Source organism: Aphelocoma coerulescens, chromosome 26, assembly GCF_041296385.1.
Source record: "Aphelocoma coerulescens isolate FSJ_1873_10779 chromosome 26, UR_Acoe_1.0, whole genome shotgun sequence".
NCBI classification, from domain to species: Eukaryota; Metazoa; Chordata; class Aves; order Passeriformes; family Corvidae; genus Aphelocoma; species Aphelocoma coerulescens.
Genome location: NC_091039.1, coordinates 1134648 through 1244083, shown reverse-complemented (window position 1 = coordinate 1244083; position 109436 = coordinate 1134648). Strand labels below are relative to the sequence as shown.

At 61.1% G+C, this 109436-nt stretch overlaps 9 protein-coding genes and 1 non-coding gene across 14 annotated transcripts; 7 read left to right on the top strand and 3 right to left on the bottom strand.

The window, feature by feature from the left end:
* Positions 1-5614: 5614 nt before the first annotated feature.
* LMOD1 (leiomodin 1) lies at positions 5615-26685 on the top strand. Its single transcript, XM_068995952.1, has 3 exons — positions 5615-6092; positions 23468-25054; positions 25855-26685. The coding sequence occupies exons 1-3, from the start codon at positions 5832-5834 to the stop codon at positions 25879-25881; spliced, it is 1875 nt and encodes a 624-aa protein (XP_068852053.1). The 5' UTR covers positions 5615-5831; the 3' UTR covers positions 25882-26685.
* Positions 26686-27646: 961 nt separating this feature from the next.
* LOC138098913 (myb-related transcription factor, partner of profilin-like) lies at positions 27647-30807 on the top strand. The gene is made up of 2 exons (XM_068995830.1): positions 27647-28313; positions 30109-30807. The coding sequence occupies exons 1-2, from the start codon at positions 27839-27841 to the stop codon at positions 30639-30641; spliced, it is 1008 nt and encodes a 335-aa protein (XP_068851931.1). The 5' UTR covers positions 27647-27838; the 3' UTR covers positions 30642-30807.
* Positions 30808-31344: 537 nt separating this feature from the next.
* SHISA4 (shisa family member 4) lies at positions 31345-35223 on the bottom strand. Of its 2 annotated transcripts, XM_068995832.1 has the most exons (5): positions 34945-35223; positions 33810-33981; positions 32557-32690; positions 31809-31964; positions 31345-31731 (listed from the first exon to the last, which is right to left on the bottom strand). In XM_068995832.1, exons 1-5 carry the CDS (start codon positions 35015-35017, stop codon positions 31685-31687), a joined length of 582 nt encoding a protein of 193 aa, XP_068851933.1. In that variant the 5' UTR covers positions 35018-35223; the 3' UTR covers positions 31345-31684. The 2 variants fall into 2 exon arrangements, with proteins under 2 accessions (XP_068851933.1, XP_068851932.1); XM_068995831.1 differs by lacking the exons at positions 33810-33981; positions 34945-35223 and having other exon boundaries at positions 32557-33801.
* Positions 35224-36008: 785 nt separating this feature from the next.
* On the bottom strand, positions 36009-43395 carry INAVA (innate immunity activator). Of its 3 annotated transcripts, none has more exons than XM_068995978.1 (9): positions 43342-43395; positions 42704-42763; positions 41867-41991; positions 41669-41788; positions 40851-41055; positions 39701-39754; positions 38961-39360; positions 37514-38081; positions 36009-36326 (listed from the first exon to the last, which is right to left on the bottom strand). In XM_068995978.1, exons 2-9 carry the CDS (start codon positions 42747-42749, stop codon positions 36234-36236), a joined length of 1611 nt encoding a protein of 536 aa, XP_068852079.1. In that variant the 5' UTR covers positions 42750-42763; positions 43342-43395; the 3' UTR covers positions 36009-36233. The 3 variants fall into 3 exon arrangements, with proteins under 3 accessions (XP_068852079.1, XP_068852076.1, XP_068852077.1); XM_068995975.1 differs by having other exon boundaries at positions 41672-41788; positions 43342-43389; XM_068995976.1 differs by lacking the exon at positions 39701-39754 and having other exon boundaries at positions 43342-43389.
* Positions 43396-44916: 1521 nt separating this feature from the next.
* On the bottom strand, positions 44917-47323 carry LOC138098807 (protein FAM107B-like). The gene is made up of 5 exons (XM_068995642.1): positions 47207-47323; positions 46888-46924; positions 45781-45925; positions 45567-45705; positions 44917-45027 (listed from the first exon to the last, which is right to left on the bottom strand). The coding sequence occupies exons 1-5, from the start codon at positions 47321-47323 to the stop codon at positions 44917-44919; spliced, it is 549 nt and encodes a 182-aa protein (XP_068851743.1).
* Positions 47324-49034: 1711 nt separating this feature from the next.
* On the top strand, positions 49035-50979 carry TMEM167B (transmembrane protein 167B). Its single transcript, XM_068995695.1, has 3 exons — positions 49035-49140; positions 49682-49813; positions 50277-50979. The coding sequence occupies exons 1-3, from the start codon at positions 49131-49133 to the stop codon at positions 50357-50359; spliced, it is 225 nt and encodes a 74-aa protein (XP_068851796.1). The 5' UTR covers positions 49035-49130; the 3' UTR covers positions 50360-50979.
* Positions 50980-51713: 734 nt separating this feature from the next.
* LOC138099064 (small Cajal body-specific RNA 2) lies at positions 51714-52011 on the top strand. Its single transcript, XR_011146680.1, has one exon. It is a non-coding gene; the product is annotated as a small Cajal body-specific RNA 2 (non-coding RNA).
* A 2322-nt stretch (positions 52012-54333) lies between these two features.
* Positions 54334-67806, top strand: ELAPOR1 (endosome-lysosome associated apoptosis and autophagy regulator 1). Of its 2 annotated transcripts, none has more exons than XM_068995754.1 (22): positions 54334-54432; positions 56602-56722; positions 57755-57947; positions 59038-59185; positions 59728-59808; positions 60114-60219; positions 60297-60446; positions 61378-61466; positions 61540-61717; positions 62318-62446; positions 62529-62619; positions 62711-62816; positions 62889-63026; positions 63128-63382; positions 63981-64154; positions 65015-65180; positions 65982-66078; positions 66155-66256; positions 66640-66766; positions 66834-67012; positions 67093-67258; positions 67464-67806. In XM_068995754.1, the coding sequence occupies exons 1-22, from the start codon at positions 54334-54336 to the stop codon at positions 67530-67532; spliced, it is 2964 nt and encodes a 987-aa protein (XP_068851855.1). In that variant the 3' UTR covers positions 67533-67806. The 2 variants fall into 2 exon arrangements, with proteins under 2 accessions (XP_068851855.1, XP_068851854.1); XM_068995753.1 differs by having other exon boundaries at positions 67416-67806.
* A 1512-nt stretch (positions 67807-69318) lies between these two features.
* SARS1 (seryl-tRNA synthetase 1) lies at positions 69319-77118 on the top strand. The gene is made up of 11 exons (XM_068995872.1): positions 69319-69519; positions 71660-71730; positions 71896-71976; positions 72520-72678; positions 73111-73254; positions 73541-73696; positions 74446-74667; positions 75220-75349; positions 76215-76372; positions 76461-76590; positions 76664-77118. The coding sequence occupies exons 1-11, from the start codon at positions 69384-69386 to the stop codon at positions 76816-76818; spliced, it is 1542 nt and encodes a 513-aa protein (XP_068851973.1). The 5' UTR covers positions 69319-69383; the 3' UTR covers positions 76819-77118.
* Positions 77119-79654: 2536 nt separating this feature from the next.
* CELSR2 (cadherin EGF LAG seven-pass G-type receptor 2) lies at positions 79655-108939 on the top strand. The gene is made up of 35 exons (XM_068995911.1): positions 79655-82316; positions 84944-85591; positions 86152-86374; positions 86932-87047; positions 87443-87531; positions 88148-88305; positions 88746-88909; positions 89383-89508; positions 89958-90124; positions 90707-90892; positions 91005-91118; positions 92719-92893; positions 93693-93838; positions 94293-94409; positions 94574-94757; positions 95143-95244; positions 95918-96012; positions 96092-96301; positions 97172-97355; positions 98162-98305; positions 98905-99076; positions 99452-99637; positions 100600-100726; positions 101712-101912; positions 102426-102600; positions 103549-103661; positions 103742-103818; positions 104628-104754; positions 105262-105378; positions 105461-105591; positions 106071-106159; positions 106250-106393; positions 106954-107160; positions 107233-107461; positions 108853-108939. Exons 1-35 carry the CDS (start codon positions 79670-79672, stop codon positions 108872-108874), a joined length of 8112 nt encoding a protein of 2703 aa, XP_068852012.1. The 5' UTR covers positions 79655-79669; the 3' UTR covers positions 108875-108939.
* The last annotated feature ends 497 nt before the right edge of the window (positions 108940-109436 follow it).

Below are 109436 nucleotides of genomic sequence, written 5' to 3'. Positions count from 1 at the left end.
CAGAGCTGGTATGCAGAGAACAGTGTCTGTGATGGCAGGAGATTCCCGGGCAGCTTGCAAAGCTCTCGGCACAAGATGAGGCTGTTCCCTCTTGTCCTATCGCTTGTTTCCTGGAAGCAGAGCCCTACCCGCACCTGGCTCCACCCTCCTGTCAGGGAGTTGTGGAGTGCAAGAAGTTCCCCTCCCAGCCTCCTTTTCTGCCCCGGAGCCTTGCCCCGTCCAGGGGTTTGCAGCCACTCGAAGTTCTAAATTGCTTATTCTTTTCTACTCCTAATTTAACATTACACGCTCTGCTGTCCTGTAAGGGCAGCAAATCATTCGGTAGCAAAAACTGAGTGCAAAACAGGTTGTTCTCCAACAACTTAATTGTTTTAATAAATCATGGGCTGAAGCACCAGGAAGGAGCTAGAATGCTCCACCTGCTATGTTGGGTCTTGATGCTTTAAAAGACTCCTAGGGTTTCACAAACAGGTGTGTTTGACCCCATTTAAGGTGGGAGGTGGGAGTTATGCAGTTTTGGAGATTCCTGGGAGATGCTATTGTGGCTTCTGCTTTGGCCAAGAAGGGGAGACAGGAAAAGTAGGAAATCTTGGCCTCTCTCAGCCACCACAGCAGCTCTCCCCACTCCTGTGTCCTCTGGTACTGCTGTGGTTTCATCCCCCTGTGCAGAGCAGTGGTGAGGCAACACCTCCAATCCTGGGGTCAGTTCTAGGCCCCTCAATTCCAGAAGGACATTGAGGGGCTGGAGCACGTCCAAAGAAGGGAACGGGGCCAGGGAAGGGTCTGGAGCACCAGGAGCGGCTGAGGGGCTCAGCCTGGAGAAGAGGAGGCTCAGCGGGGACCTGCTCACTCTCCAAAGCTCCCTGAGAGGAGGGTGCAGCCAGGGCAGGGGGGGAGGGGGTGTCAGGCTCTGCTCCCAGGGAACAGGGACAGGATAAGAGGAAATGGCCTCAAGCTGTGCCAGGGGAGGTTCAGTTTGGATACTGGGGAAAATTTCTTCCCGGAAAGGTTGGTCAGGCCCTGGCACGGCTGCCCAGGGCAGTGGTGTAATCACCATCCCTGAAGGGATTTACAAAACATGTGGATGTGGCACCTGGGGACATGGGTCAGTGGTGGCCTTGGCAGTGCTGGGGGAACTTAGAGGGCTTTTCCAAACTCAACAATTCCATTATTTTGTGACTCCTCCCATACTGGTCTGACCCTGCTGGGGTGGGCAATTCTTTGCCTAATGAGTGGTATGTTAATTAAATCAGGCTGAATGGTCACTCTGGTCCCGCCTTTCACAAGCTGTGGGAGAGCTGGTGAAACGTGGTGACTCCATGAGGTGCAGGAGCTTCAGCATCACCCAAGGGACCGGGTGGCACCCGTGGGACAGGCTCAGGGAAGATGTTCAAGGGTTTTCTGTGATTTCTGAGTTTCCCCACAGCCAGGATTTGGTTCATTTCCCAAAATATATTGTCTTCTCCAGTCTTACTGTCATGTGAGCATGTGTCTGGAGAGGAGGTTTTGGATAAAGATGCATTTGGTTTGGGAGAGATGTGACTTCTCTCACTGGCCACAAGACACCCGCTGCCTGTTGTGGCCAGGCAGGGAAATGTCACTCTTCAGCAAACAGCTTAGAAAATGATAAAAGATCAGTTTTCAACCTCTCCTCCTGTGGGCTCTGAAGGAAAGGGAAAGAAAATAGACTAGAGGAATCCATCTAAAGTTCAGCTGTCCTTTATCAGCTAATAGGGAAAAATAAAGGCAGATGGATGGTCCCAGGTGGCAGTGAGAGAGGTGGGGGCACGGAAGGCTTTCTCAGCTCTGCCAGAGTTTGTAAATATGCCTGGAAAAGCTGCTTAATCTGCCTCTGTCCCTCCTCTCTAATGGCTTGTTGTGGCGCTTCAAAGCGAGTGGTTTGGAAATATTCATTAGTGCCCTCGAGGTGTTGGTTGCTATGGAGATGGGAACCCGATAAATCCAAGACTGACAGATTCAGAGCTGCCAGGAGCTCCTGTGTGCCAAACTACACCGTATCCCACTGCTCTGAACCACACAGGGCCTAGACCATTTCTCTGATGAGGAGAGACTGCAGGAGCTGAGCCTGGTTAGTCCTGAAAACACTGAGAGGGGATGCCATCAATCCAGACAAATATCTCCAGGGGGTGTCAGAGGATAGTGCCAGACTCTTTTCAGTGGTGCCCAGTGACACGATGAGAAGCAATGGCCATAAACTAAACCACAAGAAGTTTCACCTCAACATGAGGAAGAGCTTCTTTCCATGGAGGAGGGCAGAGCACTGGAACAGCTGCCCAGGGGCAGTGGGGAGTCTCCTTCTCTGGAGATACTCCAAACCCACCTGGAAGTGTTCCTGTGTCACCAGGTAACCCTTCCTGGGTCAGACTGGGTGATCTCCAGAGGCCCCTTCCAACCCCAACAATTCTGGGGTTCTGGGATTCTGTACTTCACTATTCCACACTGTGGTGGCTGGAACCAGCTGCAGAGCATGGCCCAAGGGTCCCCAAACACATCCCCAGTCCCAGTTGTTGGTAGCCCATGAAGAACCAGTCAGTGCAGACATATCCAGAGCTCCTCTTATTCTGGGGTGAAAATACAAAATTTCTTTCTAGTGTTTTCTTTCTACAGCCTCAAGAACCCTGTGGAATATGGTCTAACAGAACTGTGCCAATACCCCAGTTAAAAATGGCTGTGTGATGGTCAAGATAAATCACACTGAGACCATCCACTCTAAACTGTGACAAGTTTAGGATGTCCCCTGCTTCTCTCCCAGATCTTCTGCTAAGGTAGGAATATTCCCCCACAAAAGGATGCTCTGTGCTACCTCTGTGGTGCAGGGGAGGAGTGCGCAGCAGATGTGGACTCCTGGATCAGGTAAGGATGGGTGATACTTCAGGGGAAACTTGGAGTCTCCCAGGCCACATTCACAGCTTCTTAGGGAATTTGGCACATGGTACTTCTCATCACAAGAATCGAGGTTCAGGAATGACTAAATAGAGATTTTATCAAGGTGTTGATAGTGATTTTATTCTGTTGAAAACCAGCTTACAATATGGGATAGTTTGCAATGATTTACTATGCAGGAAAGGCAGACAGAGAAAACTCCAGATTTCCCTTTTAAGTAGAAGGATTCTTTCTCTGACTTAGCACTGCAGATTGTCCCTGGGGCTGTCTTCATGTCCTGTCCCTGGAGCCAGGGTTGGCACACCTGGGAATGCTTGGATTGTTCCAAGAAGAGGCAGACACAAAGACGTGATTCCTCACTGCCTTTTTGTTGTGCGCTTTCCAGCTGGGAAATGAGCTTCCAGTTTGTTGCTCATCTCTTATAAACACTTGATGACTGAGCACAACAATGCCCTAGAAATACTGGAGGGTTGGACATCTATAGAATAGCATAATGGACTTGTTTAGGTTGGAAAAGATCATCAAGTCCAGCTATTCCCCCAGAACTACCACTAACCCAGTAAATTCTTCCAGGGATGTGGGCTCCGCCACTGCCCTGGGCAGCTGTGCCAGGACTGGGCAATCCTTTCAGAGAAGGAATTTTCCCAATATCCAACCTAAACTTCCCCTGATGCAACTTGAGGCCATTTCCTTTTGTCCTGTCTCTTGCTCCCTGGGAGCAGAGCCTGACACCCACCTAGGTTCACCCTCCTGTCAGTTAATTTCTTCCATCCCAGACTCTGTAACTCAAATGTCTCATCCAAAACACACAGTGTTAAAACATTTCCAGCCTTGTATCCTGAAAAGTGGCCAGACAGGATCTTAGAGAGGTCCAGGGCTGTATTAAGGTGGAACAAACAAGACACTCATTTGGCTTCTTCAGGCAAAGACAGCACCAAATGGGCACCAAACACTAAATTCACTGTGGTTTCTGTTGCCCTCAGCACTGTCACAGCGGTGGCAGTGTTGGGGAAGGAGAGTCAAGGAGGAAAGAGAGGGACTTCTCATCAGGAACTGGAGTGACAGGACAAGGGGGAATGGCTTCCCACTGCCAGAGGGCAGGGTTAGATGGGATCTTGGGAAGAAATTCCTCCCTGTGAGGGTGGAGAGGCCCTGGCACAGGGTGCCCAGAGCAGCTGTGGCTGCCCCATCCCTGGCAGTGTCCAAGGCCAGGCTGGGTGGGGCTTGGAGCAGCGTGGGACAGTGGAAGGTGTCCCTGCCCACAGTAGGGGGTAGAACGTGGTGAGCTTTAAGGTCCTTTCCAACCCAGACCATCCCCTGATTCTCTCTCTGAGGCTAGCTGGGGAAGAGAATGGCTGTGTCCTCCCAGTGCAAGTGAGCACCAAGACCAGGGTTGCAGAATCAGGGAAACAGAAGAGATGGGGATGGAATCCACCGCAGCAATGTTTAAGTTTGTCCACTTGGAAACTAAACCAAACAGTTTCTACTACAATCTGGAAAAAATCTCAGCCGTGCTGGTGAATCATAGGAAGGATATGAGCAGGACCTGGGCACTGCAGCACTGGAGATAAGGGAAATCCTGGAATGCACCAAGAATGTACATTTCCTGTCGGGATGGGGAATGTCTCGTTTGTTACACACAGCACTTGGAGAGTCACCTGAAGCATCCAGTGCCTGTGGACGGGATCTGGCCAGGATGGGATCTGGTCAGGAAGACAGACAGAGGAGGTGATTAGGCTGAGGAAAATCCTAGGGGAGCTTGTTTTGTCAAAAAAGACCAAAGGGCTCCTTGCTTGGATAAGCAGAGAGAGGCCTGAGAGCAGGCAGTAAATATTAGGGGGATGATAAAGGATGAAGAAAACCAGGATGGAGCTGGCAGGATAAGGAATGGGTACAAAATGCTGGACATGGGGTAAAGCTGCCTGGAAACTTGGAGAGAAGAGCCTGTCTCCTGTCCCTGTGGGAGAACTCCCAGGTGCCAGTAGAGCTTCGATGTGGATTAGGGAGATGGAAAGTTGGTGCCGCCAGCCAAAGCCCAGGCTTAGGGCACTGCCTGGACCAGGAGCAGGGGAGACTCAGGAATTCCATCTGTGCAGAAGGAGGGATGTCTTTGGGGCTTGGCGAGGGGAAGTGGGAGTGTGTGAGGAAGAGCAGCTGCAGGAGCAGCCCCTCAGGCTCTGCGGGTCGGTGGGAGCTCTGACAATCCTCGGGGGGTCAGGTCTGCAGAGCCGGGAGCGCTCACTACCTGCTGCCTCCATCCCTCCGATGGAGCCGGTCTGCATCGGCACCACCACCCCCACCCCTTTCCGAGGGGCTGAGCGCTCCGGCTAACGGCACCAGTCCAGACTGCAGCGGCACAAAGAGGGAAACTTCCTCTGGAGTGGCTGCTTCCTTACCGATTTCAGCCAAGAGCTGTCACTGTCACAGCAGAGGCTCCCCCCATCCCTTCGTAGCTACGCTGCCCACTTTAGTAGCCCCCCAGCCCCCATGGCCCAGGCTGGGGCTGCCTCCTCCACCCACCATCCCCGGCCTGCCGGCTGGTGCATTTTTCCCTGTTTTCTCACTGGATTGGCCCATTGCCTTTAAAAGGCGAAATGCTTCGGACTAAATTTGGTCATGTAGCTCTGCATGGTTCCCTGGAATGTCCTCGGGTTTCAGGCTCCTCTGATAGCACCATTCCCCGCCTCCCGCCGGGCTCCATTGGCTTCCCAGCACCCGAACCGCCGCTGGATCCTGTTATTGGCCAACTCTTGGACCGAGGGGTGTCCCCTCTGGATAACCACCGTATCCCGGGCTGCAGAGCTGTTGAGATTTAACACTTCAGCACCTGCTGCCGCTCGGGAAGCAGCCTTGGAGCTTCGGCTTCTGTTTTTTTCTCCTGCTTTGGGTACCACACAACCGCCACCGTGTCTCGCCAGCGAGCCAAGATGTCCAAAGTGGCCAAATACCGGCGACAAGTTAGTGAAGATCCAGATATAGACAATTTATTGTCTACTTTGTCTCCAGAGGAGATGGAGGAGCTGGAAAAGGAGCTGGATGTGGTGGATGCGGACGGGAGCATCCCTGTGGAGCGCAGTCAGAAAAACCAATCGGAAAACTCCTCACCTGGCCCACAAAACTGTGACACGGCTCTCAACCACCACGACAAGGACACCAGGAGGGTCCTGCAGCGGGAGCACTCGATAGACGTAAGTCACATCCCCCACTGCTGCTGCGGGAAAGGTGGGAGCACACCTCAGCCCTCCCCCCGCCCCGGGCGGAGTGAGGGACGAGATGGAAAACACAAAACCCGAGAAAGGCGTGCACTTGCTGAGGAGGAAGAGCTGTCCCGGAGAGATCAGGGAGCTGGTGCAGGCACTCCGCGAGGGAACAGGGTGTCCCATAAAATCCCGGTGATACTAGTAAAGCCAAAACCCGTGCTGGTGCCAGGGATCTTCTCCCTGCCCCTGCTCTAACATCCCTGGGCAGGGCTGGGAGCGGAGCTGGCATTCCCAGGAGGGAATGGCTGGAGGGGCCGGTGCAGTGACAGCGATCCCACAGGCTGCATTTCTTCCATGTTTTGTTTTTTTTTTTCCCCTCCTTTGGAGATCTCTGGGCTCTTGGTCCTTTCAATTCTTCTTGTGCAAAAGCTTAAACAGTCTCTGGTTCTCGTGGAATAAAAAAGTTTGCTGCTTTGTGGAAATCATGTCAAGAAGCAGGTTTTACCCCATGCCGTTTGTTTTGCATTTATTGTTCACTTCAAATTCCGTCTTTTGCTTTGTTTGGGTATATTTATCTCCCTCTCTGCACATGGCAAATCCTTTAAGAGTTTGCTTGGAGCTCGAGAGCTTCATGTCAGTCCCTCTCCTCTTTTTATGCCGTGCCTTAGAAAAGGCACGGCATAAAAGCCAGTCCGGCTTTTCTGTAACATTTATTAACCTCAGCACTAAGAATACTTGGGATTCGTGCGTGGAAGCCTGGGAAGCATCTGGTTTCCCTAGTTTTTCATGACAGGGTGAGCCAGAAAGTGAAAGACAGCGACTCTTCAGCGATTGATCCGTGTGGTCATGGGCTGGTTTCATGTCCCAGGCGGGATTCGCATCTGCTGTGCCGGGGCAGGGCTGGGGAGTGTTGGCAGCACAAGCAGAGCCAAGGATTATGTGGAAACCCCTCTGCCCTGGCTCTGATTCCAGATCTATTCCGGGTCACCCAGCTGTACCCTGAGTCTTCCAGCTGGGTAATCAATCTGTAACTACACCAGAGCACTTGGAAATTTCTCTTTTGGGATATTTATGGAGTTTATATAGGAGTCTCTTGACTGTGGCCTGGGCACCCTTATTACCTTCTAAATATTTGGACTGAAAATTGCACCTATAGGAGAAATAACTGAAGGTTGATTTTGAAGAGCTGACTAAGGGGTTAAATTGTTCCCCCCCCACCCCTGTCCTGGGCAGCCTGGGAGCTCCCTCTGGGTCTGAGGACAAGGCACAGCTTTCACCTTCTATATGTGGTGCTTGGCATGGGCTGGGGGACAGTGAATACCCTGCCCCTCACCACAAGGGCTCTGCCTGGAGAGGGAAATGCTCTTTTGTGGGACCAGTCATCCCAGTGACCGCTGGTTTGCAGGTGATCCCAGGGGGTGACACTGGAAAATCTGCTTTTTCAGGTGGGGGCACCCTTGGGTTTGATATCACTTGTGTTGCTATTTCAGTTTTAACTGTTGGAACATGAGGGGCTGACTGGAAATTGGCATAGGGAAGTGTCCATGATCGGGAGGAAGGGAGAAAATTTGTGGGTTTTGTTAAAAAGAGACCTGGTTAAACGTAATGTTGTTTGGAAATGCCTGAGAGTGTGTGTGCAGTGGGAGAGGACTTGGGAGATGGAAAGGCCCAGGGAGGAGAGACACCTGGGAGAGAGTGTAGGGCTCTGGCTGGAGGGGAGGGCAGCGCGGAGGTCCTGGAAAAGCTCCTGCTCCTCTCTGAGGAGCTTCAGGCTGTGAAGACAAAGCACATTGGTCAAGTTTGTCAGTGAAAGTGGCCCAGTTCAATTGCAGTGCAGTAACTGGATAGCGCAGAACTGACTTTCTTCTTCTATTTCACTCCCTGGAGGCCAAGAAAAAAATACATCCTCCACCCCTTCCTCCCTGGCATTGTAAGGATCTGGGATTAACACCTAGAAAATGCCAGCTTGCATTGCTGGCACATCAGATCATGCTGGTGGTGGAGCAGGGCTGTGCTCTGCCATGGGGCCTGAGGACGGGGTGGGATGGGGTCATCAGACCACAGGAACAGTCACCAAAACCAGTGCAGGAAGCCAATGGTCCCTTCTGTCTGAGGAAGCCCCAGGGCTGTGTTTTGTTTCAGGATGGAATGAGAACATGGAGCCATCCAGAGCACTCCAGGCAGGTGCCGAGCTCTCCCCCAGCTGCTCAGTGCTCTGAGGCCTCCGATGACAAATCCCTCTCATGTGTCAGCAGATTTCATGTTGTGCCAGCCAGCACAGGCATGGTGGCCACACTCCCACGGGGTTGGCATTCCCCCAAGGTGTGCAGGCATTGCATGTCTATCCCAGCCCCTCTCCATCAACAGCTCCCAGTATTCTGAAGCAAGTCCAGAGGAGGCCACAGAGATGCTCTGAGGCCTGGAGCCCCTCTGCTCTGCAACCAGGCTGGGAGAGCTGGGGGTGTTCACCTGGAGAAGAGAAGGCTCCAAGGAGACCTGTGAGCCCCTTCCAGGGCCTAAAGAGGCTCCAAGAGAGCTGGAGAGGGACTGGGGACAAGGGCCTGGAGTGACAGAACAAGGGGGAATGGCTTCCCAGTGACAGGGGGCAGGGATAGATGGGATATTGGGAAGGAATTCCTCCCTGTGAGGATGGGGAGGCCCTGGCACAGGGTGCCCAGAGCAGCTGGGGCTGGATCCCTGGCAGTGTCCAAGGCCAGGTTGGACTGGGCTTGGAGAAACTTGGGCTAGTGGAAGGTGTCCCTGCCTGTGGAGGGGGTGGAATGAGATGATCTTTAAGGTCCCTTCCCACCCAAACCATTCCGTGATTCCAAGAAGTACAGACAGACAAACTCTGTAGTTCAAGGACAAGAATCTGCCCTCCTGTCCCTCCCCATTGAAGAGACATAACAGACACAGGATAACATCTTCCAGATGTTCACAGGGCCAGTTCCATTGGAATTCCTTCCCTGCCTTTGTTCCTGTGCTTTTCTCTCCCCCACCCCCGCCCCACTCACACATCTACTTCTGGCTTGCAAAGGTTTCTCTCGATGCCTTAAATCAGGAATGCCAGGCACTGTGTCTGCAATGTCTCTTCAATGGGGAGGGACAGGAGGGCAGGTTCTTGTCCTTGAAATACAGAGAGTTTGTCTGTCTGTACTTCTTGGAATCATGGAATGGTTTGGGTGGGAAGGGACCTTAAAGATCATCTCATTCCACCCCCTCCACAGGCAGGGACACCTTCCACTAGCCCAAGTTTCTCCAAGCCCTGTCCAACCTGGCCTTGGACACTGCCAGGGATCCAGCCCCAGCTGCTCTGGGCACCCTGTGCCAGGGCCTCCCCATCCTCACAGGGAGGAATTCCTTCCCAATATCCCATCTATCCCTGCCCCCTGGCAGTGGGAAGCCATTCCCCCTTGTTCTGTCACTCCAGGCCCTTGTCCCCAGTCCCTCTCCAGCTCTCTTGGAGCCCCTTTAGGCCCTGGAAGGGGCTCTGAGGTCTCCCTGGATCCTTTTCTTCTCCAGGTGAACACCCCCAGCTCTCCCAGCCTGGTTGCAGAGCAGAGGGGCTCCAGGCCTCAGAGCATCTCTGTGGCCTCCTCTGGACTTGCTTCAGAAGCTCCATGTCCTTCTTATGTCCTCCCTGCTGCTCTTCCATGCCTCGTAATGAGAATCTATGTATGGGTCTGTCTGTTAGCTGGGATGTGCAGGAATTCCTCCAAAGTGCAAAATAAGGTATTTTCTAGGGAAAGGTTGAGTTTCTGCCCATCTCACTGTTCTTGCACTCATTGCCCTGTTCTTGGACTGGCTCCAGGCACCTCCATTTCCACCTAAATATTGGGAGAAGTGGGTATATTTAGAAATATTGTAACTACATAATAACACATCTTCTTAGTGATGAAAAGGGCAAACTTGGGTAACTAGGAAGCAGATTATAAACATCCCAAAATAGACATGAGCTTTGCCCCAACCTTTCCACACTGGGCAGCCAAATTCCCATCTTGGTGATGCAGTAATAAATTAATCTTAATTTTGTGTTGCTAAGGAGTGGAAGTACCCAGCTCAAGGGTGGGGCTTGGGCCAGTGCCCCTCTCTGGATGTACTCAACAAGGTCCATGTGTCACAGTAGCTGGAATTAAATGAATATTCATGAGTAGATAAATGAAGAGATGATTTCTATTAGCTCATGGCTCTTTACTGTCACAGGCAAAGACGTAATGAGAGACATTCCTGTTACAAACATGCTGTGAAGTTGATGCTGTGGTGCTAAACAGCCAGAGGGCAGGGATAGATGGGATATTGGGAAGAAATTGTTCCCTGTGAGGGTGGGGAGGCCCTGGCACAGGGTGCCCAGAACAGCTGTGGCTGCCCCATCCCTGGCAGTGTCCAAGGCCAGGCTGGACTGGGCTTGGAGCAACCTGGGCTAGTGGAAGATGTCCCTGCCCATGGCAGGGGGTGGAACTGGATGGGACTTAAGGTCCCTTCCAATCCAAACCACTCTGGGATTCTATGAGTTACCTGGAGCACAACTGACTTGCTGTCACTTGAAATCCTCTTATCATGCCCGGGATTTCTGTCCAGAAGAGGAAAAGCTGCGTGTGCCAGGGCACAGGGGCTCTGTGCAGCTGTCCCTGTGGGATGGGTTTCTCTGAGAGCTGAGCTGTGTGAGGAGATGGGGTCTGTGGGAGCTGGTCCAGTTCCTCTTTTGTTGGTGACATCTACAAAAACCACGTGTCTATGCAGAGAGCACAGTCATACCCACCCTGGGAACACCCTATCCATGGCATCTCTTCCATGGTGATTTTTAAGGGAATGATCTTTAAGGTCCCTTCCAAGCACAACCATTCTATAATTCCATTATCTTTTCCACTGGCATTTGGTCAGCCCTAAACACTCTCAGGAAACCTTTGCCAGATGGGACCTGGATGCGAAGAGCCCGTGGGAAGGATCTCCATGTGAACCACATGTGCCATGGTTTGGTGCTTTGCTGGACGGGTCCTCCTTAGCAGTTGCCAAATCCACAGCAGGAGGTTTTACTTTTCAAAGCATTCCACAAAATCCACCTGCAGCTGTTTTTGGGTCTCCTTGTATTCCTACCTGGCCTCACCACAGTGCCCTGGTGGCTCCCAAAACACCGAGCACCTGGTGACAGAGGCAGCCCCTCCTTGTGCTTTCCCTTCTTCAGCATCACTATCTTCCCTGGGAATGCATGGAGCCTCCTTCCCTCAGCTCACAGAGTCATGGAACATCCTGAGTTGGAAGGGGACCCACAAGGATCCCTGAGTCCAGCTCCTAGACCTACACGGGACAACCCCAAAATCCCACCGTGTGCTTCAGAGAGTTGTCCAAATGCTCTTTGGAGCTCACCTGTAAGGGGAGGATACCTGGATGTCCCAATCCCATCAGAGTTCCCAGCCCTGCCTCCCAACAGGTCTAGTTTTGATTTGATTTCATGCAGCTTCAAGCACAGATGGCTGGGAAGTGCAGGGAAGTTGCATGAGGGAGCATTATCCTGCTTATGGAGGGGAGTCATTTCAGGGCCACAAACCCACTTCTTTTAGGAAGATACTCATGTTGTGGGTGTCTCTTTCCATGGAAGCCCAGGAACCAGTTTCCTGGAGGAGAAGACTGAACAGGGGATGCTGGATGCCAGGGCAATTGTGCACAGCCAGAGCCAGATGTGCACAGCCAGAGCCAGATGTGCAGAGTACAGATGGTCCCTGTATTTTTGTCTCATGAAGGCTGAACTCCCTTCCCAAAGGAGCAGCTGAGGTGGTTCAGTTATCTCCCAGCATCTTTTCCCTTCCTCTCAGATATCCCACTCCCCAAGCTCACTCCTCTGCAGGCAAGACCCCCTCCTGTTCCAGGTCCATGCATCCTTATCCCTGCAGACTCCTGGGAATGTCTCCATGTCCCCAAGCTCTTCTCGTGGAGGCTGGAATGGCTCTTCATGGCCCAGTTTGGATGCAGAAGGAAAAGCAGTGACTTCAGAGGGTTTATTTAATCCAAATTCTGCATATCTGAAGGATGCCGGTGCCAGAGGACAGCAGGTCCTATTGCCATGGAGAAGGTTTTCTTTTTACAAGACCTGGGGAAGGTCTTGTAAAAAGTCCTGCCTTCCTTTCTAACTCTCTCAGGCCTGGAACTTGCTGCTGGGTGGTTTTTAATCCAGTGGCTTGATTTCCCTCCATGGAAAGTGGGGATCCTCAGCAGTGAGCCCTTCTCCAACACCACAGGCAAACAAGCCGGGATTTAAATTTCTTATTAATGCTCAAAGCTTGTCCTCTTTTCTTGAAAATATCTGGAGGGAAAACAAGCTCCACATTTAACTCACTGGTTCAGACTCGAGGGAATTTGCAAACAAGGGTATAGCAGGGATTATATCATTCCTTGAACATCTTCCCAGTTTGTCCCTAACACATGTGTACTGAAACTCTGCTCTTCTGTTTATCAGCTGGTTCTGTCAACTGCCAAGACCGTTCCTCCTCCCTTCCAAGAGTCTGCACTAATTCCCAGCCCTTGCCTCTCTTTTAGCCATGTCCTGACCTGGTCTCTTTTCCCTCATCAGAGAATCTTTATGATTGGAAAAGACCGCTGAGGTCATCAAGTCCAAAGAATCCCAGAATCCCAGACTGTTTTGGGTGGGAAGGGACATTGAAGCCCATCCCATTCCCACTCCCTGCCATGGGCAGGGACACCTTCCACTGTCCCAGGGTGATCCAGCCTGGCCTTGGACACTTCCAGGGATGGGGCAACCACAGCTCCTCTGGGCACCCTGTGCCCGGGCCTCCCCACCCTCACAGGAGAGTAAACGGACCAGAATATGTTGTTCTGAACAGCTTCTGGCCTCCAGAAGAGGTGAAAGGGGGTGGGTGACACCGGGACATCACCCAGAGGCTTCTCCAGTGGCTTCTGGCTCATGGAATGGGCAGTGGGCAAAGATGTGGATCCTTCCACCAGCACACAGAGGGGACTAGAGCTGGCAGCTTCCTGGACTTTGTGTTCCTCCATGGATGAAAGCCAGGGATATCCAAACTAGTCACACATTTGGAAAGAAACCAAAGGTATTGAGCTGTTCCTATTTGGTCCTTAAAGGAGGTCACAGATGGTGCCTCCAGCTGCACAAGTCACTCTCCAACTCCCTGACAGGAGGGAGCAGCCAGGTGGGGGTCGGGCTCTGCTCCCAGGGAAGAGGGACAGGACAAGAGGAAAACGGCCTCAAGCTGCACCAGGGGAGATTCAGGTTGGACATCAGGAGGAATTTCTCCATGGAAAGGGTGGTCAGGCTTTGGAAGGGGCTGCCCAGGGAGGCGGTGGAGTCCCCATTCCTGGAGGTGTCCAAGGAATGCCCGGACATGGCACTGAGTGCTCTGGACTGGATGACAAGGTGGGGGTCAGGCACAGGTTGGACTCGATGATCTCAGAGGTCTTTTCTGACCAAATTGATTCTGTAATTCTGTGAAGTCCAGGAGATCCCTTTTATTTGTCACCTTTCATTGCTCAGAAATGAAAACTGTTTTCTGTGCTCTGGTGTTTTGTTCTGAGTTCCTGAAAAAGTCCCAACCCTGTCACAAGAGGGATGAGCAGCACAAACAGGAGCTGTTACCTGCAGCAGATGATAAAACAACCCTCCAAGGTAAACACAGAAGCAAGAACAATCCCATGACAGCTCCCAGAAGGATCTGCAGTGTGGAGAACAACTGAAAAAAGTTTGAGCTGCATCTTTGAGCTGCATTCCTGAAAAAATGGTGTGAGAAAGACCTTCACGGCTGGATTGGTGTTTTTGTAATGCCCTTGGGGTCAGAAGCCTTGCTCTCCTTGTTTTTCCTCTTGTGACCAGGGCAAGTGGCAGCACAAAGCGTTCCCAGTGACACGGAGGTCACGCCAAAGGCACACACAAGTCTGGGAGATCCACAGTCCATCTAAGGGCACAAGCAGGGAAAAAATGTGGATTTCTAGTCAACTGGGAAAAAAAAGAGTAAAAATCTGAGTTCTATATTTACATAAAGCACAACTGGGATGCAGATAAATCCATGGAAATGTTTGGAGTGTTTAGCTTACATGGGCTGAGCTGCCCGGGAAGTTTAGTACGTGTTTATGTTGAGCTGATAAATAGACATGGAGGAGGAGAAGAGTGGGGTCCGTTATGTGTCCCTCTCTTTCGCAGCACTGTGACATCACTTGGGTGCTAAAACCATCTCAGTGACTCAGCTCCCAGCAGGATGCTGGGATTAACCGGTCATATTGCTCCATCCCACCCTTTGCTGTGTGGGAATCGTGGCAGGATGGAGCAAGAGGATCTCAGTGTCAGGGCACATGTTTTGAAGTCAAGATGTGGCTGACAGGATGGCAGGGGACAGACACACCGTGGAGGGTCAAGAGTTCTGCTCTGTCCTTTCCTCTGCCCAGAATGTGGAGTAAACAGGGATGAAAACAGAAAGGAAATAAAACCAAACAGAAAGCTGTGGAAACAACAAGAGCCTGTGCCAGCCATGGTGTGGCAGCAGGACCAGGGCAGTGCCCATCCCCTGTGCTGGGCACTGGTGGGGGTCACACCTTCAATCCTTCAAACAGTTTTGGGCTGCTCAGCGCAAGAAAGTCATTGAGAGGCTGGAGCATGCCCAGAGAAGGGAACAGAGCTGGGGAAGGGGCTGGAGCCCCAGGAGTGGCTGAGGGAGCTGGAAAGGGGCTCAGCCTGGAGCAAAGGAGGCTCAGGGGGGACCTTGTGGCTCTGCACAAGTCCCTGACAGGAGGGGGCAGCCGGGGGGGTTGGGCTCTGCTCCCAGGGAACAGGGACAGGAGGAGAGGGAACGGCCTCAGGCTGGGCCAGGGGAGGTTCAGTTTGGATATTGGGGAAAATTCCTGCATGGAAAGTATTTCGAAGCCCTGGCATCGGCTGTCCCGGGCAGAGGTGGAGTCACCTTCCCTGAAGGGAGTTAAGAGCTGTGTGGATGTGGCTCTTGTGGATTTGGGTGGTGAACATGGCAGTGCTGGGGGAATGGTTGGACTTGATGATCTTAGAGGGCTTTTCCAACCACAGTGATTCCATGATTCAGTGATTTGCTGAAACACAGCTGGAGAGGCACCAGCCCAGGTCAGAGAGGTGTCCTGTGGAGCCCTTTTCCCATGTGCTGAGCTTACACACAGTATTTGGGTCAGGATTTATGCTGCATGCTGCTGAGGGCTCCAAGGGATCCCTCCTGCTGACAGGGGCACCATGGCCTATGTTGGACATGCCTGGCACAGGAATGAGCACCTGCACAGCCATGGGAGCCTCTGCTGAGGAGAGTGAGCTGCTGTTTGCTCCCTTACAGGGAATTCCCCCCAAGAACCAGAGATGGTGACCCCTGGCATGCCCGGCTCTCTCCCACTAAGTGCTCTGTCCTGGGATGCAGCTCCCATGTGGTGCCAGAGCCTGAGGAGCCGGTGCTCCTGTTTCCCACAAACTGTTTAAAGGAATCACCAGCAAGCCAATGACCAGCAAAACTGGTTTGATTTTCCAGGGAGGCACCTGGAGCTTGGCTCTTCTCACCTGCTTCAAGGACCTGGAATCATCTTCCAACACCAGGTGCCCACGGGCAGGGAGGGGTCTGTGACAATCCCATGGGCTGCTGGATGGGATCCATTGGACACCTGCACCAGCAAGGGGCCTGGAGATGTGTCCACGTGTTCCCACGAGGCTGGGAACAGTGTCCTGCTCCTTGAGCATCCAGCCTTTACAACACAGAGGATGGAGATAGGATTAAGACTTGCTAGGGCTGAATTGAAGTTCTCCTGTTCCTAAAAATCCAAGGAATGCTTTCTGTGGGCTTCCCACAAAGTGCACTGGGCAGAAATCCAGCCCAGAGGTGTTTGTGGTGTGAATCGCTGGCATTCCCTGCCCTTTTTAACCCCTGATGAAAAGACAACCAGGGAAAAGGTCTCATTCTGGGAATATCCAGTTCAGCTATGGCAGTGCCAGGAGAAGGGCTGGGAATACAGCAAATAGAAGAGAAAAACCTAGACTTCTAAAACCAGATTTTGTTAGAGGAGCAAAAGTTTCCATTTGCAGAGTACACAGTGGCTTTACAGCTTTCTGGAAAATGGCTGTGTCCCCATGGAAGGGCTGGAGCTCTTCTGTTAAAGGAAACCAAGTTGAAATATTTATCGGCCTTAATTCAGGAAAAAAATGCAAAATCAGGGCCAGAAGCTGCCCAGTCTCTGGAGAACAGCTCTGCATCTCAGAAAGGGGACTTCTTAAAAACATTGGCCTGAGACATGCAAAGACACAGTGATATTTGGGGTCAGAGAGGTCTGGCCAGAAGGGAAGGGGAAAAGCTGAGCTCCTCATTAAAATGACAGGATAATATGTGAGGCAGGACAGGGCAGGGAGTTGCTTACATCTCTCTGGGCTTTGGCACACAGAGCATGGCCAGGGGTCATGTGTGTCCCAGTGCTGGAAGCTGAGGTCCTTTCACCCTTCCTTCATGCCAAGAGTCCAAACATACCAAGAGAGAAGCTCTTTGCTGCCTGATCCTCTCAAGGAGCCCTGAGGATGTGAGCAGGGTCTCCCACAAAGCTCTCCATGGTATTTGCTCTCAGCTGAGGAGCAGAAGGGTTGTCCGGGGTGTCCCAGGGTCAGCAGAAGTCTTGCGGTCCTGCTTCCTCTGCGGGTCTCTGGCAATCCAGGTTCAGCAGCTCCCAGGACTCAGCCAAGGACACAGCATTCTTTCTGGGAATGTCCTTGGCTCTGAGTTGTCCCTGAGTTACTGAAAACTGGCTGAAGAATGGAGGGAAAGAGCTTGGGCAGCTTGTTGTGGTTTGGCTTGACTCTAGCAACCCTCTCCAGGAGCAAGTACCCAAATACCAGGAACATCAAACAACCTGCAACCCCCCTGCCTTTGCCCCAGCCACCTTGGCAGCCTCTTCGTCCCTGAGGAGCTCTCACAGGGCTCATGCTCAGCCTCCTCAGCCAGCAGGGTCACACTGAGGGGTGGAGGGATGCTGGTGCCTCATTCATGGGCTCTGGCTGGGATTTGGGATAGCTGGGTGGGACAGAGGGAACATGGGGGTCCTCAGAGTCTGGCAGGTAGGGAGGTGTCTCCAGACAGTGATGCCCAAAGTTAGACCTGTGGATTCAATCCCAGAGTCTTGTGGTGGCTCTGGAGACTTTATAGGGCTTGGCAGCATGTGTAGGACAGACTGAAACCCTCCAGGCAGTGAAAGCAGATTGGCTTGTTAGTCATGGATCCATAATTATCCCTAAACCTGCTCCTTCAAGTAACCCAACCCAGCTTCCTTCCCTCAGCAGTCTGGTCTGGGACCCCCACAGCTGACCAAGAGATTTTGGTGAATTGTCTCTCTGTGTCTCAGAGGTCTGTCCTCATCCCTGGGCTTCCCCATTTTTCCACCTCCAAAAGCCAGTCAGGATTTGTGTGGGACCGACGGAGTTGTGCTGGTGTTGTCTAAGCCATGCCCTGCCAAGAGATGAACTGGAAAAAGTCCCATAGGCTGCAGGAAGAATTTCTCATCCCAGCAGAGGCTGGGAGAGAGGAACAACCCCTTGGCCTGGGTGTTATTCCCAAGTCTGCAGCTCTGGAGGGATTCTGGTTGCTTTGCAAGGAGCACAGTTCTGGGGGGACAGTCTTTGTTGGTGGCCAAATCCACGTGCCAGACAGCCAGCATGGCCCTGCCAGGGGAGCTGCCAGACAAGAGGGAGGCAGTGGGTCCCCAGAGAAGGGTTGTGGTGGGCTCCAGTGCAGATGCAGAAACCACCATCAGCCACCTTGGAGCTGATGCTGGATTTCCCAGCAGTATGGGTTACTGGGATGGGCCTGATCCTGGCTCAGGTTTCCCCTGTTGTGCTCCTGAGGTTCTCATATCATCACGGGGTGATGTCTCACACTCAGCTTCCAGAGGCCCCCAGAGCTGCAGGTGATATTAGAGACAGAGCCAGTGTCATGGCTGAGTTCACTGTTCCTGGAGCCACTTCCACAGGAGCTGCACGTGCAGGTTTGGCCTGAGATCTTTTGCTGACTCGCCCCTTTCCTCATGGGGACCAGCATGACCCGTGTCCCCAGCAGTCACCCGCACAGAGGGGAGTCCTGAATCATGGACTGGTTTGGGTGGGAAGGGACCTTAAAGATCATCTCATTCCACCCCCTCCACAGGCAGGGACAACTTCCACCAGCCCAAGTTGCTCCAAGCCCTGTCCAACCTGGCCTTGGACACTGCCAGGGATCCAGGGGCAGCCACAGCTTCTCTGGGCACCCTGTGCCAGGGCCTGCCCACCTTCATGGGGAAGAATTCCTTCCCAATATCCCATCTATCCCTGCCCCCTGGCAGTGGGAAGCCATTGCCTGTGTCCTGTCTCTCCATCCCTTGTCCCCAGTCCCTCTCCAGCTCTCTTGGAGCCCCTTTAAGCCCTGGAAGGGGCTCTGAGGTCTCCCTGGAGCCTTCTCTTCTCCAGGCTGGATGCCCCCAGCTCTCCCAGTCTGTCTCCAGAGCAGAGGGGCTCCAGGCCTCAGAGCATCTCTGTGGCCTCCTCTGGACTTTCTTCAGAAGCTCCATGCCCTTCTGATGTTGGAGGCCTTCTGGCTTCCCCCTTTCAGCCAAGCCCTCCTTGAACCCCAGTGGGGTACTCCTCCCTGGAGCCAGCACAGAGCTGCTCATGCCCCTGAGATTCCATCCTCACATCTTGTTCTTTGGCTGAGCCAAGCACATCCTGCCGTGGTGGGACCATGAGGGACATACCCAGGACATACCTCTGAAAATAACTGCAGGCTGGGGAAAGTTGGCCCCTTTCAAAGACAAAACTTCTGCAAACATATTTCCGTATGTCCCCTCTGCCAGGGACTGGTCTAACAGCAGCTGCCAGGTCACCAAGTGCCCCTTCCCTCCTCTTGGCTACAGGATTTGTGAATCCCTGGGTAACACCTCCTCTCCTCTCCTCTCCTCTCCTCTCCTCTCCTCTCCTCTCCTCTCCTCTCCTCTCCTCTCCTCTCCTCTCCTCTCCTCTCCTCTCCTCTCCTCTCCTCTCCTCTCCTCTCCTCTCCTCTCCTCTCCTCTCCTCTCCTCTCCTCTCCTCTCCTCTCCTCTCCTCTCCTCTCCTCTCCTCTCCTCTCCTCTCCTCTCCTCTCCTCTCCTCTCCTCTCCTCTCCTCTCCTCTCCTCTCCTCTCCTCTCCTCTCCTCTCCTCTCCTCTCCTCTCCTCTCCTCTCCTCTCCTCTCCTCTCCTCTCCTCTCCTCTCCTCTCCTCTCCTCTCCTCTCCTCTCCTCTCCTCTCCTCTCCTCTCCTCTGTTCCCCTTTCCCTTGGAAATCTGCTCTGGGCACAGCAGGGTGACTGTGCCCACATTCTGCCTGCTGAACAGACAGCCAGCTCAATAACTACCATTAAACCAGCAGTTTTCTACCCCAAAATGAGCTCTGGGGTTTTTGGGGCAGGAAGTGAGACCCTCACTCCACCTCCAGATTCACTCTCCCCATCCCCAGCTCTGTCCCCAGCCCCATCCCTTGCTCAGTGCTGGAGCGAGTGCTCGGATTCCAGGCGAGAAGTTCCCAGTCTCCTTTGCCTTTTAAGGCAACATCTGAGTGGGTTTGAGGGTTACAAATGCTAACAAGCCATGGCAATGCTCATTTTAGTCTATTTAGAGGAAACGGGAAGGCATTTCAGTTCATCAAAACACTGGTGATTAATCAACCGAGTACCAGGCTGTTTTCATTAGGCTTATTTTTAAAGGTCTGACACGCTGTGTAAAAATATTCCCCTAATAACTGTGCTTGTGGCAGAGGGAATGGCACAGAGGGGGTGCAGCTGCACTGGTTCCCAGGTACCCAAGGTAAATATGCCAGTGGGCAGAGAGGAGTGAGCAGGCAGGACTTGGGATGGCCATGAGGAGGGGAGAGCTGGCCCTGGGCTGCAGGAGAAGCTGTGCTGATGGCCACAGGGACAGCCAGGGTTTCCAGAGCAGGGGAAAGTTGCTTTTCTCTCCTCTTCTCCATCCCCTGCCATGCAGCTCTGCCACCAAGCTCCACTTCCAGCTGCCCTTCCAGCCTGGAGGTGAGGACTTTGGCATTGTCACCAGCCAAAGTGACACCTGAGGCTGGCACCTGCAGCAGGGCTGGGCCAATGGGACACGCTGAGAGCCCAGGGATGGGTGGAAAGTCAGGAGGGGACAAGGACATGTTCCCTCCTGGGCACACATGTGGCCTCAGGCAGGGCCCAGAGCAGACCTGCTTTGGAGATGTCCCCAGGCTCCAGCAAGGGATGGAGATGGGCTGCAGTGACCCTTGGCTTTAGAAACACATCTGGTTTCTTGCCTGAACTTTTTTTCCTCCTGATTCCTCCCCCTCTGCTGCCACTGGAGCTGGGCGCTTGCCAAGGACTCTCCCAAGGCAGCTCTGCAGGAGATGAAGCAGCTTGAACTCTCACCCCCTGCGACCATCCAGCACTTCTTCCAGTAACCTGCAGTTCTTTGATGGGATCCTTCTGATGCATCCCAACTTTGCTGGATGCAAAGGATGCCACAAGTGCTACCAACAGCGGCAGAAACACCCATGATGGTCACTGCATATCTGCTGCATTCCCTTTTCCCCACTCTTAGGGCCACACCTGGTTCCTTTTCCCCTGGCTTATTTTCCCTGACTTCTCTCAACTCCTTTTCTCCGGATTCATTCCCCCCCCCCCGTTTTCCCACATCCCATTCTCTGGCTCCAGGTCTCTCCTCCCCCAGACCTGCCCCACAGCACAGCACGTGGACACGTGAACCCACATCCATGGATGGAAGCTTTAATGAGGTAACAGGACATTCCCAGCATGTGCTGCAGCAGCCTTCCCAAGCAGGGAGTTGCCATGGATTTAATTTTCCTCTAGTTTCATTTGCTTGGAGTAAACCATCACCTTCTCCGAGCATGGGAGATGTTGCTGGTCATTCTCACCAGGGTTTTTATCCCTTTCTCCAAGATCTGCTCATTCCCGGCCAAAGCCTTTGCTCTGCTTGGTCTTGGATGTGCCCAGGGTGCTCAGGGGAGACTGAGGGGTCCCCAGTGTCAGGCTGGGTGAGCTTGGACTGGGAGGGAGAAGATTCTTGGAGCAGTTGGCGTGGAGATGAGGCTGCTGGCTCTGACTCAAGGGGTGCTCAGCCTGTGGTCACCAAAGGGTCGCAGAGCCCTGAGGGGGATGGATGTCCTTTCTCACAGGAACCTGCAACCTGGGCACTGGAAAGGCCCTGTTGGGCACCAGCAGTGGAACAACAGTGTCCTCATCCCACAGTCCTCCTGCCAGGGCTCTTCCTCCACCGAGGTGCTTCAGGATCACTGAGCATCCGGGCACCATCCTGGGAACAGGCCACAGCTTGGTGAGAAGGACCTCCAGCTCAGTGCCAGAGGAGGTGGCATCACCTGCTCCCTGCAATCCCTAGGATACCTCTGGGAGCCCTGTCCCTGGTCCCTGGGGTGGCAGCAGTGGGGACTGTGTGGACACCAGGCCAGGCTCTGTAGGGGTCTGGCATGAGCCCTCCTGTCCCTGTTCAGCCTTGTGCCAGGGAGCCAAGAAACCTCTTAACTAAATAAACAGCTCTCTCGTCCCCAATGGCATCTGTTTATACACCAGGTACAAACAGTCCCCAGGGCTGCCCATGCACAGCCAGTTCTTTCCACAAAACATCTGTCCCTGAGGGCTGGCAGTGCTGCACGTGGGGAAAGCTCAGCCACATGCTGCCCCAGCATGGACGCCAGGGAGTCCCAGGATGGACAAGAGGAGGAGGCCAGCCTGACTGCAGACTGGGGTGTCTGGATTCAGATTTGGGGGTTTCAGGCACCGGGTGAAGCCACAGTGCTGTCCTAATTGTGAGAGAGTCCAGGGAGACTGTAAAGGCATCACAGCTGCATCTCCCAGAGGCATCTTCCTTCCTGCTTTCCCTGGAGTCCTAAAATCCCCCCAGCAAAGATGATGAGCCAGGCCAGTGGTGAGGACCTGTGTGTTCCCTAGCTGTGGAGGAGGAAGAAGGAGGTTTAAATTGCCAACCTTGATGTGAAATTTATGGTAGGATCCTCCACTGTGCAGCAAACTTGGTCCCAGTGTCAAGTTCATCTGCCTTCATCCACCTGAAGCATTGGCTCCTCTCCCTTGGGAAGGGATGTGTTTCATGTCATGGAGTCCCACACTTGTTTAGGTTGGAAGGAACCCTAAAGTTCACCCTGTTCCACTCCGTGCCATGGACAGGGACACCTTCCACTAGCCCAGGTTGCTCCAAGCTCTGTCCAGCCTGGCCTTGGACACTTCCAGGGATCCAGGGGCAGCCACAGCTTCTCTGGGTACCCTGTGCCAGGGCATCCCCACCCTCACAGGGAAGTTTTCCTTCCCAATATCCCATCTAACCCTGCCCTCTGGTAGTTTAGAGAGAAGGATGGGAACCATATCAAAGGTCATACCAATGCTGATGGAGACCCCTCCTACCCCCTCAGCCTTGGGTGAAGCCTGCAAAAGGCATTGGCTGTGTCCCCAAGCTGCTGGAGCTGGTTGTGGCCAGCAGCAGTGCCCAGGACAGGCTGTGCCAAGGGCAAGGGTCGGGTGCTTGTAAAAATGACCAAAACTTCCTTCTGACCTTCCCCCAGACTCTCCAAGTTAAGCTCTTCCCTCTTATGATGTCTTTGGACACTGGAGCAGATGTGCTGGGAGAACCTCATGCATGAGAAAGCAATAAATGCCACGCTTGCATTTCCTCGGTTTTCTGCACAAAAGTGCAAGCTGCTGTTGAGAGAAGAATGGTTTCGGAGAGCCCAGGGTTGGAGTGACTGCTGGGTCAGCAGTGCCACTTGGGACACTGCTGTGGGTGCTCCCCTCCTTGCACACACATCCAGGACAGCGTGGGAAGTGTTGGGCTGCAGACTGTGAAAAGCCACTAAGCATCCAGCTGGAAACCATTTAGGAAAGGAGGGAAAGCACCTGGGGCTCACAGGGAGACAGGCACTACCTCCATCCCCAGTTAGAACAACGATTAAAAAATGATAACTTGTAATGGGTGTGAGAGGAGGTGCCTCCCGCAGCTTGTGAGTTCATGGCCTGTTAGGGAGGGTGTCCTGCAGACCTCCTTGCCCTTTGGGAAGGGGTTGGAGGCAGAAGGGGAGCAGAGCTGCCTTGGAGAGCTGCAGCAGGATCTCATCACACCTGGGTCCTGCAGGCTCTGCCTACATTCAAGGCACTCAGATGCTGAACCCGTTCCTGGAGCTGGGACCTCAGCTGGGCCAAACATTCCTCTTCCAAAGGCCAGCCACAGGCTGCAGGATGTTCCCATGTGACAGAGGTCGGTGACAGTGAGACTGGGGTGGCGAGTCTGTAGGTCAGAGGCACTTGTCTCTGTAATTCCCAGGTGTTTTTCTCTCACTAGGAAAGCAGGTTGAGCAAGAATAAGGGAGACAAAAATGAAGAAGGAAAAGGAAAGGAATCTCCTTCCAAAGACCTGGCCCAGAAACGAGATACTAAAGTGGGGAAAGACTCTAAAAAGGAAGAAAGTGTTCAGAAAACAGACCTGAAAGGTAAAGCTGAGACTGAGACCAAGAGCAAAGAGAACAAAGCCATGAACGATAAAGTCAAGGCCATGGAGAAAAAGCTGATGGGGAAGGACAAGAAGGAGGAAGAGAAGGGTTCAGTGTTGAAGAAGGGAACAGGGAAGGACAAAAAGGAGGAAGAGAAGAGCTCAGAGTTGCAGAAGGATGCAGGGAAGGATAAAAAGGAGGAAGAGAAGGGCTCAGATTTAAAAAAGAAGGATGCAGGAAAGGATAAAAAGGAAGAAGAGAAGGTCTCAGCAGCAAAGAAGGAGACAGAGAAGGAAAAAAAACAAGAAGAAAAGGATTCAGCATCAAAGGACACAGGGAAGGACAAAAAGGACAAGAGTTCAGAATCAAAGAAACAGGCAGAAGAAGACATAAGAGGGGAAGGTAAGAAAGAAAAAGATAAAAAAAAAGAGGAAAAGGGTTCAGCTGTGAAAAAATCCGAGGCAGATGAGAAGGATAAATCCCAGACAGAGCCAGAAAAGGCAGAAAAGGTGGAGGAGAAACAGGAGGCCAAGGCAGGAGCTGGGAGCAGCCCTTCCAAGCCTTCCTCCAGCAGCTCTGCAGATCAAGCCAAGGATGATGAAGCCTCCAGCATCTTTGACGAGCTCATTGAGAAGGTGAAGAACAACGACGCTGAGGTGACCGAGGTCAACGTGAACAACTCCGACTGCATCAACAACGAGACCCTGGTGCGCTTCACCGAGGCCCTGGAGTTCAACACTGTGGTCAAGGTGTTCGCCCTGGCTAACACCCGCGCTGACGACCACGTGGCCTTCGCCATTGCCATCATGCTCAAGTCCAACAAGGTGCTGACAAGCATCAATTTGGACTCCAACCACATCACGGGCAAGGGTATCCTGGCCATTTTCCGGGCACTGCTGCAGAACAACACGCTGACAGAGCTACGTTTCCACAACCAGCGGCACATCTGCGGGGGAAAGACAGAGATGGAGATCGCCAAGCTCCTGAAGGAGAACACCACACTCCTGAAGCTGGGCTACCACTTCGAGCTGGCTGGGCCACGCATGACCGTCACCAACCTGCTGAGCCGAAACATGGACAGGCAGAGACAGAAACGACTCCAGGAGCAGAAACTGGCACAGGAACGGGGGGAGAAGAAAGACCTTCTGGAGGTGCCCAAGCCTGGAGCGCTGCCGAAGGGGTCCCCCAAGGCATCCCCGCAGCCATCCCCCAAGGCTTCTCCCAAAAGCTCTCCCAAGAAAGGGGGGGCACCCACCATACCACCCCCACCTCCTCCCCCGCTTGCCCCACCGCTGATGATTAACGAGAACCTGAAGAACTCACTCTCGCCGGCCACGCAGAGGAAGTTGGGGGACCGGGCACTGCCAGTCCAGGAGAAGAACTCTCGGGACCAGCTCCTGGCAGCCATTCGTTCCAGCAACCTCAAACAGCTCAAGAAGGCAAGTGCAAGGCCAGGTGGGGCCCACCCACAGGGTGGGGGCTGGGGGCTGGGGGCTGAGGTCCTGTCACTCTGGCAGTGTCCTCTGGAGCGGGGTGTCCATGCTCCCAACCCCTGCACAGATCCAGCCCTTTGCCAAGCACATGGGGAAGGAAGATCCATCCTTTAACACCATCCCTGCAGAGCAGATGGGGTCAGCAGATCCATCCCTTGGCAGAGCTCCTGTGTTTGGCAGATCTGCCAGGATCCAGGGGTTGGGACACGAGGAAGAAGCCATCCATAACTTATTACTCACTGAGCCCTTGATATCTCGTTGTTGTGGCTGAGCCCACGCCCCTGGGGTGGGAGGTGGCCCCAGGATGGCTGGAGGGGCTGCATCTCCAATGCTGGTCCCAGCATGGAGCCTTGAAACCTCTCACACACTCCGGGTGGTTTGTGTCCCTGCTGGGCTGTCCATGGGCTGGAGTGTGAGGACAGCCAGCCTGGCCAAGAGAAAGAGGTCATTGAATGGTTTGGGTTGGAAGAGACCTTAGAGACCATCCCTTTCCTGCCATGGGCAGGGACACCTTCCACTAGCCCAGGTTGTTCCAAGACCAGTCCAACCTGGCCTTGGACACTGCCAGGGATGGGGCAGCCACAGCTTCTCTGGGCACCCTGTGCCAGGGCCTCCCCACCCTCACAGGGAAGAATTCCTTCCCAATATCCCATCTAACCCTGCCCTAGATGTCTCTGGACCACATCAGGGAAATTCCTGCAGCCCCTCCCATTGTTCTCCCAGTAATGGGGTGTCCTTCCCTGCAGGTGGAGTTGCCGAAGCTGCTGCAGTAGGGAGCGGGAGGATTTTTCCCCTGCAGCCCATGGCAGACCCCCAGACACTCACCTTTCTCGTGACTGTTTCCATGACAAGCCCTTTGGAACCTGCAGTGACCGATGCCAAGGAGCAGGGATCTCTCTGGGACACGGAGGACGGGCCGGGCCCAGCAGGACATGATGGAGGACATTGTATTTATTTTTTGATGGTTGTGAAGCCTTCAAGCTCACTCTTCTGCCAGCACCGTGCCCCGCCGGAGATGCCAAGAACAGAGCAGGGGTCTGCAGAGCTGATCCTTATGGAAATCCCCCCCTCAGAGAGCAATGAAGGGGTTTGGCACCCTCTATCCAGGGTCCAGCCTGGGGTGAGCGGGAGTAGCCCCAACCTTGGGGGGGGACCAGGGGACACCCGGACCATCATCACATCACCACAAGGTCTCTGGGTGGCCAGCAGAGTTTTGGGATTCAGGCACAGCAGTGGCTGCAGAGTTGGGGGTTCAGACTAAATGTCAGGAGGAATGGGAGGGTCGGAGAAGGGAGCAGCCAGGGAGAGAGGAGGCATGAAAGTGGTGGGACATGGGGAGCCAGGCTGAGGCCAGGAGCTCCGGGCATCTCTTACACACCCACAGCACTGCTGGGGGAGCCCCAGAACCCTCAGAGCATGGAAGCCAAATCCGTCCCAGGGAAAGTAGGGAAAGCACCGGCTCAAGGAGGGTAATGGGTTTTGGGGTTATGGGATGCCCATCCTTCCTGTCGTGATGCCTTGATTACGATTTGTATGACTGCGGCCACTGCATCAGCAATAAAGCTCACCCGACGCTTCCTGTGCCTCCGGACAGCTCCACTCCCCCAGACCCCAGACTGGGAATGGGCTCAGCAACCTCGCCCAGGGGCAGCTCTTCCCTCTTCCATACCCACAGCCCACCCTGAATTAGGCACCCTGGGACCACGTGGACACTCCAACCTGGGTCCCTGCCCCCCCACCCACCCAGAACCCCCCAGATGGGGCATCTGGGACCCCCCAAATGGGACACCCAACCCCCCCCCCCCCCCCCCCCAAATGAGGCACCCTGCTGCTGCTGGACACAACCAGGCACCCAGAGTCATGCAGACACCCCAAAACCCTGGAGTGACCCAGACCTGGGCACCCCAGGACCACCCCACAGTCACCCCCAACCCTTTGAGGCCACCCAGAACTGGGCACTCTGGGGCTGCCTCAGGGTCACTCCAAAACCCCGGCGTGACCCCAAAACTGGGCACCCCAACCCCCGGGCTCACCCATAACTGCTCTCCCTCCGGCACCACGGGGCCGGGGCCAGTTTGGGGGTGCAGCAGCTCCCGGGTGTCCCCCGGGAGGCTCCCCCTGTCCCGGGTCACCCACGTGCGTGGCTGAGAGGCGGCTCCCGGTACCAGCGAAACGCCGTTTTTGGGGGCATTTCCTCAGCCGCGCAGCGCCGTGGGCCCAGCGGGAGGAGTGGTATCGGTACCGGGGGGTCCCCACGCCCCTTGCCCCCGCGCTCCTGCCCCTTGGGTCGGCCCCTGCTAAGGCGGGACCTCAACCGGGCACCGCGGGGCCATTGGGACATCCCACACCGAGCATCCGGCCGGCCGCGGGGTGGGAGCACCGGGGCCTCACCCAAACATCGGCGGTGTCCCCTAAACCCACGGGGGCGGAGCGGGGCAGCGCAGCTCCCGGGGGGGGCGGGGGCCGGCAGGGGGCGCCCTTAGCGCACCGGGGCCGCCGTTAACGAACCGGGGGCGGAGCGGCGCGCGGCGGGGCCGGTAGGGGGCGCGCTGCAGCCCCGGCCCGTCCGCTCCGTCCCGGCCCCGGCAGCGGCAGCGCCCGACGGGGGCTATCGGGGGCTACCGGGGGCGTCTGGCCCCGCTCCCCCCGCTCCGCACCGGGGAACCGGCGCAGGGCACGAGGCCGCGGCGATGGACGGCGGGGCGGCGGCATGAGGCGGCGGCGGGGAGCATGGCGGCGGCGGGCGGCGGCGGCGGCGGGGCGCGGCGGGGGCTGCTGAAGCGGAAGCCGAACTTCACGCTGCAGGAGCTGGAGGTGCTGATGAGCGAAGTGCTCCGGTACGAGCCGCTGCTGTTCGGCGCCGCCGCCGGTACCGTGAACGCGTACGAGAAGCAGAAGATCTGGTGGCGGATCACGCACAAGGTGAACGCCGCCGGCCGCCACCAGCGCGACATCGGCGAGGTGAAGAACCGCTGGCGGGGGCTGCGCCGCCGCGCCGGGGACAAGATCAGCCGGCACCGGCTGGAGCGGCAGGGCCCGGCCGGCAGGGCCGCCGCCAGGAACGGGAGCACCGGGAATAACGGCAGCAACGGGAACGGCGCGGCCGAGCCCGGCCCAGGGCCCGCCCCCGCGCCCGGCTGGGGACCTCGCGGCGCCGCCGGAACCGACCCTGCGGTGCGCAGCGCCGAGGGGTCTGCACAGCACGGTGAGTGCGCGGGGACGGGGCACGGACACGGGGATGCTGGGGCCGGGACAGAGGAGTGGAGAGACGGACATGGAGGACCGGGACACGGACATGGGGGACCGGGACCGGGGAGAACGGGACAGGGTCACGGGAATGCTGGGAGCGGGATGCGGGAGGACCGGCACACAGACACAGGCACTGGGACTGGGACAGGTGTATGGCGGGACAGGGACATGGAGGACCAGGACACAGACATGGGAGACCAGGGCAGGGACTTGCTGGGGGGACTGGGATGGGACATGGGGGACCGAAAAGGGGCCACGGATGAGCTGGAATGGGACAAGGAGAAATGGGATCAGGAAGTGGGGGCAGGCGACAGGTACATGAGGACACTGGGACCGGGACAGATGCGTGGAGGGACAGGGTCACGAGGGACAAGGACCAGGACATGTGGGACCAGGACATGGACATGGGAAACCAGGACACAGACACAGGGCCACTGGGATTAGGAGAGGATTGGGAGGAACGGGGACACAGGGGACCAGGACCAGGATGTGAGGGGATCAGGATACAGGAGACCAGGACAGTGACATGGGGATACTGTGACCAGGATGTGGGGGTCCAGGACACAGACATGGGGGACTGGGATGCAAGAGAACTGAGACTGAAACAGGTCGCTGGGACCAGGACAGGGGCATGCAGGGACACAGGAGACCAGGATCAGGAGAGGGATACAGCCAGACCTGGACACAGGGGCAGGTGCATGGAGAGATGGGGATGGGGACTAGGGGGACCTGGACCAGCACCTGGGGAACCAGGACACAGGGCATCAGGACAGGAACATGGGGAACTGGAACAGGGACACAGAGGCACTGGGACCAGTACAGGGACATGGAGTAACCAGGACACAGACCTGGACCAAGAGCAGGGGACCAGGATCAAGAAACTTGGGAACAGGACAGGTGTGTAGAGGGACCAGGACAGAGACACAGGAGATTAAGGCCAGAACAGGGACACTGGGACCATGCCATGGGGGACTGGGACACGGATACAGGGGACAATGGCAGGGACATAGAGGATGGGGACAGGGACATGAGGGATATGGGGGCACTAGGCGTGGGAGAGGTACATGGAAGGACTGGGACACAGATCCAGGGAAACAGGGCAGGGATATGAGAGGACTAGAACAGACACAGACATGAGGGGACTGGGACCAAGATGTGGGAAAAACCAGGACTAGGACACTGGGACCGGTACAGGTGCATGGAGGGACTGGGGCAGGAACAGTGGGGCAGGGACACAGGTGACAGGGATGTGGGAGGACCAGGACAGGGACATAGAAGACACAGAGAATAACAGGGGCACCTGGACCAGGACAGAAGGGTACCAGGATCAGGACAAGGATATGGGTGACTGGGATTAGGACAGGGACAAAAGGCAGGCGGTACTGGGACTGGACAGGGATAAGAAGGGGCTGGGAACAGGGCAAAGACATGGTGGGATTGGGACAGTGACATGGGGCAGGACCAGGACAGAGACAAGGAACATGTGGGTGCTGGGACAAGAACAGGGATGCGGGGGTACCAGGACCGTGCAGGCACATGGGGACACCACATTCAGGACACGGGATGGAGTTGAACCACCATGAGGGACACAGGAGATATGGAGATATGTATAGATGGAACCAGGACTGGGGGCAGGAGAGGGCATGTGGGAGCACAGGGATGGAGACAAGAGGGTCTGTCACTTGGTCTGTGGGGCACTGGAGACACTGGAGATCCCTCCAGCTGCCCTGTGCTCCCCGTCCCTCCCACAGGTGTCAAGGAGGAGCCGGTGAAGGAGGAGCCGGTGGAGGTGAAGACTGAGCCCTTCCACGGCCCCGCTGCCGACGGCATTCCCGGCCGCGGCTCAGAGCGCCGGCTGCCCCGCACTGGCATCTGCCCGCCCAGGGAGCTGTGCGAGGGCTGGAGCCGGAGCCCCCCGCGCCCCGCAGCCCCCGAACTCTCCCTCGGCGACCTAGGCGGGCAGCAGGAGCCGCTGGGCTCCGACTTCCCGAGTCTGCTATTGGAGCAGGAGGCCGAGCAGCTCAGTCACTGCGGCGCGGGAGAGGCGGGGCCCCCCGGGGCGGCGGGGCTGGACGGGACCCCCGAGTGCCCCCAGCTCAGCCTCGTGCAGTCCAGTGAGCGGCTGGTGCAGGAGATGCGGGCGTTCCGCCGGGAATACGCCGAGAGCCGTCGGGAGACCACGGCGGTGCTGCGCAGCATCGCCCAGGCCCTGGGCACGCTCAGCCGCAGCCTGGCCGAAATCCGTGACCTCTACCTCCGGGAGCGGGGGGTCCCCAGATCCTGAGCCCCCCACGCAGCTGGCTGTGTACACACACCCCCACCCCTCCCCCCCAGCACCCACCTCGCTGCTTTTATTATTATTTTTATTATTATTTCTTTTCCTCTCCATCCCACTTCAATAAAACTTGGAGCTGCACCCCCTCAGCTCCCCCCACCCCAGGCTCCTCAGAGGGGTTTTGGGGGTGATGGGATGCAAGGGCCTGGGAGATGGGACAGGAGTCTGTCCCTCCAGGCAGGTCTGCCTGGCTTTGCTCCTGGACTGATGGACTCTGGTCCCAAATTTAGCCACCAACGGTGTGGGGGATGAATCCCACCAGGAACAACCATCGGGGTGACACACCACCCACCCTCCCCCATTTATTCCTGTCCAGGGGAGGGGGCGTGGATAGAAGAATCATCCCTGCGCCCACAGTCCCCATCCCAGCGCTGAATTTGCTGTTTTCTCACCCAGAAGATGTCCAGGGGTGGTTTCACGTCCCCGTTTTGAGTGAGAGGGGCTGGGTAGGCTGCAGCACTCCGGGCTGGCTCATCCAAGCGGCTGATTTGGTAGGAATGACCCATGCCAACACAATTTTGGGATGGAGAAGTCTCGGGAGCAGAAGGAGCAGGGCGGAATTCATGTTCCCCCATCTTACAGCTGGCGGGAAGGGGTTGGAGGTGTTGCCCCCCCCTTTCCCCATTACAGAGTCACCGAGACGACACCAGGGTGTGGGCACAAGACGTGGTTTAATGCCAACCCCGGGGGTGAATCCTGAAGTGTGCGTGCAGGGAGACAGCGGTGCACGGCCCTCGGGGGACCCCCCTGGGGACCCCGCCGCGGGTGCTCGGGGCTGCTGGCACCCAGAGCCGGGGGGGTAGGCACCCACAAAGGGCCCAGTGTGCGGCACAAGGGACGCCCTGTTCTGCTGGCACCAGATCACCCCAGGATGGCCGAGAAGAGCCCGATCCAGCCCCGGCTGGGGCACCCCTCCAGCGGCAGGGAGGGTCCCGGGGGTCCCCAGCCCGGCCCCGCTGGCCGGCGGTGGGTGCGGGGGTCCCGGCGGGGGCTTATGCTCCGGGGTAGCTGGGCTGTGCCGGGGCGTAGGGCGGTGGTGCTGCGGGGGGAGCAGAGGGGGTGTCACCGGGCCCCCCCGGGAATAGGGAGGGACCCCGTTCCCCCCGCGGTGCTCACCTGTGGGGTTGTAGACAGGGGGGCCGGAGGGGTACATGGGGTACATGGCCATGGGGGCGAAGCCAGGCTGGGGAGGCATAGGGCCGGCTTTGGGGTCCATGGGGAAGGGAGCTGGAGGAGCTGCGGGGGGGTAGCTGGACAAGGGGATTTCCGGGCCTGCAGGAGAGATTGGGGAGGTCTGCAGCACCCCGGCACTGGGACAGGGACAGTGCCTAAGGGTGGCTGTGGTCCTCGGGGTGGTGGGGCCAGGGTAGTATCAGCAGCCCCCACTCCAGTGCCCAATTTCCCCCCCGCATCCCTTCAGGTCCCACCACCCCACAACTTCTCCACCCTGTACCTCAGGACCTCTCCTGTTCTCCCCATCCGTGTACCCCACACCGCCTCCTACACCTCCATCCCTGAAGTCCACCCCCTCACCCTCCCGCTCCCCCCCTGCATTCCAACAGCCCCCCTTCTCCTTGCCTCCCCCCCCACCCCCTCCCCCGCACTTACAGGACTCTTCTGCTCCCCCTCATCCCTTCAGCTTCCACCCTGCACCACAACCCCACCACACCTCTCCAGCCCCCCGCCGACCCCTTCACCCCATACCTACAGGATCCTGCACACCCCCATCCCTTCTGCCCCCCACCAGACTCCTGTTCCCCCTGAATTCCTCTAGGCCCCCTCAATCCTCCTCCACCCCCTTTACCTACAGGACCCTCCTGCACCCCCTTCTCCTGCACCCCTGTCCCTGCCCCCAGCCCCGCACCTTGCAGGGGGGTGGGGGGGTGCCGCCGGCGCTGGTACAAGTAGCAGCAGGAGCACATGAAGCAGCAGACGATGGTGGTGACGATGGCGATGAAAAGCACCACGGCTGAGGCGATGCCCGCGATGGTCTTGGGGCTGTGGGACCCCCGGGCGTGGGGAGCAGGGCCTGGGGGGCATCCGGGGCACACACCCCCGGCCAGCACCCACTGATACTGCCCAGCACCCAGTGGCACTGTCCAGTACCACTGCCCAGCATCCAGTGTGACGCTGCCCAGTGCCCAGTACCAATGCCCAGTAACACTGTCCAGAACTGCTACCAGCACCCAGTAGCAGTGACCACTGCCCAGCACCCAGTAGCAGTGCCCACCCAGTAGCAGTGCCCAGTACCCAGTGCCCTGTACGAGTGCCCACTGCCCAGTGACCAGCATCCAGTAGCAGTAACCAGTGCCCAACACCAGCACCGCTGCCCAGCACTCAGTGCAAATTCTCAGTACCAGCGTCCAGCACCCAGTGCCAACCCCCAGTACCAGTGACCAGGCCACGGCATCCATCCCCCTCAATGTGCAGTGCCCAGTATCAGTGCACAGCATCCCATGCACAGCAACCAGTGCCCAGTACCAGTGTCCAGCACCCAGAACCCAATACCAGCCCCCAGTACCAGTACCCAGTGCACAGCACCCAGTAGCAGTGCTCAGCACTCACTGCAAAGCACCAATGCCCAGTACCAGTGCCCAACAACCCGGTACCAGTATCCAAAACCCAGCCCCACTGCCCAGTGCCCAGTACCCAGTGTCAGTGTCCAGCACCCAGAGCCAACAGCCCCAGTAGCCCAGTACCACTCCCCAGTGCCCAGAACCAGTGCACAGCACCCACATTCAGCATCCAATAACAGCCCCCAGTGCCCAACACCCGGTGCCCCTGCCAAGTACCAGTGCAGAGCACCCAGCATCCAGCACCCGGTGCCACTGCTCAGTACCAGTGTCCAGCACCCAGTACCACTGGCCAGCATCCAGAACCAGTGCCTGGCACCCAATACCAGTGCAGAGCCCCCAGAATCCAGCACCCAATGCCCAATACCCAGTACAAGGCCCCAGACAACACTGCCCAGCACCCAGTACCAGTGCCCAGCACCCAGCAGCTCTGCCCAATGCACAGCACACAATGACCAGCACCCAGTACTAATGCCCAGCACTCAGTCCCAGCACCCAGCCTGCCCAGGGGAGCCCCCAGCCCCATCAGCCCTGGCTGTGGCACCTGAAGGCAAGGCAGTGGCGCTGCTGGCGCTCGGTGAGCAGGCGCAGAGGGTCTCGGCAGCAGTACCGCTGGTGGCACGTGCCACAGCAGAAGGTGAAGAACTCGCAGTCGAAGCCAGGGTGCCATGACCCGTTTCTGTCCACGTACCACAGGCAGTCCTCGCCCCCGGCCACTGTGGACAGCCACCCATCACCAGGGCCTTGGGGAACCTGACCATCACCACCCTCAGGGGCATCGGCAGCACCCCATGCCCTCCATCCCCCACATGAGCACAGCCTGTACCCCACTGTGTCCTATTCCCTCATACCCTGGTCCATCCTGCCCCATGGACCCCCAGACTGTGCCCCTATGTACCCCCAAACCCTTGCTCTGCCCCATTCTGCCCCATATCCCTTAAAACCCTGCTCCACCCTGCACCTATGGACCCCCACACCCTACTCCATCCAACCCTACACCCTTGCAGACCCCCCTGCAGCTTGTGCTGGAGCCCTCCAGGATGTGCCCCCCACACCCTTGCAGACCCAGCTCCCCGACCCCTCCAGATGCCCCCAGATCCACCCAGCTTCCCCCCTTCCGCGTGCTCCAGTGGCACTTCCCGCTCTATTTCTGGCCGGTGCCACCTGTCTTCCCAGAAATAGCCGCGGGCCGAGGCCCGGGGGCGGCCGGAGGCGCGGGGGCATCGTGCCGGGAGCCACGGAGATGGGCTTTGCAGGGGCCTCACACGGCATTCACACACCCCAAAATGGGACCACGGCAGCTCAGGGGCAAGTGGGGAAACTGAGGCACGGGGTTCGTGCGTGGGAAGCCCCCAGATTCCCCGGGGCTGGACATCCCGGCTCGGTCAGCCACCGTCTCCGTGCCTGCTGTTCCCAGGGCCCGGCGGCTACCGGGGACACCCCGAAACCAGCAAATGGGAGGTGGGTTTGGGGGGGGGGGTGTGGACAGAGTGCCCAGGGGGACACTTTGGTGCACCAACCCCCGGTCAAAGGGGCCCTGTGTGGCACGACTCACAGTCACGGCTGGTGGCACCGAGTCCCACCCAGCGGGATCCCCGTGCCACGGACGGTGGCACCGTGTCCAGGCGCAGGGTGGCACCGGATCCCCCGGCCCTCCCCGGTCCCCGTATGTCTCTTACCCATCGAGGCGGCCACGGCCACCAGCAGGGTCCCGGCCAGGGGCCAGCCGCTCCCGGGGCCGCCGGGCCCCATCCCGGGGCCGGGCCCGGTGTCCTCGCTCAGCGCTGCCCGGGACAGGAGCGGCGGCTGCGCGGCGGCGCCGGGACCGGAGCCGCTCCCGGGGCCGGTCCTGGTGCCGCCCGGTGCCGGTGCCGCGGTGCCGCTCCCTCTGCCGGCGTCTCCCGGTGCCGGAGCGGGGCCGGCGCAGGCCCGCAGTGACGCCGCAGCCCGGCGGAGCTCGGTTGCTGCCCGGTGTCCCCCCCCCCCCCTTCCGCCCCCCCCGACGCCGCCTCCCGCCGCAGCCACCGGCCCCCGCCCGCCCGCACCGGGAGGAGCGGCACCGCCGGCCCCGGGCACTGGCAGGGCCGGGCGGGGATGCGGGGACTGGAGTGGCCTCTCTGGCACTGCCCCCTGGCACCCCGTATTTCCCCTCTTCCTGCACCCCATCCTTTCGCTCGTCTTTGCACTGCTCCCCCGCACCCCGTCCCCTACATCAAATCCCTTCCCTACCCACTGCTCCCCAGCATTTCCTCTCTCAGCACCCCTTCTCCCACCTCATCCTGCCCCTGAACTCCTTATTTCCCTCCCCTGTACTCCATCCCTTCCCTGTACCCCATCCCTTCCCTGCACCCCATCACTTTGGGTGCTGTGAACCATTCTCCAACCGAATCCTTTCCCTGAACACCTTATTTCCCCCCTCCCCCCGCACCCCATCCCTTCACCCATCCTTGCACCCCTCCCCTGCACCCTTCCTTTCCACCCTCCTGCACCCCAGCCCTGCACCACTCACCTCCATTCCATCCTTCCCTTCTACTCCTTGCCCCTTTCCCAGCCCGGGTCACTGGGTGCCAGGGGTGCACAGCTGGATCTGGGGCACCCTTTTGGCACTGGGGTCACCCCATTACTGCCCCGAGCAAACCCAAATCTGCGGAGTCTCATCCTGGCAATGCCAACTGGACCCAGGGATGGGGGACCTCAGAGGGGACACGGAGGTGACACATCCTGAGGGTGATGTATCCCAAAAAACACCTTTATTGGAGACCAAAACCTCAAATTCAGGATCGTGGGTGACACCAAGGTCACCACAAGCATCGGGGTCACAGTGTCCCTATCAGCATCGCAGTGCCAGTGAGGGAACACAGGGTGGGGGCCAGCCCCTGCCACCCTGCCGTGGGGAGGCGTGAGACATCCCCGCCGTGCCTGGGCCAGCCAGGAGGTGCCCCCTGCCCCAGGGTGGGGGTGTGGGCACTCACACTTGTGTGACGATCTCACCGTTCTCGGGCACGTAGACCTGCACAGGCACGCCGGCTGCTGAGCGTCGCAGCACCTGCACTGGGGGGCCCTGGGGGGACAAAGACCCTGTGGGTGTTGGCCCCTACCCTGTTTGGATGCACCACCAGGGGCACATCCCAGTACCGGCATTGAGCTGGGGCAGTTGAGGGGACATGGCCGCAGGTCCCCACTTGCCCAGCATTTGTCCCAGCAACACCCCCAGGAGCAGAGAGGAAGCTGGCCCCTTCAGTGTCTGCAGGGACCCTTCCCTGCTCAAGGCCACCCCAGTGCTGCCCCAGGGACCCACATGAATCCTGCTTGTGGCAAACTGGGTGTGACAGGAGGGACTCACATGGGTCCTGCCCTAGGGACCCCCTTGAAGTCCTGATCCTTCCCATGGGACTCTTGTGAGACCCCAATCTTGCTCTAGTAACTCCCTTAAGGTCCTGGTCTTTCCCATGGGACCCCAGTTCTGCCACAGGAACCCCCACAGGGTCCTGGTCTTGCCCTTGGGACCTTCAACAGAAAGTAGGGACCTACACGGAACCCCAGCCCTGCTCCAGAGAGCCCCTTAAGGTCCTGACAGACTCACATGGGACCCCAGTCCTGCCCCAGGGGTCCTGGTTCTGCCCCTGGGACCCACATGGGACTCCAAACCTGCCCATGGGACCCTTAGCAAGTCCTCATCCTGCCCTGAAGGACCTTAAAGGACCTTATTTCTGTTTCTAAGACCCTCACAAGACCCTGGTCCTGGCCACTGGCCCTCCTCAGGAACCCAGTCCTGCCCCAGAGACTCCTCTGGGACCTGAATTCTTCCCCCGCGATTCCCTCAGGACCCTAATCTTCCCATGAGGACCCACTCAGGATCCTGGTCCTGCTCCAGGGAACATCAGGGACCCTCCAGACTCAACCTATGGGACCTTGGACCTGCTCAGAGGACCCTTAGAGGGTCCCGATCCTGCCCCAAAGGATCTTAAAGGACCTTGATCGTCTCCTCGGGATCCTCCTGAGACCATGGTCCTGCCCCAGGGTCCCTTCTGGGATCCCAGTCCTGCCCCAACAACCCTCACAGGACCCCATGGACCCCCTCAGGACTTCACTCCTGCTCCAGAAATCCTCATGGAACCCAGAGCCACATGTCCCTACACTACTCACTCAGGGCGACAACTCACGTCACCTGCAGGACAGCACCCAGGGGGTCTCCCTTCTCCCACATGACCACTCCCACCCAAACCCCAGCCAGACACCGTGTCCTACCTGAACCAGTGACAGGACTCCACGAGCAATGGGCCCGTCCCTAGTGGTCCCACCATGGGGTCTCCGGAAAGCCCCTTGCCGGTCAAGGGAGTGGGGCCGGGCACCCCTCAGCTGGGCACGTTGGTGCCACGACTTGAGCTCCTCAGTGACGGCAGCCTTGGAGAGCCCTCGGGCCCCAGCGGGCGCGTAGTCCTTGAGCGAGGGCGTGCGCACAATGCGGCTACGGGAGGGCACCAGGCGCTGGTACCGCAGCGGGGCCAGATCCTGCTCGTACAGGAAAGTCGGGGGGCCAGCGGGCGGCAGGAACTGGAGGGCACCTCGCGGGTGGTAACCAGGCTCCGTAAGGGGCAGCGGAACTGCAAAGGACACGTCAGGGCTGCTGCTGCCCGGGGAGGTGGCGTGGGAGATGCTGGAGAGGTCGGAGATGCTGTCATCGGAGCCAGAGCGGCACGCGGGGCCGGGGCTCAGGAGGCAGGAGGTGGGCACGGTGACCGTGTAGTAGGTGGGGCGCCGGCGGGGTGCGACGCTGCGGCCCCGCGGCTCGGCTGGCTGCCAGCACGGGTCCACCCTGCAGGCAAGACACTGTGGCTGTGGGAGGACCCTTCCCCTTGCCCCAAAGCCAGGGCGAGCCCTGGGAAAGGTGCACCCATGGGTGTGGGGTGCAGCCACCTAGTGGGGAGACATCCAGCCTCCTCCCATGGGATTAGCTCCAGCTTCCCAGTGGGGCAGTCTCCAGCCTCCTCCCAAGGGATTAGTTCATCCTCCCCATGGGGCTGACCTCCATCATCTCCATAGGGTTACTTCTATCCTCTCCATGGAATTATCTCCAACCTCCTCCCAATGGATTTCTGTCCATCCTCCCCACAGGGTTTTCTCCCACATCCCCCCACAGGATTATCTTCATCCTGGCTCTGGGATTATCTCCATCCTCCCCGATAATATTGTCTCCATTCTCCCCATGACTCAGCTCCACCATCTCCATGGGGTTAGTTCCATCCCCTCCCTATGGGATTATATCTGTCCTCCCCATAAGATTTTCTCCATCCTCCCCATACAGTTAGGTCCACCCTTCCCTTGGTGTTCTCTCCATTATCTTCTCCATGGGATTATCTCCATCCTCCTCCCCATGGCTTTAGCACCATCATCTCCACGAGGTTCTCTTCATCCTCTTCCACAGGATTACTTCCATCCTCCTTCCCACAGGGTTAGCTCCAGGGTTACTCCCATCCTCTTTCCCACAGGGTTAGCTCCATCTACTCCCAGTGGGACTATCTCCATCCTTCCTATGGGATTATTTCCAACATCCTCCCCATGAGGTGAGCTCCATCATCTTCACAGGGTTATTTCCATCCTCCTTCCCATGGATTGAGCTCCATCCTCCGCATGGGATTATCTCCATCCTCCCTTGCAGGAACCCTTGTCTATCCTCCCCCTGCTCAGGACATACCTCAGGGACTGGGTCTGTGCCCGTCGTCCTGATGGCTCTGGGGTGCTGGGAGCACTGGAACCCGCCTGCCGGCACAGCACCAGGGTCCGGATGGGGATGAACCGGTAGGGAGGGTCCCCTGTCCTGGATGCTGGGGAGCCTGTGGGGTCAGGGCTGCCGGGGGCCAAGGAGCTGGTGGGGGCAGCCATCAGGGACCCAAGATAGCACTGGGAGCTCTGGGTTTCCCCATCCTCAGGGTCCACACTGGGATTTTTGGCCCTCTCATAGGGTCTGTCCAGGCTGGTCTCCTGCCAGGGAGTGGGGGGGGCCGTCAGAAGCCCCGACTCCTCCTCCTCCTCGGCAGGGTCCTTTGGAGATGGGGACCTCCGTGGGGTGGCAGGTCCTGGTGGCCGTGTGTCCTCTGTAGGAGAGATGGAGGGTTGGGATGGAGGGGACACAAAGAGAGGGTTGGGATGGAGGAAACAGCTGGATGGTTGGCATGGAAGGGACATGTGGGGGGTTGGGATGGAAGGGACACACAGGAGAATGGCACAGAGGGGACATGGGGGGGGTTGGAAGGGACACACAGGAATGGCATGGAGGGAACACATGGCAGTGGAGTGGGATGGAGGGGACCTGTGTGGGTTGGGATGGAGAGGACACAGGGAGAGTTGGGATAGAGGGGACACAGGAAGGGTTGGAATGGAGGGAACATACAAGGGGTACCCTGGTGTCCCCCCTGCCCCCAACAGCCCCCTCACCCTCCTCCAGCAGGCCGGCGTCAGACATGGAGCTCTCGTCGGAGGCACTGAGCTCTGTGGGGCAGGGCCCTGTGAGAACAGAGCCGGGGCCGCCTCCGGGTGCCAAAGCGCTCCCACGGCCCCGCCACCACCCAGCGCATCCCCGCGGGCCTCCGCTCCCCTCTCCCACGCTGCCTGTCCCAACACGCTCCAGGATGGCGGCGGTACCGGCCAGGCCGGCTCTACCAAGCCGCGTGCAGTTCCCAGCCTGCCTGGGATGGGCAGGCTGGGGGTACCAGCAGGGAAGGAGCCGCCACCGCTGCTGTGGCCCTGGTCCTTGGAGGGGACGGGGACGGAGAGAATGGGGACAGCCTTGGATGGCCGCCACTGGGGTGGGGACACGGCAGCTGGGCCACATCCTGCCCCGCTTTGGGTGCAGGTGCTGAGGTTGGGTGATCAGGGAGAGTTATGGGGTGCAAGCGGCAAGGGTGCAGTACTGGGGTACATTCAGGGGAGTGCAATGAATGGAGGTGAAGTACTGGGGTGGACTCACTGGGTACCGCTGGGGATGGTTTATCGGGGTGCATGCACTAGGGACGGAGTTCTGGGGTGCATGAAGGGGGTACATACGCAAGGGCTGGTGTGTTGGGGTGCATGCACTGGGGACAAAGTTTTGGGGTGCACTTATGAGGGTACAACCACCAGAGATGAAGTATTGGGGTACCTTCAACAGGGTGCATTGACAGTGGGAGCGTACTGAGGTGCACATACCAGGGACAGCCTTCCAGAGGGCATCCAAGGGGTGCATTCAGCAGGGACAGGGAATTGGGGTGCATTCACCAGGGATGGTATGTTGGGGGCATTTGGGGGGGCGCATTCATTGGGGGTGTAGAACTGGATTGTATTCACAGGGGATGGAAGGTTGGGGTGCATCCAGGGAGGTGCATTCACCAGGGATGGGGAACTGGGGTGCAGGCATTGTGGATGGCATATTGGGGCGCATCCAGAGGGGTGCATGCACTTGGGATGAAGGACTGGGCTGCATCCAGTGGGGTGCACAGGGAATGTGGAATTCAGGTGCATTCCCCACGGACACCCAACCAAGCAGCACCCCATTCTGCCTCCCTGCCCTCCAGCATCCCCCCACCAGCTGGGGGGCTCGGGGGCTCACCCTCGGCAGTGCCTGTGTCCCGCTGTCCTGCCAGGAGCCGCCGCTGGATCAGGACCTGCTCCAGGTCCCGCAGCTTCTGCTCCTCCCGGAGCGCCGCCGTCTGCCGCCTCTTCCGCACCCGCCGGTCAATGTTCTCCTCGTGGCAGAGCCGGCGGGAGGCCTCGGCAATCTGCAGCTGCAGTGCCCGCTCCCGTTCCAGAGGGTCCTGGGGGCAGGGGACATGCTCAGAATCACACCTCGACACCCCAAGCCACCCATTGTGCTTAACACTCCAACACCACACACAGCACTTGGGATCCCAACCCCTCCCAGCATCTCATCTGGAATCCCAACACCCAGCACCGCTCTTGGATCCCAACACCACCCGTCATGCCCAAACCCCACCACTACCCACAACAGTTGGAACCCACCTCCTCCCATAATTCTGGCACCCTGATACCACCCATCACACCTGGTACCCCCCCCCCATCACCTTGGCACCCCAACTCCACACATTATGTTTAGGACCCCATGACAACCCATTAACTCAATACCCCAACACCACCCATCATGCTTGGAACCCCACTTTGTCCCATCCCCAACACCAGACATCGCATTCAGAACCCAAACACCTCCCTTCACTGGGACATCTCAGCACCCCAACACCATCCATCATGCTTGGAAGCACCCCCCTGCCCCTCCCACTTACAGCACTTGGCACCCAACCACCACCCATGGGATGGGGATGGTGACATTTCCAGGTATCCCTCAGGCACCCAGGGGAGGGGAGGGGAGGGGATGGGGTCTCCACCACCTTTTCACCCCAGGGACCCCCTCACCACCCCACGCAGAACGACAATCTCATCCAGCTTGAAGGCAGCCCCGATCCTGCGCCGGACTTTGGGGGGCTTCTCGCCGGCTTTCAGGGGGTACTCGCGGGGCAGGGTCCCTGTCAGCTCCTGAGGACGGCACAGGGACACTGAGCAGAGCCATGGCAGCATGTGAGGGCGGGCAAGGGGTCCTCGTGCCCTGCTCACCGCCTCACGCAGGCACAGCCGCCGCAGCTCCTGGACGCAGCCGTCGAGCCGCGCCTCCAGCGCCTGCTGCTGCCGCCGCCCCGCCTGCACCCGCTCCTTCGGCGGGGACACCGGGCTGTCGGGGCCTGGAACGGACACACGGATGTCTGGAGGGATGGGAGCACCTACGTACCATCCCCCGCCACCCCACAGCCTCCCTGCCTTAGTTTCCCTCCACCGCAAGGAGAGGAAAAAGCAGCCATGACCCTCCTAGCAGCACCCATGGGTGCTCCGGCTGCCCCAAAGCAGCTGTGCCTCCCTTCCCCCCCGGCAGCACCCGTGGGTGTTCTGACTCCCCTGGGACACCGGTTTCCCCCATCCAGCAGCACCCACTGGTGTTCCAACCCCCCCAGGGCATCCAGAACCGCCCCCACCCCCCCAGCAGCACCCATGGGTCCTCCAATCCGCCAGGGTATGCATGAATTGCCCCAGCAGCACCATGGGCGCTCCAGCCCCCCCCGGGACACGCGTGACGTCCCTGCTGGGGAAGGGGGGGGGGCACAGGAGGAAGGTTTCAGTCTGACTCAGCCATCCCAGGCCAAACCCGTCTGAGTCAAATCCTGTCCAGAGCACCCCCCACCACACTGGGGGTGCCTCCCCAAACCCAGGGGAAGCCCCCATTCCTCTATCCCTTCATTTCCCCAAAGCTTTCCCCAAGCAGCTCTTGTGTGTCCCCAGAGTGTCCCCATGCACCGAAGTCCTCGGTTCTCTGCCTGGGAAGGAGGGGCACGTCTATCAGAGCACCCATGGGCGACAGGGGCACCCCAAACCTCCCTCACTCCCAACCCCCCTTCTCACCCGAGTGCAGCATGATCCCGCTGTCCGTGTCACTTGCCTCCCCCATGCCGCGCCGGGACCCTGCGGGCAACAGGGGGGACACAGCTCGTCCCCACGGCCTTAGCCGGGCTGCACCCATGGGTGCCCCCCACCCCGCACCCCCAAAACGCCTCATGTCACGCCGGGTGTGCCGCGATGGCGCCGGCGGGGAGGCGAGGCTGTGTTTGCTTTGCCTTCTTGTAGGTCCTACCATAAATAAAGGGTGCGGACAGCGCGGGGCGGGGGGAGGGTGACACTCTTGAAGGGCTCAAAGGTGGTCGGGGTGCGGCGGGGGGGCCCCTCGCTCCCGCCCCAGCTGGTTTCACTGCGCACCTCTGCCAGTTTTCCTTTCTTTTCCGTCTGGGCTGGCGGCAGATCCTGGGGTGGGAGCGACCGCCGGCCTGGGAAAAGGGGGTCCCCAGCACCCCAAGACTCCCAAACTCTTGGGGAGGGAGTGAAAGGGGGGCAGTGGGGCGGGGGGGGGGAGGGGGTTCACACCCCTTTTCCAGGGCCGTCACCTCGCTGTGCCTCAGTTTCCCCAACCCGCTCCACGTCGCACTGGACGGCCAGAGGCAGAGCAAACATCCCGGGGGTCCCGACGGGGTGGGAGAATCCCTTACCTGGGCCCGCCGCCGCTGCCGGCTCTGCTGCGCCGGGGCACGGACGGGTCTGGGCTTGAGCGGAGGGAGGAGCGGGGGGAGCAACACCTGCCCCAGTCCCCGCCCCGCTCCGCTGCACCGCACGGCACGGAATGGAATGACACGGCACGGCACGGCACGGCACGGCACTGTGCGGCATGGAATGGCACTGCATGGCACTGTATGGTATGGGGTAGGTGGCACGGGAACGCACAGTGTGGCGTGGCTCATGGTGGCACGGCATGACATGGCATGGTGTGAGATGTTTTACCATGGTTTGGTTCATGTTGATATGGCATGGCATGGTCTGGTGTGGTTCAGCCTGGTACAGTGTGGCATGGCATGGCATGGCATGGCATGGCATGGCATGGCATGGCATGGCATGGCATGGCATAGAACTGTGTGGTGTGGGATGGAACTGTGGCCTGGCATGGAATGTCATGGCACGGTATAGATGTGTCACAGCATGGCCTGGCACAGTGCAGCATGGGGTGGTGCAATTTGGTGTGGTGTGGCACTGCAGCCTGGCACAGCCTCACGTGGTGCTTATTGGAGGCTCCATCCTTAGTGCCATGTAGGCATGGGCCAAGCACAGGGACCACTGTCCCCATCCTTGCCCTGGCCATGCACAGCAGGACAGTGCCAGGATGGTGCCAAGGCTCTCCCAGGCCGTGACAGGATAATGCCGCAGCCACTGTGGCCCCTCTGAGCTGGATTGGGGTGAGTTGGGCACATCCTGCATTGCTGTACCTGGCAGGGTGGGGAAGAGGCTCATCCTCGTGGGATGGGCTGGACAGGATGGGGTGAAAAAGCAGGGAACAGGCAGGGTGCAGGCAGGGGGATGCAGGGAGCAGTGTGGAGGGGGCTGCAGGCTCCCCAGAACAATGGCCTGTTCCCCTCCTTGGTGCCCAGGGCGGTGCTGTCAGCCTGGGGCTGCTGATGTGAGATCAGTGCCTCCTCTTCCCTCCCAGTGGGCTCCAGCTGCAGGTGGAGGGGGCAGGGGTGAAACACATTTAACTGTGGAAATGGAAAGAAACACCAGAAGACAGAGGAGAAAAGAGAGGGAGATTGAATGAGTGAGGAAGGCTCTGTGCCACCAGGGGATGGCTGAAGGCCTTGGATGGACACCAGCTGCAGCTGGGCTGGTGGCACCACCAGCAAAATGAGCCACCCTTCATCCCCACCATGCACCATCAGCCCATGGCAATGCCGCCCCATCCCTGTCTCTGTCCCATTTCAATCAAGAAAAACAAATAAAAGACTTTATTTGATGTTTTCTGGTTCATGGAGCCAGGGCAGGTGCAGGTCAGGGGGAGAGTGTTGCCTGCATCCCCCACATCTCCCGTGGCACTGCCCTGGCTTTATCCGCTCCTTCCAGCCCTGGCACCCTGGTTGTCACTGGCACGGGGACACCAAGGCTCCAGTACTCATCCCTGACCACAAGCTCACCCAGAATGGCAGCGCCGGGTGCCGTTCCCAGTGCCAGGATGTGCTGGGGACAGGGGCAGCCCAGTGTGTGCCAGGGGGCTCAGGGAGCTCTGCTGGGCTGGCTTCTGCTCACGTCTGCCGGGCACCCGCCTCCTCCAGCTTCATCTTCCGCAGGCTGTCCCTCACCAGCAGGAACTCGGGGCGAGGGTCCGGCTCTGGCCCAGCCACCTCCCGCTCGTGCTGCAGGAGGGGCAGCCATGGGGCCTGGTTGGGATCCCCCCAGCCCTCCCCATGACCCGGCTGTCTCCTGAGCCAGGTATTTCCTCAGCTGTCACCATGAGCGGGTCACTGTTGGCCATCCCTTGACCTGTGTCCACTCCGTCCAACTTCCCTCAGCCACCCACCAAGTTGCCTGGATATTACTCAGCCCAACTGCCCCAACAGCCTGATCAGCACCTGGCTGTGCCCAGGGAAGGACATGGATAGGTAGCTGGATGGGCATGGGGAGGATGGATGGATGGATGGATGGATGGATGGATGGATGGATGGATGGATGGATGGATGGAGGGAGGGATGGATGGATGGATGGATGGATACATGGATACATGGATGCATGGAGGTTGGATGGGAGGATGGATTCATGGGTACATGGATGGATGGTGGATGGATACACAGGTGGATGAATGGATGTATGATGGTGAGGCGAAGGCAGGAGGGTTGGCCTGGATGCAGGGACGGAGGCTGGGACAGAAGGACAAGGACAAAGAGACATCACAGACCTCCTCAAGTCTCTGGTGGCGCTTCCTGAGCTGCTGCTCCAGGTCGGACGGGGGCCCCCGCAGCTCCTCCCGCAGCTGCCTCAGCCGGAGGCTCTCCAGCACCCGCGGGAGCTCGGCCCTGTGCCGGGGCAGGATCCCCCTGTGGGGATGACAGACTTCAACCGGCCACCCCACCCAGCCACCCAGCTGGAGGCAGGCCCGTCCCTATGCCCACCTGCTGTGGCTGAAGAGCAGCTCCCGGTGCAGGTCCCGGTGGCTCCGGGACTCCCGTATCGGGTTTGGCACCTTCTTAGGATGAATGAGGCCCCTGTGGCCATCAGGGGCCAGGTCCAGGGAGAGAACATCGCTCCTGTCACCTTCTGGAGGGGTAGGGGGATCAGTGGGGAATGGGAGCACCAGGGGGTGGGTCGCCAGACACATGAAGTCACCAGTGGGAAAGGGTCACCGGGGAGGGGGTCATGGGGGGATGGGGTCACCACAAGGGGTGGGACAACCTGGGATAAGGTCACCGGCGGGTGGGGAGGAGCCACATGCTAGCACAGGGTGAGATCCTGGACACCAGCCCTGTGTCCCCCAGCCCCTGGAGTCTTGTGGTGACATAGCCTGGAGTCCTCACATGCTGCCCCCAGCACCCCAAGGGTCCCTGTGTACAAGTGTCCCTGTCCCAGGCCACCCTGTGGTCCTCATATCCTCCCATCACCCCTTAGGGTCCTCCTTATCCCTGGTGTACCCACCACCCATCAGGCACCCATCACCTCTCAGGTTCCTGTCATCCCTTGGGGTCCTCATTGTCCCTGGGGTCCCCATCACCCCTGGGGTGTTAATCATCCCTCAGGGTCCTCATTACTTCTTGGGATCCCTGTCACCCCCAGCTTCCCTATTGTCCCTGGGGTCTCCCTCACTCCAAGATCCACCCTAGTGTCCCAGTGTCCCTGTGTCCCCTTCACCCTTGGGGTTCCCAACACTCCAGGTGTCCCCATTGTCCTGGGTGTCCCCATAACCTTCAAGTCCTCACTGTCCCTGGGGTCCCCATCACCCCTGGGGTGTTAATCATCCCTCAGGGTCTTCATTAGTCCTTGGGGTCTCTATCGCCTTCAGTGTCCCCATTGTCCCTGGAAGTCTGTTCCCCATTGCTCCTGAGGACCCCAGGTTCCCATCACCCTTTGGATTCCCACCACTCCCTGGTCCCCATAACATCCAGGTTCCCATTGCCCCTGTGTCTCCATCACCCCTGGCATCCCCATTGTCCTTGGGGTATCCATTACCCCCCATCCCCATTCCCCTGGGTCCCACAGCCCCATGCCCTAGTCCCAGCACCCACCCAGCACCGCGCTGCTCCTCGAGGCTTTGTCATCATCCTGAGAAAGGCAAAGACAAAGTTGTCACTAGTGGGGACCAAATCAACCCCTGATGTCCCTCCCGCTGGGAGCTGCAGCTGGCCTTGGTGGGAGCAGGAGAATGGAAATTCTCCATGTTAGATCTGAACAGAACACGTAAGACCCTAAAGAGGGTGAGGGGTCCCCAGGCTAAACACCAGAGGACAGGCAGACGTTGGCCCTGGGGATGCGTCTTGGCGTGGCCCCTGTTGTCCCCTGCCACCCCCAGCACGGGTGTCCTTGTCCCCCTGGCATCCTACTCACCCTCTCGCTCTGTGAAAGCCTCCATGTCCTCAGTGCCAGCTCTCCTTGTTCCTGCACCCTGGGGGCTGGGGGTGCAGGAGCACAGCCGGGGCCGGCCCCACAGAACCAGCGGATCATCGCTGTGCCCTTCCAGTGCCAGTGACGGTGCCAGTGACGGTGGAGTGACGGTGGCCTTTCTCCTATCAGCAAGAGGCACTAAGCCCTGGGATTAGCCCTGACTGGGTTGAGGAGATGGTGACAGATGTCTGGTGCTGGGCTGCTGGCACTGTGCCCACGGCTGCTCCTGGGGGCACTGGGGTCACCAGTCCCACTCTGGACACTGGAGTCTGCTGGGGGCACTGGAAGCACTGAGGGGAACTGGGACCACTATGGGTGCACTGGATGTGCTGGGGGCACCAGACTCAGTGGTGGCACTGGGAACACTGATGCTGGGTACCTTGGGAACACTGGGAGTACTGGGACCACTGGGTCTGTAGGGGTACTGGGACCACTGGGGGCACCGGAGTCTGCCGGGGGCACTGGGAGCACCAGACCCTCTGGGGGAGCACTAGGTTGACTGAGGGCACTGGGAACACTTAGGGACATTAAGAGCACTGGGTTTGCTGGGAGCACTGGGACTGCTGGGAGCACTGGGACTGCTGGGGGCACTGGGGCACTGGGGGCCCTGGGAACAGTGGGAGCACTGGGGACTACTGGGAGCACCAGGACCACTGTGGGAACATTCGGGCCACTGGAGGCACTGGGAACCCTGTGGGTACTGGGGTCACTGGGAAGACTGGGACAACTTGGGGCGCTGAGGTCTGCTGGGGGCACTGGGACTGCTGGGGGCACTGGAAACACAGGGACCACAGGGGCCACTGGTGGGCACTGAGAACCCTGGGGGCACTGGGGATTGCTGTGAGCACTGGCAGCACTGGAAACGCTGGTGCTGGGTGCACTGGGACTGCTGGATTGTGTGGGTTACTGTGGGAGCTGAGGGTTACTGGAGAAACTGAGTTGGGGACTGGGTGCACTGGGAATGACGGGGGGTGCAGGGAGGTACTGGGTGCACTGGGGGTCAACTGGGAGGCTTATGGGGGATACTGGGATGGTGATTGGGTGACACATGATGTTACTGGGAGACTGGGGTTACTGGAAGGACTGGGATACTGGAGGCACTGGGGTATATTGGGAGACCTGGGATTACTGGGGGGCCTGGAAGTTACTGGAAGAGCTGGGATGGGGACTGGTGCTTGGAGAGGGGGCCTTAGGTTTAGACTGGGAATTACAGGGGAACCTGGGGGTCAGATTGCACTGGGGGGTTACTGGGAGGACTGGAACTCACTGAGGGCTGGAATGGAGACCAGTTGCACTTGGGTGGTACTGGGATACTGGGAGGACGGAGGGTTACTGGGAGGACTGGGGCTTACTGTGGGCTGGGATGAGCACTGGATGCTGGGGGTTATGGGGAGATTGAGTTACCGGGGAATCCGGGTTTCACTGGGGTCTGGTTGCATTGGGGGGTTACTGGAAGGACTGGGGATTACTTGTGGGTTACTGGGAGGACTGGAATGGGGTCTGGGTGCACGGTGGGGTTACTGGGAATACCGAGGCGTCTCTGGGGCACTGAAATGGGGACTGGTCACACACGGCTGAGCGCACCAGCAGCTCCAGGGCGGACGGGGCGCCAGCAGCGCTGGGCGGGCACTGGGCCATACTGGGCCATACTGGGCCATACGGGGCCATACTGGGCCATACGGGGCCATACTGGGCCATACTGGGCCATACTGGGGCGGCACACGCACCTCCTTCAATAGGCGCTCGATTGAGGCCGCCTGCTCCTCAGGGTCCGCGTCGGGCGGGTCGGCGCTCGGCTGGCCGTGCCTGTCGGCCGCTTCCGCTGTCGCGTTGGCGCCGCGGGGGCCCGGGGGGGTCCGGGGCCGCCATGACCAACGGTGGGAGCGGGGCCCGGGGCAGCCGAGGGGGCCCTGGGGAGAGCCGGGGGCCGGCGGAGCCCATGCTGGGAACGGGGGAGCGAGGGGCTGTGGGGCGACGGGAGGGCCGGGGGGCCGCCATGACTGGTGGTGGGAACTGGGGAACGGAGGGGCCCGGGGAGTCCGGGCGGATCCGAGTGGGTCCGGGGCCTCAAAGACTAACGGGGGGGGGGGGAGGGGGAATGGGGCTTTGGGGGTTCCGAAGGCGGGGGGGCTGACGGGGCGCCGTGGGGAGAGCGCTGAGGTGCCGGGGGGGCCGGGGGGGACTGGATGGGCTGAGGTGGGGGAGGACTGGGAGGAGCTTTTGGGAGGCGATTGGAGACCGTGTCCCTTTGGGGGCGGGGTACGGGGCGGCCTGAGGGTCTTCGGGAGGGATACTGGGAAGTCTGCATCCCCCCCATAGGGGCAGAGCTGGGAGGTTGTTCCCATGGAGTGTGGGCGGGGGGGGCTGAGCAGGGACCCGGAGTGCCCCCTGACCCCCCCCCGACCTCCCTCCCCGCAGTTTACTCCCTGGACGGGCTCCTGGTGTTCGGGCTGCTACTGGTTTGCACTTGTGCCTACCTGCGGAAGGTGCCCCGACTGCGCACCTGGCTCCTGTCCGAGCGCAGGGGGGTCTGGGGAGTCTGCCACAAGGGTGAGGGACACTGGGGACACTGGGGTTTGGTGCAGGGGTGCTGGGAAGACTGGGATGGGGGCACTTGGAACACTGTGAGCACTGAGAACGCTGGGGCACAGGGTGGGGGCACTGGGAACTCTGGGATCTGGGATGAAGACATTGGGAATACTGGGGTTGCGATGGGATCCTGGGGTCTGGGATGGGGTACTGGGAACACTGGGGTACAGGATGGGGATGCTGCGATCACTGAGTTCGGGTCTGGGACAGGAGCATTGGGTCCAGGATGGGAACACTGGCTTCTGAGATGGGGATACAGGGCTCTGGGATGGGGACACAGGGATTGGGAATAGGAACAGGGGGTCTGGGATGGGCTCACAGGAAATCTGGGATGGGAACATGGAGTCTGGGATGGGCTCACGGGGATTCAGGATGGATCTGGGATGGGGACACGCGGTCTCACCCCACTCCGTCCTACCTGCAGCTGCTGTGATTGGGACCCGCCTGCACGTGGCTGTGTCTGTGTCCTGTCTTCTCATGGCCTTCTACGTCCTTGTGGGGAAGTGACCACGTGGAGGCCTGCTGGTGACCTGAGAGAGAGACCCTGGGACTGACAAGAGATCCTGTGACTGATTCCAGAGACCCCAGTATGGACCAGAGACCCCAGTACTGACCCCAGTGTCCCAGTACCAACCAGAGACCCCATTGCTGACCCTGGAGACCCTGATACCGACCCTGGAGACCCCAGTACTGACCCTGAACCACCCCAGGTCCTGCCCCTGGCAGCAGCCTGTATCCTGCGTGTGGCAGCCTGGGGACCATCATGGCCCATCACCCTCCTTGAACCCACCGAGGGCAACTGTGGGGGCCACCAGGGCACCTTTAGACTGTTGGAAAAGGATTTCCTGTTAATTCTGTGGAGAAGTGGGTGAAGGGATCCCTGTGGCTGGGGGACCCAGCTCTGCCCCGTGAGCCCCTTCTCTTGATGCCGAGCAGGGTCCTGGTGGTGGGACCATGGCAGACTGTGGGGCCCACACAGGGCCCCCTGCATCAGTGGGATCTTCCCACGCCCCTGCAGCATGAGGGCCCTCAGGGGGGTCTCCCTCTGCAGGGGGGGGGTGTGACCCCCCCCGGGTTGTAAATACTGGACCACCACATGCAAATAAAGTGGGGGTTCCTCTGTGGCAGCACTGGCTTGGGGGTCCTGTGGGGCGGGGCAGGCCTTCTGTGGGGTTTTGGAGGGGTCCTGTGGGGCTGGCGCCCTGCCAGGGAGGTACTGTGGGGATGTTTCCTGCGGGATGGGGGTTCCTGTGGGAAAGGGGGGTTCTGTGAGGCTGCTGCCCTGTCCGAGGATGCTGTGGTGTGGGGTGGGGGTCCCGTTGGGTGTGTGTGTGTGAGGAGGTCCTTGGAGGCTGGCTCCTGTGGGTTGGAGGGCTCCCATGGTTATGGGGGTCCTGGGGTGGGGAGGATTTGTGCAAATCAAGCGCGGACTCCCCTGTGGGTGCCCTGGCGGGGCCGTGGGGTGCGGAATTGCTGAGTGGAGCCTCCTGGCCCGGCGGTGCTGTTCCCGGTGGGGGTGCCCGGTGGGGGTGCCCGGCAGTGCCGCCCGGTGGGGGTGCCCGGCGGTGCCGTTCCCGGTGCGGGTGCCCGGTGCGGGTGCCCGGTGCGGGTGCCCGGTGGGGGTGCCCGGTGGGGGTGCCCGGCGGTGCCGTTCCCGGTGCGGGTGCCCGGTGCGGGTGCCCGGTGCGGGTGCCCGGCGGTGCCCGTGGGGCGCGGGGAGGGTGCAGGGCGCTCCTCCGGCCGGCGGGGGCGCCACAGCGCCGCCTCGCCTTCCCGTCGTGCTCCGCGGCCGCGCTGTACAAAGGGCAGGACCGGAAGTGGTGGCGGTGGCGCGGGTGGGCGCGTGCGCGTGTCGGGTGCGCGTGTCGGGTGTGCGCGCGTGTGTGTCGGGTGCGCGTCTGTGTGCGCGCGTGTGCGTGTGTTTGCGTGTGCGTGTCTGTGTGTGTGTGTGCGTGTGCGTGGGGTGTCCGTGTGCGTGGCTGAGGCGCCCGCTCCCCTCCCCCTACACGTTGATCTTATTCGATCGGCCGGGCCCCGCCGGGCCGAGGTGAGAAGAAGACGCCGCGAAGCCCCCGGGCGCTGTGCGGCAGGGCCGGGCGGGATGAGTCGATCAGATAGGCGAGGCCGCGGCCGCTGAGCGCCCTGCGATTCTGACCCGCGCCCTCGTCCGCAGCCCCGGCGCCGGCACAGTCCCGGCACAGTCCCGGCCCGGGCCGTGCGGGGAGGCGGCAGCAGGCTCCGTGCGGGCTTTGCCGGGGCTGCTGCAGCCCGGCGGGCCTTGCAGGCTCCGTGCCACGCTGGGAGTCGTTCGCCGGGCTTTGCAGTTGTGTGCGGCACAAAGGCTCTGCACGAGGCTCTGCTGGCACCTTGCCAAGTGTGTGAGCTGGGCACGGGCCCTGCTAGCCCCGCAGGACACTGGGGACTCTCATGAGACCTGTGAGTCCCGTGCAACACGTTGTGTGTGACACCACAAGCGTGGCCTCTCTGTTTTATTGGGTGTGTGGTGATGGGCACAGCCGTGGTGGTGACAAGACGATGGCCACAAGGGGACAACCACGGTGATGACTGGGGGATGGCCGTGGTAACAAGAAGGACAGCCGTGGTGCTGACAAAGCTGTGATGGTAACCGGGGGACACCCACGGTGGAGACGAGGACGATTGTGCTGGTAATGAGAGGACAGCCGTGGTGATAACAGGAGGACAACTGTGGTAGTAGCAAGAGGATGTCCATGGTGGTGACAAGGGGACGGTGGGGTGGTGACCAAGGGGTGACACAGTGGTGACAAGAGGATAGCCACAGAGGTGAAAAGGGGACAGCTGGGGTGATGGCAAGGCCATGGTGGTGATGAGGGGACAGCAGTAATTCTGGCACTACTGGGAGAAGCAGTTGTGGTGGATGCTGATGGTGACCCTGCTGTGAGAACACTCAGAGAGGGAGCTCACCAGCTTAATGGTGCCTGGCAGGCTTCATCTGCCAAGGTGACACTGCAGATGCTGTGGGGCACGGCCACTCCATGCCACTGTCTCCAGCTGTGGCCCAGTACACCTGGGGTTGTGCCCATGCTGCCATGGGGACAGGCATGACCCCTCCCTGTGGCTGTGTCCCCCATGCCCATGGTACCTGCTGGCATCCCTGTGCCAGCACAGATGGACAGGTGTCACTTGTGTTCCCCAACCCACAGGGTGTGCCACCAGAGTTGGGACCTCTGTGTCACCTTAGCAACTCTGTTCCCCATGTCCTCCTGTATTCCCCTATGTCCCCTTGTGACTGTGACCCCCATGTGCCACCTTCCCCATCTCTATCAGCTATGTCCCTCATGTTCCCATGTTGCCTGTATCCTTCATGTCCCCATATGTCCCCCATCTCCTTGTGTTCCCATATCAGCTGTGTACCCAGTGTCCCTCTGTTAGTCCCATATCAGTTGTGTTCCTCTGTGTCCCCCACGTCCCTCACGTTCCAATATCCCCTCTATCCCGTGTCCCCCATGTTCCCATGTCTCCTGTATTCCCTTTGTCCTGTGTCCCTGTATCAGCTCTGTGCCCAGTGTCCCTGTGCCCCCGATGTTCTTGTGTCCCTCGTGTTCCTATGTCCCCTGTACCCGCTATGTCCCTCGTGTCCCCCATGTCCGGACCACGCAGCTGCACGTGTCCCCTGTCCTGTACCCAGTGCACTGGGGCTGGCCCAGCTCTGGGAGGACGTGCCCTGTGGGGCACATGGGTGGGACACAGTCCCCCATGGGGTGGAGGCAGCTCCGGGGTGCGACCCCCCCTGCCATGTCCCGGTCCTTCCCCAGAGCCGGGGGAGCGGGAAGCGGGGCTGTTCCCGGGGGCGTGATGCTCCGAGACGGTCCCAGTGCTGTTCCTGGAATAACATTCCCAATTCTGTTCCCAGGGATAAATTCCCGATGCCGTTCCCGGGAGCACGTTCCGGGATTACATTCCCTGTCCTGTTTCCGGGGATACACTCCCAGGGATGATGGGGTTCCCGGTGCAGTTCTCATGGATAACGCTCCCAGTGCCGATGCCCGGCGCCATTCCCGGGATCCTGTTCCCGGTTCCATCCGCGGGTATAACCCTGCCGGTGCCGTTCCCAGGAGTTCAATTCCCGTGTGTCTATATCCCATACCGATCCGCGGTGCCATTCCCGTGAATAACATTCCCGGTGCCGATTCCCAGTGCCGTTCTCATGGCAAGCGTTCCCGGAGGCGATGCCGGCTGCCATTCCAAGGGGTTCTATTCGCGATCCACTGCCCGTTCCCGTTCCCTGGGGCGATGCCCCGTGCCGTTCCCGGGGGTGCCGTTCCCGGGGGTGCCGTTCCCGGGGGTGCCGTTCCCGGGGGTGCCGTTCCCGGTGCCGTTCCCGGGGGCGGGGGCAGGTGGCGGCAGGTGCGCGGGGGCCGGGCCGTTGGCGGGGGCGGGGCCGCGGCTCCGGTGCTCGCACCGGCCGAGCCGCCGCCGTTGCCGCCGCCGTTGCCGCCGCCATGGCCGGTACCGGAGCCCGGTGGATGCCGCTGGTGCTGTGTCTGGCTGTCACCGTGTCACCGGCACGCACCGGGGAGCAGCTACACGTCTGCAAGGAGGTACAGGCACCGGGAATGGCGGGGGGGGAGGGCAACTGGTAACACACCATCACCCCCAAATTCCCCCCGCACACCCCGGAGATGAAACGGCGTCCCGGAGCACGGGGAGGCCGGTCCCTATGGGATGGGTGGGACAAGGAGGGGACAGGTAGGGGTCGGGGATCCCGGTGGCACCGGGGGTGGGGTGTCTCCTATAGCGGAGAGGGACTGGCCGACCCTCTGGGGGCCCGGGGAGGGGTCTTCACTCCCAGGGGCTCAGCCAGTCCCCGAGCGTCTCCTTGGGGACCCCAACTGGCGCCGTCCCATCATTGTCCCCAAATCCCTCCCCCTCAGACCCATTGGGGTCTCCCCAAACCCTCCCTGAGTGCTGCTAGGGGGGGGCGACAAGGAGCGGGGGGACAATCCCACGTGCCACGTGCCATTCCCAGCCCAGCACACGGTGGCCAAAGTATCCTGTGAAGAAAAACTAGGGGGGATATGTCACTCACCAGGATCTGTTTGCCTTGGGGACAGTGGGTGAACCCCCAAATGCCCTCCCTGGGTCGTACCCCCCACCCCCCATTTTCCTCCCCCCTCCTCAGAGCTGCGGCTGCCTTTAATCTGGGCCAGGAATTTTTTTTTGCCGTGATCCAATTATTTTTTTATCTTGTTCCATGATCCGGAGCTGGAAACAATAGACTGGGGCTGGCACCTGCCCCAGGAGGGATCAGTCCCCCAGAGGGGGTGTCCCCTGTCCTTCACTAGGGACAGCCCTTTTCCCTCCCCTGGCCAAAGCAGAGTGACAGTGGCAGTTTGGGGTGCCCTCCGCCTCCAGAGCCACCCTGGGGCTGAATTAGGTCAATTTATCTAGATTAAATAAAAACCTGGAAAAGTTTGGGAAGAGAGAAAAAATACCCTCTCCCCAAGGGAACCCCTAGGGACTGAGAGCAATGTGGTAGTTCAGGGCTGCTGAAAGTTGGGGTGACCCTTTAGGTACCCCCACGGTGGTGGGGACCCTCCTCTGTGTCCCCATCCCAGGGCCGGGGGGGCTCCGTGCTGCCTGTACATGGGCAGGGAGTGCTGCAGGCACACCCTGTTCCCCCTTTTCCTTCTCCACCCCCCTTTTCCCTCTCCAATCCCTCTTTCCCCTCCACACCCCCCCACCCCCTCTTTCCCCCCCATTGCCGCGCTTCCAGCTGATGGGAACATCAAAGCAGTTGTTTTCTCATCAACCTGCCACGCTCCAGCAGCCGCTGGGAGCATGAAGCCACAGCACCGGCTCTGACACCCCAGAGCTGCTGTGTGAGGTGGAGAGCTCCCACTGTACCCCAAACCCCAGCACCACCGCCAGATGTGGCCTTCACCCTGCCCACGCTGTCTGTCCCTGGCATCACCTCGCCAGCCTTCAGCCAGCCCCAGCCTGGTGCAGCTGGCAGGATGGAGGGGGTCATGGTGCCCCTGCTGTCCCCAGCACTTCCCAGTTCCCCCTACACCCCCCTGTGCTCGCCCCCATGCCCGGGGTGCTCCCACACCATATCCGGGTTGCGCCGCAGCTGTTTGATGGGCGAAGGGTGTCACAGCCATGCCAAGGCACACCGAGGGGTGTGACAGTGCCATGTGCTGCCAGGAACATGGGGGGCCCCGGGGGTTCACCCCGGGAGGGGGTGCAGGGCTGTCGCTGCTCTGAGGCTATCTTGTGCTGTGGGCTGTTGGGGAGATCCTGGGTGACCCCACAGCGCTCTGAGGGAACACGTCCTGGGGTGGGGGGGTCGTTACCTGAAGTGCTGCCTGCAGCAGTCCCCCAGACTGCCCCAGCCAGGCAGCCCCCCACCTCCAGCATCCCTATGGCCCAGGGTCCCCCACCCTGGGCGACCCCACCCTGAGCACCCCCTGCCACAGCACCCCCGCACCCAAATCACCCCCCCACCCACAGCACCCACATTTCCCAGCATCCCCCCATACTGCCCCCCTCGCCACAATACTCCCCCACTCGGAGCACCCTCCCAAGCCCCTTTTACCAGGCCCTGGGCACCGCCGGATGTTGCCACACCTTAACTCAAAACCATCCCTTCAAGGCACAGCTGGGCCCAGGTGCCAGGCCCAGCCCCTCTCGGGGGGCACAGGGTGTGGAGGCAGCCCGGGGGTCTCGGGGTGCAGCTCCCCACCACGTTCCCTCTCTGTCTCCTGCAGTCCGAGTACCACTACGAGTACACGGCATGTGACAGCTCAGGCTCGCGCTGGAGGGTGGCTGTGCCACACACGCCTGGACTCTGCACCGGCCTGCCCGACCCTGTCAGGGGCACTGCGTGCTGTGAGATTTCCACCAGGAATGGGACGGGGTCAGGTTTGGGGGGTGGGAATGACAGGGGTGGGAAATGAGGGCAAGGGGAGGGAGAGAGCGGGGAGACAAGCACAGCCGTTGTCGGCTCCGGTGCAGGCAGCAACAGGAGGGATGGAATGGGATCAGCGGGATGGGAATTCCCCTAGGATGGATGGCAGAGGAACTACAAACACTGAGACGGCATGGAATAGGAATCACACACACGGACTCCCTGGGATGGGATGAGAGGGATGGAAATCACACACAGGCATTGGGATGGGATGAGCCAGATGGGAATCACATGCACACATGGATAGGATGGGATGGGAATCACACGTACAGTCATGGAATGGGATGAGAGGGATGGGAATCACAGACACTGGGATGGAAATCCCCTCACCCCACACACGCACCAGGACAGGATGAGCAAGATGAGAATCCCCCTCACACAAAGTCACTCACCAGAATGGGATGAGAGAGATGGAAATCCCGCTCTCATACTGGGATAGGATGGGATGGGAATCCCACACATACAAGTACTAGGATGGGATAAGAGGGATGGAAATCACACACACACTTGCACAAGGATGGGATGGGAATCATACACACAGTCACCAAATGGAATGAGAGCCATGGGAATCCCACCACATACACTGGGATGGAAATCTCCACTGGGATAGGTTGAGTGAGATGAGAATCCCCCTCACACAAGCTCAATCACCAGGATGGGGTGAGCAGGATGAGAATCCCAAACACACCCCCCCAAACCTCGGGGATGCCCCAGCTCCATGGCAGAGGGTTACATCCTGCCTGGATTGGGCAGAGCTGGGTGTCAGGTGCCAAAACTCATGGATGGGGGGGGGGAGGGTTGCCTTTGTGGAGTGGTCAGAATGGAGAATCCCAATACCTCCACCAGCTGGGAGCTCTTGGAAATGTGGAGCTGAGGGTGATGAGACTGTAGCAGCACCAGGGGTGCTGGGGGGCGACCCTCCAGGCCCCATGCCCCCCTGTCTCCATTGGCAGCATTCTCCTGCAAGGCGGGTGAGTTCCTGGAGATGCAGGCACAGATGTGCCGGCCCTGCGCTGCGGGCACCTACTCACTGGGCACTGGCGTCCGCTTCGATGAGTGGGACGAGGTGCCCCATGGCTTCGCCAACGTGGCCACCAACCTGGAGGTGGATGACGGCTTTGGCGATGCGGCAGAGAACTGCACAGCGTGAGTCACTGTGTCACTGGCTGTGACACCAGCACGTGGGCACCCAGCATGTTAGGACTGGGTGCAGGGCACAGCGAGCAGGATGGGTGCTGTGACACCCCTGTGCATCCATAACACCCTGTTGCCCCAACACCCCGTCCCCTTCTGTCATCCTGCCTGGGAGGTGACACTAGCAGGGCACCCTGATCACAGCAAGGGAACACCCAGCAGCGTCACCCCCACAGCAGTGGCAGGATCCCAACCCCATGGGACCCCCATAGCAACACTCAAAGACAGAGCACCTGTGGAGGTCCCCACAGCACCCATGGGGGTCTCCACACCCCTGTGGCACCAGCCAGTGCCTTTATTTACCACCACAGCCCTTTGATCCTCACTGGCAACCTCTGAGCTCTTTCAGTTGTGCTGGCAGCCACCAGACCCTCCCAGTTGTTCCACAGCCATTAAACCTCCTACCAGCTGGTTGTACCAGCAGCCTCTAAATCTTCCTGGTTTTACCACAGCCTCTGAACCCTCCCAGTTGTACCAGCAGCTGTTGAGCCCTCCCAGTTGTACCAGCAATCCTCTGATGAAACCCTCCCAGATGTACCGATAGCCACCAAACCCTCCCAGTTGTACCAACAGCCACCAAACCCCCCTGGTTATGCCAACGACCACCAAACTATCCCAGTTGTACTGGAAGCCTCTGAACCCTCCTCATGGTACCAACAACCTTGAAACCCTCCAAGTTGTACCAACAACCACCAAACCCTTGGTTTTACTGGCACCACTGCACTGCCCCATTGATGCCCCTCTCAGCCATTCCCTACTCCCAGCAGCATGTTCCTCATCCAGCCACATTCCCAGAATGGGGGGACCCCACTCTGCTCTCCTTGCAGTCCACATAGCTCTCAGCAGGGCAGGGGATTCTCCCCAGGGATACATGTCTAGCCACCACACCTTGCCATGTCCCCAAGCTGTCCCCAAGCCCCTGTGCCCCTCATTTCCCTCCTGCTTCCTGGGGACCCTCCCAGCTGTCCCTACAATCCCTGTCCTGCCTCCCATGGGGTTGAGAGTGGTGACAGAGTCCCCGGGGCCATGTCACTCGCCCCAGGTCAACATGGGTGCCACTGGGGGACTACGTGGCCTCCAACACGGATGAGTGCACGGCCACCCTCATGTATGCTGTGAGCCTCAAGCAGTCGGGGACTGTCACCTTCGAGTACATCTACCCTGACAGCAGCATCGTCTTCGAGTTCTTCGTGGGTGACAGGGGGCAGGGGTGGAGGGTGTGGGTCCCCGGGGACATGGGAGGGTCCTTGGGGACATGGGAGGGGTCTCTTGGGACATGGAGGGGTCCATGGGGATATGGGACGGGGTCCTTGATGGCATGAAGGGGTCTCTAGGGACATGGGAAAAGTCCCTTGTGACCTGAGTGGGCCCCTGGGCACTCCTTAGGGGTCCCTGGGGACATGATGTGCCTCCCTGGGGACATGGCAGGGGATCCTGGAGACATGGGAGGAGTCCCTGAGGGGATCTCTGGTGACGTGACAGGGGTCTCTGGGAACATGGGGAAAGGGACCCTGGGTATATGGGAGGGGTCCTTGCAGACATGGAGGGGTCCCTGGGAACACGAGAGTGGACCCTGGTGACATGAGGGGAGCCCCTGGGGACATGGCAGTGGTTCATGGAGACATGAGGAGGGGTGCCTAGGAATATGGAAGGGTCCCTGGGAGCATGGGGGGTGTCCCTGGGGACATGCGGGGTCCCTGTAAACATGGGGTCCCTGGCACTCTCCCTGCAGGTGCAGAACGACCAGTGCCAGCCCACGGTGGAGGAGTCCCGCTGGATGCGGACGACAGAGAAAGGCTGGGAATTCCACAGCGTGAGTGTCCGGAGGGAGGTGACACGGGGGGGGGGAGGTGACACGGGGGGGGAGGTGACACGGGGGGGGAGGGAGGTGACACGGGGGGGAGGTCCCTCGGTGTTCCCCTGGCGTCTCTTGCCCCGCCCCTGGGAAGTAGATGCTCCACGAGGCTGCGGAGGGGGCGGTGGGTGGTGACAGACGGGGGTGCCACACACCCCCCTCCACTGGTTCCAGCCCCCTCCTCGGCAGCGGGACCCCCACCCATGGTGCCAAACCCACCCCTGGCAGTGGGATTACCCAGCCCCGTGGGATCCCTCTCCCAGGTGGAGCTGAGTCGCGGGAACAACGTGCTGTACTGGCGGACCACCGCCTTCTCCGTCTGGTCCAAGGTGCCTAAACCGGTGCTGGTGAGGAACATCGGCATTACAGGTGGGTGGGGGCAGGAAGGGGAGTCTCAGGGGTCGCGCACCCCCCTCTGCGCTACCTGAACCCCCTCCCGCTCCCAGGGGTGGCCTTCACCTCCGAGTGTTTCCCCTGCAAACCCGGCACCTTCGCCCCCACCGCCGGCTCAACCGCCTGCCAGCCCTGTCCCGCCGACACCTTCTCTGGCAAAGGGGCCACCGCCTGCCAGCCCTGTGACCCCGATACCTACGCCGGTGAGAAGGGACACCCGGGGGTACCCCCTCCCAGAGCTGTCCCTCTAGTATCTGCCCCTGAGAAAGGGAGGGATGATGTGGGGAGTAGGGGTGACCTGACATCCTCTGGTGGGGACAGTGTTGGGGCCCCTCACAAACCTGACACCTGTGCTGGTGAGAGGGGACACCCTTAGGGGTCCCTTTGTTCCCGCACTCTGTGCTGCAGAGGTGGCCCTGGGGGAGGGAGAGGTGATGTGGGGAGCAGGGAGGACCTGTTTTCCCATAGTGAGTCAGGGACATGGATACCCCACAAAGTGGGGACAGTGTTGGAGTCCGTTCACGAATCTGACACCTCCACCAGTGACAGAAGACACCCAAGTGTCCCTCACCCAGAGCTGCTACCCTTAGGGGTCCTCCTGTTCCCCCACTGCGGGGGTACCCCTGGGGAAGGTGGTGCGGGAGACAGGGATGACCTGCTATCCCTTGGTTGGGAGTGGGGACATGGACACCCCATGTGGCAGCATTGGGGTCCCCTTGTGAGCCTGATGCCTACTCCAGTGAGAGAACGTCAGGACGTCCCTACCCACGAGCCTTGGGGTTCCTCTTGTTCTCCCACTTTGCACTGCAGGGGTTGCCCTGCGGGAGGGAGAGGTGATGGTAGGGACAGGGAGGACAAGGACACTTGGCAAGGTGGGGACAGTGTTGGAGTACCCTTGTGAGCCCGATGCCTCCACTGGGGGTCCTCCCACCTAGGGCTGACACCCTTAGGGGTCCCTATGTCCCTCCACTCTTCCCTGTCTGGGTGTCCTTGGAGCAGGTAGAGGTGATGTGGGGAGTAGGGAGCACCCACTACCCCTTGGCTGGGAGGGAAGACGAGGATGCCCCGCGTGGTGGGAGCAGCGCTGGGGTCCCCGGGCCGTGCTGGCTCACCCGCCGTGTCCCCCCTCGGCAGAGCCCGGCTCGGGGTCCTGCAAGCCCCGCCCCCCCTGCACGGACAAGGATTTCTTCTACACCCACACGGCCTGTGACGCCGGCGGGGAGGTAATGCGGGGGCACCCCGGGGTGGTCCCCCTGTCCTCCGGTGTCCCCCCCGGCTCACCCGCTCCCGCGGCAGACCCAGCTGATGTACAAGTGGGCAGAGCCCAAGATCTGCAGTGAGGAGCTGCCGCAGGCGGCCCGGCTGCCACCCTCGGGGGTCAAGACCCGGTGCCCACCCTGCAACCCTGGCTTCGCCAAAGGCAATGGCAGCACCTGCCAGCCCTGTCCCTATGGCTCCTACTCCAACGGCTCCGGTAAGGCGGCCCTGTCATTGTCCCCAGAGTGTGACTGGGGCACCCCGAGCTGCCGGGGGAAGGTGGGTGCCACTCCGGTGCAGGGTTGTCCCCTCTTGTCTCCATGGCTCCAATAAGGACACCTCCATCATTGTCCCCAAGGACTAACTGGGGTCCCCAGGGCTGCCAGGGGGAGGTGAGTGCCACCTCAGTGCAGGGTTGTCTCATCCTGTCCCCATCATTGCTCCTAAGGGGTGACCATGGCACCCCGAGCTGACAGAGAGGAAGGTGGTACCACCCTAGTGCAAGCGCTGTCCCTATGTATCCGGTGAGAACATCCCAGTTATTGGCCCCAAGAAGTAACTGGGGTCCTTGGAGCTGCCAAGGGAAGCTGGGTGCCACCTCAGTACAAAGCTGTCCTCTCCTGTCTCCATCATTGTCCCCAAGGGGTGGTGACCAGGACACCCCAAGCTGCAGGGAGGGGAGTGTGGTACCACCCTAGTGCCGGGCTGCCCCCTCTTGTCCCCATCACTGGCCTCAAGGGGCAAGCAGGGCACCTCAAGCTGACAGAGGGGGAGGTGGCTGCCACTCTTGTGCAGGGCTGTTGCCTCCTGTCCCCAGCCTGCCTCAGCTGCCCAGCAGGCACTGAGCCGGCGCTGGGCTTGGAGTACAAGTGGTGGAACGTGCTGCCCCCCAACATGGAGACCACTGTGCTCAGCGGCATCAACTTCGAGTACAAGGGCATCGCAGGTAGTGGCAGAGGGTTGTCCCTTCCCTGTCCCCTGCCGGGGGACTGCCAGGGACCCCTCTGAGCGTCACTTCATCCCTGCAGGCTGGGAGGTAGCCGGGGACTACATTTACACGGCAGCTGGAGCATCTGACAGCGACTTCATGATCCTCACGCTGGTGGTCCCTGGCTTCAGGTGAGGTGGGGACCACCACCAGGGTGTCCCCAGGGAACAGGGGGGACACAGCCATGGGGCAGAGCTAGCAGTGTCCCCACGCTGTCCCCAGCCCTCCGAGCCCAGTGCTGGAGGACACAGAGAGCAGGGAGGTGGCCAGGATCACCTTCGTCTTTGAGACGCTGTGCAGCGTTGGCTGTGAACTCTACTTTATGGTGGTGAGTGGGGGGACACAGCAGTTTGGGGGGGACACAGTGAATTTGGGTGCCACCCTCCCCCTGTCGCTGCAGGGTGTCAATTCCCGCACCAACACTCCAGTGGAGACGTGGACAGGCTCCACAGGGAAACAATCCTACACCTACGTGGTGGAGAAGAACGCGACCATGAGCTTCACCTGGGCCTTCCAGCGCACCCCCTACCACGAAGCGGTGAGGGGCGGGGGGCCCTGCTTTGGGAGGGCTGGAGGGCCCCCAATTTGGGGGGCCAGTGGGGGTCGGGAGGGTGATGGTGATGGTGCTCTCGGTGCCAGGGCCGGCGGTTCACCAGTGATGTGGCCAAGCTGTACAGTGTCAACGTCACCAACGTGCAGGGGGGGGTGGCCTCCTTCTGCCGCCGTTGTGCCCCCCAGCCCGCTGGGTCCTGCACCCCATGTTCCCCTGGCAGTGCTGTGGACCCCGGCTCGGGCACCTGCCAGCCCTGCCCGCCTGGCACCTACCTGCGGGGTCACCCCTCCGACGGGACACCCACCTGCCAGCCCTGCGGCCCTGGCACACACAGCAATCAGGTGACTGGGAGGGGCAGGGGGTCCAAGTGTCCTTAAATGTCCCCATGGGTGATGCCAATGGGCCCCAGAGGAGTGACCCCAGCCTCCCCCACATCCAGGATGTCCCAGATGGTAGCACTGGCCAGCACCAGGAGGGGGATAGCATTACGGGTGGGTGACACCGGCCCCCCCAGTCATCCTGGGTGCATGACACTGTGTCCCCATGGAGGTGACACCAGGCCCTTACAGCCATTCTGGATGGGTGACAAGATGGGTGGCAGTATGGATGACAGTGTCTGACCCTGGCTGGGTGATGCCTGCCTTGGCCATCTCCAGGGAGGTGACACCAGCCCTGTGGCCATCCAGGGTGGGTGACAGTGTCTAATACTGGGTGGGTAATGCCAGCCCCCCAGCTGTCCCCAGTGAGAAGACACCAGCCCCTCCCAGCCACCCCAGATGGGTGACACTATCTGACACTGGTGGGTGGCAGTGAGTGACCCTGGTGGGTGTCACCATGGCCCTGCTGTCTCTGAGGGTGGTGCCAGCTCTCCACAGTCCCCACAAGAGTGTCCCCAGTGGGTGCCGTGGCCATCCCTGAACCCCCTGTCCCTGTTCCCAGCTGCGATCACTATGCTACAACAACTGCAGCCTGGTACTGGCGCTGCCAGGCCGGATGCTGCACTTTGAGTTCCCGGCTCTGGGCATGGGTGCTGGGGTGGGCACCGGGCCCAGCTTCACCCCCAAGGGGCTGCGCTACAGCCACCACTTCCGCCTCAGCCCCTGCGGGCACCAGGTGAGACCCGCGCGGGCAAACACGTGTGCACACATGGGAATGTGCCCGGACATGCAGGACGTGGGCGTGGGCACACAAGTGCAACCATGGGCACATGGTGGGCACTCAGGAGAGTGGGCACACGTGGGCAGGAGGCCATGGAAACATACATGCAGACATGGGAACACACCTGGGAAGGCAGGTCCCACCTGGGCACGGGCACACAGGTACAAACACAGGCACAGGAACGCAGGTGCACACATGGGCACACACAGACAGGAGGGCACAGGAACACGCATGCATGTATGGGAACACACCTGGGCACACGGGTGGGTGGTCACGGGTGCACAAGTGCGAACGTGAGCACGCGTGGGGGTGCGTGTGCACACACGGGCACATGAGTACAAATATGGGCACATGGGTGGGTACTCAGGAGGGTGGGCACAGGAACACAGGTGGGCACACTTGGGCACGCATGGGCAGGAGGACTCGGGAACACACACGTACACATGGGCATGTGGATGGGTGAACATGGGCACACACCTGTGCACGTGGATGGGACAGGGGCATGCAGGTGGGCAGACATGGGCACACATGCATATGTGCTCATAGGCATGCAAGCACGAGGACATGTATGCAAACACACACACACACAGGTGTGCAAACACGGGTGTACATGCAGCCATACCTGCACACACACACTCTCTTGTGCAGTCACGTGCACAGTCACACACACGCCTGCACAGCTGTGCAGACAGACACACATGAACACTCGTGCAGACACATGTGGACACTTGTGCAGCCACACCTGCACACACAAACACCTGTCCCTTGCACACACATTGCCACCCCACGCACGTGTGTCATGTGTGTCCCCACAGGGCAGGAAGATGGCCTCGTGTGCTGACAATGTGACGGCAGGTCGGGGGGACGCTGCCCGTGTGGTCACCTCTTACGTGTGCCAGGCCATTCTGGTGCCCCCTGACATCACCGGTGCCCGCACAGCTGTGTCTTCTCAGCCCGTCAGCCTGGGCGACCACCTGCTGGGTGAGGGGGCCACTCAGGGTCACTGAGACACATGGGCGAGAGAGACAATGGAACACCTTGGTGGCACTGGGACACTACCACTGGGACACTCCGTTGGGACTGGGACACGTGTGGGACAGGGACTGGGACACCCTGTTGGCACTGAGAGTGGGACACCTGGTTGAGGTGTGACACCCTGGCAGGACAGGGGCCAGGACATCTCAGTGGCACTGGGACACATGGGTGGGACAGGGAGTAGCCTACTCCAGTAGCACTGGGATGCCCTGGTGGGACTCAGACACATGGGTGGGACAGGGAGCAGCACACCCTGGTGGGACTGGGACACCTCAGTGGCACTGGGAGTGGGGTACCCTGGTGGGATTGGGACGCTCTGCTGGGACTGGGACGCTCTGCTGGGACTGGGACACTGGCACTAGGATATTTCAGCAGCACTGGGATACCCTGGTGGCACAGGGACACCCCAATGGGACTGAAATACACCCTGGTGGAACTGGGACACTACAGGGGCACCTTGTTTGGGATTGGGACATTGTCACCGGTATACCTCAGTGGGATTGGGATACACTGCAGAGGGAATGGGACACACGGGTGGGACTGGGACACCCTGGTGGGACTGGGATTCCTCAGTGGGACTGGGATTCCTCAGTGGAACTGGAACACCCTGGTGGGACTTGAGACACCCTAGTAGGACTGGGACTCTCTGTGGGACTGGGACACCCTAGTAGGACAGGGACACTCTGGTGGCACTAGGACACTGGGACACACCCCAGTGGGACTGGAGACATCCCTCTCTCCCCGCAGGTGTCACCACCAGCTCCGTGCTGGACGGCATTGTGTCTCCCCCAGAGCTCTTCCCCCCCAGCCACCCTGACCTGCCTGACATCATCTTCTTCTTCAGGTGCAGGCAGGTGACAGGGAGGTGACACCCACACAGTGCCCCCACTGTCCTCCTGACCCCCCATGTTCCCTGGCAGGTCCAACGACATGACACAGCCCTGCAGTGGTGGCCGGGCCACCACCATCCGCCTGCGCTGTGACCCCCTGCGCCTTGGCACTGGCACCCTGGCTGTCCCCAGGTGGGGAGGGAACACTGGGGACCCCAAGGAGTGATTTGGGTGACCCAAACATCTCCTGCTCTCATGGGTGGGCATGTCCCTGAGGTACTTTGCTTTGGGGACGCCATTGACACAGTGTCAGAGTCCCTCACCCTGAGGCATCATCCTGGCTGTGTCATTGGCATCCTGCGTTGTACTCAGGTTGGCAGTGGAACAAAGGAGACCCCGGGGGAAGTTATGGGACCCCCAAGGTCTCCTGCTGTCATGGGTAGGCACTTCCTTGGGGTGCTTCACTTTGGGGATACCGCTGTCATGGTGTCCCCACCCTGGGTTGTCACCTTGGCTGTATTCCCCACTTTGGGGTGTCACCGCCACCTGAGCCCCCCCGTTTTGCCCCTCCCCAGCAAATGCCCTGAGGGCACCTGCGACGGCTGCACCTTCCATTTCCTGTGGGTGACGGCCGAGGGATGCCCCCGCTGCTCCAGCTTCCACCACCGCCCCATCGTCGGCGCCTGTATCGGCGGCGTTCAGGTACCGCCCCGTGCCCTGGGCTGGGCTGCGGCTCCCGCGGCTCCTGACCCCCCTTTCCCCCCACCAGAAAACCACCTACGTGTGGCGGGAGCCCCGGCTGTGCCACGGCGGGGACGCGCTGCCGCCACAGGTGATCCAGGCGTGCCGGAGCGTGGATTTTTGGCTAAAACTGGGAATTTCCACTGGGACATGCATGGCTGTCTTGCTGGCCGCGCTCGCCGCTTATTTCTGGAAAAAGACTCAAAAGTGAGCAATTGGCGGCGGGCTTTGGGGACACGGGGGCTAGCACTGTCACGGGGGGGTGATGGCACCGCCTGCATTCCCAGGTTGGAATACAAATATTCCAAGCTGGTGATGGACGCGGCGGCCCGGGAGAGCGAGGCGACGTCTCCCGACAGCTGCGCCATCATGGAGGGGGAGGACGCGGAGGACGAGCTGCTCTTTGCCACCGAAATGTCACTTTTTGGAAAACTTAAAGCCCTGACGGCCAAGGTGAGCGGGGCGGGCCGGGGGGGGGGGGTGCACAACTCTGGAGTAGCCACCAGAGAAGCCATGGGGGTGGGATTTGAGGATGGTCAGTGCCTCAGTTCCCGCAGCCCGGGGGACTCTGTGCCTCAGTTTCCCCACCCCGGGGGGCTCCGGGCCTCAGTTTCCCCACCACAGGAGGGCTCCGGGCCTCAGTTTCCCCACCCCACAGCGGATGCCGGATGGATTCGACTCGGTCCCGCTCAAGACCTCATCCAGCAGCACCGATCGGGAGCTGTAAGAGGACGGGGGACACACTCGCATCCCCCAGCCCTCCCGGGAGCTGTGACGGGGCAGGGGGCACCCACAGACGCCCTGCCCCCAGGCAGCTGTGAAGGGAAGGCGGGGTACCCACGACCCACCCCCCCGTGCCCCCCAAAGTGGCCTTAGGGACCCGCTTCGGACCGGAGCTTCGTTACGGCTTTTGTACGTGTGTCCCCACCCGTGGCCCCCCCCCGTGTCCTCCCCATACCGAGCACCCAAAAATACCAAATACAGGAGTGGGGTTTGTACAAGGGCTTCGTGTGTGTGGGCACACGGGGCTGGAGGGGGCCACGCGTAGGGGGTGCGGGGAGCGGAGCGTGGGCACCCAAAATGGGTGGAGGGAGGGTGTGGGGGTGTGCGCGGGTGTCACACACGTGGGAGTGGGTACCTCGGGCTGGGGTAGGGGTGCACACGTGGCGGGGGCAGCGGAACTTTGACTTCCACCTCCATGCCCCCTCGGGAGGCGAAGGGGGATAGGGTCCCCCACATGGATGGAGGCACCAAGACCCCGCCGGGACCCCCAGGGAGGGGACGGTGAGGTGACATGGGGTGACGTGGTACCATGGACAGCTACAGTCGTGCCATGGGGCTCTGTAGAGGGGCGTAGAGCAGCCTTTGGGACTCCCGTGCGCAACTGGGGTGCGGGGCGTCCTCGGCTAGGAGGTCCCCACAGCCCCACCAGTATCCCCGGGATGTGGCTGAGGAACCCCGGGGGTGCTCGGGGTGCGCGGGCAGACCCGCGGAGACCCCTCGGGGGGGGGGCTCAAGGACTGCTCAGGCCCCTCCAGACCCCCAACATCCTCCCCAAACCCTCTCATACTCTCCCCACACCCCAGTCCTCCCGCCCTGCCAGGGCCTCCAGACCCACTGGAACGCCCCCTTGGCGGGGGTCAGGGATGCTCAGACCACTCGGCCCCCCCCAGCGCCCCCATATCACCCCCGTACTTCCCCTGCCCCCCATTCCCCGGCCCCCCATGCCCCGGCTCCCCATCTCTGCACCCCCCCCCGATTCCCCCGCCCCCATTCCCCCCCCATTCCCCCGTCCCCCATTCCCCCGGTCCCCCATTCCCCCGTCCCCCATTCCCCCGGTCCCCCATTCCCCGGCTCCCCCATTCCCCCGCCCCCCATTCCCCAGCCCCCCCATTCCCCTGCCCCCCATTCCCCCGCCCCCCATTCCCCGGCCCTCCATTCCCCCGTCCCCCATTTCCCCGGTCCCCCATTTCCCCCCCCCCCCATTCCCGCCCCCATTCCCCAGCCCCCTATTCCCCGGTCCCCCATTCCCCCGTCCCCCATTCCCCGGCCCCCCATTCCCCCGTCCCCCATTTCCCCGGTCCCCCATTTCCCCCCCCCCCCATTCCCCCGCTCCCCATTCCCGCCCCCATTCCCCAGCCCCCTATTCCCCGGTCCCCCATTCCCCCGTCCCCCATTCCCCCGCTCCCCATTCCCCTGCCCCCCATTCCCCCGCCCCCATTCCCCCGCTCCCCATTCCCCGGCCCCCCCATTCCCCCTCTCCCCATTCCCCAGCCCCCCATTCCCCGGCCCCCCCATTCCCCCGCCCCCCATTCCCCCGCTCCCCATTCCCCGGCCCCCCCATTCCCCCGCTCCCCATTCCCCCTCTCCCCATTCCCCAGCCCCCATTCCCCCGCCCCCATTCCCCGGCCCCCCCGTCCTGCTGCGCCACCTCCAGCCCACCAGGGGGCGCTGCAGCCCCCGCCCGCACCGCCCCGGCCGCGCCCCGGCCGCGCCTCTTCTGCGCACGCGCGCGGAGCCGCTCTCCCCGCCGCTGTCCCCGCCGCAGTTCCCGGTGCCGCCGCCGCCATCGCCGGTCATGGTGCTGGACCTGGACCTGTTCCGCGCCGACAAAGGCGGAGACCCCGCCATGGTGCGGGACATGCAGCGCAAGCGCTTCAAGGACCCCGCGCTGGTGGATGCGCTGGTGCGAGCGGACGGCGCCTGGCGGAGGTGTACGTGGGGGGGGGACCTCCGGGCTGGGGGCTGGGGGAACCCGGAGGGCTTGTGGCCCCCTTGTCACACGCGAGCATGTCCCCCGTCCGTGTGCCTTTCCCCGTCGGCCTGGTGGCCGCAGGTGATGGGACCCCCCCACACCGCCCCTCCTCGGGGATTGGGGATCCCCTCCCCCTCTCCCGCTGTCTCTGCTCCCTGCGGACCTGGAGCCGGCCCGCACACTGATCCCCGAGCCGCCTCGCTGAGATGGGGTCACCTTTAGGGGGGTCTTTCCCACCCTCCCCAGCTATTTGGTGGTCCCTCCCCAGCCCTCGGAGATCACCTCGGTGGATCATCGCCCTCTGGGACTGGACCCTGTGGGTAGATCGCAGCGGAGACCGAGGGTTTGTCCCTGGGTGGATCCCCCTCGTCCCTAATCCCAGGGATTGAGGTGGGAGTTCTCCCACTAGACCCGCCTTCCCTCCTCCCAGGCTGCGGGGCAGATCCCAGGTTCCCCTTAAACGGCACATGGATCCCGTCCCATTGCGATCCCCAGGGATCCGCTCCCTGCACTGCCGCAGGATCCATCCTAAGAAGTGCTTCCCACAGATTTGGGGTACACCTACTCCTGGGCGGCTCGGGGGGGGGGCAGGAGCCGCCTCCCCGTGGCTCCCGGCGGGATATGAGGCAGCGGGATCCGCATCCAGCTCCGTCCGTGGGTGCCGGATGTGGAGAGGGGTGTGGAGGGCGGCGGGAGGGGTGGGTACCCCCAAACCCCGCCGTTCCCAGGGCACCCAGCATTCCACTGCTGCGGGATGAAAGCGGCGCTCGGAGCTGCCCTTTAATGCGTGCGCCTTGATGTCCTTGTGGGATCTTGCCTGGGCGTCCCTGGCTCCAGCCGTGCCCTCGTTTTACCCCTGAGCGCTTCATCCCACGGGATCGCCCTCTTCCCAGCCCCGTTCCCGCGGGCTCTGTGTCCTCGGGACGGCGGTGCTGGAGGATGGGGGGGCTGCAGGAGGTGACAGGGTGACGCGGGCGGGGGGCTGCAGGAGGTGACAGGGTGACGCGGGCTGCCGGGACGCGCTGGCTGATGCAATCCCGCGGCGCCGGTGCCGTGGAGCCCGTGCTGTGCTGTATCCTGCTGCGTGTTCCCTGGCTCTGGGTCATCCCCTGCGGACTGATCCCTCCCGCTGGTGGGGTGGCACGTTCTCGGCATTGGGTGTCCCCAGTTTGAACTGCCCCTCGTCCTGGGCTCTGCCCCTCCCGGCCCTGGGGTCACATCCATGCTCCCCTCATCCAACAGCCCCTGAATCTCGTCACCGTGGCCCCAGATCCCAGGATCTGCTCTGTCCTTAGCAGTCCAATCCCACTGAAGGAGGGGTTTCATCACAATGTGGGATCCCAGTGCAATGTGGGGGTCCCATCTTGGCATAGGGGAGTCCCATCCTCGCAGGGGGGTCCCAACCTGATGTAGGGGTCCCAGCATAGGGGCTCTGAGCCCGTGGAGGGGGGTGGCCCCATCCTGGCGTGGGGGTCCCAGTGCAGCATGGGAGTCCCATGCTTTTGGGGGGTCCCATCCTGGTGTGAGTGTCCTAGCCCAGCATTGGGAGGGCTCCCAGTGCAGTATGGGGGTCCTACGCTGATGTGGGGGGTCCCATCTTGGTATGGGGGTCCCAGCCCAATGTGGGGGATCATAGTGTGGGGTGGGGACCCCATTCCAGTTTATGGTTTCCAGCCTGGCATGGGACATTCAGCCCAGTGTGGGGGATCCCATCTTGGTGTTGGGGGTCCCATCCCCTCGTGGGGGTCCCAATGTGGAGGTCCTATCCCAGTGTGGGGGTCCCAGCCCAGCATGGGGAATCCCAGTGTGAGGTTCTCATCTTAGAGTTGGGGTGTCCCATCCCAGCATCGTCGGGAGGTCCCAGCACTTCTTGGGGGTTTCCAGCCTGGCGTGGGGGTCCCAGTGCAATGTCACTCCAGGGGTTTTCCAATGCCTTCCCTACTCCCTGCGGCTCTCCTTGCAAAAACCCCAGGGCTGGTGCCTGTGGGTATTCCTGGAGCTGCCACCCCTGCTCCTGCTCCCGTGGGTGCTCCATGTCACCATGTCACCAGATGGGCACCCCAGCCCCTCCAGGTGACAGCCCCTGCCTTCCTTTCCAGGCAGGTTTCGTGCTGACAACCTGAACAAGCTGAAGAACCTGTGCAGCAAAACCATCGGGGACAAGATGAAGGTGGGGCACAAGGGCCCTGGGTCACCTCAGGGTGGGACATCACCAACTGGTGACATCTGCCCTTCTCCCAGCCCTCCAGCCTCTCCCTTGTGTCACTGAGGGATGTTTTCCCCCTGGAATTCTACTCTTCAATTCTCCCAGGGTTACTTTTTCCTTCCTCTGCAGAAAAAGGAGCCAGTAGGGACAGATGAATCAGTACCAGAGAGTGCACAGAACCTGGATGAACTCACAGCTGATGTCCTGGGGGTGAGTGAGACCCCAACTTTCCCCACTGTGCCTACAGTTTGGCCAGAGCTTTGCCTGGAATTGCCCAAACTGGTGGCCTGAAGTGCCCACCAAATGAGGGGGGACTGCCTGAAGCCCCAGCTGGGAGGATCCTTTATCTCCCAGTCCCACACCAGCAATAACTGACTCTTCCTCCGTGTCCTTGATCTCCCCAGCATTGCTCTGTGTCAGTCAAGGGCTCATCCCTGGGAATTTGAGCAGCCTCAGTCCTTCTGTGTCCTCAGTATGTCCCTCCCTGCCTGCTTCCCAGTTCGGTAGTCACCCTGGTTAATGAGTGCAGTGCTGGCTGCCATGTGAGCAGCTCAGGCCTTCCAGAGCCCAGCTTGTCACCCCTTTGTCCCCTCAGGCTGTTGTTGAGTGTGTCCAGCCCAGGGGCTCACTCCAAAATCTGTGGAGGGTCTGGAATTCACCATGCTGGGTCCAGGATTCCCTTTGCTGGGCGAGCAGGCTCCCATTCCCAGTCGTCTTCTCCCTCCCCCACCTCATCTGGAGGTCTCTCTGCAGTGTCTCCAGGTATCCCAGATAAAAAAAATTCGGCTGCTCATTGATGAGGCCATCCTGGAGTGCGACTCTGAGCGTCTGCGGCTGGAGGCTGAACGCTTTGAGAGCCTCCGGGAGATTGGGAACCTCCTCCACCCCTCGGTGCCCATTAGCAACGACGAGGTGGGACACGGGGTCAGCAGAGCCGGGAAGCTCACAGTGGGAAGCAGGGGGCTCCCAGCGGGGTATCCCCCAAGCCTGGCTGGGTGGGCGGGTGAGGGAAATCTGCATGACAAGCTGGCATTTCCCGCCGGGATCAGACAAAGAGCAGCTCAGACGACGCTGGGCACACCATTGTTGGGGGAATTCATGGGAAAGGCGCTTCCTGTGGTGGGGATGGGGTCTCCCTCTGCTGCCTCCATTCATCCACGGGAATATTTTGCCGTGGGAGCACAACTGGGCCAGGCTCGCTGCCAAGTGGCTGCACAATAAGCTATGGGATGGAGTTTGAGCTCCCGAAGTGGGCCCAGTGTGGTTCAGGGACTGGTGTCACAGAGTTCCAGGGCACTGAGGAGGTGATGGGCTCCCGCTCCTCTTTTCTCTGGGTTCCTGCAGGATGTGGACAACAAGGTGGAGCGAGTGTGGGGTGACTGCAGCTGCAGGAAGAAGTATTCCCACGTGGATCTGGTGGTGATGGTGGATGGCTATGAGGGGGAAAAGGGCGCCGTGGTGGCTGGCAGCCGCGGCTACTTCCTTAAGGTGAGAGCCGTGACCCCAGGATGATCGGGATCAGACGGGAACAAGGAGGGACAGGGGCCTTGGGTTCGCCTCCCCTGGGATGGATGATGGGAGCCTCCATGGTGGGGGTGTGGGATGGACTCTGACCACAGTGGTGCATCGGGATCTGTTCCTGCCAAGGTCTGGGGTGATGCTGAGCCTGGCAGCCATTGCAGCTCCGTAGACTCCGTGTCTCCTGGGCCCACTGAGCAAGGAGGAGTAGTCCAGCGGGGTGTGTGGTGACAGGCAGTGTGTCCCTTGTTCCCAGGGCCCACTGGTGTTCCTGGAGCAGGCACTGATCCAGTACGCGCTGCAGAGCCTCCGTGCCCGGGGGTACACCCCTGTGTACACCCCCTTCTTCATGCGCAAGGAGGTGATGCAGGAGGTGGCCCAGCTCAGCCAGTTTGATGAGGAGCTTTACAAGGTGAGGGATTGCTCCAGATTTGGGACTGAACTTGGGAGCAAGCCACCCCCATGGGGTTGTGGGGAGGGAGGCAGCGAGGTCCCCTCTGCCCTGGCAAGGCTGTGGTGGTGGCAGTGGTGATGGCAGCCGTGGTTCCTTCCCCTCTCCATGGGATCCATTTCCACATTGTGATGGTGCAGATGTGGCAGGGAGGTGGCTTGTCTTTGGGGTCCATCCCCATGGGAAACACTTCATGGTGACACTGCAGTGACAAGGAGGTGGCTCATCTCGGGTCCATCTCCATGGGTGACACACTGTGATGGCCATGAGGTGACAAGGAGCTGGCTGGTCTCCGGAGTCCATCTCCATTGGTGACATGTGGTGACAAGGAGGTGGCTTATCTCTGAGGTCCAGGTTTATCAGTGCCACAAGATGGTGATGAGGTGACAAGGAGGTGGCTCATCTTTGGTGTCCATTTGCACGGGTGAGACATGATGGCAGTGCAGAGACAAGGAGGTGGCTTGCTCTGGGGTCCATCTCCACGGGTGACATGGGTGACAAGGAGGTGGCTTGTGATGGTGATGAGGTGACAAGGAGTCCATCTCCACGGGTGATACAGGTGACTTGTCCCTGCCATCAGCCCCTTTGAAGGACCAACAAACTCCTCCTGTGATGAACTCCCAAACCATCCAGCCCTGGAAAAACTCCCTGCTGGTCCCTGGAGGTGCGGGAGCAGCTAGAAGAGAGCCAGTGGCTCGTGTCCCCTGCAGGTGATCGGGAAGGGCAGTGAGCGGGCAGAGGACAACTCCATCGATGAGAAGTACCTGATTGCCACGTCAGAGCAGCCCATCGCCGCCCTGCACCGCGACGAGTGGCTGCGGCCCGAGGACCTGCCCCTCAAGTATGCGGGGCTCAGCACCTGCTTCCGCCAGGAGGTGGGGTCCCACGGCCGGGACACGCGCGGCATCTTCCGCGTCCACCAGTTCGAGAAGGTGAAGGAGCAGGGAGTGTCCCGGTAGGAATTCGGGTTGTACTGAGGGCTGCTGTGAGGTTCCAGAGGGAATTCAGGGTGTACCCAGCATCAGTGTGGGGTTCCAGTAGGAATTCAGCGTGTTCCGGTGGGAATTCCTGGTGTATCTGGCGTCACTGCAGCGTACCCAGGAGGAATTCAGAGTGTTCCCATTGTCACTGGGGTGTTCCAGCAGGAATTCAGGGTGGGCAGGGGGTTACCATGGGGTGAACCTGCTGGGAATTTGGGGTGAACCTGGTGTCAACTGCAGCATTCCCAGTGGGAATTCAGGGTGTACCCAATGTCACTGCGATGTTCCAGTGGCAATTCAGGGTGTACCAGATGTCACTGTGGTATTCTGATGGGAATTGGGGTGTACCTGGTGTCACCACAGGTTTTCAGTGGGAATTTAGGGTGTACTGGGTGTCACTGTGGGGTTCCAGTTGGAATTTGGGGCTGTATCCAGTGTCACTGTGGGGTTCCAGTGGGAAGGGGGGCTGTACCAGATGTCACTGTGGAATTCCTTCTCCCACAGATTGAGCAGTTTGTCTATTCCTCCCCCCATGACAACAAATCTTGGGAGATGTTTGAGGAGATGATGGCCACAGCTGAGGAATTCTACCAGTCCCTCGGGATTCCCTACCACATCGTCAACATCGTCTCAGGTAGGGGCTCCTGTGCCACGGCTGGTCGAGGGGGGCCCTGACCTGCTTCCCAGCATGGCAGTTCCTTGTCCCTGGCTCATTGCTGTCCCCAGCCTGAGGAGGAGGAAGGGAAGGGGACATTTTGTTTCCTGTGGAATCCTCAGCCTTGCTCTGGGCCCGTGGGAGCGGGTGTGGGCACTCCTGTGATGGATTGTCCCTGCTGTCCCTTCCAGGACAGTTGGAGTGTCCCAGCTCCTCCTGGAAATGCTCACCGGAAAATGATCTGGTTTAAAAGCTCCTGTGGCTGACTGAGACCCCATTATCACCTTGGCAGAGCAAGAACCCCACATCCCCACAGTTGAGCAGGAATCCCTCATCCCTGTGGCTGAACAGGAATCCCAGATCCCCATGGCACAGTCCCATCTCCCCATAGTCAAGTGGGAAGCCCATGTCCATGTGGCTGAGAAAGAGCCTCATGTCCCCATAGCTGAGTGGGAATCCCACATCCACATAGCTGAGAGGATGGTCATTCCTGTGACCAAGCAGGACCCCATATCCCCATGACACAGCAGGGACCCCATGTCCCTGTGGTCAGGCAGGAACCCGATGTCCTGTGGCTGAGCAGGAGTCCTGCATCCCCATGTCCAGGCAGGACTCCCACACCCCCACGTCCCCATGACCAAGCAGCAGCCCTGTGGCCAAGGGGGGCCCCTACATTTCCATGGCTGAGAGGTAACCCCACATCACTATGGCAGAGCAGGAATCCATGTCGGATTGGCACCAAGCTGTGGGAGTCACTTTGGAGGCTTCACCCTGCATTCTACCCCGGGATAGGCAAATTCAGGATGGCAGTGGGACCCCCTGCTCAGCACTGTCCCCCCTCCAGGCTCCCTGAACCACGCAGCCAGCAAAAAGCTGGATCTGGAGGCCTGGTTCCCCGGCTCTGGCGCCTTCCGTGAGCTCGTCTCCTGTTCCAACTGCACGGACTACCAGGCTCGGCGCCTGCGCATCCGCTATGGCCAGACCAAGAAGATGATGGACAAGGTGAGGCTGGGGGGCATGGGGGGGGTTCTTCCTGTGCTCCCTTTGCTTTCCCCGTGTCACATACGTCTCCCGTGTCCCCCTGCCACAGGTAGAGTTTGTGCACATGCTGAATGCCACCATGTGTGCTACCACTCGCACCATCTGCGCCATCCTGGAGAACCACCAGACTGCTGAGGGCATCCGCATCCCTGAGAAGCTCCAGAACTTCATGCCTCCAGGTAACATCCCCCTGTGCCCCCCTGTTCCCTGCTCCTTGGCAGGGGGGGTGACAGGGGTTCCTTTTTCCCCCAGACCTGCGGGAGCTCATACCATTTGTCAAGCCAGCACCCATCGAGCAGGAGCTCTCCAAGAAGCAGAAGAAGCAGCAGGAAGGAGGGGGCAAGAAGAAGGCAGGGGGGGGACGTGACCAGGTGCTGGAGGAGCAGATGAAGAACATGGGGGTCTGAGGGTGTCCCCCCGCACCCCAAGGACTTTGGGGGCCTCCCGAGTCATCTCACCTGCATTGCCAGGCTGTGCCCTTCACCATCGTCTTCGCTTCGGAGGGGAGTCACCGTCAGTCCCCCCCGTGGCACAAAGAACTGACACTGTCAGGGCACTGCCCCTCTCCCTGTGTGTCCCCCCCTACCCTGCTGAGTGGAGCCGGGATCCGCCACGTGTCCGTCCCCCTCACGCTGAGTGGTGCCGGGGACACCCGTGCCCACGGAACGTGTCCCTCCTCCATCCAAAATAAAGCCAAGACCTGCTGAGCGGTGTGTTCTTGGGTTCCGAGGAGGGAAGGGGGGGGGGGGCAGCTCGGGGTGGGAGGAATCCAGCCCGGGGAGGTGTCTCCGTTGTACACCACCCTTCCCTCCCCGCCCTCCCCCCCTCCCGTCCCCTTCTCTCTCCCCCCTGCCAGCCCCAGACAAAGCCCCTTTGTGATGCAAAGTGGGGCCGAGGGCCCCAGCCTCAGCCCCAGCTGCCGCCCGCCCCCCACCTCCGGGGTGGGGTGACACACGGGAAGGTTGCCCCCTTCCATCCCCATGCGGGGGGGGGTCTTGGCTGCGCCCCGCTGCGTGTGCGTGGGAAACCCCCGGCTGCGCCGCGGGTGTCGGGTGGAACCGGCGGGGAGCGGCCCCGTGAGTCACCGGAGCCCCCGGCGGAGGCGGGGGGTCTCGGCACTCCAAGTGCCGCCCCGGCGCGGGGGGGCCCCTCCCCGGTACCCGTCCGACCCGTTCTGCCGGGGGGGGGCTCGACTCCGCGCCGCCTGCCCGCACCCACGCCCCGGGAACGGCGCCGGCTTGGGGGATGGCAGCACCCACGGACCGCGGGGATCCGCCCCCGTCTAGCTTCCCCAGTCCCTCCCAGTCTGGCCCAGCGCCCGCCAACATCCCCTGTCCCTCCCAGTTTGCCCCGGTGCCCCCCAGCATCCCCAGTTCCTCGCAGCCTGGTCCAGTCGCTCCCAGTCTGTTCTATTGCCCCCGGTCCTGGTGCGGTGGGACGAGCCCGGAGATCGGGGCGGGTGCCACGGCGTGAGGGGACACGGACTCCCGTGTGTTGAGTCACGGCTGGCGGTGGGGACACGGGGGCTTGGGGGGGGCGTGGGTGTGTCACAAGGGCTGTGTGTGTCACACTTGTGCTGTGCGTTTACACACATGATCTCTGTGCTGTGTCACACACGTGCTCTGTCTCACGTGTGTGCTCCGTGTATGTCACACATGTGCCGTGTGTTTCACATGTGCTCTGTGTGTCACATGCGTGGTTCCCGTGTCATATGTGCTCGCTGACGCCTGTGTGCCCTGCGTGTGCGACGTGCCTGTTCCCTGCGCGTGCAACACGCGTGCCTGCAATGCACAGGTGCGTGCAAGGCCCTTCGCGTGTGCATGTACATGTGTTACATGTGTGCGCGCAGGGCGCGCACGTGCACCTCACATGTGTGTGCGCAACCTGCGCGCGGGTGCGCGCTCGCTGCCCCCGCGCTGCCGCTGCCGGTGCGGGTGCCCGTGCGGGTGCCGGTGCCCGTGCGGGTGCCGGGGGCGGCGGCGGCGGCTCCTTTAAGCGCGGCCGGGCCGGTGAAGTGGCGGCTCCGCCCCAGCGGGCGCGCGCGGGCGAGGGCGGGGCGCAGGCGGCGGCGCGGGTCGCTGCGGGCACCGGCACCGGCACCGGGGGCACCGGGGGGCAGCGGCTATGGGCCCTCCGCCCGCCCGCCGGGCCGCGCTCCCGCTGCTGCCGCTGCTGCTGCTGCTGCCGCTGCCCGCACCGGGACCCGCCACCGGCATCGGCTCCGGCACCCCCACCGGCATCAGCACCGGCATCGGCACCGGCACCCACACCCGTCCGTCCAGCACGCTCCCGGCGCCACTCCAGCTCCGCGGCGGCAGCGGGGACAGCGGCGGCTCCGGCGGCACCGGGGACAGCGGCGGCGCGCGGCCCTCGCCGAGCACCGGGGACAGCGGCGACAGCGCTGGGCCCGCACTGGCCGCGGGCGACAGCGATGGGACCGCACCGGGCACCGGCTCTGCCGGTGGAGACAGCGGCGGCGGCGTTACGGGGTCCCGAGGTATCAGCAGCACCGGGGTTACCAGGGACACTGGAGGCACCGGGAATGCTGGAAGCACCTGGAAGCCTGGAGGCACTGGGGACGCTGGAGGCACTGGGGACGCTGGAGGCACTGGGGGCGCTGGAAGCACCAGGGACGCTGGAGGCGCCCGGGATACTGGAGGCACCGGGGTTACTGGAGGAACTGGAGACACTGGGAGCACCCATATCCTCAGGGGCACCAGAAGCACCAGGAATACTGGACACACCGGGGACACCAACATCCCCACGGACACCAGGAGCACTGGGAACATGCTGAGCACTGGGGATGTTGGGAGCACTCCAGTCCCCAGGGGCACCAGGAATTCTGAACTTACTGGGGAGACTGGGAGAGTCTCCAAAGACGCTGGAAGCACTAGGAAAGTCCCCAGGGATACTGGGAGCACCAGGGATACTGAACATAATGGGGAGACTGAGAAAGTCCCCAGCGACACCAGGAACACTGTGGACACTGCACATGCTGGGAACACCAACATCCCCAGGGAGACCAGAGGCACTGGGGATGCTATGAACACTGGGGATGTTGGGGAGTCCCAGACCACAGTGGTCCCCAGGCCTCCCATACCTCATCACCGCCCCCGCCGCAGCCCCAACACAGCACCTCAGTTCCAGCCCTCCAGCTACCAGGCCACGGTGGAGGAGAACCGGCCAGCAGGCACACCGGTGACACAGGTGACAGCGCAGGACCCTGATGAGGGGGAAGCAGGCCGGCTGCGCTACGCCATGGCTGCACTCTTCGACAGCCGCTCCGATGCCCTCTTCACCGTGGACGCTGTCACTGGTGCCATCAGCACTGCTGCACCGCTGGACCGTGAGAGCAAGAGCACCCACGTGTTCCGTGTGACAGCAGTGGACCATGGGACACCCCGGCGCAGTGCCATGGCCACACTGACGGTGACGGTGAGCGACGCCAACGACCACGACCCAGCTTTTGAGCAGCCAGAATACCGGGAGAGTGTGCGAGAGAATCTGGAGGTGGGCTATGAGGTGCTGACAGTGCGGGCCACCGATGGCGACAGTGGTCCCAATGCCAACATCCTCTACCGCCTTCTCAATGCCGGTGATGCCAACGAAGTCTTTGAGATCGACTCCCGCTCAGGCGTCATCCGCACCCGTGGCCCTGTGGACCGGGAAGCGGTGGATGCCTTCGAGCTGTTGGTGGAGGCCACAGACCAGGGCCAAGATCCAGGTCCCCGGAGCGCCACGGCCACCGTCCGCATCACTGTGGAGGACGACAATGACAACGCGCCGCAGTTCAGTGAGCGGCGTTACGTGGCGCAGGTCCCCGAGGACGTGGTGCCCAATGCAGCAGTTCTGCGGGTGACGGCCACTGACCGTGACAAAGGCAGCAACGCACTGGTGCACTACAGCATTGTCAGTGGCAACACCCGTGGGCACTTCTACATTGATGCGCAGACAGGCACTCTGGATGTTGTTACCCCCCTGGACTACGAGGTTACCAAGGAATTCACCCTGCGGATCCGGGCGCAGGATGGTGGCCGCCCACCTCTCTCCAACATCAGCGGTTTGGTTACCATCCAGGTGTTGGATGTCAATGACAACGCACCCATCTTTGTCAGCACACCCTTCCAGGCCACCGTGCTTGAGAATGTCCCCGTGGGCTACTCCGTCATCCATGTACAAGCCATTGATGCCGATTCGGGTGACAACAGCCGGTTGGTTTACACCCTGCTGGAGACTGGCACTGGCTTCCCCTTCACCATCAACAACAGCACCGGGTGGATCGTGGTGGCCTCTGAGCTGGATCGGGAGGTGGTTGATTTCTACAGTTTCGGGGTGGAGGCGCAGGACCAGGGCACCCCCCCAATGGCCTCCACAGCCAGCGTCAGTGTCACCATCCTGGATGTCAATGACAACAGCCCTGAGTTCACCCAGCGGGAGTACAGTGCCCGCCTGAACGAGGACGCAGCAGTGGGCACCAGTGTCCTGACCGTCTCTGCCGTCGACCGTGATGCCAACAGCGTCATCACATACCAGATCTCCAGCGGCAACACCCGCAACCGGTTCTCCATCACCAGCCAGAGCGGTGGTGGGCTCCTCTCCCTTGCCCTGCCCCTGGACTACAAGCTGGAGCGGCAGTACCTGCTCACCATTGCTGCCTCAGATGGCACCCGCCAGGACACTGCCCAGGTGATTGTCAATGTCACCGATGCCAACACCCACCGCCCCGTCTTCCAGAGCTCCCACTACACCGTCAACATCAACGAGGACCGGCCAGTGGGCACAACAGTGGTGGTCATCAGCGCCACAGATGAGGACACGGGGGAGAATGCCCGCATCACCTACGTGATGGAGGACAGCATTCCCCAGTTCCGCATTGCTGCTGAGACTGGTGCCGTCACCACCCAGATGGAGCTGGACTATGAAGACCAGGTGTCCTACACCTTGGCCATCACGGCACGGGACAATGGTATCCCACAGAAATCCGACACAACTTACCTGGAGATCCTGGTGAGTGATGTCAATGACAACGCACCCCAGTTCCTCCGCCATTCCTACCAGGGATCCATCTACGAGGACGTCCCCCCCTTCACCAGCGTCCTCCAGGTCTCTGCAACTGACCGTGACTCAGGGCTAAACGGCAGGGTCTTCTACACCTTCCAAGGGGGTGATGATGGTGATGGTGACTTCATCATTGAGTCCACCTCGGGCATTGTCCGCACCTTGCGCCGTCTGGACCGGGAGAACGTGCCGCTGTACTCCCTGCGGGCATTCGCCATGGATAAGGGGGTCCCAGCCCGGCGGACACCAGTGGAGATCCAGGTGACAGTGTTGGATGTCAATGACAACCCGCCTGTGTTTGAGCAGGATGAGTTTGACATCTTTGTGGAGGAGAACAGCCCCATTGGGCTGGTGGTGGCCCGAATCACTGCCACCGACCCCGACGAGGGCACCAATGCCCAGATCATGTACCAGATTGTGGAAGGCAACATCCCCGAGGTTTTCCAGCTGGATATCTTCTCTGGAGAGCTCACCGCCCTTGCTGACCTGGACTACGAGGCCAAGGCCGAATACATCATGGTGGTCCAGGCAACCTCGGCACCACTGGTCAGTCGGGCCACTGTCCACGTGCGGCTGCGTGATGCCAACGACAACAGCCCCCAGCTCAAGAACTTCGAGATCCTCTTCAACAACTACATCACCAACCGCTCTGGCAGCTTCCCCGGGGGCGTCATCGGTCGCATCCCTGCCCATGACCCCGACGTCTCTGACCACCTCACTTACGCGTTTGAGCAGGGCAATGAGCTCAACCTCGTGCTGCTGGACCCACACAGTGGGGACCTGCGCCTCAGCCCGGCCCTGGACAACAACCGCCCACTTGAGGCCGTCATGAGGGTGTCTGTCTCTGGTAAGATCCCCACCCATGAACGGGGCTTTGTGGAGGGAGGTGCATGAGGTTTGTGGATACGTCCACCCCTATTTCTGCATGGGGGCGAGGTATTATGGGGGTGTCAGTAGCCTGTTTTGGCTGCCCCCACCCTCCAGATCAGAAGGATCTGGACGATGTGTTGTGGGGTCCCATCATCCCAATGAGGTGTTTTGGAGTTCCACCATGTGATTGCCTCCACCCTCCAGATCTAGGGGAGGGGGCGATAATGGGATGCTCTGCCCCCCTCACAGCCCAGACATCCAATCTGGAGGCAGTTAGGGTGCCTAGCACCCCCTTTGCTTTCCCCAGCCCCTGGGCTGTCCAGAGGTGGTCCTGGCGCTTCTCTGTGTGCCAGTGAGCAGGGTGGGGCAGGACCCACTGCATGTACTGGAGGAGCAGAGGCTGGTGGGTGCCAGCGGGGTCCTGATACCCTTGGGGGCTTGCTATGGGGGCCTGATGGGTGAATCTGGGAAGGCTCAGGGTGCAGTACAGGATTGGGGGAGTCCTAGCATCATAATGTTTGTGTTTCCAAGAGACTCCACTGCTTGAATTCAGGGCAGGAGACACAGGGCCTGGTCTGTGTATTTGGGGGGGGGGGGGCACCCTGACCTCCACTGAGAGGCCCCCAAACCCAGTGGGGGTGGTCGCAAGATAAGGGGGGTTGTGCTATCAGTTGTCACCACCGTTTGGGCTGGGGGGTGTCCAGGAGGTGCTTCTGGAGGATGGGGGTCACCCCAAGGTGGGGGAACGTCTCCTTGGCCACCCCCAGGTCAGAGGGGGAAACTGGGTCACAGGCCATGCCCGATGTCCATTGTCCCCAGCCACATGGCCCCCATCAACCCCCAGCTTCCCCTAGCTGGGGTCCCTGCTCTGGCCACACAAAGCAGGGGGCCCAGGGCACAAAGGGTGGGGGCAGGGAGCCCCCCGTGCCCCCCCCCCCAAGCGCAGGGGCAGACGGGAGGGGAACAAAAGGTCCAGCCATAGCTGGGCCCCCGCAGCTGCAGCCATGGCAACCTTCCCCCCGCTGGCCACTGGCCACCAGTCACTGGCCACAGGCCACTGGACAGCCCTGGCCCCTGCCACCCCTGTGGCACCCCCTTCTGCCTGCTTGGCCCCCCAGCTGTCCCCATGCTCCCTTCATCCATCTGTCTGCCTACTCCCCATCTGTCCTGCGTCTCGCTGCCCTCGGTCAGGGGGAGGACAAAGAGAAGGAGGAGGAGAAAGGTGGGTGCCCCAGTGCTGAGCAGAGATTTTGCTCCCCCAGCCCCACAACCAGCCCCAACCCCGTAACCAGCACCATCCTCATAACCAGCCCCAGCCCCACAACCAGCACCAACCCCATAACCAGCACCAGCCCCTTAACCAGTGCTGGCTCCCTAACCAGCCTCAGCCTCATAGACAAAACCAGCCCCATAACCAGCCCCAGCCCCATAACCAACCACCATCCCCATTCAGATGCCCCCACCCCACAGTGTCCAAGCAGGATGGGCACCCCATGACCCACACTGTCCCCATTCCACAGTGGCCAAGCAGGTCAGGTCCCCCACAGCCAACACCATCCCCATCCCACTGTCCCCATCCTGTGGTGGCCAAGCAGGATGGGTATCCCATCCTGCCAGTGTTGTCCCCATTCCACAGGGCCAGGTGGGACAGGAGCCCCGTGACCAGTGCCAGCTCCATTGCTAACACCAGCCCCATCCCGCTGATCCCACCCTGCATTGGCCAAGTGGGATGGGTACTCCAAAACCAGCACCAGCTCCATAACCAGCACCAGCCCCATTCCACTGTCTCCACCCCAGTGGAGTGGGATGGGTACCCCAAAAGCAGTGCTGTTCCCATTACATAGGGGTCAAGCACATCAGGTCCCCTATAGCCACTGTTGTCCCCATCCTGCTGTCCCCATTCCATGGTGACCAATCAGGATGCGTGCCCCATAACCAGCACCAGCCCCATAGCTGGCATAGTCCCCATTCCAGAGTGGTTGACTGGGACAGTGGCCCCATAACCAGTGCCATCCCCATGACCACCTACAGTGCTATTGCCAACACTGTCCCCATCCCATGGTGACCAAATGGAATGGGCGCCAACAGCCAGCACCAGCCCCATAACCAGCACTGTCCCCATTCAACAGTGGCCAGGTGGGACAGGAGCCTTGTAACCAGTTCCAGCCCCATTGCCAACACCATCCCTATCCCACTGTCCCTACCCTGTGATGTCCAGGTGGGATGGGCACCCCAAAAACAGCACCAGCCCCATAACCAGCACCAACCATATAACCATCACTGTCTCCATTCCTTGGTGGCTGAGTAGGAAAGGTCCCCCATAGCCTGCACTGTCCCCACCTGACAGTCCCATTCCTTGATGGCCAAGTGGGATGGGCACCTCGTAGCCAGTATTGTCACCATTCCACAGTGGCTACATGGGCCGGGTGTTTCATGGTTAGTGCTGTCCTCATTCTATGGGGACCAAGCAGGTCAAGCCCCCATAGCACCATCCCCATCCAACAGCAGCTGATTGGGTTGGTTGTCCCATATCTAGCACAATTCCCATCCCAGAGTTGTCCATTGCTGTCACTGACCCCCTCCTGTGTCCCCCCTTTGTCCCAGATGGTGTTCACAGCGCGACAGCGCAGTGCACGCTGCGAGTGACAGTGATCACAGATGAGATGCTCAGCAACAGCATCACCCTGCGCTTGGCCGACATGTCCCAGGAACGCTTCCTGTCCCCCCTGCTCAGCCGCTTCCTGGAGGGGGTGGCCGCTGTCCTGGCCACCCCCCGCCACCGCGTTGTCCTCTTCAACATCCAGACGGACACAGACGTGGGGCCGGCGCGGATCCTCAATGTCAGCCTCTCAGCCCTGCTGCCAGCCGCGGTGCCGGGCGCGTCGCGGTTCTTCTCATCGGAGGAGCTGCAGGAGCGGCTGTACCTGAACCGGTCGCTGCTGGCGGTCACCACGGCCCAGCACGTCCTGCCCTTTGATGACAACGTGTGTCTGCGCGAGCCCTGCGAGAACTACATGCGCTGTGTCTCCGTCCTGCAGTTCGACAGCTCCGCGCCCTTCCTCGCCTCCGACACCATCCTTTTCCGCCCCATCCACCCCGTCACGGGCCTGCGCTGCCGCTGCCCGCCGGGCTTCACCGGTGACTACTGCGAGACCGAGATCGACCTCTGCTACTCCAGCCCCTGCGGCAGCAACGGGCGGTGCCGGAGCCGCGAGGGCGGATACACCTGCGAGTGCCACGAGGACTTCACTGGTTAGGGCCACTGGCCAGCCCTTCCTCATAGTGTCCATCCTCATCTTTCCTCATCCCTCTGCTCTTCAGCCCTCCCTCCCTCCCTCTGTCCCTTCCCTCGTAGACTGGTGCCACTGGGGCCATACCCCCCACCCTGGGACTCCAGCCCCCACGGGACCCCCTGGTGGGGGTGCCAGTCAGGTGGGGGAGGGGATGTGAGGGGAGGAGGTGTCTCTGGGTTTCCATGGCAATGGGAGGTGGTTGCCATGGTGACAGAGCTGGGGATAAGGATGCTGGGGGGGGAGGGAGAGGGGATCCCCACCCTCCCACCCTCCAATTTAGGGTGCTTGGTGTCACATTGGGGAGCCCTGTAAATGCCTGGGGGAGAACTTGGGGGTTATTGGGGGGTGGGGAGGGGAGAGGACCCCCACCCCCCATTTTTGGGGTGCTAGTGCCATTGGGGTGTCACACAGGGGAGCCCTGCAAGCTGAGCACCTGGGGGGGCCACTCTGGGGTTAATGGGGAGGTGTGGGGGAGATGGAACTCCTCACCCTGGTTTTGGGGTTCTGGATGTCACACAGGGGAGCACTGTAAACTGAGTGCCCGGGGGGGCCGCTGCACCCCGGGGGTCTGCCGAAATGGGGGCACCTGCCTGAACCTGCTGGTGGGGGGATTCCGGTGCCAGTGCCCCCCTGGGCACTACGAGAAGCCCTTCTGCACCATGAGCACCCGCAGCTTCCCCCCACGCTCCTTCCTCACCTTTCGTGGCCTCCGCCAGCGCTTCCACTTCACCCTCGGCCTCACGTGAGCCTGGGGGAATCTGGGGAGGTGATGTGTGCCCTCGTGGGTGTCACATGGGCTGTGGGGTAGATGGTGATGGGTGCCCTGTTGGCATGAGATGAGGTGATGGGGCGTGAGGTGATGGGTATCTTGTGGGCACTGGGTGGGTGGGGGTGATAGGTGCCCCCATTGGCATCATTTGGGGTGTGGGGTGGTGGGTGTCTCAAGGGTGTCAGATGGGGTGGGGGTGCCCCATTGGCATCATCTGGGATGGGTAGTGATTGGTGCCCCACTGGCGTCATACGGGCTGTGGGGTGATTGGGTGTGGGGTGATGGGCACCCTGAGGGCACAGGGTGGGAGCAAAGGGTGTGGGTGACCCCTTGGCATGGGGGACAGTGGGGTGGGGGACACCTTGTGGGGCAGGGGCTGATGGGTACCAGCATCTCACAGTGGGTACAAGGTCACGGGGCAGGGGGTGAGAGGTGTGCCTCAGGGGCACGGCAGGGTCAGGGGGTGTTGGGGAGTGCCCCATAGTGGGTTTGGGGAGTATTGGGGCACCCCTGGCACTTGTGTCCCCCAGGTTTGCCACACGGGAGCGGGACGGGCTTCTGCTGTACAATGGGCGCTTCAACGAGCGGCACGACTTCGTGGCACTGGAGATTGTGGATGAGCAGCTGCAGCTCACCTTCTCAGCAGGTACGTGCTGCTCCTGCCACACCCTGGCACCCTTGTGGGCACTGTATCCTTCACTGCATTCCTTACTTCATCCCAGACATCCCATCCTGGCACTGCCTGGCACTGCATCCTGGGCATCCCATTCCTGGCACTGCATCTCTCACTGCATTCCTCACTGCATTCCTCACTGCACTCCTGGCATGCCATTCTTGCCACTGCCTGACACTGCATCCCGGGCATCCCATCCCTGACACTGCATCCCTGGCACTGAACCCTGGACATCCCATTGCTAGCACTGCATCCCCTGCATCATGTCCCCAACACTGCATCCTTGGCACTGCAACCTGGGCATGCCATCCCTGGCACTGCCACCCCTCCTTCCCGCTGGCTGTGTCCCCCTGACGCTGTGCCTGCAGGTGAGACCACCACCACGGTGTCACCCTTCGTGCCTGGAGGTGTCAGCGATGGGCAGTGGCACCGGGTGCAGCTGCACTACTACAACAAGGTGGGGGCGCAGGGGGCATGGGGGGCACAGTGGTGGAGAGTGTTTGGGGACAGAAAGAGGAAGGGGAGATGGAGGGGAAGGGTGGGGGACTGGAGAGATGGGGGGGAGCAGGTAGGGGGTTTGGGGGACCTAAAGGACCCCTAAGGGATGTGCCCACCCACGGGCATCCCGAGGGATGGGGATGGGAGATAGAGGAAGAGGAGAGGGGGGAGTAGGGGGGGGGGGACAGGGGTGTTGGAGGGGTGAAGAGAGTAGAGAGAAGATTTAGGGGACTCCAAGGGACCCTCAAAAGATGCCCTCATCCATGGGGACCCCACCCACTTCCCCACCCATTGGACCCCCGAGAAACCCCACCTATCTCCCTCACCTATGGGGACCACCAAGGAATTGGGATGGGGGGATGGAGGAAGAGGAGGTCAAAAGGATGGGGGCTTGGGGGGATGAAGGGGACCATTGAAGGGTTTAGGGGGGGCTGAAGGGTGGGTGGCAGGTGGGCTGGAGGGACGTGGGAGCTCGGTGAGGGTTGAGGGGCCAGAGGGCAGGAGGAGGATGAGGAGTGGGAGGAAGACTGCGGGATGGGGGTCCTGGGCCCCCCGCCTGATGTGGGGCCCCCCAGCCGGTGGTGGGGCGCTCGGGGGTCCCGCAGGGCCCCTCAGAGCAGAAGGTGGCTGTGGTGACTGTGGATGACTGTGACACGGCCATGGCCCTGCGCTTTGGCCCCCGCCTCGGCAACTACTCCTGCGCTGCCCAGGGCACCCAGACTGGCAGCAAGAAGTGAGGGGGGCCTGGGGATCCCATGGGTGGGGGTTCCTTGGGGTACCCATAGAGGGGTCCCTTGGAGATGAATGGTCCCTGTGGGTGAGGTACCTTTGGAATCCTCACTGGTGAGAGGTCCCTGGGGGGTCACGGGTCCCTATGGATGGGGGGGTCACTGGAGGTCTCCATGGGTTGAGGTGGGTTCTCTTGGGGTCCCCATGCATTGGTGGGGGCAGGGAGTCCCTTGAGGGTCTGTTGAGTTCCCCATGAGGGAACATCCTTTGGGCAGTCCCTCAGGTCCCCATGGGTTTTGGGGTGAGTTGTTCTTTGGGGTTCCCTTGTGACCCCCTTGGGATGGGGGGTGGCTGGGTGTCCCTTGGGGTTCCCTCAGGGTCCCTGTAGGTTGTGGGGTCCCTCGGGGGTCTCTTGAGCCCCTGAGGTGATTGTGGGTTCTGCAGGTCACTGGACCTGACGGGGCCACTGCTGCTGGGGGGGGTCCCAACGCTGCCCGAGAGTTTCCCGATCCGCAGCCGGCACTTCGTGGGGTGCATGCGGCACCTCCACATTGACCAGCGGCCCGTGGACATGGCGGCCTTCATTGCCAACAACGGCACCCTGCCCGGTGGGCACCGCGGCTGGGAGACCGGGCAGAGGCTGGGGGGGCTGTGCTCCTCCCAGCAGAGCGAGATGGGGTGTAGGGTTAAGGGGTACCTTAGCAGTGGGGCCATGTCCCCTGAATGTGGGGAGGGGGTGCCAGGCTCATGGGGCCGGATGGGGGTCCAGGGACACGGTGGTAGGGCATTCTGTCCCCTGGTTGTGGGGTGGGGGGTGAGGGACTGCCACAGCTGTTGAGCTGGAGTGGGTGGCACGGACAAGGCTATGTCCCTGGGGGTGGGGTAGGGAGATGCCAGGACGGGGGGGCTGGATGGGGCTGTACCCCCTTCGGGGTGGGGTTGGGATACAGGGTGGGGGGTCAGGGGGTACCAGGACTGTGGGGTTGGATAGGGGTTTAAGGATGGGGGGGTGTCCGTGCCCCATGGGGCCAGGGGTCCTGGGTCATGTGTGGCATGTGACCCCCTCTGTACCCCCTCCCAGGTTGTCCCCCCAAGAAGACCCTATGTGACACCAACACATGCCACAACGGTGGCACCTGCGTGCATGAGTGGGGGGGATTCAGCTGCCGCTGCCCACTGGGCTTTGGGGGCAAAACCTGCCAGGAGGGTACTGGGGGGCCCAGGGGGGCAGTGGGGTGGGGCTATGTGGAGTCCATAGGCTTGTTGGGGGGGGCATAGGGAGGGGCTCTGGGTGCGTGTGAGGGGTGTGGGAAGGGGGTGAGGGGCCTTCCTGCATGTGTTTGGGGGTCCATGGAGTTGTGGGTTCGTGAGGGGGTATGGGGGGTCCATGGGTGGGTGCAGGAGATCTGTGGGAGGGTGTGTTGGCATCCGTGGGATGTGCATGGGGTCCCCGGGTGGGTGCTGGGAGCCCAAGGGTGGGTATGTGAGAGGCCGTGTGGGGTTGTGGGGGGCCCGGGTGGGGTGCAGGGAGTCTGTAGGTGGGTGTGGGTGGTCTGTAAGGGGGGGCACACCACCGCCTCACAGCACAGGGGGCCCTGGGGTAGGCTTGGGGGGTCCGTGGGGGTTGCCCCCATCCCATATGCATGCCCCCCGTAGAGATGGCGGGCCCGCAGCGGTTCGTGGGCAGCAGCCGCGTGGCGTGGAACGGGCTGGCGCTGCCCCTCTCCCTGCCCTGGCCTCTCCGCATCATGTTCCGCACCCGCCACCCCCGTGGGGTCCTGCTGAGGGCGGGGGCCGGAGGCCGCCTAACCCTCACCCTGCAGGTGGGCATGGGGGGGACATGGGGAGGGCACGGGGGAGGCAGACAGGGGAGTTTTCCTGAGGAAAGTGCCAGGAGGGTGTCGTTGCCCTGGGGGGGGAGGTATTGATTTGGGTGGGCATCATTGGCACAGGAGGTATTGTTTTTGGGGCCATTGGCATACAGGTATTGCTTTGGGAGGAAATCATTGGCATAGGGGGCATTGCCCTGGGAGGGTATTGACTTGAGCGGGAGTACAGGGGGGGTTGGCACTGGGGCAGTGCCAGGGGTTATTGCTCTGAGGGTAGGGGGGTTATTGGCACTATTGGCATTGGGGGGTTGTTGGCACAGGGTTTATTACCCTGGGGGGGTCATTGCCCTGAGGGGGTCATGGGCACAGGAGGTATTGCCTAGGGGGGATATATGGCTATGGGGAGGTAGTGGTATGGGGGTGTATTGCTGGGGGGGGCAGTGCAAGGGGTGCCCCCCCCTTGGGGGGCATTGCCCGGGGGGTGTGTTATTGTCCCGGGGGAAGTTGTATTTCCCGGTGGGCACTCCCCAGTGCCCACCAGGTTTTTGGAGTCCTTGACGTGTCTACCCCTCACAGCTGAGCGAGGGGCAGGTGGAGGCTGGTGCCTGGCAAGGTGGGGCCCGTTTGGCCACCCTGCGTCTGGCCCAGGCCAAAGTCAATGACGGTGCCTGGCACCACGTGGAGCTGGAGCTGCGGGGGGGCCCTGGCCGCGACCCCTCTGCCGCCCTCCTCCTCCTCACCCTCGACTATGGCCGCCACCAGGTATGGGGAAACTGAGGCACAGGGGGGCATCCACTCTGATGATCCCCAGGCGCCACCGTGGCACCCCCTGTGGCACCCCAAGGCACCCACGGGGGTCCCTGTGCCCCTCCAGGTGGTGGGCGATGTCCCCGGAGAGCTGCAGGGACTGCGGCTGCGCACGCTGAGCCTCGGGGGGCTGCTGGGGGACAGTGGCACCGTGGAGGAGGGGTTCCAGGGGTGCCTGCAGGTATGGAGGTGCAGGCACGGAGGGTGTGGGGAGCATGGGGTGGCGGGTGTAGGGCTGGGGGGTGGGCGTGGGGATGTGGAACAGGACATGTAAGGGTAAGGACGTGGGCACAATGGGAGGGGGGCACAGGGACATGGACAAAGGGACATGGCACGGGGCTTGGGGAAATGGACACGGGTGTGGGCACAGAGCTTGGGGATGTGGCACAGGGTGAGGACAGGGCACAATGAAGCAGGGCCTTGGCTTGGGGATGGGGACACAGGCATGGTGAAGGGGGCACAGGGACATGGGTACAGTGCTTGGGGACCTGGCACAGGGCTTGGGGACATGGGCCCAGGGCTTGGGCTGGGGACAGGGAACAATGAAGCCAGGCACAGGGCTTGGGGACATGGGTATGATGAAGGGGGGCACAGTGACATGGGCACAATGGGAGGGGGGCACAGGGATATGGCACAGGGCTTGGGAGCGTGGCATGGGGAGTGGGGATGTGGGCACAATGAAGGGCGGCACAGGGACTTTGGGACATGGGCACAGGGATGGGGGTAGGGGGCTTGGGGACGTGGCACAGAGAGGTGGGGACATGGGCAGGATGGTGGGGGGCACAGGGACATGCACAAGGACATGGGGACATGTCACAGGGCTTGAGGACATGAAGTGGGGACATGGCACAGGACATGGGGACATGGGCAGGATGGAGAGGGGCACAGGAATGTGGGCATAGGGACATGGCACAGGACAAGGAGACACGGGCTGTGTGGGCAGGGGGACATTGGGGATGCACTGGGTACTCATGGGCATAGTGGCACGGGGTGCAGGGCCGTCATCCCCGGGCCTGGGCAGGATGGGGACATGGCCACGGGGAAGCAAATGTGACTGGGGGGGTCCTGGGTGGTACAGGGGTACCAGCTGGTGTTGGGGCCACTGAAGCACAGAGAGGTGACATGGCTGGGGAGGGGGGCTGGGGTGACATCGTGGGTCCTGGTGTGAGGTTCAGGGTGTCACGTGTTGTGGGGAGGGGCTGAACAGGGTGACACAAAAGGCCCTGGGTGGTAGCAAGGGACATTGAGGCTGGACTTGGCACTGGGGCAGGAGGGGTCATAGGGGCTGGGGCATCACTGGGGTCACTGACAGGTGACCCCACACAGGGAAGTTGGGGTGGGGTGGGGGGGTGTCCCAGATCAATGAGGGGACACTGCGGGTGACACAGGGGTGTCACCAGGTGGTGCTGAGTTTGGTGCTGAGGTACAGCGACAGGTGACACGATGCAGGGGGTTCAGGGTGGCACAGTGGGCCCAGTGTCATGGTGGGGGGCACTGAGGAGGTGGTGACACTGCAGGGTGGTCCAGGTTGTCCTGGGGTGTCCTGTGTTGTGGCAGGGGACCCTGAGGTGGGGGTGACAGCTGGGCAGGGGGTTTCAGGGTGACATGGTGGGTCCCGTGTGGTGGTGAGATCACACAAATGGTGACACCGGGCAAGGGGCTCTTGGGGGATTTTGGGAATGGTGAGGGAAACTGAGGCATGGAGTGGAGCATGTCAGGGGGTCCAGGGTGGCTTGGGGGGAGGACATTGAGGGTGAGGACATTGATGGGTGACCCTGCAGGGCCTGCGTGTTGGGGACCCTGTGGTGACTGCAGGCGCCCTGAGCCTGGCACAGGCGGTACAGGTGAACGTGGAGGGGGGCTGTGCCCTGCCTGATCCCTGCGACTCGGGGCCCTGCCCCTCCCACAGCTACTGCAGTGACGACTGGGACAGTTTCTCATGCCGCTGCCACCCTGGTGAGCAGGGACCCCCCAGACCCCTGACCCCTCAACACACCCCAGACATGCCTCGATAGCCCCATGGACACTGACACCCCTGTGACACCCCCCTCTGCCACACCAGTGAGCAGGGACACCCTGAGACCCCTGAGACCCCCTGAGATCCCCTGACATCCCTCAGCACTTCCCGACACTGCCCCCGACACAGCCTGATACCCCCCAGGATGCTGACATCCCTGTGACACACCTGTGACACTTCTCAGTGCTACACCTTTGAATGGGGACCCCCTGACAACCCCTGACATCCCCTACACCCCCTGGGACACTGACACCACTGACAACCCCTGTGACACTCCCCACTGCTACCCTGGTGAGCAGAGACCCCCTGAAGCCCCCAGCAAGCCCCAACACCCCCTGAGACGCTGCCACCCCTGTGACAACCCCCACTGCCACCCCCATGAGTGGAGACCCGCCAGCACCTCCTGACAGCCCTGAGACGCTGCCATCCCCAGCGCTGCCACCCCTGTGACATCTTCCCCCAACAACCCTGGCACTGCTACCCTGTCTGGGCATCACCGCTCCATCCCTGTCACCAGGGCAGTGCCACCCCCCTGTCACTGTCCCCAGGGCACTTGCACCCCCATCACTGTCCCCAAGGCACTGCCATCCTCCCTGGGCACTGCCACCCCGTTGTCACACACCCCAGGGCATTCCCACCTTCCCTTATCTCTGTCACCCCTGGGCACTGCCCCTCACCCCCATCCCTGTCCCCCATCACTGTCCCCTGTTGTTGTCCCCAATCCTGTCCCGTGCCCAGGGTACTTCGGTGACAGCTGTGTCAGTGCCTGTGCCCTGGACCCCTGCGAGCCTCCGGGCACCTGCACCCGCCGCCCGGGCACGGCCTCCGGCTATGCCTGTCACTGTCCCCCGGGCACCTTCGGGGCCCTCTGCCAGCACCGGTTGGTGACACTGCGGGGCACACGCGTGTGCCAGGGGGGCACGGGGCACTCGGGGGGAAAGGGGGTGGTGCTGCGAGGGACACCAGGGGCGGGGGTGGGATGAGAGGAGGGTGGGCATACGGGCAGGGTGAGTGTGCAAGGGGCGTGGTGTGCTTGCAAGAGCTGTGGTGGGTGTGCAAATGGCAGGGGGAGCCTGGAAAGGGCACGGTGGCTGTGCAAGAGCTGGGGTGAGTGTGCAGGGGTCACTGTGGGTAAAAAGTGGCACTGTGGGTGTACAAGTGGCACAGTGGGGGTGCAAGGGGCATTGTGTGGGTACAGGTGGTACTGTGAGGGTACAAGTGGCCACGTGGGTGTGTGAGGGACAGTGTGGGTGTACAAGGGGCCACATGAGTGTACAAGTGGCACTGTGCGGGTACCCTGGCATGGTGCCCGAGTGCCAGCCCCCGTGTCCCAGGGAGGCGCAGCCATGCCCGCGGGGGTGGTGGGGACACCCCACGTGTGGCCCCTGCAGCTGCGACGTCACCCACGGCTTCGACCCAGACTGCAACAAGACCACGGGCGAGTGTCGCTGCAAGGTGGGACCTGCCAGCCCTTGTCACCCCTCTGCCAACCCCGCCATCCCCCTGTCACTCCTCTGTTGCCCCCTCTCACCCCATCACCTCCCTGTCTCCCCCCATCATGCCCCTGTCACCCCCTGTCACCCCACCCCCGTGCCTTCAGTGACCCTGTGTCCCCCCAGGACAACCACTACCGCCCTCCTGGAGGGGACACGTGCCACCCCTGTGAGTGTTACCCCACTGGGTCACTGTCACGCCGCTGCGATGCCACCACCGGACAGTGTCCCTGCAAAGCTGGTGTCATCGGCCGCCACTGTGACCGCTGTGACAACCCCTTCGCTGAGGTGACAGCCAGCGGCTGCGAAGGTGGGGGACTATCAACTTGTGTCACCCTGTGCTACCCTGAGTGCCCACTGTCACCCTGCTGTCACCCTCCATTACTCTCTTGTGTCACCTTGTGTCACCTTGCATCACCCTGTGTCACCATCAGTGCCAGTGACCAGGTACTGCTGTCATCTGCCGTCACCTTGTCACCCTGCATCGCACCATTGTCACATTGCATCCCCTTGTGTCAACCCACTGTCACCCTGTGTCACGCTGCTGTCACCCTGTGTGATCCTTTTGTCACCCTGCTGTTACCCTGTGTCACCCTTTGTCACCCTGGGTTCCAGTGACCAGGTGCCACTGCCACCCTACTGTCACACTGTGTCACCCTGCGTCCCCCATTTTGATGCCCCGTTGTGCCCTGCAGTGAACTACGACAGCTGTCCCCGGGCCATCGAGGCCAGCATCTGGTGGCCCCGCACGCGGTTTGGGTTGCCAGCCACAGCCCCCTGCCCCAAGGGCTCTGTGGGTACGTGGGGACATGGGCACAGGGTGGGAGTGGCACTGGGCACACTGCCAGAATGGGGCTGTGTGACACAGCGATGACATCACTGGGATGGGGCTGAGAGGGGGTGACACCACCGTGGCATCGCTGGGGTGGTACAGGGAGGTGACACCATGGTGGCACTGCTGGGATGGGATGGTGACACCAGTGTGTCATGGTGGTGGCACCAGTTGGATGGAGCTGGGGTGGGGTGGCACCATGGGGCATCACTGGGACAGGGCAGGGAGGTGATACTGTAGTGGCATTATTGGGTTGGTACAGGGAGGTGACACTGTGGTGGCACTGCTAGGATGGGTTAGGGGTGGTGACACCTTGGTGGCACCACTAAGATGGAGTGGGGGTGACACAAGTGTGGACTTGTGGAGATGAGGCTGGGGCTGCCGCTCTGGTGTCACTGCAGAGACTGTGACACTGGTGGCATCACTGGGACAGGACTTGTGGCTGCCATGGTGGTGTCACGGGGGGGTGGCACAGGAGTGTGACACTGTGATGGCACAGCTGGGGGAGGGCTGGGGGCACCCCTCTGGTGTCACTGCGGGGTGGAGTAGGAGTGTGACACTGGTGGCACTGCTGGCATGCTGTGAGTCGAGGCTGCCCCATTGTCCCCGTGGTGCCACTCAATGTCCCCATCCCGCAGGCACAGCACTGCGCCACTGTGATGAGCACAAGGGCTGGCTGCCCCCCAACCTCTTCAACTGTAGCGCACTGGCCTTTGCCGCCCTGCGCCCCTGGGTGAGCCGGGGGGACACCAGTGACAGCCATGGGACGGTGCCACTGGGGCCCTCCTGACTCTGTGTGTGTTCCCCCCAAGGCAGAGCAGCTGGTGGGCAACGAGTCCCGGTGGGACGCGGGGCAGTCCCGGCGCGTGGCGCTGGCACTGCGCGAGGCGATGCGTGGGGCCCGCGGGTACTTCGGCAGCGACGTGCACCTGGCGTACCGGCTGGCAGGGGCCCTGCTGCGCCATGAGAGCCGCCAGCGTGGCTTCCACCTCGCTGCCACCCAGGACGTGCACTTCACCGAGGTGGGCACGAGACCCAGGGATGGGGACATGCCCGGAGGGGGAATGGGAGAAGCGGAAAAGAAGTTGGGATGATGAGCACCCTCATGGGGAGGGGTGTGGGTGCATGAGCCCAGACACTGGGGTGATGGGCATCCTTGTGGGGAGGGGGATGGGGGTGGGAGGTCAGATACCAGAGTGATGGACCCCCACCTAAGGGGGCAGAAGAGCAGATGCCAGGGTGATGGGCAGTGATGTGTGTGGGAGGTGTTGGTGCAGGAACCTGGATGCTAGGGTGATGGGCACCTGCCTGGGGAGGGGAACTGGGGAAGGAGGCCAGACGATGGGGTGGTGGGCACCCTCGTGGTCAGGGATGTGGGTGCAAGAGCCCACATGCCAGAGTGATGGGCACCCTCATGGGGAGGAATATTGGGGCAGGAGAGCAGATGCCAGGGTGACGGGCATGGGAAGGGAGGTTGAGGGAGAAGCAAAAGTGGTTGGTGACCCTTGTCAGGAGGGGCATGTTGGGGCAGATGGTCAGACATGGGGGCGGATGGGTGCCTGCATGGGGAGGGGGGAGGTGCTGGTGCAGGAACCTGGCTGCCAGGGTGGATGGCACCCACCTGGGAAGGGTATTGGTGAGGGAGCCCATGCATCAGGGTGGTGGGCACTCACCTAGAGAGGAATGTTGGTGTAGGAGGTCTGATGCCAGGGTGGTGGGCACCCGTGAGCAGTGTGGCTCGGGGTGCACCCTCAACTTTGTGGGGGTACAGCACCCCCGTTCCCCACTGTCAGTGCCAGGGTGCCCCAGCTACAGAGCCCTGCAGAGGAGGTTGGGGACCCTCTGCCCCAGAGTGCCAGCTCCCAGTGCTACTACTGCTACTGTGCCCCCAGAACCTGCTGCGGGTGGGCAGTGCTCTGCTGGACGCGGGGAACAAGCGGCACTGGGAGCTGATCCAGCAAACAGAGGGTGGCACGGCCCAGCTGCTGCGGCACTTTGAGGAGTATGCACGAGCCCTGGCACGGAACATGCCCCAGACTTACCTCAGCCCCTTCACCATTGTCACCCCTAACATCGGTCAGTGTGGCCAGAGGGCTGTGAGAGGGGTATCTGCCTGGGGACATGGGCACACTGGGGACATGTGTGTGCCTGGGGACACGCATGTGCCCTTGGTGTGGTGCTGGGGACACGGGCATGGATGTGCCTGGGGACATGTGTGTGCTCAGGGGATGTGTGTGTGCTGGGGACATGGACACGTGTCTAGGAACACAGACATGTACATACCTGGAGTATGTGTGTGCCTGGGGACGTGTGTGCAAAAGGACATACATGTGCTGGGAGCGTGGATGCATGTGTGTACCTGGGAACACGTGCTGGGGACATGGACATTCGTGTGTCTGGGAAATGTGTCCTGTGGAACATGGGTGTGTCTAGAGGCATGTGTGTGCCCCTGGGGACATGAGCTGTGTTCTGTGTGTCCCAGGGTTGATGGGTGCTGGGGTCAGAGGGTGCTGGGGTCTGGGGGTGTCAGGATCCATGGCCCCCAGGGTCAGTGCATGCTGGGCTCAGTAGGTGCTGGGGTCCACGTGCCCGAGGGTTGGTGACTGCTGGTGTCTGTGGATGTATGGATTCATTGCTCTGGGGTTGTTGGATGCCAGGGTCAGTGGGTGCTGGAGTCTGTGTGCCCCGGGATCCATGGCTCTGGGGTTGGTGTGCCCCAGGGTCGGTGGGTGCTGGAGTTGGTTTGTGCCAGGCTTAGTGCGTCCCGGGATTAGTGAATGCAGAGGTTGGTGTGCCCTGGGGTCGGTGGGTGCGGGGGTCTCTGTGCCCCAGGCTTGCTGGGTGCCATGCCATGCCATGCCGTGGGTGACATGGTGCCACAGTGGTGTCGGTGGTGCGGCTGGACAAGAGCAGCTTTGCGGGTGCCCGCTTGCCGCGGTATGAGGCGCTGCGGGGGGAGAAGCCCCCGGACCTGGAGACAACCGTCATCCTGCCTGACAGCATCTTCTGGCCCCCCGAGGACAGGCGTGAGTCCGGGGCGTAGTGTGGACAGGGGGCAGGGTTAGGGACCCACTTGGGTCTGGCAGAGCTTGGGGAGCCCCCCATTTGGCCATGGGGACGTGGCACAGCTGGGGACCCTGGCTTGGGCTGGCAGCGATGGGAGAACCCCAGAATGCCCATGGGCTGACAGGGTTGGGAATCCCAGTTCCACCATGGGGACCCCAGTGTGGCCATGGGGCTGGTGGTTTGGGACCCCAGGATGGGACTGGCATGGCTGGGGACCCTGGTAAGGAGGCAAGGACCAGGGACCCCAGGATGGCATCAGAGATCCTGGTGTAGCCATGGCAGTGGGCAGGGTTGGTGACACAAGTGGGACCATGGGGACCTCACTGTGGCCATGGGGACCCCAGTGTGGACATGGGGACCCCTGGAGCTGGAAGGGTTGGGGGAACCTTGCTGTGGTCATGGTACTGGCAGAATTGGGGACTCCAGGGTGGCCATGGGTACCCCAGTGGGGTCTCAGAGCACCATGCTACCCCCTGCCCATGGCCCCCAGGCCCCTCAACCGGGCATGGGCAGGCACCGCAGGGCACAGGTGGGCAGGAGGAGAAGGAGGAGGATGAAGCAGGCGAAGAGGAGGAGGAGGAGGACGAGGAGGAGGCAGGGATGACTGTGGTGACCCGGCACAAGCGCCACCCATCCCTGGGTGAGGGCCAGGCCATCGCCAGCGTCATCATCTACCGCACCCTGGCCAGTCTCCTGCCCCAGCACTTCGACACCGACAAGCGCAGCCTCCGGTGCCACTGGGGATGGGGGCATGGGGGGAACAGGAGGGGAACAGGGAGGGCATGTGGGGCTGGGGGTGGCACATGGGGTGCCAGGGCAAAGGCAAGCATCTGGGCGGTATAGGGAGATGGGGACAGGGGTGTCCCGAGGGATCCCAGGGGAGGGATGGAAAAGGGAGCACATGGGGTGCCCAAGGATGGGGGGCACAGGGTTGGAGGGGGGGCTCAAGAGATGCCCAAGGATGGTGCCCATGGGGTGCCCAAAAGTGGGGGCACAGGGGAGAAAGGGGTGCCCTCACGGCGTCTGTGTGGTGCCAGGGCACTCTGTGGCACCAAGGTGGGTTTTGGGGTGCCCTGAGTGGGCTCCCTGACCCCAGTGCCCCCCAGGGTGCCCAAGCGCCCCGTCATCAACACACCGGTGGTGAGCATCAGTGTGCACGCGGGGGGCGCGGGTGGCGTGGGGGGCACGGGGACCCCCCGGGCGCTGGCCAAGCCTGTCACCCTCCAGTTCCGGCTGCTGGAGACCCAGGAGCGCTCCAAGCCCATCTGCGTCTTCTGGAACCACTCCCTGCGGTGAGGGCGGGTCAGGGGGCACCCCAGGGGTGACAGGGACATCCTGGGGCACAGGGACATCCCAGAGGAAAGGGACATGGGATTGAGGATGGGAACACCTTGGGGAACTCCAGGGGGACAAGGTATCTCCCCAGGGAGACGGGACATGGGGATAAGGACACCCAGGGGAACAGGGAACAGGGAACACCCTGGGGGGATGGGGACACCTTGGGAAGTCAGGGACAACTTGGGTGGACACAGACACGCTGAGGTAACAGGGGACATGGGACACACCAGGGGAACAGGGAGCACCCTGGAGGGACAGGGGCCATGGGAATGGGGACACCCCAGGGAGATGTGGACACCTCAGAGGGGACAGGGGAGATGGACTGGGGACACCTCAAGGACATGAGGACACTCTGGGGGGATAGGGATCATGGCCACTGGGACATCCCATGGAGACAGGGGACATAGTAACAGGGATAGGGACACCTCAAGGGGACAGAGGACATCCAGAGGGGACAGGGCAGGATGGATGCCCCAGTGTCCCCGAGGGTCATGGGTGAGTAACACAGGAACAGGACATGAGGGGGCAGCTCTGACCCTGGTGGGTGTCAGGGATGGGGGGGGGGTGTCCCCAAATGGAGGGATGTTCCCGGGTGAGTGTCCCTGGTGGGTGAGTGTCCCCAGGTGGCAGCGGGTGTCTCTGCTGGGTGGAAAGATGTCCCAGTGGGTGGGTGGGTGTTATCTGTGGATGTACCCGGTGAGTGCGTGTCCCTGTGGGAGGGCTGACCCCAAGTGGGTGTCCCCGGTGAGTGTGTCCCTGGTGGGTGTTCAAGTGCGTGACCCCTTGGATGGGTGTCCTGGGTCGGGTGCGTGTCCCTGGGTGAGGGTGGATGTCCCCGGTGAGCGCCCCTGGTGTGTGTCCCCGGGGGGTGTCCTGGCGGGTGTCCCGGCCTGTGTCACCCTGTGGTGCTGTGCAGGGCGGGCGGTGCAGGGGGCTGGTCAGCACGAGGCTGCGAAGTCACCTTCCGCAACCGGAGCCACGTCAGCTGCCAGTGCCACCATCTGACCAGCTTTGCCGTCCTCATGGACATCTCCCGCCGAGAGGTGGGGACATAGGGGGACACGGAGGGGTGCATGGGGACACAGGGAGACAGATGGGACACAGGGGACGTGGAGGGACACACAGCGACCCTGGGGCACGGAATGACTCAGGGTCAGGGCCCTGGTGGGGACATGCCGGTGGATGGAGACACATCCAGACAAGGGGCACACGGTCTGAGGCGGTGCCAGGCATGGGGGCGTGGCGTTTAACAAAAGGGGAGGGGACAGGGATAGGAGGGGCTTGGCAGAATGGGAGGTGGCTAGTGGGGCAGGGGCAGGGTGGAGGTGTGAGTGCTCATAGAGGTGGGACTGAGAAAAGTGGGTGGGACTTAAGTGGGGTGGGGCTAAATCCAAGGGACATGGGTAAATCCAGTGGGTGGGGCTCCCTTGGGACAGAGCTAAGTGGGATGGGCGGGGCTCATCCCAGTCAGGATGAGTGGGATTCCAGTGGGTGGAGCTGAGCAGGCTGGGCCTGTCGGTCTCCAAGGGGGAGAGCTGATGTGGGTGGGGTTACAGAAGGTGGTGCAGGTGTGTTTTCACGGGGTGTGGCTGAGTGATGTGGGCAGGGTTTTCTGGGGAGGGGTTGAATTTTGTGGGTGGGGTCACAAGAGGTGTGGTCAGCGCTGTGGGTGTGGCTTCAGGGGCAGGGTCGAGTGCAGTAGGTGAGGTTGAAAGGGGCTGAGGGATGTGGGTGGGGTTTTGAGGGCTGGGGCTGAGTGGTATCGGAGAGGTTTAAAGGGGTAGAGCTACACAACACGGGTGGGGTTTTGCGGGTCATGGTTGAAGTGCTGTGACTGGGGGTTTCAAAGTGTGGCGGGGCTGAATAATGTGGGCAGCACTTCCCATTGGGCTATGCATTGGGGCCGGGACTTCCCAGGCCCAGGGACCGATTGCTTTGTAAGGGGGACCATGTCTCTGTTGATGGGAGGTTCTGGGGGGACGTGCTCACTGAGCACAGGCCTGACACATGCCGATCCTGGTGCTGCAGAACGGGGAGGTGCTGCCGCTGGCAGCGCTCACCTACGGCTCACTGGGCGTGGGGCTGGCGGGGCTGGCGCTGGTGGTCCTGGCCCTGGGGAGCCTGAGGCAGCTGCGCTCCAATCGCCACAGCATTCGGCGGCACGGTGCAGCTGCGCTGCTCCTTGCACAGCTCGTCTTCCTGCTTGGCATCAACCAGGCCGATGTCCCGGTGTGTGGGGAAAGGGGGCTGGGAAAGGAGGGAAGGATGGTGATCACTGGGAAGGGCTGGTTAAGGGATCTGGTGCCTTTGGATTGTCGGGGTTGGTGGGGCTGAAATGGGTGGGGTAAGGAGTGGGCAGGGCCATGGTGGGCTGGGCCTAAGGGGTGGGATCTAAGAGACATGGGGGGTATAATGGGGTGAGGTCTGTCAAAGGGGTGGTGATCCCAAGGGGTGGAGTCTGTATAAAGGGGTGGGGCTGATAAAAGGGGTGGGGCTGATAAAAGGGGTGAGGCTCCCAAAGGGGTGGATCTTATCAAAGTGGTTGGCTCTCGAGGGGATGGGGCACTCAAGGGGTGAGGCCTATAAAAGGAGTGGGACCTTTTAGAGGGGTGTGACTTCAACAGGGGAATAATCTCTCAAAGGGGGTGGAGCTCAGGGGGTTGCGCATGTGGTTGGATGGGCGGGGCTGTGGGCATGGCCCGGGCATGGGGCTGTGGGCTGGCAGTGACGGGGCGGGTGCAGCTGGCGTGCACGGTGGTGGCCATCCTGCTGCAGTTCCTGTACCTGAGTGCGGTGGGCTGGGCGCTGCTGGAGGCGCTGCACCTGTACCGGCGCCGCAGCGAACCCCGTCATGTCGACCGAGGGCCCATGCGCTTCTACCACGTGCTGGGCTGGGGACTGCCTGCCTTCATCACTGGTGAGCCCTGCTGTGGAACCCTGCCCTCATTCTGCCCCCACCCCCTGGACCAGCAGCTGGGTGGAGCACACTTCCACCTGGGTCAACACATTCTGGTGGCTACACAGCCCCTTCTAGGCTGTGTCCCTGAATCCCTCTCCCCCAATCAATTTGATGCATGATGGGGTCTTATTTCCATGTGTAACTCCACCCCCTGAATACAGCCCCCCCCCCAATGCATCTTTACCAACATAGCCACACCCCTGGATATAACCCTGCCTCCAACAGGAGAGCCATGCCCAATCCAAAACAGCCCCACCCCAAGAGTTTAGCTCCACCCTGATGGTTTTAGACACACCCAGAGTCACAGCCCTGCCCTCATCATCAGACCCTGTCCCCAAGATTTTAGACAGGCCCCTGCGTCCATAATCCTACCCTCATCCATCATAGCTCTGCCCCCAAATTTTCAGACACACCCCCAGGGTCATAGCCCCATCCCAAAGAGTATAACCCTGGCCCAACATTTTATCCCCACCCCAGGAGTTTAGGGTTCCCCACCCTCATCTATCACATCTCCACCCCAAGAGCATCTTTCCCAGCCTCTTCAACATGCCCCCAGGCCATAGCTCTTCTCCATCAATCATAGTCAGACACTCCCCAGGATCTTAGCCCTACCCTCATCAGCATAGCCCCACCCCAAGAGCATAGACCTGTAATAACCCCTTAGACAGGCCCCCCGTGCCCTATCCCTGCTCTCATCAACATTGCCGCATGCCCAAGAGCTTAGACCCACCTCATTTGCACAGCGCCGTCTCTACCCAGCGTAGCCACACTCCCAAGAGCAGCCCCTTTTCGCCAGCCCTGTGCCATCCACGTGCCGTTCCATGCCCCGTCCTGCCATAGCCCCAGCCCTCCCACCGTAGCCCCCTGCCTCCTCTTATAGCCCCGCCCCTGACCTCTCCTTTGCAGGGCTGGCCGTGGGGCTGGACCCCGAGGGCTACGGGAACCCCGACTTCTGCTGGCTGGCCCTGCACGACAGCCTGGTGTGGAGCCTGGCTGGGCCCTGCGCTGCCGCCCTCGCTGTGCGTATGGGGCTGGGCGCCGGGGAGAGCGGGAGACCCCCACTCACCCTGCTCACTCCCGGCACCCCCTGCACCCCCAGGTCGGCATCTTCTTCCTGGTGCTGGCGGCCAGGGCCACCTGTGCCACCCCCCAGGGCTTCCAGAAAAAGGGCTCAGCGTGAGTCACCCAGGCAGGGTCACCCAGGGGGGGCAGGGGACACTGGGGGGATGGGGTTGCCCAAGGGGGCATGGGAGGTTGGGGCACCCGTGACGGGCACGGAGGGTTGGAGCACCCATAGAGGCTAGGAGGGCACCCATCGGGGCCTGGCCTTTTGGGGAATCTGCAGAGAGCAGGGAGGTACAGGAGGGACTGGGGCACCCATGGGGGGCAGGAGGGGACTGGGGTGCCTATGAGGGGTAGGAGGGGACAGTGGGGGCTAGGGCATCGATGGGGCAGACGGGCACAGGGCAGCCATGGGGAGGTAGAGGGGCACGGACAACAGGGGGGTACAGGGGGCTGGAGTGCCAATGGGGGGCATGGGAGAAAGGGAGGTTGGGGCAACTGTGGAGGGCAGGGGGGCACAGGAAGGACCAGGACACCCATGGTGGGTAGGGGGATATAGAGGTCTGGGGCATCTATGGAGGGCAGGGGGGCATCAAGGGCAGAGGCACCCATGGGGGCCTGAGGGGGTCAGGGGAGATTGGGGCATCTGGGGAGGGCAGGGGGACACAGAGCACCCATGGGGAGGCAGAAGGGCTTTGGGGGCAAGGGCCGTGGGGGGCTGGGGTTAGGCTGGGCCCACAGGGAATCAGGGGGGCACAGGAGGCTGGAGCACCCATGGGTAATAGAGTGGGTCAGGTGAGGGTTGGGGCATATGGGCAGGAGGGGGCCATGAGGGGCTGGGGCAACCCTGGGGGGCAGAAGTACAGAGGGCTGTGACATGAGATGTCATTGGGGTGACACTGGGGTGCTGTTGGGTTGCCCAGGTCTGGGGTGCGCACAGCTGCGGTCCTGCTGGCCATGCCCAGCCTGGCCTGGCTTCTGGCCCTGCTCTCAGTCAACAGTGACACGTTGCTCTGTCACTACCTGTTCGCCGCCTCCAACTGCCTCCAGGTCAGTGGGGACCCCCTGAAACCCCACCCCGGGACCCCCAAAACACACACCCCTGGGACCTCCAGAGCTACCACCCCTGGGACCACCAAAGACTCCAGAACCCCAAAGCCTCCACCTCTGGGACTTCCGGAGACCCCAGAGCCCCCTGAACCTCCCACCCTTGGAACCTCCAGGCTCCCACACCTATTTGTGGGGCACCCAATGGGCACAGAGGGGTCCTTTGCCATATGCAGGGCACTAAGGGGAGGCACCCAGCGTGTATGGGGCACCTCAACCACTCCGTGGTGCCCATGGGGGGCACCCAGTGCATATGGGGGTCCCTCATCCTGTCTATCAATGGGGGGTACCTAGTGGGTATGGGGGGATCCTCATTCTCTTTGCGGTGCCAGTGGGATGCACCCAGTCTGGATGGTGACCCCTTGACATGTCTGGGGTGCTGCTGGGTCCTCCCAGGCTGTACGCACCCGTCCTTGTCCCCCCTGCCCACACACCCCCCTCTCTGCCCAGGGGCCCCTCATCTTCCTGTCCTGCGTGGTGCTGAGCAAGGAGGTGCGGAGGAGCCTCCGCCTGAGCTGTGCCCGCTGCCATCACCCACCGCTGGCCACCAAGGCCACCCTGACCCCCGTGAGTGCTGGGGGACACGGGGGGTGCTGGGTAGCAAAGGGCAGCCCCTGCCATGGCTATGACGTCCCTGTGCCCTTGGCAGGCCTATGGTGGGGACAGCACATACGTGGCAGGGCGGCTGTATGCCCCCCCAGGTGGAGGGTCCTCGGGGTCCCTGCACAGCACTGCACGCTCGGGCAAGAGCCACCACAGCTACATCCCCTTCGTGCGGCGGTACTGGGCACAGCAGGGGCCGGGGCATGGGTTTTGTAGGGGTCCTGGGCTGGCGTGGCACTGGGATGAGAGGATGGAATGGTGGGGTGGCAGGGTGCTGGGGTGGTTGAGTGGTGGGTTGGTGGGGTGGCATGGCATGGCATGGGGGTATTGGGATGGCAGGATGGTGGGTGGTGGGGTGACATGGTGTGGGGGTGTTGGGATGGCTGGGTGGTGGGGCAGTGGCATGGTTGCATGGCAATACAGTGGCAGGGTGGCATGCAGATGGAGTGGTGAGGTGGCAGAGTGGGGAGTTGAGGGGGTGGTGGGGGTAGGTGGCAGGGCGATGGACATCAGGGTGGCAGGTGTCAGTGGATATTGGTGGGTGTTGGGGTGTCAGTGGATATTGTGTCAGTGGGTTGGTGTCAGCCAACGGGTGACAGTAGATGATGGGTGTTCACGAGGGGGGGGTCAGGTGCTGATGTAATGTGTCCCTGCAGGGAGGACTCAGGGCTGGTGGGCAGCCCTGGGCCAGTGCCACTGCCCGAGCCTGGGGGGCTCTTTCTTGACGCCCAGGACCAGCCCGAGGGTATGGCCCCACCTATAGGGCAAGTGTGCCCAGCCTCGGCCCAAGGGGCAGGAGGTGTCCCTGGGCATCCCCTGACCCGTGACCCCCCAGAGCACGACACGGACTCGGACAGTGACCTCTCCCTGGATGACCCAAGTGGCTCCTACGGCTCCACACATTCCTCCGACAGCGAGGATGAGGCCCCCCGTGGCTGGGACCCCCTGCCCGGAGCCCCCCCGGGTCCCCCCAGCCCTGGTAATACCCCCAGGGGGCCGCCAGTGGAGATGGGAGATCTTCAACCTGGCTGGGTGCTGATGGGGGGGCACCCAATGGGTTGGGGGAGGTCCCTTGCCTTATCCAGGATGCTGATGGGGGGCACCTGCTGTGGATAGAGGTCCCTTGTCCAGTATGGGGTGGTGATGGGGACACTGAATGGATTTGGTGAGGGGTCCCTCATCTTGGCTGGGTCCTGATGCAGGGGGCACCCAGTGAACACAGGATCCCCTGTCCAGCCTGGGGTGCTGATAGGGACACACAGTGGGTGTAGTGGGTATGGAGGAGAGGGTCCCTTGTCCAGTCTGGGGTGGTGAGGGGGGACACCTACAAGGTTTGGGGGGTCCCTCATGCAGTCTGAGGTGCTGATAGAGGCACCCAGGGGAGAAGGGTAGCCCCTTGTCCACTCTGGGGTGTGGATGGGACTGACACAATGGGTTTGGGTGCATCCCTCACCCTGACTATGTGCTGATGGGGGCACCCAGTCAGGACGGGGTGGGGTCCCTGGTTCTGTCTGTCCCAGCTTCCTTCTTTCTCCGCAGGTGACCCCCTGGTGCCCTCGGGGTGCCCATACTGGCCAGGGGAGTTTGTGACGACAGCAAGCGAGAGTGAGGGACCAGGAGGCAGCGAGGGGCTTCGAGTGCAGCCGGCAGGGGGCCAGGGACACCCCTGGGGCGACCCCCCCCGGCCCAACGGCGAGGCACTCCCCAGGGACCCCCTGCTGCTGCCCCTACCCCACCCCCACAAAGGTACGGGCTGCCATGGCAGGAGGGGGCACTCCAAATCTGGCCCCCCACCCATGGGAGATGCCGCCCCTGCAGGGATCCTGAAGAAGAAGTGCCTGCCCCCCATCAGTGAGCGGGGCAGTGCCCAGCGCCCTGGGCCGCCCCCGCCGCCTCCCGCTGGCACGGCCGCCTCCTCGGGCAGCGACGGAGGGGCCCCCCCGGCCCCCCGGCCTCGGCAGAGCCTCCAGGAGCAGCTCAGCGGCCTCACCCCCATTGCCATGAGCATCCGGACGGGCACCGCTGACGAGGACTCCTCTGGCTCTGAGTGAGTGCCCACCACATCCGAGGGGTGTTCACTGGGTGCCAGGGTTCCCTCTGGGCACCCATTGGGTGTGAGGGTGCCCTTGGGGTGCCAGGGTTCCTGTTGGGTAGACAAGCAGTCTAACACTACTTGTTTGGTTCCTCTTGGGTGCCCATCAGGTGCAAGGATGGCTGGGTGCCAGGGTGCCAAGGTTCCTGTTGCACTCTCATTTGGTGCCAGGGTTTCTCTCGGGTGCCCATTGGGTCCAACACTGCTTGTTGGCTGCCCATGAGGTGCCACAGTACTGACTGGACACTTACTGGGTGCAACATTACCTGTCAGGTATTCATCAGGTTTCAGGGTTCCCTTTGGGTGTCCACTGGGTGCCAGGGTGCCCAACAGGTGCCTTTTGGATGTCCATCAGGTGCAAAGGTTCCTACTTGTTGGGTGCTCATCAAGTCCCAGCAGTCCTTTTGGGCACTCATTGGGTGCCAGGATGCCCATTGGGTGCCCACTGGGTGCCCATCAGGTGTAAGGGTGGTTTTCAGGTGTCCATAGGGTGCAAGAGTAACCTACAGGTGACCATTGGGTGCCAGGATTCCTCTTGGATGCTCATGGGGTACAAGGGTGGCTGTTGGGTGCCTACTGGCCACTAGATGCCCACTGGGTGCTGAGTGTTGAGGTACCCATTGAATACCCACTGGATACCCACTGAACACTCCCTGGGTGCCCATCAGGTCTAACTGCACCCATTGGATGCCCGTTGACTGTCCATGGGTGCCCATTGACCACTGGATGCCTATTGTGTGTCCATTGACCATTATGTGTCCATTTGGTGCCCATTAACTGTCCACCGGGTGCCTAACGACCTTTGGGTGCGCGCTAGGTGCCCACCAGGTCTAACAGCACCTGTTGGGTGCATGTTAATTGTCCATGAGTATCCATTGACCACTGGGTGCCCCTTGGGTGTTGCAGTGCCTGTTCGGTGCCCATTGACTATCCAAAGGTGCCTGTTGACCATTGGGTGCCCATTGGGTGTTGGGGTGCCCGTTGGGGCGCCCATTGGGTGTTGGGGTGCTCACTGGGTGCTAGGGTGCCCACTGGGTACCCCCTGACCACCTATGGGTGCTCAGGGCAGAGCTAGCATGGCAGCACTAACCCTACTCTTCTCTCCCCCCCACCCCCCAGATTTCTGTTTTTTAATTTTCTCCATTAACCCCACGGGGCTGGGGGGCTCCTGCCCCCCAACCCCCCCCCTCCATCTCTCCCCACAGGCGGGTGCTGGGTGCTGGGGGGCACAGAGGGCAGCCTGGCACCCACCTCCCCCATCACGCATCTGTCTGTCTTGTTTTTTATTCTCCCCCACCCCCCACTTTGTATCCACCCTCCCCCGTCTGTCCGTCCCCCCCCACCAGGAGCGACGAGACCTCGATCTAATGGGGACCCACCCAGCGGGCCCCCCCGCACTGTGCCAGGGACACCGGGACAGGGAGGGCACTGGGATAGCGGGGGGCGGTGGGGGCACCAGGATTGGGGAAACATTAGGAGGGGGCAGGAAGCCACAACCCCCCCCCCCAGTGCACTTTGTATCCTTGCAGGGATTGGCACCTTGCAGGGGTGGCACAGGGTGCCCCTGTTCCCTCCACATGATCACCCCCAGTCCCTTTGCCCAGCAGAGGGTTTTATTTAGAAAATACATGAAAATACAAAAAAATGAATTTATAACCCACTTCCCCCATTGTGCCAACCCCCCTTCCCCCCCAGGGTGCCAACCCCCCCCATGCAGGTGCCACCCACCCCATTGTGCCAACCCCTGCATTATGGGGCCAACTCCCCCAGGTGGGGGGCATGTGGAGGGGGGATCAGTTAGGGGTTGCAGGGATGTCTGGGACTGCCCCCCAGGGGTGAGGCTCAGGTGGGGGAACCCAGAGATGGGTGTTGGGGGAGTGAAGGTCCCCTGGGTGCTGGGGGGCATGGGAGGTTTCCTACTGCTGACAGG

Excerpts from the sequence above, each read along its gene's own strand:
- LOC138098807 (XM_068995642.1), bottom strand. The coding sequence starts at position 47,323 with ATGATCCGCTGGTTCTGTGGGGCCGGCCCCGGCTGTGCTCCTGCACCC. Across the intron at positions 45,706-45,780 it reads CTGCTCTTCAGCCACAGCAG|GGGGATCCTGCCCCGGCACA; the intron begins GTGGGCATAGGG and ends TCATCCCCACAG. Across the intron at positions 45,028-45,566 it reads GCCACCAGAGACTTGAGGAG|CACGAGCGGGAGGTGGCTGG; the intron begins GTCTGTGATGTC and ends CCCCTCCTGCAG.
- TMEM167B (XM_068995695.1), top strand. Across the intron at positions 49,814-50,276 it reads CTGGGGAGTCTGCCACAAGG|CTGCTGTGATTGGGACCCGC; the intron begins GTGAGGGACACT and ends TCCTACCTGCAG.
- ELAPOR1 (XM_068995753.1), top strand. The coding sequence starts at position 54,334 with ATGGCCGGTACCGGAGCCCGGTGGATGCCGCTGGTGCTGTGTCTGGCT. Across the intron at positions 61,718-62,317 it reads CTCCTACTCCAACGGCTCCG|CCTGCCTCAGCTGCCCAGCA; the intron begins GTAAGGCGGCCC and ends TCCTGTCCCCAG. Across the intron at positions 62,817-62,888 it reads GTGAACTCTACTTTATGGTG|GGTGTCAATTCCCGCACCAA; the intron begins GTGAGTGGGGGG and ends CTGTCGCTGCAG.
- LMOD1 (XM_068995952.1), top strand. The coding sequence starts at position 5,832 with ATGTCCAAAGTGGCCAAATACCGGCGACAAGTTAGTGAAGATCCAGAT. Across the intron at positions 6,093-23,467 it reads AGCGGGAGCACTCGATAGAC|GAAAGCAGGTTGAGCAAGAA; the intron begins GTAAGTCACATC and ends TTCTCTCACTAG. Across the intron at positions 25,055-25,854 it reads ACCTCAAACAGCTCAAGAAG|GTGGAGTTGCCGAAGCTGCT; the intron begins GCAAGTGCAAGG and ends CCTTCCCTGCAG.
- SARS1 (XM_068995872.1), top strand. The coding sequence starts at position 69,384 with ATGGTGCTGGACCTGGACCTGTTCCGCGCCGACAAAGGCGGAGACCCC. Across the intron at positions 71,731-71,895 it reads CCATCGGGGACAAGATGAAG|AAAAAGGAGCCAGTAGGGAC; the intron begins GTGGGGCACAAG and ends CTTCCTCTGCAG. Across the intron at positions 71,977-72,519 it reads TCACAGCTGATGTCCTGGGG|TGTCTCCAGGTATCCCAGAT; the intron begins GTGAGTGAGACC and ends GTCTCTCTGCAG.
- LOC138098913 (XM_068995830.1), top strand. The coding sequence starts at position 27,839 with ATGGCGGCGGCGGGCGGCGGCGGCGGCGGGGCGCGGCGGGGGCTGCTG. Across the intron at positions 28,314-30,108 it reads CGAGGGGTCTGCACAGCACG|GTGTCAAGGAGGAGCCGGTG; the intron begins GTGAGTGCGCGG and ends TCCCTCCCACAG.
- INAVA (XM_068995978.1), bottom strand. The coding sequence starts at position 42,749 with ATGGGGGAGGCAAGTGACACGGACAGCGGGATCATGCTGCACTCGG. Across the intron at positions 41,789-41,866 it reads GGCTGTGCCTGCGTGAGGCG|GAGCTGACAGGGACCCTGCC; the intron begins GTGAGCAGGGCA and ends TGCCGTCCTCAG. Across the intron at positions 39,361-39,700 it reads CGCCGGCCTGCTGGAGGAGG|AGGACACACGGCCACCAGGA; the intron begins GTGAGGGGGCTG and ends TCTCTCCTACAG.
- SHISA4 (XM_068995831.1), bottom strand. The coding sequence starts at position 33,145 with ATGCTGTGCACTGATACTGGGCACTGCACATTGAGGGGGATGGATGCC. Across the intron at positions 31,965-32,556 it reads CCCCCCCACCCCCCTGCAAG|GCCCGGAAATCCCCTTGTCC; the intron begins GTGCGGGGCTGG and ends TCTCTCCTGCAG. Across the intron at positions 31,732-31,808 it reads CCCTGTCTACAACCCCACAG|CACCACCGCCCTACGCCCCG; the intron begins GTGAGCACCGCG and ends CTCCCCCCGCAG.
- CELSR2 (XM_068995911.1), top strand. The coding sequence starts at position 79,670 with ATGGCTGCACTCTTCGACAGCCGCTCCGATGCCCTCTTCACCGTGGAC. Across the intron at positions 85,592-86,151 it reads GTGCCACGAGGACTTCACTG|GGGAGCACTGTAAACTGAGT; the intron begins GTTAGGGCCACT and ends GATGTCACACAG. Across the intron at positions 96,302-97,171 it reads AGGACGTGCACTTCACCGAG|AACCTGCTGCGGGTGGGCAG; the intron begins GTGGGCACGAGA and ends CTGTGCCCCCAG.